The sequence below is a fragment of the Balaenoptera musculus genome, chromosome 1 (genome assembly GCF_009873245.2).
Source record: "Balaenoptera musculus isolate JJ_BM4_2016_0621 chromosome 1, mBalMus1.pri.v3, whole genome shotgun sequence".
Taxonomy (NCBI): domain Eukaryota; kingdom Metazoa; phylum Chordata; class Mammalia; order Artiodactyla; family Balaenopteridae; genus Balaenoptera; species Balaenoptera musculus.
The window spans coordinates 30,219,331-30,351,662 of NC_045785.1; the positions used below are offsets into that span (position 1 = coordinate 30,219,331).

At 46.8% G+C, this 132,332-nt stretch overlaps 5 protein-coding genes and 1 non-coding gene across 12 annotated transcripts; 3 read left to right on the plus strand and 3 right to left on the minus strand.

The window, feature by feature from the left end:
* Nucleotides 1–19,438: 19,438 nt before the first annotated feature.
* ZC3H12A (zinc finger CCCH-type containing 12A) lies at nt 19,439–31,816 on the plus strand. Of its 3 annotated transcripts, none has more exons than XM_036826765.1 (7): nt 19,439–19,573; nt 20,436–20,911; nt 25,246–25,385; nt 26,365–26,599; nt 27,104–27,210; nt 27,404–28,270; nt 30,315–31,816. In XM_036826765.1, the coding sequence occupies exons 2-7, from the start codon at nt 20,517–20,519 to the stop codon at nt 30,386–30,388; spliced, it is 1,818 nt and encodes a 605-aa protein (XP_036682660.1). In that variant the 5' UTR covers nt 19,439–19,573; nt 20,436–20,516; the 3' UTR covers nt 30,389–31,816. The 3 variants fall into 3 exon arrangements, with proteins under 3 accessions (XP_036682660.1, XP_036682669.1, XP_036682665.1); XM_036826770.1 differs by lacking the exon at nt 19,439–19,573 and adding an exon at nt 19,679–19,868; XM_036826774.1 differs by lacking the exon at nt 30,315–31,816 and having other exon boundaries at nt 27,404–29,007.
* A 6,114-nt stretch (nt 31,817–37,930) lies between these two features.
* Nucleotides 37,931–62,599, minus strand: MEAF6 (MYST/Esa1 associated factor 6). 5 transcript variants are annotated; one of them, XR_005022358.1, is made up of 9 exons: nt 62,467–62,599; nt 61,116–61,231; nt 57,598–57,685; nt 57,374–57,419; nt 43,642–43,834; nt 40,060–40,089; nt 39,897–39,954; nt 39,230–39,263; nt 38,101–38,742 (listed from the first exon to the last, which is right to left on the minus strand). XR_005022358.1 is itself a non-coding variant. In XM_036872794.1 (8 exons), exons 1-8 carry the CDS (start codon nt 62,554–62,556, stop codon nt 38,734–38,736), a joined length of 606 nt encoding a protein of 201 aa, XP_036728689.1. In that variant the 5' UTR covers nt 62,557–62,599; the 3' UTR covers nt 38,101–38,733. The 5 variants fall into 5 exon arrangements, 3 of the variants coding, with proteins under 3 accessions (XP_036728697.1, XP_036728689.1, XP_036728709.1); XR_005022359.1 differs by lacking the exon at nt 40,060–40,089 and having other exon boundaries at nt 37,931–38,742; XM_036872794.1 differs by lacking the exon at nt 39,897–39,954.
* A 7,651-nt stretch (nt 62,600–70,250) lies between these two features.
* Nucleotides 70,251–82,474, minus strand: SNIP1 (Smad nuclear interacting protein 1). The gene is made up of 4 exons (XM_036828455.1): nt 82,209–82,474; nt 80,699–80,801; nt 72,711–73,309; nt 70,251–71,729 (listed from the first exon to the last, which is right to left on the minus strand). Exons 1-4 carry the CDS (start codon nt 82,427–82,429, stop codon nt 71,465–71,467), a joined length of 1,188 nt encoding a protein of 395 aa, XP_036684350.1. The 5' UTR covers nt 82,430–82,474; the 3' UTR covers nt 70,251–71,464.
* Nucleotides 73,757–73,863, plus strand: LOC118887630. The gene has a single exon (XR_005018110.1). It is a non-coding gene; the product is annotated as a U6 spliceosomal RNA (small nuclear RNA).
* Nucleotides 82,475–83,292: 818 nt separating the features above from the next.
* DNALI1 (dynein axonemal light intermediate chain 1) lies at nt 83,293–90,549 on the plus strand. The gene is made up of 6 exons (XM_036862860.1): nt 83,293–83,452; nt 84,009–84,154; nt 85,895–86,064; nt 87,106–87,284; nt 87,620–87,784; nt 89,946–90,549. Exons 1-6 carry the CDS (start codon nt 83,372–83,374, stop codon nt 89,979–89,981), a joined length of 777 nt encoding a protein of 258 aa, XP_036718755.1. The 5' UTR covers nt 83,293–83,371; the 3' UTR covers nt 89,982–90,549.
* Nucleotides 88,785–117,906, minus strand: GNL2 (G protein nucleolar 2). Its single transcript, XM_036862851.1, has 16 exons — nt 117,629–117,906; nt 115,840–115,924; nt 114,426–114,520; nt 112,155–112,294; nt 109,364–109,548; nt 106,060–106,126; nt 104,773–104,931; nt 103,433–103,546; nt 99,430–99,558; nt 98,605–98,709; nt 97,660–97,818; nt 97,338–97,451; nt 93,681–94,141; nt 93,239–93,321; nt 92,575–92,660; nt 88,785–91,892 (listed from the first exon to the last, which is right to left on the minus strand). The coding sequence occupies exons 1-16, from the start codon at nt 117,690–117,692 to the stop codon at nt 91,761–91,763; spliced, it is 2,178 nt and encodes a 725-aa protein (XP_036718746.1). The 5' UTR covers nt 117,693–117,906; the 3' UTR covers nt 88,785–91,760.
* Between the last annotated feature and the right edge of the window lie 14,426 nt (nt 117,907–132,332).

Sequence of the window (132,332 nt, forward strand, 5' to 3'; positions counted from 1 at the left end):
GCTAAAAAAAACCCACAATGGTGGTAATTTAAATGTGGGGTCATGGGACAAGGCCTGGACCAGTATCACACCTGCAAAGGAAGAGATACAGGGAAGAGAGAGTTTAGATGCTGAACCAGCAATGAGGGCAGAAACCAACATGACTCCAGGTCTGCACGCCTGAAGCTCCATCGTCCGCTTGAGTGCCCAGGTATGGTGGGTGTCCATTCTACCTTCTCGTGTCCCACAGTGATTGTTTTTAGGGATGGACACTTGATCCAGACCTATGCCAAACAGACCCTGGCGTTCCCCATTCACATGACCCAAGTTAGTCCAATCAGACATGAAGCTCAGGAATTTTGTTGGATGGTTGGCCAAAGGGACGCCCCTCTCTCTCCCAGCATTTGGAGGAAGAAGCCTAGGAACTATTGGTACCCAACATGGAGAAACAAGCCTGAGCATCAGGATTAACAAACTCTGGATCAAACCCATCTTGAAGTTCACGCTATCTTTGGACTTTCACATCACATAAAAACTACACCTTCCTTTTACTGGGTAAGCCAGTTTGTGCTGGGTCTTCTGTTACTTGCTATATAAAGAGTCCCAACTGATCTACCAGGAAATTGACAGTATTTTTAATAGCTACTATAATTCTCTCACAGTGTATTCATCTGAAAAGAGGTGTGACGGAGAAAAGTAATTAGAATTCTCAGTTTACAAACATTGCCTAAAATGTGAATTCAAGAGAGAAATTAGCAGATATTTTAATTGTCTACTCCATCTCCACATTCTCACACTTAATTTCTCTGCTCTCTAAATATATTAATTAACATTTTCATACTTTCCAGTTTACAATGCAACTTCACACACTGACTCATTTGGTTCCCATGATAAACAAGAGAGATGGGCGGTAACAGCAAGGCCTCATTTTGTGTAGCACTCAACAGTTTGCAAGGTGCTCTCTCTTAGTTTATTTTGTGTGATACTCACATGGTAGCTCTTGCAAGTTCTCGACTCCAGGAAAACTGATGTACTTGTAGTTCTCTTGGCCCACAGAAAACTGTTTCACATTTCCGTGTCTTCACCAGTGTCACTCAGTCAATATGGTCCTTCCCACCTTGCTCACCAGGTGAACTGCTATTCATACTTAAAAACCCATTTCAGATAGGGCGCATGGTGTCTCTCTCCCCTGGAAGATGGGCAGGTGGTGTTGTCCTCAAGAAGTATATTGCCTTTGCCAGATTTGTCGAGGTCAGCCAGCTGGTTGTTGGGATAGAATGGGGGCTCTGGCCAACTGTTTTGTAGTTTGGGGTAAACTTCATCCATCACCAAAGGAAAGACAGCCTCTCTACCAGCCCCCTGGCCATAAGAACCCGCTGCAAGTTTGGCCAGATTTACTCTCTTTGTTATATGGAGGGAGAAGGGTCAATATCAGCCTTAGCCTTGGGACATTTTTATTGGTTTTATGCTACTGGTCATCAGGCCAACCCAGTCTTTAGGCCTTCAAACAGGCCTCAAAGATACTTACAAATAAACCTCAGGCTTCTCAAATTGGTCTCGGAGACCCTCACCTGCATCCTCAGACCTGCCTCAGATGCGACTCTTCTATGGGCACAGATCAGAGCACAGACCTGTATCAGGAAACCCCTTCCTCCAACCTCAGATGTTCCCTCAAAGACACCCTCCCAAGAGAGCCAGGACCCAGCTCCCACTGCCCACACCCCTGCTGGAGGTCTGTCTGGGGCCTGCAGGACTCTGTCCAGGAGCGCATCTGTGGGTCTGAAGCCCTGACTGGGGAAGACTAAGGCTGCTGGTGGTCGTCATGGTGACCAGCTAGATTTCCTAACTCAGAGTAGGTGGGACACTCGGCTTTCCTTGTCTTATTGCCGCGCTAGTGATTCTAGTAACCAGAGTGGTCCTCTTCACAGAATCAGGAGTCAGAGGGCAGAAGGGATGGGGAGAAAGCTGCCCCAGTGTAGGACAGAAAGAGTCACTTGAGGGGTGGGGGGGTGGGATGGAGATGAAGGAAGCAAAAGAGGTCTCCCAGGCCCTTTCTCTGAAGCTATGAGGCCTGTTTTCCCAGGGCTGTGGCACCAGGGCCCAGTACTTACAGGATCGGGTTGTAAATGTCAGTGTGAAATCTACTTCCTGTGTCGTCAGCACAGTCAGGTCCACACCTGCGGGTGAGCTGGCGTTGCCACACTGAACACCTCCACTTCCCCAACTTGCTCCTCCTCCAGGGCTCCCCAGCTCACAGGAGGGTCCCACATCCCTTTGACCACCCAACCTGAGGTCCTCAGCTCAGCCTGGACCAATGCCACCCCAACCAGGCTGGACTCTTCCTTTCCCTCCTACCAGCCTCCAGAATCAGTCTCCCAGAAACCACCTCTGAGCATATCAATCTGCTTTGGAACTTGCAGTGGATCTCCACTGCCCATGAGATAAAGTCCAACGAAGCTCCTCGTCCCACACTTCACAACCTGGCTGCCTCTGACCTCTCCAGAGTCCTCTGCTTGCACACACCGTACTTTCTGGCCAGATTCAGCCACGTCCACCTCTCACCTCCAGACCTTTGCTCCTGCCAGACCCCTGGCCTGGCTGCCTTTGCACTCTGCCTTTGCTGGTTTCACAAAGCCGTTCTCCGATGGTGAGCCTACCATGACTGCCCCCCCCTCCTTGGATCCTGTAGCATTTTCACCATTTCTACAAAAAAAAAAAAAGGGTCCTATGGTAGGCGATAAGGACTCTGAGTGATTCACTGCTGAGTTCCCCCGAATGAAGTCATTCATTGGGTCATCGTGTGTTTGTGGAGCGCCTACCACACTCATGGTTCTGTCTGGGGCCTGGGGCACAGCCGTGATCAACACAGGATGGGACTCATACTGTCCCGGGGGCGTTAATTCCCGAGTGAATCCTGGCTTTTGCAGAGACCTTAGCTTCTTTCACGGATGCCTCTCCAGACTCGGTGTCCAGCACCCCAGGAATCCAAAGCAGCCATTCCCTACCCCTGTTTGCTCATCCACACAATCGCCTGCCATCTGAATGTACAGAGCAGGTGTGCACACAGGCACCTGGCCATGGGGTCCTGGGGGCAGGGGATGGGGTGGTGAGGGCTGTATGTAAACGTGTGCGGGGCCGTCCAGGGTGCACAGTGGTGCTGGGCGGCCGCCGCCCTCCACGCCGCCTGTCTGCGCATCTCACTCAGCCCCCCGGACCTAACGGCTCCCAGCACACTGTGCTCCTGCTGCTTAATTTTGCTGAACACCGAGTTCCAACCCCGTGTTAACTGGTTTTGCTCCAGCCTTTTGTGCCTCCCATTAAATGAGGAAATGCCACCCATAAAATTTTAATTTTAAAAGCCAACTTGTTTGTTTTATGTTAAAATTCCCCAGGCAGCTCCAGCAGAGGGAAACAGACACGTTTTCGTTTCATTAAAGCAACTTGAGTGAAGATAAAAAAAAGAAGCTGAAAAATTAGATTTAAAAACAGAGCAAGAAGCATTTAAGGAAAATGAATGAAAAATGAGCTGCCGCGGAGGGCAGCGGGGATCAGGCTCCACTTCTGCCCGCCTGCACCCCTGCAGGGAGATGGCGGATCCAAAGAGGGAGTCGGACAGCCTTGGCTGGCGCCCCCAAAAGGCCAGACCGTGGACTCCCTCCTCCTTGAAAGTTGCAAAGTGCTGCTCACTGTCTGATGAGTACCATTAGGAAGTCAGTGACATCTGCTTCAGCCACCAAAGCAGAATTTCCAGGTTCTGTGTCCTAGAGGAAGCAGGCTAGAGGGACTCCACCACTGGGCCAGCAGCATCCTCTTCCTCAAGGACAAACTGCATGATGGTTAAGCCAACTGGGTGGTCCTGGCTCTACCACTTACCAGCTGCGTAATGGAGGGCAAGTGGCCTCAGTTTTCTCATCTGTAGAATGGGAATCATAATGTTACTTGGGGTTCATAGGGGGTGTTGTGAGGATTAAACAGGTTAATACACTGAAAACACTTAAAACAGAGGCTGGTATGCAGTAAGTGTTTAATTAATGGTAGCTTTTACTACTCTCATCCTGCCGCTACTCTTCCACTCCCTGCTCCCTTCCTCATCTACACATCCCCTCACCACTCAAAGGTCCTTTTAATGATGTCCCTGAGCTAAAGACAGCTAAGAGAGACTGGGGTGGGGGGCGGCGGGGGCGGGTGGAGAGGTCTGATGAAAGATTGGGAAACCCCATTCCATGACAATTCTTTTTTTTTTTTTTCCGATTTATTTATTTTTGGCTGTGTTGGTCTTCACTGCTGCGTGCAGGCTTTCTCGAGATGCGGCGAGCGGGGCCTGCTCTTCGTTGCGGTGCACAGGCTTCTCATTGCAGTGGCTTCTCTTGTTGCAGAGCACAGGCTCTAGGTGTGCAGGCTTCAGTAGTTGTGGTACACGGGCTCAGTAGTTGTGGCTCGCGGGCTCTAGAGCGCAGGCTCAGTAGTTGTGGCACACGGGCTGAGTTGCTCCGCGGCATGTGGGATCTTCTCGGACCAGGGCTCAAACCGGTGTCCCCTATATTGGCAGGCAGATTCTTAACCACTGTGCCACCAGGGAAGCCCCCATGGCAATTCTTGTGGGCAAAACCAATTCATTAAAATGTTATTATAATCCTGTCAAGGGAAGCCAGGCTCCCTGGGTTCAAAGTCCAGCTCCACCACTTACCAGCTGTGTGTTCTTGGGCAAGAGTCTTCTGGGCCTCAGTCTCTGCATTAATAAAATGCGAACAATAAGTGGATCAGCCACATGTTGTCATGGAAATCTAATAAAGCAAGCTCTATGGAGTGTCCAGCACTGCTAAATGCCCAGTAAATGGCCGATGTTCTGCATCAGGTCTGGGGGTCTGAGGCTGTGGAGGTGGAGAAGGAGCAGCTGGGCAGGTGGTACCATAATAGTGACCTCACCTCCCTGTTCACGGCTGTAGCCATGAAGTCATTATTAATAGCGCTCCCTTTCATTCTCTAAAGTGTTCTAATCTGGATGACTAATTATATGGTCATCCTACTCCAAATCCCCCACACCAGTGAGGGGGGGCTCAGAGCTTGCCCCCCGGGGTTCTGGGGAAAAGGTCCTGACCCTTGACCTGTTTTCTGCCTGACTACAGAGTCCTAACCCGGAGCCCTAACCTCACACTTGGCTCGGGCTAAAGAAGCTCATTACCTCAGTCAGCGTGATGAAGAGTCAGGGTGGGGAGAGGCTGGGGAAAGGCCAAGGGTGCCCGGAAGGTGCTGGGAATGGAGGCTGGGATTCCGGGCCTCCTCTCTGCCGCTGAGGGCAACTTACGCAACTCCTGATGCTCAACTTCCTCTTCTCTCCAGGGAAGCTGGGGGTGGAGGGATTAGCCACAGCACTACCCTTACCAACAGTTGCAAAGATCAAATCAACCAGTGAATGGATGTGAAAGTATTTTGTAAACTGTGAAGTGTTGCTCACTTTTGACCATTGGAAAGTCAGTGACATCTACTTCAGCCACCGAAGCAGAATTTCCAGGTTCTCTTCCTGGAGGTTACCAGAGATGGGGACAGAGAGGGTCACAAAGGGGCACAAATGGGGAAGGGGTGATCTGGCCGGTGCCTTGGCACGCAGAAGTCCTGTAACTCACAGCCTGTGTCCTGCAGAGTCTGACCCACTACCCACAGGCCCCCAACACCTGCCCAGGGCCCTCTGGCCCCCTCAGAGACCCATCTTCCAGGCAGCAGCAACGGCTACCAGCAAGCTCCATCCCTCTGTCTGTGGGAGCTACCTTCTCAGAAAAGCTCAGAGAGGACATCTTAGTGGCTGCAAAGTGGCACCCTTTTTATTATAGGCAGAATTCTTTTCCCGTAGTTCCCAAATGGTACACCAAGGAACACCTCCCTACTCCCACTCCCCACCCCCAGCAGGATTTAATGACAGTTCTGAGAGAGTAGGACCCGGTGGGTGGGGCTCCAGGCTCACTCTTGCCCCCTCCCCTTTCCCCTCCTCCCCCCTCCCCCCCTTCTCGCTCTCTTGAACCAGAGTAGCTCTATTTTACATACTCTTTCCAAGGTTTTGCTTGCACAAAAATTTCCACCGTTAAAATACTTTTTCTGCTCCTCCTCTTCTCTTTCTTCCTTCCTGAACCGTTCAGTCCGAAAACCATCAGGGGCAGCAGAGCAAGGGAGACATCTGCATGGGGGTGGGAGAACCACGGCGGACAGGAGGTGGGTGTCACAGCCGGGTGAGGAGGGGTCCACGTTGTGGGAGGCAGCCTGGCACACGGTGTCAGAGCCCCAGCGGGGTGGGGAGAGTGTCTATCCCAAAGGGACAGCCTGGCCTGGAGTGTCAGAACACAAACAGGGTGAGGGGGCAGCCATACATGGGGGCAGCCCGGGGTGGGGGTCAGAGCCTGATCAGGGTGAGTAGGGCAGCCATGTGGGGGAGATGGGCCCAGCGTGGGAAATCAGAGGCCAAGCTGGATGAGGAGGGGGATAGGCTGGGATCCTAAGGCAGTGTGAGGAGGGGGTCTAAATGGAGGGGGCAGTAACCCTCCCTGGGGACTCAGAGTCTGAAACAGGGCAGTTCAGAAAGAGGAGGGACAACCCAGATCACCACCACTCAAGCCTCCTTCTCCCCCTGCCCAAATCTATTCTAAAGCCAAGGAGGACCTGGAGCCCTTCCCAAATCAACTGAAGTTATCAAATACTCACTGAGCACTGGTGATGTGCTGGACAGCATGCTGGGTGCTGGAGGAGAGAGCCGGGACGGAGCACGACAGCCCAGAGGGCAGGATGGCTTGGAGCCCACCATCATAGGACAGGAGTGATGGGAGCACCTGGGGGACAGGGGGGCAGCAGGACCTCTCAGGGGCATCAGGAACTGTCCAGAGAAGAGGCAAGCTGAGCGGTGAAGGAAGATGACTTTGCCAAGTGAGCCGGGATGGGGGCAGCAATGACTCTGGACCTCGATTTCTCCCCCTGCCCATCCTCACCTGCCCAGGTTCAACCCATGCCCAAGGGCCAGAGCCACCAAGAACCTCACAAGAGGCCTTTCCATCCTGGGACCCCAAGGACTACACCCTAGGCACAGGCCCTTCGGGATAGACAGGGAGCTTCCGGGGCCGCCTCACTTTTGTCCACAGCTCACTTCACCTGGGGGCTCGCCTTGATGGGAAGGTCCCCCCTCTGCTTTCTTTTCTGAGGTTCAACATCTCTCATCATTGAGACATTCTGCCTGGTGCTTAACTTGAGTCCCTCTTGCTTTCTTTATTAAGAAAAATGGCTCGCTGAGGCCATTCCCCAATACTGCTGAAACACTGATAAAATCTGTCCCAGGAGGTGGGGGGAAGCTGACCAGGTCAGTGAGTTGAGGGATGCACCAAAACCCTCCCTCAGGCACAGGCTCCGCTCCCAGTCCTTATTTTTTTCTCAAAAGCCCTAAGCTACGATCCTTCCTTTGGGGGCCCCTCTGTCCTTCCCACACCTAGGTGAGATCCCCACTCATGCACCCCCAGCACAACAGTCCTTAGCCTGACTCCTCAAAGGGCCCTTTCGGCAGAGAAATGCTGGCAGGGTCCCACTCCAGGTGGTCCCTTCCATTTGGGCTTCAAGGTGGCCCGGCCCAGCCTCGAAAAGGAACGGTTGTACTCCATATGACCTGACTTTCATGCTTCAAACGGCCCCAGGAGAGGTCGAGGCTGGACCCCAGAAAGGACTTCCTTTGGTTGAGATGTGGCAATAAGGTTCTCGTGCCCCGCCTCCCTGCGGTCACCACGAGGGGGCGCCACAGCCCAGCCCACGGGCTGTGTTATCAGAGGCCCGGCGGTGTCGCCGAGGAGGCAGGGAGGGTCTGGCGGGCCCCGGGGGCGCTGGGGTGCGGGGCCGTAGAGAAGCTGCTGAAGGAGCCAGAAACACCTGGTCGGAGGTGACACGCCCGCGCCGCGCGGCCGGGACTCGGGAAAGGGAGTGGCAGCGGGTTTTGCCTAGTCATCGCCTGCGAAGACTCGCGTCACCTCTGATGTCAGGGCTTCCAGAGGCTTCGTTCCAGTTCCGGGCTCCAGGAAAGCGCGTCGCGGGGCGCAGAGGTTACACAACTTCCCCCAAGGTCGCGTCGGAAAGGACCCGCAGGGCCGAAATTCGAACCCGCCTCAGCGGGCACGTACCCGCCTGCGCGGTCCGCAGGTGGCCGGGCCCCGCGTAGCATCCTTCCCAAACCCACCGCACAGCCCGCGCCGGCCTTGGCCTGGCTTCCTTCTTTCTCGTCTCTCAAATGGTTTTTCATGGTAAGATCTCCTTGGCAGCCTTATAATAAAAAAGAGCCTCCCTGAAACCACAAGTGTTTTTAAATGAATTCAGGTCCCAAATTCCCGGAGTACGGCGGGGAGGCGGAAGGTGACGGAAAGTCTTTCAGCGTGAAAGTTAGACGTCAAGGGCGCGGGGCCCTCCCCCGACCTCCAGAGCTGGCGCTGCGGAGACACGAGGGCCCTCACGCGTCTCAGGAAGTGTCTCCTTTTGAAAACGCACCGGTCCTTGTGCTCTGAGTGTTTGGAGTCCGGTCCATTATGAGAAATCTCCTTTTGAGGATGGACATAGTCAAATCCAGATGTTGGCCTCGCAGAACAAAAAGCTCCCTCCAAACTCTCTTCATGAAGAAACAGGTTCTCATCCTTTGAAGGAATAACATCTCTTGATAAGTGGAATTTTTTTCCCCCAGCCAAGAACCTTCTGCCCTGAATTTGTTAAAACCGGTTTAATAGCCTATCTCTGTTCCATTTCTGATGCCAGGATGGCAGTGACAAGGTGGAATGTCACCAGCTGCTAGATTCAATAGATTGAGTATGGCTTCACTATGAAGAGAAGGCTGTATTTTTTTTTTAATATACATCATTTATTTAGATAGATTTCTTTTAGTTCAAGACATACATTCTAATAGGGCAAATGTAAGATGAAATACAGATTGTCAGAACAACTTCCCAAATTGTACACTTCATTTTGCTGATTCAAAAATGCTTGAATAACAACTTTTCAGAAAGAAGGATGCGTTATTCACTAAGTGTACACACTGATTGTAAGACAATCCCAGTTTCAGTAATATTCATTTCTTAAAGTACATCTTAAAATAGGGGAAATATGGACTACATATTTGTTGACTACAATATGTGTATATATAGCCAACAAGGATGTTTTATCAGTAAGGTCTAGTATTTTTGCTGAAACTGAGAGCTCGAAGCAGGAATCCTTTCCTAATCCTTCTTGCATACCACCAGTGACAGGATGCTCACTACCTCTGAACACAATCCTTTTCATTGTGGGACAGTTCTGTCAGAGTTGGTTCTCAGTGCCTTGTCATCTCCGCGTTCTGCCCTTGGAGCAGGCAGGGTTATTGGTGCTCCCTTCTCTGCCCCCCGAGTCTCTCTTCTCTGAAGTCAGGATCCCCAATTCCTCACTATCCTTTGCCCTCCACAAATTGGCCTCTGGTCTCTCCCTGTCCCCTCAAAGGTATGGCAACCAGAATTGAACCCAACCTTCCAGCTATCACCTCCCTCATCCTCAATCTATACCGCCAAAGATGCAGCCTGAGATCACATTAGTTTGGGGGCAGCCATCTTAACATGGGATTATATTGAACCTTCAGCCAAAACCTTTTTCATGAAAAATCTTTTCATTTTACATCCATCCCCATTCCATTTTACTTCAGGGAGTTTAGTCTATCATTTCACTTTACATTTGTAATTTTTAAGATCCCCCCCACAAACTGCAGAAACTTCAGGCCCTACAGAACCTTCTCTTATTGCTTTCCCCATTTTATAGATGAAGAAAAATGCGGCACAGAGATGTCAAGCAAGTTACCCAAGGTGGCAGGGCCAGGAGGTGGTGAAGTTGGGATTCAAACTCTTAACCCCCTCAGATGAACCAACAAGGGCTTAAGGAGTTTTCCCAGGGGATTCATGTCTTTAAATGCAGTACTGGGTTATGTTTCAATTTCTGTATTTTAATCAGTTAAGAAATACTTTGTATTGGGACTTCTCTGGCAGTCCAGTGGTTAGGATTCTGAACTTCCACTGCAGGGGGCACAGGTTGGATCCCTGGTCCAGGAACTAAGATCCCACATGCGGTGCAGTGCAGCCAAAAAAACAAACAAACATTGTATTAATTGTTTAAAGGGCATTGCTTGATTGAGAGATTGAGTGCTTGGCAAACGGTGATTCACAGTTACTCAGTCCTTTTATCACTTAGCTGAACACTGCCAGCCCCTGGCGTAGCTTTGCCTATGAAACAATTTTAAATTATTTTTATTATAATAACAAATTTATAGTCTATACCCATCATAGATCACTGGTTAAAGACAAAAATCCTAAAAAAACAAAATTTGATGCTGAAATACAAGTTAATTGGGAAAAAAAGTTAACGAAAATATTTCTGTAAATTCTTCCTATCTACACACTGCTTACATCTGATCATAATTTTCACACGTTATTTGATAAATACTGTTGGAACCGCCAAGAATCCACCAGGATAACTAAATTGGGTCCCTACCTTACACCCGTGCCAAAATTAATTCTAACCTATTTTATTTTATTTATTTTTTTGGCTGTGCCACGCAGCTTACAAGATCTCACTTCCCCGACTGAGGGACTGAACCCAGGCCATGGCAGTGAAAGCTGGAATCCTAACCACTAGGCCACCAGGGAACTCCCTCCAACAGATTTTTTTTTAACTATACATAAAAAAAAGAAACCATATATGTGTCAGAAAAAAATGGGCGTATTTGTGTCATAATCTTAAGAATGGAGGCCTTCTTACGTATCACAGAAAAACCCCAAACCATACAAGAAAATGATCTGTTTCTCTATATAAAATTGAAAATTTTTCCTGAGTTAAGAAAAAAGAGGGCTTCCCTGGTGGCGCAGTGGTTGAGAATCTGCCTGCCAATGCAGGGGACACGGGTTCGAGCCCTGGTCTGGGAAGATCCCACATGCCGCGGAGCAACTGGGCCCGTGAGCCACAACTACTGAGCCTGCGCGTCTGGAGCCTGTGCTCCGCAACAAGAGAGGCCGCGACAGTGAGAGGCCCGCGCACCGCGATGAGGAGTGGCCCCCGCTTGCCACAACTAGAGAAAAGCCCTCGCACGGAAATGAAGACACAACACAGCCAAAAATAAAAATAAAGAAATAAATAAATTTAAAAAAAAAAAGAAAAAAGAAACACATACAAAGTCAAATGACAGCTGAATAGGAAAGGAAAATATTTGAAATCTATCACAAAGAGCTAATTTCCCTTATCTTTAAAGAGCTCCTGTGAATCAGTAAGGATAAAAGACCAATAATTCAATAGAAAAATAGGCAAAGGACGTAAACAACTAGTCAGCCCCCAAAATGCAAATTGGTCTCAAATGTAAGAAAAAAGAACCTTCATCCTCACTTACAGTAAGTGAAATACAATGAGATACCATTTTGCATCCACCAGGTTGGCAAAGATCAAAACGTCTGGTGACCACGGTGGGGCAAGGATATGGTGACATGGGCCGTTTTCATCATTGCTGGTGGGAAGGTAATGGTACGATTTCTATGAAGAGCAATTTAGCAGTATTCTTCTAAAGGTCAGCGCTCACATGCCCTTTCTTATGGGTTGAATTGTGTCCCCCCACCAAATTCACATGTTGAAGTCCTAACCCTCAGTACCTCAGAATGTGACCCTATTTGGAAATCAGGACATTACGGATAGAATTAGTTAAGATGAGGTCATACTGGAGTGGAGAGGGGTCCTCATCCAACATGACTGTTATCCTTATAAAAAGGAGAAATGTGGACATAGACACACACACAAGGAGAATACCATGTGAACATGAAGGCTGAGATGAGGTAATGCAGCTACAAGCCAAGGGACACCAAAAAGTGCCAGCAAACCACCAGGAGCCATGGAAGAGACCTGGAACAGAGTCTCCCTGACAGTTCTCAGAAGGAGCCAACCTGGCCCCACCTGATCTCAGACTTCCAGCCTCCAGAACTGTGAAATAATAAATTTCTGTTGCTCAACCATTCAGTTTGTAGTACTTTGTTACAGCAGCCCTAGCAAACTAAGACACTCTTTGACCCAGCAAGATGAATTCATCCTACTATGTATTTGTGCAGTTGCAAAGTGGTGAGCAGATGCGGGTCTACTTGCAGTGTTGTTTGTAATAGCTAAAGGTCAGAAACAACTTAAATGTCTTATCAGTCACAAACTGCCTAAATAAATTATGGAATTATCTCAAAGGTCTATTAGGAAGTGAGAAAAGCAAGGTGCAGCTGGTTGTAGAGAGGGCCTCGTTTGTATAAAAATAAAGAGAAACAAAGCAGAATGTACGTGAGCAAATATTTGCTTGTGGCTGCATAGATTCTATCTGGAAAGATACACAAGAAATTGCTAACTTCAGTTGTTCCTGGAGAACAGAAACACTTTAAGGACCATGGAAAGGAGATTTTGGTTCTACTCAAAACACACCTGTACCTTTTGAACCTTTTACATTGTTTATGTAACACCTGTTCAAAAAAAAAAAATCTGTGTATAACATCAAGATGCCTCTAGTACTTCAAAAACCAACAGGAAAAAGAGAAAATATAGCCATTTTAGCTTTTCATCTTTTGGAAATAACAGCTAATAACAGTAATATTCATACCTGAAATGGGTTATTTGAGGAGATATCTTCTCTCTTATCTCTTCGTTTAGAAACAAAGCACAAAATGTGTTTTGAAAATAACCAAATAAATCACAAAAATGAAGCACAAGATGCCAAAATTCTAAACTCCCATGTATTGAAAGCAAATCTGTTTTTTAATTCATAGCATGTAGTTAAATTTCAATCTATAATGACAATTTCAGCATACATTCAGTCTCCAAATCAAGCCTAACAAGATATTTTCAATTCATTTGTCTATAAATCTTAATTTTCCTCATAAAATTAATTTAAATTCTATTAAACAGTTGGCATCATTTATTAAATAGGAAAGGGTCAAAAGTAGACTTTAAAATAACAAATCTTATGAAATATACACTTTCTAATACAACCTTTGGAATCAGACTGATCTAAAATAAAATAAATTTTCTCAAAATATCTTTTTACCTTGCAAAAAAAAGAAATTATCTTCTTTATTCGAAAAAGGGTTTGTGAGGTCATTGATCTCTGTAAAAACAATTGGAGTGTTCAAACATGTTGAGAAATACAACCTGGGCTCATCCTGTATGTTTGTGCAAGCTGCGAACTGTACAACTCCAGGGGGCGCCATTGAGATCATAATCCAAATTGTGCAGTGCACTGCCTGTGCAACCCGGCATATCAATCCTGTGCCTACTGAAAATGTTGGGGGTCGTGGAAGGCTTTTGGGGAGGAGAGGGTAGATGTCAGAGGTGGGGTCACATAGATTGGGAGGCCAGAATCTCATGCATACAGCCTCCCATCTCTCCAGGTTGACCTCCCTTGTGGAGGCGCTGGCAACAGAAATATCCTGAGTTTTCTCTGAGCCTTACAGCCTTGGTTTTCCTAAGGTTGGTGGCGGGAGGACCATCTTCCAGGGCCTACAATCATCTCCTTGGCCTGTACAACTCAAAGTCCTCTTTAATCACTTAGCAGCTGAGAAGCAAGGCCAGATGACAGGACCCCACCATACCCTTCATTTTACTCCTACCCTAAAGGAGGCAGAGGTGGCTAGCGCAAGAGGAGAGGTGGAGGCGGCTGAACCTGAAATGACATTCAGGACATTTGGCCTCCAGGACCAGCTCTACCACTGCCTTTCTGTGTGATCTTGGCAAATCTGTAAGCCTTTCTGGGCTTCTGCCTCCCTGTTTGCAAAATGAAGAGGATTATTGCCATTCTTTCTCTGTCTCTTGGAAAAACACACAAAAGAAAAGAGAAAAACACAAAGCAATGATTTCACAGGGAATGCATAGAAATTCAAGCATTCCAATTATTATCATTAAACATCAAGAATTTGTCAGGAGGCTCTGAGCAGCTATAAAACCTCAAGCAAATCTCAAGACCTCCTTGGGCCTTCGTTTTACCATGTGCCAAGTGGCAAAGCTTGAATTAGATCAGCAGTTTGCTGACCTTTTCACCACTAAGAGTCTATTTTATTATTTCCAAACCATCCCCACAGACCTCACATTTTGTAAGATTTTATCCCCTAAGCTGTATTTAGGTAATTATTGTATACTTAAGAAATATTAAGTAATTATTGTTATCATTATAAAGGATATTTTTGGTTGTGAGTGACAGAATTTATGGGCTTACATAGGCATAGAACTAGGAATAGCTTCAGGCAAGGCTCGATCCAGCAGCTGTTACAGAGGACCAGTGTTCTTCTAGTCTCTTGGCTCTGCCTCCTCTGAAGTGTCACAAGATGGCTTCCAGAAACTCTTGGGACTACTTGCTTTTCTCACTTGTGATTGGCAAGAAACAGAGAGCTTGCTGCCCGGTTAACATAAAGAAAAGACACAGAATTGAGACTCATTAACCTGGTTAGCCTGATTTGGGCCATGTACCCTTTCCTGACCAATTACCAAACCTGAAGGATAAGATGTATTGATTTGCTTAAGCCAGTTAGGCCCCACTGCTGGAATGGGGTCATTTCTGACCAGATCACATGGCTGGGAAATTCCCAGCACTAATAGGAAGGGGGAATCGGACGAAGGGTGCTGGAGAGACACCAGCAAGTTTCCTGTGGTGTGTTTATCAACCAGCGATATCTCAAACAGCCCTTCAGAACTTCTGACCATCATGTGAGCTGCACATTAGTGACCTCCAGGATCTTGTGAACTAGTCTCAATGACAACCCCATCTGTGGATGGCCACACTGACCACGTGAGTTGACGTCAGCCCAGCTTGGTTAGACTTGGCCCAGATGCAAGTTCACCCATGAAGCTTCTAGTACTCTACTCCCACCCAGCCTTTCAGACATGGCTCAGCTGGAGGCCCAGGTGAACCTCAGACTCCCCAGTTCCCAGGCCTATGCCTGCCCTTTTCAGATACAAGAGGACATCTGTGAGCTGGATTTGGCAAAGAGGAAGCAACAGAGATGTCCACAGCAAAACATACCTGGAACCCCGGCTGCCTCGTTCACTGACTCACCACAGATTTACCAACATCTGTGCCAGGTCGTGTCCCAGGGACCCGCCTTCAAGGAGTCACAGTGAGGTGGGGAGACAGTGGTGCCCCAGACCATTACAGTTCAGTGTGGAAACACAGTGAGGCGGGCAGCAGCGGGACAGGGGCAGGCCCCTCCCCATCTCGGGCCAGAGGGCATGAATGTCCACCCCAGTAAGGTCAGCAGCAGGACCACTTCAGCCCAGCCTGGACTCTCCTGGCCCAAGGGAAGCTATCTCTGGTAGCTTCAAGGATCTCACCAAAGTTGTGCCCCCCCAGTACAGACTGGGGAGTGTTCAACCCCAGGACTGGGGACCCAAGGTTCTGCATACCATCAGGGCCTTGCAGGATTCTCTCAGGCCCCTTCAGCGCAGTGGCTTTGGGGCTGGGGAGGAGTGGGAGTGGGGATAGGGAGACAAGCCAACTCACCCTTTTGCCTGCCTTCAGACCCCGCCTCTTCCTAAATCTTCAAAACCAGGTAGGATTCACTGGCTAAGCAAGCACACAGCGAGGCCAAAGGGGTCCCCTGCCATTGCTCTCTCCAACAGACACCTGAGATTCTACTTCTCCTTTGAGTAAGGCATTGCCCTTATCAGGTCCTCAAGTTAAGTCACCAGTATTTCTGAGCACCTGTGTGGGTCTGATCTCCCTGTCTCTGGCAAATGGGGCCAGGGATGCCTGGGATGGAGAAAGCCTGGCTAGTCCCATTCTCAACTTTGCCGAAATTAACTTGCCATGTGGCCAGAGGCAAGTCCCTTTCCTGCTCTGTCTCTCCATCTATAAAATAAAGGTTCTGGGATAATCAGTCTCTATGGGGCTTTCCAGCTCTAACAGTCCAGAATGTGAGCATTCAAGGTTCAGCAAAGAACAGGGAGCAGGGGTGGCTGAACTGGGGGAAGAGGGGGCGCCATCTGGCCAGGACCTCATAGACCAAAAGGATATATAGAGATATAGATATAGCTATAGATATAGATATATAGATATATAGGATATATAGATATATACCAATAGAAATGAACAAAGCCATCTGACCTTCTTACCTACAAGGCCCATGAAATTATATACATATTTTTTAAATAAACTTTTTAATTTTGGAATTAATTTTCAATTTACAAAAGAGTTGTAAATATAGTAGAGAAAGTTCCCGCATACCCCCGCATAGTTTCAGTTTCCCCTAATGTGATCATCTCATACCACTGTGGTACCTTTGTCAAAGCAAAAAAAAAAAGAAAAAAATTGGTACATCTCTATTAACTAAAATCCAGACCTTATTTGGATTTTACCAGCTTTTCCATTAATGCTCTCTCTGTTCCAGGATCCAACCAGGAACTATACTGCATCCACCTGGCGTGTCTCTTCATGTCCTCTGGTCTGCTTCTGTCTTTCCGTGCTTTTCGTGACCCTTTCAGTTTTGAGGAGTCCTGATCAAGTATTTTGTAGAATGGCCTTCAATGGGAGTTTGTCTGAGGTTTTTCTCTGGGGTTACGGGTTTGGGGAAGAATACCACAGGGATGAATTGCCCTCCTCATCACATACTGTTGGGGGCACATGATAGCCACTTGACTTATCATGGGGTGGTGGTAACCGTGATCACTCGGTCAAGGTGGTGTCTGCCAGGTGTCTCCACCATACACTTCCTATTGTTCCCTTTCCCTACTCTGTGATTTAGAAGCAAGTCACTAAGCCCAGGGCACATTCAAAGGAAGAGGAGAGGATAATTAGCCTGGAGAAGGGAGAACCTACATGTGTTATTTGTAAGATTTGTCTCTACCCTGGCCCCACCCAGCTAGTTATTTATTCAACAATTTATTTCTACCACTACCAACTCAGGGATATGGATTTTATACTTTGGGTTACTATCTAATACTCCATTATCTATTTTATTGCTCTAATTGTTGCAGCTTTGGCCATTGGGAGCTTTTGGCTCCCGAGTCCGTTTGACACACTCCTACCCTTTTGAGTTTGGGGCACTTCCTAACTCTGGCACCACAAGACACTCCAAGCTCACTTTTTTCCCTGTCCCAGTCCTAGAATCAGCCGTTTCTCCGAGGAAGTAATATATTTTTAAAACAAACCCTCCAATTATCTTGTCAGTAGCCCAAAATGTACTGCACTGCATTTGAATACACAATGAAAGAGTTCATTTGTTCAACTGAATTTTAAAACATACTTCAATATTTATAGCTCCTAGTGTGACAAGTCCTTTTTTTTTTTTTTTTGGCCATGTTGTGTGACATGTGGAACCTTAGTTCCCTGACCAGGGATCGAATCCACACCCCCTGCAGTGGAAGCGCAGAGTCTTAACCTCTAGACCGCCAGGGAAGTCCGACAAGTCTTTTTAAAATATATTAGGAGCCTCAAAACATGGGAGGGATCTGGCCCTTTCTCCATTTCCAGGAGGGCTTGTGGAACTGAACCTCTGCGGCCACACTGCTAAGGCTTGGGGACAGCCTGCCCACACTTCCTACAGTGGTGACCTAGCTCCTGTGTCCTTCCCAGTCTGAGCTGCCCGGTGGAGCTACCAAAGTCCTAGGTAATTCCTGGGACCTTTCTCTCTCCAGCCTCTCCTCGCCCCCCCGCCCAGGGGGCGACCAGTCCTGGAGCTCTGCAGACCCCACTCAGGCTAGCCAGGTGCAAGCAGGTGGCAGGAGAGCAGGAAGGTTCCAGGAAGGAAGTTGGCAAGCCCAGCCACTGAGACGGGCGTTCAAGGGATGGGGGTGGCGGTGGGGGGTGGGGAGCGGGTGGGCTGAGCACATTAGATCCAGAGGGCTCCTGGGGATTCGGGCCAAAGTTTGCAAAATCCAGCTAGAAGTGGAGCAGGGTTTCCCCAGAGCAGTCCTGGGTTCTGCAGAAGACAGTCAGCTTCTCAGGAAAGAGCCGCCTTCATGAGCCGGAAGAGAGCGAGACCGCGGCTCACTCTGGGAGGACACAGAGCTGTGTGACTCATCGCCCAGTCCTGCTGGCTCCCTCTGGCACGGTGCTGGGCAGCACAGGGCCTGGGAGTACGGGCGGAGTCCCAGCCCGGTCCTGGCCCAGGAGGCGGTCCAGGCTGGCAATCACAATCCGGCACGTAGGGTCATAGGCAGGGTGCTGTGGGAGCACCGAGGAGGAAGCAACTCAGCACCAAAGGAGTCTGGGCAGGCCTCACAGAAGAGGTGACATCATCAAAAAGAGGAATAGAATTGGCCAGGCAGCAGTAGGGAGGGAAGAAGGGGAGGGCACTCCCGGGGCTGAGATAGGAGATGCAAAGGCACGGAAGTGTCTGCAAGGCGCTGGCACAGTGCCTGCCGCCCAGCAAGTACTCCATAAATGCGAGGCATTATCGCTGTGGTTGACTTATCATCATTATGATTATTAACCTGGACTCATTACTTAATATTTTTACTACCGTAAAGGTAGTTACTACAATGAATGAATGTCTAAATATACTGCACTTTTCACTGAATTTTTCCCAACTATAAAAGGGGCTGTTCTGAAGATTACGTCTACAGTACACACAGCACTGGGCAGGAGTAGTGGTGAGCACGTGTGCTGGCACAACGGAAGGAGCCTCGTTTTCCCCCTCTCCTGGAGGCCAGCCCCTGGGGGTCCTGTGCCTGGGAGACACAGAAGAAGAGGTATTTGGGGGTCTTTAAAGATGACCAGACAACAAAGCAGGGACTTGGCTAGGTGGGATCATTGGTGGTTTCAAAAGCGACAAAGGTGGCACCTGGTGCCCTGGAATGGGAGCTCCTGGTCCTGGCTGCAAGTCTTTCCAGCTGGGACAAGGCAGGTTGTACTTGCCCTTCTATCCTGGCAAGGTCCTTATTTCAGAAAAAATTGTACCTGGCCCTGGATGGGGCCCCAGCTCTGTGTACCTGCTCCAATCACGGTGTACCTGTTGAGTGTTCCTGTCTCAATGCGAATAGTGCCTGCCTGGGTGTACCTGTCTTGATAACTATGGCTCTGCCTCCAGCCGTGTGTGTGGACCAACGCCTGTGTCCCGTACTGTACCTTCGGCGTACTTAGTTAGGTCTGAAAGTACGCGGCTGTACCTGTGCCTGTATCGCCGTACACTAGGTCTGCCCGTGCCTAACTCGGTGCGCGTACCTGGTTCAGCCTGGGCTTACCTTACGCCTGCGGGCCATGCACTCCTGCCCTGCAGATCTCCTCGCCGCGGGAGGCTAGAGGTTCACGGAAAGGACAGCTGCCCGCGCCCCTGCCCGGATTCCTGGCCAGGCCTGGCGCTCTCGGGCTGCGGGGGCGGGGCCTGAGGCCGGGGCGAGGTGGGGAGGGATGGGGCGGGGCGGGGGCGGGGCGCGGGGCGGAGCAGGAAGGGGCGATGGCCGCTCCGCCCCCTGCCGCTCGGGCCGGCTCTCGCCCCCCCCGCCCGGCTTCCGCGTCATGGTCCCGAGCGCCACCTCCTCGCCCACCCGCCCCATATAAAAGCGCCGCCGGCCTGGCCCCCGGGACTCGGCCCCATGGAGATGCCGCCGGCCGCGGCAGGCGCACTGAAAGGTGAGGCGCGCGCGACGGGGAGGGGGCGCGGGTGCGGGCTTAGGGGGCGGGCGGAGGAGCGGATGGGAAGGGCTTTGGCTGGGACTGACCTGAGCGGGAGGGACGTGGGGCCGGTCAGCTCCGGCCTCCCCTACCCCCAGGATCCTCCCAACTTAGTCCAAGTCGGAGGATCCTGGGGGTAGGGAGACCGAGGTCCGGAGGGGGAATAGAGCGCTCGCGAGGCTCTGGGCCGGGACACCCTCAGCGTCACCGAGCCCGGAGGCCAACCAGAGTTTCCCAGCAACTTTTCTCTCTGGTGGGTCGCCCCGGAAACTTCCCCTCCCCCGGTCCGGGAGTCCGGCCGCGGGCCCCTCGCCTCCTGGCCTGGGCTCCGAGCACTGAGCAGGCGGGCGAGAGGAGGCGATGGCTTCAACGGGGAAGCCCCCCCTCCCCCCCCAGCTCAGTTCCAACCCAGTGGGTTTCCATCTGAGAGCCCCGCCCCGCAGCTGTCGGGGCGCGGCGAGGTCCTCGGAGGCCTCCCAAGACCTCTGGGTCCCCTGGGTTGACGGGGGGCTGGGGGGTGGGGTGGGAGGAGTCGTCAGACTGCCTAAGTTCAAATCCTTGCGCCATCAGCTAACAGCTGGATGACCTAGAGCAAGTTCTTAACGTCTGTGGCTCAGTTTCCTCCTTTGTATTAAGGGAATGATGCTCCCTAGCTGAGAGGGCTTTTGAGAGGATAACAGAGGTAACGCGGAAGATGGCTTTACATTTTGCATACTGCCACCAATCCGCGTGTTCTCATCCTGTTGGATGGGGCGGGGTCAGAGAGGGGTGAGAGAGAGAGAGCCATTCCCCATCCCTAACCCTCGTGGTTGTCATACAGGAGCTGTGACAAGTGCCTTCCACCAGTCCGAGCTGTGAGTGGCCGGTGGAGAGAGAGGCCCACCCAGGAAGCCACCCCACCATGAGTCTGTGGGAGCTTGAAGACGGCCACAGCTGCCAAGGGACCCCCAGGCCGGCCCAGGAGTCCACGGCTGAGGAGGCAAGGACTGCAGAGCTGCAGATGAAGGTTGACTTCTTCCGGAAGCTGGGCTACTCATCTGCTGAGATCCACAGTGTCCTGCAGAAGCTGGGGGTCCAGGCAGACACCAACACTGTGCTGGGCGAGCTGGTGAAACATGGGTCAGCGGCCGAGCGGGAGCGCCAGGCATCGCCGGACCCCTGCCCTCAGCTGCCTCTGGTCCCCCGGGGTGGGGGCAACCCCAAGGCCCCCATCCTGGAGCCCTCTCCCCCCGAGGAGGACAAGGAGGGCAGTGACCTGAGGCCTGTGGTCATCGATGGGAGCAACGTGGCTATGAGGTACATGTCACTTCTGTGGCCAAGACTGTGGCCGGGAATAGTGGCCGTGTGTCTCAGCACCTGTGGTAGAGAGGATTTCAGGAAGGAGTTTGACCGCTTCTCCAGACTGGTCTAGAGGAAGCCCTTTATGGATGCCCTACTGTGTGCCAGGAGGCTCCCTTAATCCTCATGGCTTCTTGGAAGTGGGTTTTAGGGATGTTTGAGGGAGCTCAGAGTGTTGCTCAGGGTCACACGACTGGTAAGTGCCGGAGCAAAGATTCGAACTCAGGTCCTTCTGTCTCCAGAGCTACCTTATGCTCTTCAGGAGGGATCAGACCGTGGGCTCCAGCTTACTACATAGGAGCCTTCTTTCCTCCTCCATGAGATGGGACTAACCCACCCCTCAGGTGGTGGTTGTGAGGAGTGAATGCACAGAACCTGGAGAGAAGTAAGGGCTCATTAATCAGTAGTAGTTGTTGTTATTGTTACTGTTATTCAGAGTATGGGACTGCTGAGGCCTTGTCCCAGACCTGGACTCCCATGGAAGCGGACCCCGCTACTGGGTCTTTGTAGCTGTGACCAAGAGTAACCTCGAGGATCTGGCTCTACATCAGGGGTGTGGGTGGGTAGCTTGATGCTTTGGCTCCAGGGGAGCAGTGACTTGGGTCACTTCTGCTGGAGCCACCTGTGCTGGACTGGGCTCTGAGGGCTCCCCGGGGGGCAGAGCCAGGACTCAGCCCCTGTAACCATCCCACCTCTCCCCTAGGCAGGCTCAGCCTGGGGGGGGGGCGGGGGGCGGTGGGAGGGCTGCCGCCGACCCCAGGGAGCCCAGACTTCCCTTCCATCCAGGCCCTGCCCTCTGGCCCTGCTTTCTCCCAGTCCTTTCAAGGCAGGCTGGTGAGTCAGGGTTGGGTGGATGGTTCACAAGGAAAAGTTCCTGTGGGTGTGGAGGGGGAGATCCCAGATACAGGTGTGGAGTGGGAAGGGCTCCTTCCTTGGCTTCCCTGAGGCCTCTCTATGCCTTTGCCCCTCTGCCCCTCCCACACCTGGCCCACCTGGCCCAGCTCAGCTGTCTGGCTGGTCCTGGCCCAGCTCAGCAGGTGCGCAGGTGGCCCTCTTCCAGCCACTTCTGGGTCAGTCTTTCCATCTCTGAAACGGACTGAGCCTAGGTGGAGACTGAGGAAAGCTGGCATCCACGGGCCAGCGGCTGCTGGTCACAACATGTGCTTTGAGAGTTAGGGGATCCCTCTCAGTCTCCAGCAGTGTTTGGCTGGGATCAGTCAGCGACTCCCTCCTCTAGGGGCGTGGGCCGGAGCGCTGAGCCCCGGGGGCAGCCATGTGCTGTGTGTGTTTGTGTCCCGGCAGAAGGAGGAGGGGCCTGGGCGGGAGGAGGGGCAGGTGGTGCAGTGGGTGGCCAGAGGCCGAGCCGCAGGGGTTTTCTGAGCTGGGGCAGTAGCAGGAGGGGAATTCCAGCCTCAAACTTCCTGTCTCAGCTGCTGCAGGGTTCCTGCCCTTCTGCCCCCTCCCGCCCAGGGCAGGCGGGCCAGCCCCTGCCATATGCAAATCGTGGGGAAATTCACCTCTGTTTCCTTCTAAGGGAATTTTTCTCCACTAGCTGGGCCCAGCCCAGGCAGATCTTTTCACCTGGGTAGCCTGCCTTTTGGCCCTGCCCTCTGCCCTAGGGCGGGAGCCGCTGAGCTGGAGTCTCCTACAGAATCGCACATCTTAACCAGTGTCTCGTTAGACAGGCTGAGAGGCCCTGACCTTCTGGGCCGACAGGACGGTGGTGTGGGATGGGAGGATGTCTGGTTTTCCTGTGCCAGCACAGCTTCCTCCACAGCAGCGGAGGGGGACTAAAGTTAGCTGTAGAGAGACACTCCTGGCTTGGGAGGGCAGGATCTGGGCTTGACTCGAGAGACTGGAACATGTGTTCTACTTCTCCCAAGACTAAGGCTCTGACTACCTGCTTAAGGGATATTCTGGGGGCTAGGGCGGCTGAGAGCAGACTTGTCCCCAGCCAGGGTTTCTGATGCCCAGAAGCAGTACACTGTCCTGGAAGCCCCGGTGTCCTATGAAGTCCCAGGGCTTGCAGGTGCTGGCCTGGGATGGGGCATATGCAGGTACACACGTGTGTATAGAAGGAGGCAGGTAAATGCATGTGCAAACTGCGTACCTGAGACAGGGATCCAAGGCAGAGATGATCCCATCCCCACATTTCTGGGGAGACAGAAGGCCTAGGGCAGGGGGAAGCACTGGGCATTGCGAAGGCAGACCTGGGACCTGACCCATCCTGCCAGGTCAGGGAAGGCTTCTCAGAGGCAGTGACACCTCACCTGGTCCTGACAGAGGAGAGAATTTTGCCAGATGCATGGTTTTCCCTGTTCCCAGCCTGCCCCACCCTCTGAACAGTTTGTTCAAACTCAAGTTTGGGAGCTTTTTTTTCTTTTCTAAATAAACCTCAGCTCTTCTGTTAGGGGCAGGAAGGCAATCCAGTACCCCCAGATGTGGGTTCAAGTTCTGCCTCTTACCAGTAGCCAGGGAACCTTCGATGAGTCTCAGAGCCTTGTAAGGATGAAGCAAGGAGGTGTGAGATGTACCTGGCCTCCAACAGGTGCTTGGTACCCGCCCATCCCCGCTCCGGGCCTGCTGTCAGGGTTGGCACTTGTCTTTGTACTGTCTTAGCATCAGTACCCGTGGTGGCTATGAGCACAGCCTCTGGGTCTGCGTTTCGGTTGGACCACTGCTACTGTGTGATGCTGGCAACTGGTTGCCCTCTGTGGACCAGTTTCCACACCTGAATAAAAGGGCAAGTGGGACTTCCCTGGTGGTCCAGTGGTTAAGACTGCGCACTTCCAGTGCAGGGGGCTCAGGTTCAATCCCTGGTCGGTGAACTAAGATCACACATGACATGCAGCACAGCAAAAAAAAAACTGGGGGTGGGGGGGCCAGGGCCCTTTAATGATAGTACCCTCCTCAGAGACTTGCTGGTGATTCAGTATTGAGCATGGAAATCAGGGCCTGCCTCACAGCTCTCAGTAAATGTTAACTTTTATTATAAGCAGGCCGGCGGATGGCAGGGAGGCCCCACCCGGTGGGGATGAGCCCTGCCTTCGGGCTGGACTTTGCCTCACCTACAGTTTACGGAGACCTTCAGCCCTGGGAGCCCCCCACCTCACTCCCAGACAGCCTCCGTGCCCGCCAGCTGCCCTACCTCCCTTTCTACTTCTCTTGGGGCTCCAGCTATTACCGCCCCCAAGCCAGCCACAGGATGTGGTCGGCCATGGAGTTGCCTCTTTTGCGTAACGCTTATTCTGTTTTATGTGCCAAATATGAGAGTCTGAGTTGTACGCTGAGGGGCAGGGACTGTCGGGGTGAGAGCCCCAGCTGACCCCTTCCAGCCCCCTAGCCTGGTCCTGGAGCCCTGCCATGATACCCAGTATCACCTGGGAGCCCCCTTCCATTCCCTGGAAGCCAACTGGAACCTCCACTTCGTTGGACTGTCTTTGGCCTCAAGAAAACAGGAACGTTGTCCCACTGACATGGGCCCTTCTTAAGGAGGCTGCAGACCACCCGGCCCATTTTTCAGACAGAGAAGCTGAGCCAGAGCAACCTCAGGGCTTGCTTCTTGACCCAGCCACATTTGGATGGGGTGAGGTCTGGTCCACGGCAGGGGGATGTCCCATTTCCCAGCTCTCCTGCTGGCAGAGTCCCCAGAGTCTTCCAGACCATCTTTTTGCCTCGGGTCATGCCTTCTCCAAAAGGGCAAGAAGAGAACAGGGAGTCCAGGCGTTTTGGGGAATTGGCAGTCGGAGGAAAAGCAGTTCCTTTCACTTTCAGAACGAAAGACCTCACAGCTGCCTCCTGCCCTGTGTCCCTCGCCGTCCTCAGTCCCAGCCCCTGCGGTTTGAGCAGGATTGAACTGTAATCCAACTTTAATCCGGAGCAATCTGGTTTCTCCTTCCCAGCACCCACCCTCAGCCCTGCTGAGCCGGCGAGGGAGGGGTGGTGACTCAGTCAGCCTGTGTACATCTGTGTCGCCATGGTCCCAGTGCCTGTCCCCCACCCCCAGGTGTGCTGTAAGCGGCCTGACCCTTCCCCATGTGGGGAGTGGGTGCTGCCAGGTTCCTGGGCGTCTCCTCACTGTCAGGAGACGGAACCTCAGGGAAAGCCGCGGGTCTGGCCATCCCGGGCAGTGTGGGAACCAGCAGGGAATACAGGCCCTGGGCCCCCGGCCAGAAGGCGGGGGGCTGAGCCCAGCGGCTCCACCGGCCCGGGCAGGGGCTGGAGTGCCACCCATCTCCCTCCTGTGCGGGCCTGGAAGCAGCAGGCCGACCCCGTCCTCCTCTCCTCCCCAGCCACGGGAACAAGGAGGTCTTCTCTTGCCGGGGTATCCTCCTGGCAGTGAACTGGTTTCTGGAGCGGGGCCACACAGACATCACAGTGTTTGTACCATCTTGGAGGAAAGAGCAGCCTCGGCCCGATGTGCCCATCACAGGTGAGTGGCACCTCTGAAGGGACATGGTCTCCCTGCCCCAGGAGCCCCGATCCTCCTCAGTAGAGAGCCTTTGGGTGTGAGCAACAGCTTCTAGGCCCCAAGCAGGGACCAGCATTCTTTTCCTGGCTTTTGCTGTCCTCAGCATCCCTGCTCTGAACAGCGGTCCTTAGAGATCACCTTGGGCAACCTCTGCCTCCGGGTCCTGGGCACCTCCCTCACCTAATGGTGGCATGCTCTTGCCCTGTCCCCAACGGCACAGGGGCAGCGTGGTGTGGCGGCTAAGCCCCTGGGCTCTAGAATCCTGGCTCAGTCCCTTCTGGCTCTGAGCCACTTGCCCCTGATCTGAGACGCGGGATGGGGTGAGGAGGATTTGATAAACTCGCAGGGTTGGTTGTGAGGATCACATGGGTTAATACACGTTAAGTGCTCAGAAGAACACCTGGTACATACATAGCAAGTGCCAGCTGCTACCGTTGCTCTTACATGAGCCCCCAACCTTTGGGAGGAGAACCTGAGTTTATTTCCCTGGAATTCTTGAGATCTGGGGGCAGGCTGGCTGGGGCCGCCCGCTCCAAGAAAAGCAGCCCCTTCTGTGTGGGTCCTTCTGTCCTGGTTGAGACACTCCTCTGGCCCCAGCTCAAGCCGCGGCTCATTCCTAGATTCCTTGAGAACAGGCTGGGCGCGACCACGCCTAGTGTCCAGGAGGGGGAAGGAGGCAGCCCAGCTCTACTGAGGAGCCTTCCCTGAGCAGGACCTGCTAGACTGTTCCCTGGGGTTCTTGGTCTTTGGGCAGCAAACTAGGCGCCAGGCCCAGCGAGGGGCTGGGCCGCAGCAGTGGCCTCTGCAGAGCCTCTTCCTGTTCCCGCGACCCTGGGGGAACCTTGAGAGCCCTGTGTCTGGCAACCGGGGGGTCAGGGAGCCCTGCGAGCTGGCTCTGGGTCCAGGCTGGGCCCTGACCTGCGCCCCTGCTGCCTCCCAGACCAGCATATCCTGCGGGACCTGGAGAAGAAGAAGATCCTGGTGTTCACGCCGTCGAGGCGCGTGGGCGGCAAGCGCGTGGTCTGCTATGACGACCGCTTCATCGTGAAGCTGGCCTTCGAGTCCGACGGCATCGTGGTCTCTAATGACACTTACCGGGACCTCCAGGGCGAGCGGCAGGAGTGGAAGCGCTTCATCGAGGAGCGGCTGCTCATGTACTCCTTCGTCAACGACAAGTACGTTCCGGCCACCGCAGGGAGGTGCCTGTGGGAAGGACGGAGCTGGGGCAGCTCTGCTGCGGGGCGGTGGCCTTGGGCCCAGGCAGCAGGCCTCATGTGGGACGGGTCAGGCTGGGACCAGACTGGGGCTTTCTAATTTGGGGGATGGAGAAGGAGCAGGAGCATGTGGGACAGGATGTGGTCAGTGCTTCCAAGAGAGCACCTCCACTTCCCAGCACCGAAGCTCTGACCAGAGGCCAGTGGATGCAGCTTTAGATTCAGATGTTCGGCCTCAGCGAGCTCCCAGTAGGAGAGTCGCCCTAAAGGCGCCCATGGCTGCGGCCTTCTGGACTGGGACCTCCTCCACTCCCTTGGGACAGTACCCCCTAGAGCCCAGGGATGTCGTGCTGGGCAGACACCAGTTTTAGGAGCTGCCTTCCTCTCCGTGCTAGCGAGGCTTACTGTCCTGCCCTCTCCTCGGCCCTGGGAAGTCCCCCTTCATGTCTCACACCTCCTCCGCAGGTTCATGCCCCCTGATGACCCCTTGGGCCGTCACGGGCCGAGCCTGGACAACTTCCTGCGTAAGAAGCCACTCATGGCCGAGCACAGGAAGCAACCGTGTCCCTATGGTAAGACCCCCCAGCTCCACCCTCCAGGGCCCTCCTCACGCCATCCCCTTCCTCTCTTGCCTAAGTCGGCCTGCGCCCCATGTTCTTTCTCTCGGGGACCCCCAACCCCATGTTTCCTGTGCTACCCCCTTCCGTCTCCCACCCCCTGGTTCTAGAGCCCCCCGGCTGAGAGCCCTCCTTAATTCTCTCCCAGGGAGGAAATGCACCTATGGGATAAAGTGCCGATTCTTCCACCCCGAGCGGCCAAGCCGGCCCCAGCGCTCCGTGGCTGACGAGCTCCGTGCCAACGCCCTCCTCTCGCCCCCCAGGCCGCCAAGCAAGGAGAAAAGTGGCCGGCGGCCTTCACCTTCCTCTCAGCCCGGCTCTCTGCCAACAGAGCATGAGCAGTGCAGCCCGGATGGGAAGAAGTTGGGGGCCCAGTCATCCCCGGGAACCCACGGGGAAGGCCTGACACAGACCTTCACCCCGGCAGGCAGGAGCCTCCCACCTAGTGGGGGCAGTGGCAGCAGCTTTGGGCCCTCAGACTGGTTCCCGCAGACCCTGGACTCTCTCCCGTATACCTCCCAGGATTGCCTGGACTCAGGCATTGGCTCCCTGGAGAGCCAGATGTCAGAACTCTGGGGGGTTCGAGGAGGCGGCCCTGCTGAGCCGGGCCCACCTCGGGGCCCTTACGCCGGCTACCGCCCCTATGGGGCCGAGCTCCCCGCCACTCCGGCCTTCTCTGCCTTCAGCCGGACCATGGGTGCTGGCCACTTCAGCGTCCCTGCTGACTACGCACCCCCGCCGGCTGCCTTTCCACCTCGAGAGTACTGGTCTGAGCCATACCAGCTGCCCCCACCCACCCCAGTCCCGCAGGAGCCCCGGGTGCCGGGCCCAGGGGCTGACAGGGGCCCCTGGGGCGGGGCAGGCAGCCTGGCCAAGGAGCGAGCCAGCGTGTACACCAAGCTGTGTGGCGTCTTCCCCCCGCACCTGGTGGAGGCCGTGATGGGGCGCTTCCCGCAGCTCCTGGACCCCCAGCAGCTAGCCGCCGAGATCCTCTCCTACAAGTCCCAGCACCTCAGTGAGTAAGCTGGCCAGCCGCCCGGGCAGCACCTCCGGCCTCTGAGGGCTGCCAGGCTGGGCTTTGGGCCTTCGAGCAGGCCAGCCCCGGCCCCAGCCTAGAGGCTGGACAGAGGGAGGATTCAAGTAGGGAAGAGAACCCACAAACCAAAGATACTGTAGGATTGGTTCTGGCACCTCTAGGCGTCTGCCCAAGGGGTCAGGAGCGATCACCCTGTTGATGCACATTGTATCTGTAGTTTAAGGAGACGCTGCCAGTAACGGCTGTCAGTCCGTGGCTGAGGCCCAAACCCTCCTTCTCTCAGAGGGCGGGGAGGGAGGCAGCGGGGAGCAGAGGCCTGGGCTGGGGGCCCTCTGCACGGCCCCCCACCTCCGCCCCGTCCCTGGGATGCCGGCCTTGGCCGGCTCGTTGGGCACCGTGTGCCCGCCCTCCGTGGGCCCTCCTCTAAGCCAATGAGGCCTCGTCCGTGCTCTAGCGGGCACGGGGCTTCATGTTAGTAAGCAAGATGCTTCTTAATAACCCACTTCCGTCCCACTCTGTGCTCCTATCCCATCGCCCCTGCAGGGTCAAGGGCACTCTGCCCCACCCTCTCCTCCTCCCCCCTTCCTCTGTATTCAGAGCCATCTCGCCCTTCCCCAAGGGGGGACGCGTGTATGTGTGTGTACAGGTGTAAATGTTAAATATTTTAACTGGAAAGCCCTTGCCTCTCTTCACACATCAATAAAGTACAATGTGAGCCCCTCTAAGAGGTGATGGTCTTTGTTGCTTCCGGGTGGGGCCGGCTCCTGGTGATGGAAGGTCAGCAAGTGGGCACCCCGGATCTGCCTCCACACCAGCTCCCTGACCCTTCTCTGGAAGGAGGGTTTTCTGAGTTCTACCGAGAGTGCTCTGTCCCTTGGGGTAGAGGCGTCCTTCCTGAGGCCTTGGGTCAGGCCTTGAGAGGGGGCGGCCGTGGACACACGGGCAGAGTGTCAGGAAGCAGAAGCATGAAGCTTGGAGTCCTGAGGCTGCAGCGTGGGGAAGGGGTGCTGTTGCGGGAGAGTAGGGGGATGGATCAGGCCGGCCCCTCCGTCTGCCCCGTGACCAGAGCTGAGCGTTCCAGGAGAGCTTGTAGAGTGGGCCTAAGGGCTCAGCTCTGTCCCGTCCTCCCAGATCTTGCCCGGCTTCAGGCCCGGAGTGGAGTCAGGGGCACTGGGGTGGAATCAGCCTGGAGAGGCCCTGCCAGGGTAACCTCCAAGCAGGAGGTTAGGGGTCCCTGGCCCCAAACACAAGAACAGGTTCTGCCACCACGAATGTCACCTGGGGCAAGTGACTACCCCTCTGGGTCTCAGTTTCCGCATCTATGAAGTGGGGATGATGATGGCACCTACCTTACAGGGCTGTGCCTTACGGGAGGACGTGAGATCATCCATGTTGTGTTCACCTCCACCCACCATCTCAACCTTCCTATCTGCCCCTGGAAGGAAAAGGCCAGGCAGGAATACACAATTTTTTTTTTTTAATTTATTTTTTATTTTATTTTATTTATTTTGGCAGTGTTGGGTCTTCGTTGCTGTGCCCAGGCTTTCTCTAGCTGTGGCGAGCGGGGGCTACTCTTCGTTGCCATGCGCGGGCTTCTCATTGTGGTGGCTTCTCTTGTTGCGGAGCAGGGGCTCTAGGCACCCGGGCTTCTGTAGTTGTGGCACGCGGGCTCAGTAGTTGTGGCTCGTGGGCTCTAGAGCACAGGCTCAGTAGCTGTGGCGCATGGGCTTAGTTGCTCCGTGGCATGTGGGATTCTTCCCGGACCAGGGCTCAAACTGGTGTCCCCTGCATTGGCAGGCGGATTCTTAACCACTGCGCCACCAGGGAAGTCCTACACAATTTTTTTTTTCAGATAAAAATGAGGTTTAAATGTTAAATATTTTAAGTGAAAAGCTGGACAGTCAGATGATCCCCAAACACCATCAGCAATGGAAAAAATAGTTTTAAGAATTATATCTTTGAACATTTCACCCCATTTGTACTTTTTATTTGTGAAGCTTTTATTGTATCTATTTTTTTCTAGAAACTGCCTTCCCACAGGACGGCTGTGCAGCATGTTGTAGGAAAGGCCACCCCGGTGATCTCCCTGCACATTAGGGTCCCCCCCGCCCCCCGCCAGTTGCTCTTGGCCCAGAACGCTCTGTAGAAGCCTGCACTTCAGGCGGGAATCCACGCGCACGATGTGATAGTGACTGCCGCAAACGTTACTTCCAAGCCCCCATGTCGCGCTCTTCCAGGCGCTCTGTGCCTGCCTTGTCCAGCCGCCTCGGGACGCTTTACCTGCACCAGGAAATGTCGCTGCCTCATTTATAAAATAGTTTTTCCAGTCGAGAACTGTATTCCAGATTAAAGGCTATTTATGGGCCTTTGTGTTTATAGACAGGAAGCTAAAATACCGGACTGTCCAGTTCATTATCAGCCGCTGATGAAGCTGAGTGACTTGCCCGAGGTCCCACGGAGGACAGACTCAGGCAGGGCCTCTGCTTGGGGTCCCCTGGCCCCACAAACCTGAGGAAGGGAGGGACCCAGACACTAGTTCGCAGCGACTCTCGGGCCCCTGAGGGGGATGGAGGTGGAGGGGGTGCCCTCAGCCCTGCCCCTCACGGCCACGTGGAGTTCCATCTGCATGGGGACCCTCCAGCAGGAGGGCTGGCCTGACCACCCCACCGCCCTGCTCACGGCAGGTGCGCCAGCGGTCCCACCCATGCGGCCCCTCTCTGCACAACCACGGGGCGGGGAGGGTCATGAAGGCCGTGAGGCCCCAAGGGAGGCCCGGGAGGGAAGGAGAAGTAGGGTGCCTTCACCCCTCTGCCCATCCCACCAGCCTGCTCTCCATGAACGTGAAGGTTCACACTTGGTTCCGGACCAGAGCTGAACTCTTGGTCATTCACTGCTTCTGCTTTGTGGGGAGGGAAGGAAGAGGCAGATTCCACAGGCAGGTGGGCAGTGGAGAGGTGGCAGTGGGCAGCAGGTCCGGGCTTGCTGTGGTACCGCCTGGCCTTGCCGGCTCGCCGGCAGGCACGGACAAGGGCAGCAGAGCCCACACGGCAGGTGCGAGCTGGGGCCGGGCTCGTGGAGGACTGAGTCAGTTCGGCGCCCTGTCATCTTTGCTTTTCCCAGCAGCTTCGGCCTGGCTGGGCTGGCCGTCCAGGGTTCGGAGCCTCCCCTCCAGGCCTCTTTCTCAATCTGGCTTCCGGGCAGAGCTGCTCAGAGGCTGCCAGGCCCAATGCCCAGCGTGTTTCTTTCCCATGACTTGGGTTTTAATCCTCACCACCTCCTGCCCCACCCGCTGAAGCGTCTTTATTCACGAGGCCTCAGCGTCCCCACCTGTGACAGGGACATGATGGTCCCTGCTTCTCCCTAGATTTGACAAGAGGACACCTCAGTGTGGCTGGTGGCAGCACAGGAGGAAGCAGCCCTGGGTTCGGGTCCCCCTCACTGGCTGTGTGGCCCTCTCAGGGCCTGGGTTTCCTGGCCTACCTCACAACACGGTTGGAAAGTGTGAGAGAAAGACAAGTATCACGTGATATTACTTATCTGTGGAATCTAAAAAAATGGTACAAATGAACTTATTTACAAAACAGAAATAGAGTCACAGCTGTAGAAAACAAACTTATGGTTACCAAGGGGGAAGGGGTGTTGGGGGGGGGGGATGAACTGGGAGATCGGGATGGACATGTACTCACTACTGTATATAAAACAGATAACTAATAAGAACCTGCTGTACAGCACAGGGAACTCTACTCAGTACTCTGTAATGACCTATAGGGGAAAAGAATCTAAAAAAGAGCGGATATATGTACATGTATAACTGAGTCACTTTGCTGTACACCTGAAACTAACACAACATTGTAAATCAACGATACTACAATAAAAATTTTTTAAAATAATAAAAGAAAATAGAAATACTTGGGGGAAAAAAAAGTGTGAAGGAGAGAGTGGCAGGGCCAGAACGTGACCCTGAGACAGGATCTCAAGCCACTGAGGTGCCGGAGGGGATCAAGCTCCAGTCACTGCCCTGCCGGCTCTTTCCTCCTTTTGTTTTCCTGGTTCCAGGGGCTAAGAAGCCAATGGGGAAACGGGAGCGTATGCAAATCCCTGCATTGGGAAATGACCCTGGGGCGCTCACAGAGGATGGCCTCCTGCCAGCCCTTCCCCCAACCCCCCTAGGCCCCTACACCCCACTCTGGGGCTCTCACCAGCAGGGGCCTGACCCTGGGTCTTCTTGCAAGTTCTGTCCTGCACTCAGGTTAACCACACTGGGGCGCAGGATGACTACGGAAACCTTGGCCTCCCTGGCAGAGAACTGGATGCAATTCCCTGCCTGGAGGTCCCCGCCCCCTCTGTCCCCATCGCACCACGCCAGCCTGACGAAACACTACAGTCCCTAAAGATCTGAGGGCCTAACCTAGGAGCAGGAGAGCTTTGGGGCTCCAGGAGAGCAGCTCCTGGGCAACCTCCACCCCAGTGCTGCTAACACCCCAAACAGCACTGGTCTCCTGCAGGGTGGTATGGGGGAGTGGCTGGGAGAGGCCACCAGTCACCATCCAGCTGCCACTTCCTCCCTCTTCCCACGCCCTGTGCCCTCCCTCCTCCCCCCAGGTCCCCTGGAAAAGCCAGACTGTCTCCACTACACAGAAGGGCAAGCCCCCTGCCCTGAAGGAGGTGCTGGGCAGGTCTCTATGAGAAACAGACTGAGCGAGCCACAGAGAAACTGGGATTCAAGGGGACACAAATCTAGAGTTGGGGGAGGGGTAGTGCCATCAGCCCAAGCCCTGGGCCCAGCTGGTCTCCAGGGGTTCCTGCCCCTAAAGAAGGCAGTTCCGGGATCCTAGCACTTTTGCCCCAGGGATCCTCAAACCTCTGGCTCATTTTTTTCCCCTAGACCATATAGCAGGGTGGGTAGAGGGTGGTGAGTAAGAGCCTGTTCTGGGGGCCTCCTAGTTCATGGAAAGGGTGTGGGAGATTTGGCTGAAAGGGACAGGAAGTAGGGCCCTACAATTAAGGAAAATGAAGCATTCCCAGGCCATGGTATGTAAATCCTTCCGGCTAGTTCCTGGAGGGGGAGGAGGCCCCAGGCTGTCATTCTGGGGTGTGGCCTCAAAGCCCGACTCAAGGCCGCTGCTGGTGATCTTAAACTGCTCACCCATTTAAGAAATGGCTGCAAAACTAGGTGGGAGAAATGGAGTGGGCAACCCACTCACCGCACAAGGTTAGGCTTGTTGCTAGGAGGCAGGTCACTGGGAAGGGTCCAAAGGCTCTGATTCTAGCTGCTCTCCAGAGAAGAGCCTCACTAAAGGCCAGGGGCGCTGTGGTGCTCTGCCTGCCACCTGCTGGCACCTCCTGGTAAGGACTGCCTGGGGAGCAGGGGGCCTGCTTAGCCCACAGGGCTGCCAGCCCAGGCCTGAGCACAGGGCCTAGAAACTGGGATGCTTGGCAGGATCCGAAAACCCAAATCTAAAGAGAAAAATATGGAAAGTAAGTGCTAAGGCAAAAACAGGGAATTCTCAGTGGTCTTTGCAGCTCCACCTGGAAAGCAACACCAGAGGTCACAGTCCGCCCTACAAAGTTTAGAGTTCCAGAAAATTCCAACTGTTCTGGGTAACAAATTACCCAAGAAAAATTCTCAGGAACTGGAAGAATAGGGAGGAAAGGAAAAGGAGAAAGAAATACTTGTATTCTTTGTTTTTTTTTTTGGCTGCACTGGGTCCTCACTGCTGAGCGCGGGCTTTCTCTAGTTGCGGCAAGCGGGGGCTCCTCTTCTTTGCGGTGAGCAGGCTTCTCACTGCGGTGGCCTCTCCTGCTATGGAACACGGGCTCTAGGTCGCGCAGGCTTCAGTAGTTGCGGCTCACAGGCTCAGTTGCTCCGCGGCATGTGGGATCTTCCCAGACCAGGGATTGAACCTGTGTCTCCTGCATTGGCATGCAGATTCTTAACCACTGTGCCACCAGGGAAGTCCCTGTATTCCTATTTTTAAAGTGATGTGGAAGATAAAGTCACAGTGAGTTCTGCGTATTTCAACCCTTTGGCTCAGCCATCCCACCACTAAGCACTGTGTTTGCAAAAGGATGTGTGTAATGCACCACAACACTGTCTGAAACAGCAAAAGATGGGAAATAACATTAACACTATCAGTAGAGGACTGGGTTAGATAGATTTTGGTAACAAATGTAATGGAGTATTAGGTAGCCAACAGAAACGAGGCCGCTGCATTTACAGAACATCTTCTAAGCTCCATTACTAGCTGAAAACAGTATGCTCCCATTTCGGTAATAGACACACATAGGTGTGCATGTTGCTCACGTATGTGCAAGGTTCTTCTGGAAGGATACACAGGAAACTGTCTCCGGGAAGGACAACTGGGAGCGGAGGGGCAGGTGGACTGACTTTTCATTGACCGCACTTCAGTACCATTTGAATATATGCCATTTGCATGTACTACTTATTCAAATTAGGTATTTTAAAGCACCCTTGGGTAGAGAAATAAGTTATGGGGGTGGGGATGGGGATCTGAGGAGGGCTGTATTGGCCAGGGGTCTCTAATGTTTATTCTTTTTTTTTTTTTTTTGGCACCACGCGGATTATGGCATCTTCGTTCCCCAACCAGGGATCAATCCCTGGCCCACAGCAATGCAAGCGCGGAGTCCTAACCACGAGACCGCCAGGGAGTTCCCAGCTAATGTTTATTCTTGTACACGAACAGTGAAAAGTTGGTGCACACCTACCCCCAACATGTGTATGTTGTTAAACCACGATAACTGCCATTCTGGAAGATTAAAATGGTTGACTGCTTGTGGTTCAACCTAATATTTATTTACAAATTATCTTACATGTACTAATGAATGAATATTTCTGCATATTATATAACACAAAGTGAGGAACTAAGTAAGGCTGAGCCAGAAAGTAACTATAAACCAAAGGCCTGCCGTGTTCTTCCCAGCCCCCAACCCCTCCCCTTGGAGACCAGCACCCTTTGAAGCGGGGATGAGAATCAACTCCGCCACAGCCCATCTCAGCGAGGAAAACTGTTACTCCACAGAGGCGGTTTTTCAAAGGGAAAATTGCTTCAAATCATGAAGCTTACCACTTATAAAATTCAGGCCTGATAACGTTAATTTGGATTAACACAGGAATGGGAACCTCAGCCCTTTCTTCTTCGTATCTCTGCATCTTCCAGGCATATCGCCCTCGCAGGGACTCAGTACGACCCCAGCCTGGGAGAAGTAAATGTGTGCAGAGGGCCATCCTGCTCCCTCTCCACGCCGCACCCAAACCCAGTGCAGCGTCCCCAGCCGGGCTTCCGAAGTGAGTTCTTAAGTGTAATGATGCCTCAGTAATTTGGAGAAAGGCTAAGGGGCAGAGGAGTCAGAATAAAAGCAAAAACTAAGTCACACAGTGTTTCAAAACAGCATACTTACTGCTCTCAAGCTTAGGCCATTTAATACTTGTTTCAGTTCCCTTACTGAGCACACAGGTCAAGAAGTCAAGAATACTCTCTTTAGAATACATACTTACAGGGTACTTACATTACCCCAGCACCCAAAGGCTCAATCTTGGAGTCGGAAATAATGCTAATGCCTGCTTCCTCCTCTTTCACAGCAAGAGATTTTCTTCTAAGCAAAGAGAATAAACTCCATTATAGGGTAAACGTTTAACCTAATTATGGATCAATTTCCTACAGCACTCCGAAGGCCCCCAAGATGGGGACGGCAGCTTCAACAGGCCATGCTCTCAACCCTCATTAGCCCTGTCCAAATTCACAACACTTCCCTCGGTCCCTCCCCTAGGCCCCAAATAGCTTCTCACCTCCTGCTTTGTGGGTTGTTCCTGTTCTCCGTGTTCAACTTTTAGGGTCTGATGGTGTTTAGAGCACTTTGAGCTATTTCCTCATCTCCTGGAAAAGGGTACTTGAGATTCCCTAGGAAGCTCTATACAGGCACCATCCTCCCAGGATAAGACATAAAGTGCCTGGATTTTTTTTTAGTATCTTGTAACTACCAAAAGGAGCAAAGGACAACCTATTCCCATCTTAGAGATGAGAAGGTTAAAGACTGGAAGCCAAGTACTATTCCAAACCCAACCAAGCTGGTGAAGGCAGTACCTTCTCAGTGGTCCTGGCAGCCGTTCCAGGGCAGGGGTCACTGGTGGCGGTGGCTAAGATGGGAGGACACAGGCCACCCAGCAGACCACCTCCACCAAGTGTCGCAGATGGGAACTGCGAGGGCAACTGCCACCTAAATACACGTGTTCCTCCGCTAGGACGGTTGTTCCTCTAATCAATAACTTGATCAAGGTCATAACCTTATCCTCTTTTAAACTCAAGCAAACTTAAGCTTAGCTGATAGCCAAAGTTGCAAATATCACAAGTATGGTAGGCAGGGATCTCCCGGCATTTTTTCCTAAACCAGCCCAACGTAGGGAACCTAAGTGATCTCTCAAGACTCTTGTATCTCCAGTATGTCTGGCCAACTTACAGGGAAGTTGTAAGGTCTCCTAGTCAATGATTAAACTTTATAGAGAAAATTTGTATAAAGCAAGCCATGTCTCTAACCGTGATTATACATACATAGAGGTATTCATATACATAGATATGCTTTTAATAATATATCTTTTTAAGAGTAGTCCTACTCTATCTCTAGCAAAAGTCAAACTGTGAGAGTCAGAAATATCTTCAGGTTTGCTGTGTGCTGTCCTCAGAGTTAAGGAAACCACCGGGATCCCATCCTTCCCTCCCGGGAAAGGAGATTGACAAAAAAGGATACAGAAAGCTTCTGGTTTCCATTGTTTTTAGTTTTGTTTTGTTTTTAAAGAACAATCTATATAAGAAACTACTTCCTTAAAAAAATCCCTGAAGTTCTGCTACCAAAGACATAGGCAAAGACATCTAAATAGCCACAGAGTCAAAAAAAAAAAAAAAAAGTTTATTTGAGAACAAGAGGAAGCTTTTGCACATCTGACAAGGTAGACGTGTTTGGATAACAGACGCCATCCGTATTTCAGCTCTACCAATATTGCCACAAATGGAACATATTTTTTCTAACAAAGATATGGACATAGTAAAGGACTATGACTAAATAGAGTCAAAGGAAAGGTGAGGCCCCACAGCTTATCCCTTAGACTGATTCATGACACAGGATTTAAATCGAACAATCCAGTCTCCTAATGCAGTGGTTCTCAACTTGGTTTCTTATCAGAATGCCAGGGACTCTTCGAAAGAATATCCCCAATACGAGGCTGTACCCGAGTCAGAGTCTTGGGGAGTGGGACCCAGGCACTGCTATTTTTGTAAGCATCCCAGGTGATTCCAATGTGCAGCCAAGGTGGATGGCCGCTGCTCCAGAGGCAGGTAACAACCGTCAACGGGTTCCTCAGCCCATCCACCCTGAAAGGAAGGGGCATTTGCTGGGCATCGCGGCCTCTCGGTGATCCTGTCATTCACTTTGCTCAAGGACTCCAGGCGTTATCAGCTTTGGGTACAATTTAGAGCCTTTCCATTTGCCTTAGTGATTTTTAGAGCAATATTTAATCAGGCAAATACCATCAAAGAGAGAAAAGATGGAAAAAGAAACTTCCGTAAGGCATGATACGAATAAGTAAGTGAAAAAACAATCTCAAGTTTAAAAGTGAAGGATGAGAAGTCAAAGCCTGTGAAATTTTATTTATACAAAAGAATAAAAATACCTATTTTAAAAGGACTGATTTAAACTTATGTTTTTCAGCTTTTCCTGTTCCTTGAACATGAAACTGCTTCCAACTCAAAAAGATTTAAGATAGGTAATTATTAAACAAACACTCTTTACCTTCCCTCTGCAAAAAAACAGAAAGTCAAGTCCCCATTTTATTTATGGTAAACCAAATTATTTTCAGTTAAGAATATTGGCAACTGCACGAAACAGATTATCAGATATGTCAGCAGGAAGGTATGAGCTGTACAATGGCATTACAAAAAGTCCCAAAAGAAAATAAGATGGTAAAAACAATCATAGAAAAATGATAAAACACAAACAAAATAAGAAAACGCCAGATATTTACAGCCTCCCTCTGAAATGTGACCTGTTCTACGTTCAGCATAAAACAAATCTAGAGAACATTTCTCGATGCGCATCACAGATGAAGCTGGTGCCGGCCAGTTTGCCGGGGGAGACATTGGTTCCAAGAAGGGAGAAATGCACAGTTAGCAACTTGCTGGGATTAAAACAATGTCTTGGGTCTTCCTGCAATTGTTACTGAAAATGACACAAAGTAAATGCTCCGATATGGTCATACAGAAATGACTTGTTTGTCACCACATTTCAGAACAAACTACTCAGAGTCACAGGCACCGGGTCTGGGAAAGCAGAGATGGATGGCCACGCAGCCAGGTGAGGGGTGTTTATCTTTGTGAGGTCGGAGGAGGGAAGCAGGGCTCTATAGCCTGGACGCTTCTGCACTAATGAGTCTTCTAATAATCCTGAAGAGAGAAAAACAAAAGTCCCAACTTATTCTCAGCAGAACATTGATAAATTCTCACCAACAACCCTGCTAGGCTATTGCTCTGTAGCCAAAGGTTCTATTTCAAATATGACAGACAATATTTCACATCGAAAATGGCTTGTCTTCTGAGTCCACAAAGGGACAGAAACATCAGTTCTGCCTTATTAGACCTGAGAACTCACCAGTTAGAGGCGTGGGGGTGGTGAGGAGGGGTAGTATTAACAGTTCATTATTTGATCAAAGGGAATTTTTCTTCAGTAAAAAATGTGTGAGCCTTTCTCTCTCCAAAATATAAAGAAAGTACACAAACCTAAAAGCCAAAGTGCATCCAGATGGATACCCCAGACTTTAAAACAAGAACTGTGACCCCAGATTAGGAACACTCAAGCTCTGAAGACAAATACGTTTTTCTAACCATCTACAAAAATCACCAGCCTCTCTCAAATGGTCTGGTTGATACTTACAGCTCGTGGTTTTTTGTTTAACTTCAGATCAATCCTGTGATAGGAAAGATAAAAGATATTTGCATTTTAATTTACAGAAAACGGGTCCAAGAATCAGCTACTGCATAGGGCACAAGCTATAACAAAGACTATTTGGTTAAGTAAAATCCACATTCTTCATTAGACTATGTCATATTTAGTTGTTTACCCAGATATTATTAAGCAGGTATTTATTAAAAACATGAGCAGATACTCTTGCCACAAGGTAAACTTAGATGACTCAAAAAGAAATACACTATAGCAGTTATAAAAGTCGTACAATTTTTTAAGATTATTCCAAAATTACACGTTAAAGAGCTTGGATTAAGAGGGCATGCTCTACGTTAATGTGTTAGCTCTGCAACTATGGTGCTGATAATCACTGAGACACCCAGTGATTAAGAACAGGAAAGAGACTAGGAGTTTGTATTCCTGGACATGAAACACAAAAGAAATTCAACAAATTTCAATTTTTAAATCTTTCCAGAGCAAAATATCAAGATCTTAAACTATCAATCTCCTTATGAAGCAAAGCCAGGATATCAATTTAAATATGAATCAAAGTAAAGGTTATCTATTTTTAAAGAAATTAAAATACATAAAAGTGAAGTTTACTTAATTTTGCTTAAGTTATTAAATAAAATGTTACCTCCATCACGTTTTTCTGTTTTTAAAAAAAACTTCCCAGCCTAACCTAATATACATACCTACAATTAAACAGATAAACTATGGGTTAGAAAGGTCTCAAAAAGGCATATTTGTCTCTACACACTAAACAACACAGCACAAATACTAATTCAAATCAAACTTACTCAAAGTCATAATCAAACATGCCAGACGGGCTGAGGGGCAGCATTTGAAAGGAAGAAAGCAATAGAAATTAATATCCTAATTGAATAAATTAGTTGATTAGACACCCTAGCAAGATTTGTAGAAACAAAATCACTTTTAAGAATCTTAAGCCACAAAGTTTCAAACATCAAAGCACCAAAGATTCTGTGGTTGGGAGATTCCCTTCCCTCAATGGATTTCATATCAGAAGAACAGACTATAAAAAGAAAAGTTATTTCATTAGAAAACTAGATACCTGCAGGCCTTCTATTAACTGCCAGATTCAGAGTTAGAACTTTTAAAATATTTAATTATAATGAAAAATAAACACGGCATTTAGAAGAAATAGAGAACAAAGGGTTTAGTCACATAATGAAAAGTGCTTTGAAGACAGTACCAACAACTCAGCATAATATACTTTCACTAAAATGAAAGATAAAAATATCATACATTTTTGAAAATAAAAAACACTTTGCAATTTCTAACTCGGGTTTTATATTTAAGCATGTCCAAACATGGTACTCCTTTTCTCTGCATTCATGCTAGAAGCCAAGGGTTGAATCAGAGTCTAATTCCAAAAACCACAGAGGCATATTACTCTGCCCCTGAACTGGTGAGGGCAGTTAACGGTTTATGTCAGGGCTACAATTATGGAACGCCGAAGTCTGCAGTGCACCTGTTGAAACAAAGGGAAGTTGACATCCACAAGCACCCAAGCCGTAAGGGTCCAGATGGGAGCAGCCTAGAGGAGAAGGCCGTTTCGGGCCATCACCGCTAACAGACCATGGGCTGGGCAGACCTCCAAAGCAAACGTTAACCAGGGGCACGACACCAGCTCCTTAGCTGGCTCCAGAGCCTTTCAGACTGTAGACAGAAGGTAAAACAATATGCAAAACGGCTGTATTGCCTCCTAACCAATGTTTGCAAGAGTGAAGCTGGAAGAAAGCTTAACTTCAATAACCTTTATGCAACAGTTTCACTTAGGACATTTGGGAAAAGTATACAGTAAGTGTACAAACCAGGAACTGTCAGAAATTTAACTTTCAGCCTAACTTAACTTTGTTCAGAAATTAAAGAAGTAGACTGTACCTACTTCATGAAAACGTCACAAACTACCTAGAATTCTAGAGCTTGGTACAGTATCAAAAACCTGTAAGAGCAGCTATAGGTTATACTGATTTCAACTTTTTTCTTTAAAGACACTGGGACTTATCATTCAGATATCACGTAAAATATAAGACTTTAGAATCTTGTGATCATTTATGAATGCTAAAAATTATTTGATAGATTTTTATATTCCTAAAGAGGACAAATTCAAAGTTCTTTCTTTTTTGCTAGGGTACTTATTTATATTTATTTCCACTTTGCTTTACTCATCACTAAACAGTGTCTTACACATGGTGGGTATTCAGACTTTTGTTGAAATAATTTACTGTTGACTTTTATCTGGCAATATGGGGTGTGGTACATTGAAGGAGAAATGACACTGTACTGGGAGCAAAGTTACAAACATGTGTAGACAAAGTGCTCCCCCGCCCCTGTCCCCCAATCTGTCAGACCCACTAAGACATTAGTCAGGGGTGAGGGGTTTGGGCCAAACACAATTCCTGACTAAAGATGGCAGGAATCTGAGAAGGTGTGCTAAACCTATTTTCTCCAGAAAGAAGGCAAATCAGCTCCACTATCCTCCCTCGGGGCAGGTGAGTCCCTAAGGCCAACGGAGAAACCCAGCAGGATACTGAACCTGGGGAACGACAAAAGGATCCTGCTTTCCAAACAGAAAGCCCCATTGTGAAGGCAATAACTAATATCAAATATCTTTTTAAATCCTAGTATTTTTCTGGAAGGAGTTAGTTCCTAGGGCCAGGAGAGGAAAGGGTAGGAAATGCTGTTACTATGGAAATCTACCAGCAATCTGCAAGAAGAAAGTTAAGTTCAATGCCTAATTCCCTTTTATCAGCTGATGCTATCATTAAGGAAAATAAGGTATTACCTGAAATAAACAATAGCTATCAATAGAGTCTAGTGTACCAGGGATGGAGAAAGTGTCCCAGAAACTTTCAAGGAATTTACCCCTCCTCTAGATACTCTGAAATAGGAAAATAATTATCCCATTTAAAATGACACTGGTGTAAACTTAATGAAAGCAACACAGAGCATGACCTTTTTATTTTGACAATTTAAAAAAATATTTTTAAGAGTATGGATCTCTGCTGTTTATGATAAACTAGCGTCAGTCCTGTCACAGTGATTAAATAAGCTGTAGCCTTACCAAAAAAAAAAAGAAAAGAGAGAGAGAGATGCAATTTTTGCTCTCTCTTACTGCACTTATGAGATTGGCGTGGTGATTTCTGGTTTGCAGAAAAATGTTAAGCTGCAGTCCTTAGTCACTATCTGGAGGATATACTATTTCTGGGTCTAAAAACCACCACCACCATTGACAAGAAAAACTCTTAAAAGAATTAAAGAATCAGTTGATGCCAAGGAGGCTTAAACCCGTTAGTTAATTCTGTATTATCCCTGTATGCCACATCTGGCAAAGGTAACAATTGTAATATCCTGGGTGCCTGAGGGAATGTTCTATGGGACAATCCAGCCCAGAAGCAAACTGACTGGCACAGGGAAGCCCACCCATTCCTTGCACAACCCCTTTCATCTCCTCAGCATGCAGCTCCTAAGAGGAGCAGGACAAACGCCAACCTGGTGGATATCTGGTTTTCATACCTCCCAGAAGAAGGTTTGAGGCCATTCCTTCCTCCAGAAACTACTGCATTACCCTCTCTGAGTTCAGCTGTATAATTTCCAATTATCTGAGCTCACGGGCCCCGGCATTATCATATAAACCCCAAGCAGAGTGAATGCTAAAATCCTCTCTGGGTGGCACGTGACCTCTCTGTCCACTGATGTGATTCCTATCTCATTAGGCACTGCAAAAAAAACACAGTGAACAAACATTATCTAGGAAGGTGCTCTCGTATCTTATAGCCCTTATATTGTTCCTCTGATACCGAAATCAGCATTTTACAAAGATATATAAAAATAGAGAAATCTTAAGCAATCAAAAAACTTGTATTTAAAAAGCATAAAGCCACTATCAGATCAGTTCTGTCCATCCTCCAGGGAATAAGAATAGGCAGGGGTCAGGATTAGGAGCAAAAGACTTATCCCACTTTTCAGCTTCCCAACACATGCTAGTGGCATCTTCCAAACACTAGTACACAGATTCCATTTCTATTTCCCTTTTTCTCTTCTGAAAGGATTTCAAATTCACTGTATTAAACAAAAGTTTTATGGAATCAAATTCTTCTACACTAGAAACACTTGAGAAGGATGTCTTCCTTCACAGTTACTCTAATGCCCACTAATTCCTCCCTTAGAGAAAAATTAGCCTGTTTCACTTGGACCAAATGAATTTCTTCCCATCAGCAACAGAAAGACCACACCAATCCTGAAGAATGTTTATTCTATTAAAGTCCCTTCACAGCAATGGTCACGGAAGCTCTAAGTGGGTGGGGATAGGGTGGGGGCAGAGGGGGTGGGGAAAGGTGGTCCCTACCACTGACCTGTGCCGGTTTTTATTCTTTCGTTTTTTATGGCTGCTGTGATGACTCCCTGAGGAAGTAGAAGAAGCAGCCTTCTGAGGTTTCACTCCCTGCACAGATCCATCCAGATCCTCAGGGTCCTCCTGGCTGGGCTCATTTTCCTGATTGTGGAAGTCTGGAGAAGTATCACTTTCCGTCCCACTTCCTGGCTCCCCTGGAGGGAATAAACACAAGTCCCCCAAAGCATCATCAGTACTCCTCAGGCAGTTTGTCCATCAGTCAGGAAAGATTTTTTGAGCACTAACACATAGAAAAGGACTTGTTTCCTACCCTCAAGGACCATATGTTCTAACTGACAGGAAGATACATACAGTCAAAGTTATCAGAGTTCCTGAGAAACTTGTAATCTGAAACAATGTAACCAGAGGCAACAGACCTAAAGACAGCTGGGAGACTGGACCATACAACCAAGATAACCTCGCTACATAAAGGTTATTTAAACAAGAATATGCTAATGGGATTAATAATTACACAAGAAGCATTATCAAAAACATTACATAGGTCTTCGGGAGGTGAGAGATGACCTTGGGAAAACATCCTACAGCTGGCCCTGATTCCTTCCCCAGACCACATGGGAATCCTGACTTTCCATCAAGAAAAAGGGCCCAGGAGGAGAAGAGCCCCATTACCTAAGTTACTCTGAGAAGCCTTAAGAACATTATTTTAAAAGTGGTAATAATACCCTTCAGCTGACAGATATTCCCAATTTTATTTATTTATTTACTTTTAACATCTTTATTGGAGTATAATTGCTTTACAATGGTGTGTTAGTTTCTGCTTTATAACAAAGTGAATCAGCTATATGTATACATGTATCTCCATATCTCCTCCCTCTTTCGTCTCCCTCCCACCCTTCCCGTCCCACCCCTCTAGGTGGTCACAAAGCATCGAGCTGATGTCCCTGTGCTATGCGGCTGCTTCCCACTAGCTATCTATTTTACATTTGGTAGTGTATATATGTCCATGCCACTCTCTCACTTCGTCCCAGCTTACCCTTCCCCCTCCCCGTGTCATCAAGTCCATTCTCTACGTCTGCGTCTTTATTCCTGTCCTGCCCCTAGGTTCTTCAGAACCATTTTTTTTTTCTTAGATTCCTTATATATGTGTTAGCATACAGTATTTGTTTTTCTCTTTCTGACTCACTTCACTCTGTATGACAGACTCTAGGTCCATCCACCTCACTACAAATAACTCAGTTTCGTTTCTCTTTATGGCTGAGTAATATTCCTTTGTATATATGTGTATGTGCCACATCTTCTTTATCCATTCAACTGTCGATAGACACTTAGGTTGCTTCCATGCCCTGGCTATTGCAAATAGAGCTGCAATGAACATTGTGTTACATGACTCTTTTTGAATTATGGTTTTCTAAGGGTATATGCCCAGTAGTGGGATTGCTGGGTCGTATGGTAGTTCTATTTTTAGTTTTTTAAGGAACCTCCATACTGTTCTCCATAGTGGCTGTATCAATTTACATTCCCACCAACAGTGCAAGAGGGTTCCCTTTTCTCCACACCCTCTCCAGCATTTACTGTTTGTACATATTCCCAATTTTAAAACATCCCTCAGATATATTAAATAAGCAAGTTCAAGAACAATTTGCATAAATACGTTTTTAAGAAAAATTACATGTATTTTGGTAAATGTATACTTCTTCTTCCTGAAAGGAATTTCTTGAAACTCTTAATACAAAAGGATGGGGGAGGAGAAGACTTTCACTTTCCTGAACTGTTGAAGAATCCTAAATATGTACATACATTACCCGTTTCTAAAAATTGTCAAAAGGGGTTATGTGGACAGCAGAACCAGGGGACCACCTTTCTTCTTTTTACGTCTTTGTATTACAAACTACTGGGAAGAGATTTCAAATTGAGTAGCACATGGATATGAGAGCTAAAAGAAAGAGGCAATCCCAAAAAAGCAGAAGAGAGAAACAGAAGCAAATCTCAGCAATCATGAAACCCTATTTTTGAACACTTCGTGAAAACAACAGAAGAAGGAGCTCTAAAACTAGGAAGCTAGAAAAAGTATACTGACCAACCCTGTCCTGAGGTTCAGGAAAACTGATTTCATATAAAAATTAGCACAAGAACTTCAAAACTTACTATACAAAGCTAGAGTAATCAAGACTGCATGGTACGAGCGTAAGAACAGACATACAGGTCAAGGGAACAGAATTCAGAGTCCAGATATAAATCCTTACATTTATGGTCAACTGATTTTCAACAAGAATGACAAGACAATTCAATGAAAAAAGAATCGTCTTTTGACAAATGGTGCTAAGATAACTGGATATCCACATGCAAAAGAATGAAATTGGAACCCTATCTCACACCATATACAAAAATTAACTCAAAATGGATCAGAGACCTAAATGTAGGAGCTATAAATCTCTTAGACTCTATTGGATTAGGCAATGGTTTCTTAGATAAGACCACAAAAGCAAGCATGACAAAAGAAAAAATATGTAAAGTGAACTATATCATGTATGTAAAACTCTTGAACTGCAAATATCACCCAAAAAGTAAAACAACCCACAGGGGTGAGGTGAGAGCAAAATGGGCAAAGGGGGTCAGCTATATGGTGACAGATGGAAACTAAACTTTTGGTGGTGAGAACACTGTAGTATATACAGAAGTCAAAATATAATGTTGTACATATCAAACTTATATGTTATAAACCAATGCTAACTAGAAAAAAAAAGAAAAAAAAATCACAACCCACAGAATGGGAGAAAATATTTGCAAATCATATATCTGATAAAGACTTGTATCCAGAATACATAAAGAACTCTTAGAACTCAAAAATAAAAAGACAAAAAAAAAAAATTTAAAACATCAGCAATGGATTTGAATAGACATTTCTCAAAAGAAGATATACAAATGGGCAATAAGCACAGGAAAAGATGCACAACATCATTAGCCATTAGGGAAATGCAAATCAAAACTACAATGAGATAGCACTGCCTACCCACTAGGGTAACTATAATGGAAAGACAAACAGTAACAAGTGTTGGTGAAGATGTGGAGAAACTAGAACCTTCAAACACTGCTGATGGGAATATAAATTGTACAGCCAATTTGGAAGACAGTTTGGCAGTTCCTCAAAAGATTAAACACTGAGTTAACAAATCACCAGCAATTCCATTCCTGAGTATATATCCAAGAGAAATGATAACATGTTCACACAAAACTGGTCATAAATGTTCACAGAAGTATTATTCACAGCAGCAAAATGTCCATCAACTGATGAATGCATAAATAAAATGTAGTATATCCATGCAATGGAATATAGGCACAGCTCGGAGACATTGTGGATTTGGTTCTGGACCACCACAATAAAGCGAGTATCAAAATAACGTGAGTTACACAAATTTTTTGGTTTCCCAGTGCATATAAAAGTTATGTTAACACTATACTGTAGTCTATTAAGTGTGCAACAGCATTATGTCTAAAAAAATGTACATACCTTAATTTAAAAATATATTATTGCTAAAAAATGCTAAACATCATCTGACAGCACAGGGTTGCCACAAACATTCAATTTGTAAAAAATGCAGTATCTGCAAAGTGCAATAAAACAAAGTATGCCTGTAATATTCAGCATTAAAAAGAAATGCAGTACTAATAAATGTTCTGTTTGGGAGTTTTTAAGTGTGATTATAGTGTAAAGGGCCTATCATTTATATAACTACAATATGATCCAGTAACCCCACTTACGGGTATTTATCCAAAAGAACTGAAATCAGGATCTTGAAGAGATATCTGTACTCCCATGTTCATTGCAGCATTATTCAATAGCCCAAATATGGAAACGACTTAAATGTCCGTCAATAGATGAACGGATAAAGAAACTGTGGTAGGGCTTCCCTGGTGGTGCAGTGGTTAAGAATCTGCCTACCAATGCAGGGGACATGGGTTCGAGCTCTGGTCTGGGAAGATCCCACATGCCGTGGAGCAACTAAGTCCGTGTGCCACAGCTACTGAGCCTGCAAGCCACAACTACCGAGCCCGAGTGCCACAACTACTGAAGCCCATGAGCCTAGAGCCCATGCTCGCAACAAGAGAAGCCACTGCAATGAGAAGCCAACGCACCGCAACAAAGAGTAGACCCCGCTCGCCGCAACTAAAAGAAAGCCCATGTGCAGCAACAAGGACCCAACGCAGCCAAAAATAAAATAAATAAATAAATGTATTTAAAAAAAAAGAAAATGTGGTATATACATAACAATGGAATATATTATTCAGCCTTAAAAAGAAGGAAATCCTGTCATATGCCACAACATGGATGAACCTGGAGGACATTATGCTAAGTGAAATAAGCCAGCCACAGAAAAACAAATACTGCATGATTCCACTTCTATGAGGTATCTAAAACAGTCAAACTCACAGAAGCAGAAAGTAGAATGGTGGTTGCCAGTGGCTGGGGGGAGGGGGGAGGGGAGAGTTGCTGTTTGATGAGTATAAAGTTTCAGTCATGCAAGACAATTAAGTCCTAGAGATCTGCAGTGCAACTCTGTAGTTAAGACTATCGTATTGTGCACTTAAAAATCTGTAGGTCTGGACTCCCATGGTGGTGCAGTGGTTAAGAATCCACCTGCCAATGCAGGGGACACGGGTTCGAGCCCTGGTCTGGGAAGATCCCACATGCCGTGGAGCAACCAAGCCCATGCGCCACAACTACTGAGTCTGCGCCCTAGAGCCTGCAAACCACAACTACTGAGCCCGTACGCTGCAACTACTGAAGCCTGTGCGCCTAGAGCCCATGTTCCACAGCAAGAGAAGCCACTGCAATGAGAAGCCCACGCACCACAATGAAGAGTAGCCCCCGCTCGCCGCAACTAGAGAAAGCCCGCGCACAGCAACGAAGACCCAACACAGCCAAAAATAAATTAAAAATTAAAAAAAAAAATCTGTAGATCTTATGTTTAGTGTTCTTGCCACAATTTAAAAACTATCATTTGGCAATACATACTGAAAGGGACTTCCCTGGTGGTGCAGTGGTTGAGAATCCGCCTGCCAATACAGGGGACACGGGTTTGATCCCTGGTCCGGGAAGAGCCCACATGCTGCGGAGCAACTGAGCCCGTGCGCCACAACTACTGAGGCCCGCACGCCTAGAGCCCGTGCTCTGCAACAAGAGAAGCTCGCGCACCGCAACGAAGAGTAGCCCCTGCTCGCCGCGACTAGAGAAAGCCCACATGCGGCAACAAAGACCCAACGCAGCCAAAAATAAATTTTAAAAAAATTAAAAAAAAACCCAACATACTAGAATATGTATACAAGAAACGGGGGTAGATTTCTGAGATTTTTCAACATAATACAGGGGCTGGAGGTGAGGGTAGGTAGGGTGTGGATAGGACAGGACTGGCCACAGTGTGATGATTTGGGGGCCATGTGATGGGTACACAGGGATTCATTGTTTTGTCTGCATTTGCGTAGATTCAAAATTCACTCTAATGAAAGAGTTTAAACGTAATCTTTTTCCCCCTTATTTTACCCCAATGTATCTGTAATGGGCCCTCCCAAGATATGCTTTTAAGAATGGGAATGGCAAGACTCTTTTTGGAAAGTCCAGGGTGTTTTCCAACACCAACAACCAATTCCCTGATTCCCCAGACACCAACACTTGAATTTAATTCTGACACTAACTACTGGAGTCAGGGCAGAACCCACAATTTAAGGGCTCAGTCCCACAAGAGTGCCCCCTACTTCAGACACCAGTCACCAGTCCTGGGCCTCCCAGACATCCAACAGACCAGCCATAAATCAGGGGTACGACAACCCCCTCCTCAGGGTCAATAATTTGCTAGAATCAGGAACATGCTTTATTACAAAGGATACAACTCAGAAACAGGCAAATGGAAGAGGCACACAGGGCAAGGTATGGGGAGCGGCGTGGAGCTTCCTTGCCTTCTCTGGGCTGGGAACCTTCCCAGCACTGCACCATGTTCACCAACAGAAACTCCATCATTTAGGGGTTTTTATGGAGGTTTCATTATGCAGGCATGACTAATTAAGTCACTAGCCATTGGTGATGAGCACAATCTCCAGTCCCCTTCCCCTCCCTGGAGGTTTCAGGGTTAAGGCTGAAAGTTCCAAACTTCTAGTCAAGGACTGGTCTTTTGGGTGACCAGCCCCCATCTGATGCTATCTGTGGGCGACGGAGGGGCTGTGAACACGGCCACCAGTCATCTCATTAGCATACAAAAGACTACTCTTTTGCATGCTAGTCATTCTTTATTTTTTTTTTTAATTTTTTTATGTATTTATTTATTTATTTATGGCTACGTTGGGTCTTCATTGCTGTGCACGGGCTTTCTCTAGTTGAGGCGAGTGGGGTCTACTCTTCGTTGTGGTGAGCGGGCTTCTCATTGCGGTGGCTTCTCTTGTTGCGGAGCACAGGCTCTAGGCAAGTGGGCTTCAGTAGTTGTGGCACGTGGGCTCAGTAGTTGTGGCTCGCAGGCTCAGTAGCTGTGGCGCACGGGCTTAGTTGCTCCGCAGCTTGTGGAATCTTCCTGGACCAGGGCTCGAATCCGTGTCCTCTGCATCGGCAGGCGGATTCTTAACCACTGTGCCACCAGGGAAGTCCCATGCTAGTCATTCTTAATATTCTGGAGAGTCCAAGAGTTTTAGGAGCTGTGTGCCAGGAAAGGGGACAAAGACCAAATATACATTTCCCTTCATACGACAGAAAGTAACTGGGCTATATTTATGAAAATCATTCTTTGACACAGTAGTGCCACTTCTGGGACACTGTCATACAGAAATTAAAATTCCACTGCAAAAAAGCATATGGGTACAAGGATGTTTACTGTGACACTGTTCATAGTGGGGGAAAAGGGAGATGATGGGAATATTCATCAACAGAGGAGGAACAACCAGACTAGGGGATATTTTCTGGCTTTTAAAAAGAATGTGGGACTTCATGTGGCACAGTGGTTAAGAATCCGCCTGCCAATGGAGGGGACACGGGTTCGAGCCCTGGTCCCGGAAGATCCCGCATGCCACGAAGCAACTAAGCCCATGCGCCACAACTACTGAGCCTGAGCCCTAGAGCCCGCAAGCCACAACTACTGAGCCCGCACGCCACAACTACTGAAGCCCGCATGCCTAGAGCCCGTGCTCCGCAACAAGAGAAGCCACCACAGTGAGAAGCCTGCGCACTGCGACGAAGAGTAGCCCCCATGCTCCACAACTAGAGAGAAGCCTGTGCGCCGCAATGAAGAGTCTGCACACTGCAACAAAAAAGATTCTGCATGCCGCAATAAAGATCTCACGTGTGGCAACTAAGACCTGACGCAGCCAAATAAAGAAAGAAAGAAATAGGGCTTCCCTGGTGGCGCAGTGGTTAAGAATCCGCCTACCAATGCAGGGGACACGGGTTCGAGCCCTGGTCCGGGAGGATCCCACATGCTGCAGAGCAACTAAGCCCTTGCACCACAACTACTGAGCCCGTGTGCCACAACTACTGAAGCCCACACGCCTACAGCCCGTGCTCCTCAACAAGAGAAGCCACTGCAATGAGAAGCCCGCGCACCACAACGAAGAGTAGCCCCCGCTCGCCGCAACCAGAGAAAGCCCACACACGGCAACAAAGACCCAATGCAGCCAAAAATAAAAATAAATAAAATAAATAAATTTATAAAAAATAAATAAATAAGACTGCAAGATGCTAACAACAGCTGACACAGACAGTCCTTACCATAAGCCAGGCACTGCTGTACACACTTCAAATATATTAATACATACAACCCTCACAAAAGGGTTAAAAAGTTAAAAAAAAAAAATCTAACGAAATATAAACAGATGAGTCTAAGATGGAAATGTACGGTCAGGACAGCCTTCCTCTGCCTTACTCAGTCCTATTTATTCAGATAAAAACTGTCATCTCTGAAAGTGCAAACGGTGGAGGCACTAGTTGGGGAAGGAGCAGGCTACCAGGGCATGCAGTCACAAAAGCTTTGGATCACAGACAGGATTGCAGAAGGGACACAGGACTAACTGAGGAGGGGCTGGGCACAGGGGAGAGAAGGGTTAGCTAAAAAGGTGGGAAACAAGTAAGGAAGGCAAGTTAGATACGGCAAATTCTGTCTGTGTTGCAATTCTACTCAAAGACACTGGGGAGCAAAACCAACTATTCACTCATTTGGGGCCAGTTGCTATGGGAGTTCTGAGTAAATGGATGGAGGAATTGGTCATAGTCTATAAAGTGGGGACACGCGTACACACGCACACGTGCAAACACAAACAAAGCAGCGTAAATCAAATCAAAGCCCTGTGAACAGAGTCCAGGCAGTAACCGATGTCCCAAAGGGCTGATACGGATACTAAGTATTATGCGAGTCAGAGAAGAAAGAGCAGATTATTCAGGAAAAGCTTCACTGACGGGGTGGAATTTAAACTGGACCTTGAAAAATGAGAGCCAAAATAAGTACAAAAAGTAGCACATGCAAAAAAGTGCAGAGGTGAGAAAACACAAGGTATTTGGGACAAATAAGTCAAACAACACCTTTTAAACAGAGAGCTTGAGAAATGACAGGTGAAATGGAATGACAGGTTGAGCGGAGTCATAACTGTCAGACTAGGGGATCTAACACAGGGGACAATATGAGGGGATGTTAAGAAAACTGACTTGTTGCTTAATCTTTCTGAGCCTGTTTCCCCATCTGTAAAATAGTAATTCTTTCTCTCACGTGCTGAGCACCTCTTATGGACGAGACATTGGGCTAGATGCTTGGGGCTACAGCCATGTTCCCTATCCTCAAGAAGTAGCTTTAGAGATTAAATGAGATAATGTAAAGTGTTTGCTTACTGTCCGGAACACAGTAAGTGTTCAAATCTCAACATCTTTGAGATCTACAAACACATAAGTCAAATTCCAAGCAATCAGTCAGGGTTATTTGCAGTAAAACAGCTGCTAGCTGGACATAACAAGATGAAGGCATCCAGAATTTCGGAACAGGGAAGTAACACCAAACAACTAACGGGTATTGAGTTCTCTGTGCAAACCCGTGTTTTAAGATTAGGCTAGAAGCGGTTTATAAGAGGGACTGGAGCTGGGGAGACTAGATTAAACGCTGTTAATGTACAAAGTGAGAGCACAAAGTAATAATCATTTCCTTCCTCGGCTCACGGAAGCAGAAGAGAAGGGATAGCAAGAGGACTGGGTTACAACATATCAAGGTACAGCAGCAAGTCGGTCAATCGATTGCTGCTGCCACCATGAAAAGACACACGTGTTTGCCTCTCACTGACATAAAACTGAGCAACTCATTCTTGGAGCAAATAACGTCAAATTTTAAGTTAAATACATCTACAAATGAGATGCTCTACTTAAAGGACTAGCTACTGAATAGTGCCGCGGCAGTGACTTCTGATCAGCACGAAACGTTTAAAGGCAGAAAGGAAGACACCCGGAACAATGCTCATGCAGCTGTCCACTTACCTGTGCAATGATGCAGATGCTAGAGGGGTTTGCTTTGACGAAAGCTTCAGAGAAGCCCAGTAAAACAAACAGGTGAGACTGCTGATCCTTTACAGGAAACTGGATAAAATCTGCCTGCTTTGTTTTTCTTTTACTTTATTCTTTTTAGAAAAATATACAATGCCTCACTAATTAGCATAAAATTCCCCTTTGGGACCATGCTAATCCAGTCTCATTCTAGTGTAGGTACATAAGAAGCCAGAGGAAGCAAAAGTAGTGCCTTTTTTGAGGAAAATTTCAGAACAGTTCAAAAATAAATGCCAAAAGTGCAAAACTCCAAAATCTTTGAGATCTGAGAATATACAAGTACAAATTCTAAGAGAAAGGGATGTTTTCTTCATTGCCACCAAAGATCAAAAACACAGGAGTCATTCCACAAGATCTGTTATACAAAAATTCTGAGACAACGGAAAGACTCTGTACAAAGGAAAAAAGAGTGAAAGGCAAAGCAGACCATTCCTCATTCCTCTCTTGGAATTAAAGTTTGGATCTTTTGGGGACCCTCAAGCCTTGAACTTGGTCCAAGCAGTCCTAGCAGAAGCAAACATAGGTCTTCTCTGGAAGACAGCACCTTCATCCCAGCTGTCAAATTATTCTACAAATACTTTTAACTATAGTGAACAGAAGTACACAAAGATAACCAACAAGCACACAGGGAAATTAGATTTCATGAGTGATACAACAGCAGAAACAACAAACAGAAAGAGGCTCTTAAAGACTTCAGAAACTGAAATTAAATACAGACTACAGAAAACCTATGCTTGCTATACTTAAAGAAGTAGGGACTTCACTGATGGCGCGGTGGTTGAGAATCTGCCTGCCAATGCAGGGGACATGGGTTTGAGCCCTGGTCTGGTAAGATCCCACATGCCATGGGGCAACTAAGCCCATGCGCCACAACTACTGAGCCTGTGCTCTAGAGCCCGTGAGCCACAACTACTGAGCCCGTGTGCCACAAATACTGAAGCTGCGCACCTAGAGCCCAAGCTGTACAACAAGAGAAGCCACTGCAATGAGAAGCCCGCGCACCACAACTAAGAGTAGCCCCCACTCGCCACAACTAGAGAAAGCCCGCACACAGCAACTAAGACCCAACAACAAAGACCCAATGCAGCCAAAAATAAATAAATAAATAAATTTATTAAAAAAAAGTAAAAGGCAAGTTTGAAAACAACTGCAAAGAAAGGTACTAAAAAATCACATAGCAGGGGCTTCCCTGGTGGTGCAGTGGTTGGGAATCCACCTGCCAATGCAGGGGAGACGGGTTCGAGCCCTGGTCCGGGAGGATCCCACATGCCGTGGACCAGCTAGGCCTGTGAGCCACGGCTGCTGGGCCTGTGCTCTGGAGCACGCAAGCCACAACTACTGAGCCCACGTGCCACAACTGGTGGGGCCCTCGCACCCAGAGCCCATGCTCCGCAACGAAGAGTGGCCCCCGCTCACCACAGCTGGAGAAAGCCCACGCCAGCAACGAGGACCCAACGCAGCCAAAAATAAATAAATAAATTTAAAATATATATATATATATATATAAAAATCACATAGCAGATTTCTTAAGTAGTTAAGTAGAATTTCTGGAAATTAAAAATGTAGTAATAGGACTTCTCTGTTGGTCCAGTGGTTAAGACTCCACACTTCTAATGCAGCGGGTGAGGGTTGATCCCCAGTTGGGGAACTAAGATCCCACATGCCACGCAGCATGGCCAAAAAATTTTTTTTAAAAGTATAATAAAAGATTTAAAAATCAAGGGACGGTTTAACAGTAAATCAGACTCAACTGAAAAGAGAATTAGTGAATGGGTAGGTCAGAAAAAAAATTACCCATAATGCAGCACAGAGACAAAAAAGAAGATATAGAAAAGATAATAAAAGACATAAAGGATGAAATGAGAGAGAAGGTTTAACTTACATTTAACCAGAGTACCAGGAGAAGAGAGAGAGCATGGAGCAAACACAGTATCTGAAGAGGTAACAGCTGGGAATTTTCCAGAACTGATAAAAAATACCAAACCATAGTTTCATGAAGTCCAATGAAACCCAAGCTAGATAAATTAAAAGAATGAAATCCAATAAGAATGAAATCCAATAAAATAAATTTAAAATGAGATTAAGTAAAGCAAAGAGGAACAGAAGAAGAAAGTAAGCTGGATGTAGTACTAAGATTCATTCCCCAAACACATGCTATAAATTCCTATTTGCTTTCTAGAGAGGAACCCTAAATTTGGCTTTAAGCATTTTAGCACCCATAGAAAGAGGGAAACAGTCAATTACCAAGTTTTCAGTAAAAACCAACTAGTCGTTCAGGGAAAACAACTATTCCTAAAGGAGATAATAATTAGTAATGATAATAAACATTTGCAACGTCCTCTTACAATAACAGAGTGACACATTTTACAGGACCAAAATGTTACTAAGTGCAACTTTATAGGGAAAACCAAGGAATACCAATATGATATATTCCAGAAATGGGGCTCAATCCAGGGGGAAGATCTTAGGGGAATGGATGGCGTCCACATGCTCCAGAAAATCTTCAATACGTCAGTATTTGTCTCAAGTCAAGCTGCTGAAAGCAGTGGCTTCAGGAGTCTTCCTGACCAGTATCTAGGCACACCCCTTCTGTGTGGGTAATTAGGTACAGAGCCATATACTAAACTATCCGCTAAGCCTGGGGCAGGATAATAGGCTCTTGTGAAAACTGAGGAGTCAGACATCATTCCATCGCAGCTCATAGGAGTAAGGTCCAGAATGTTCTTAACCAGTCTTGTTACTCCACAAAGCAGATGAAATGGCTCTACATTCTAGAAGTGGTATTAATGGAGAAGAAATAAGATTTAACTGACAGTCATAATGAAAGAAAAAATCAAAAGGACTTGGTCCAACTGATTAGGCTGGCAGAAAGGAGTCAAAGCTGCCTACAAAGTTTTGAAGGACAGAGAACAGAAGTACTGTGAAACAAAACAACTAGGCAGACACATTTTGAAGGAAAGAGAAGAGCTCAGTTTTAGACAAAATATTTGAGTCTGACCATCTGAGTGGAAATGTCTAGAAGACATTTTCTAGAATTTTCTAGAAATGCATGACTAAAGCTCAGGAAAGGAGTTAGGGATAGGGCTAAAAATTCAGAAATCTGTACATAGAGATAATAATTGAAGTCACTGAGTAGTTCTAATTCCCATACTACCAAAATCCCTTCTCCGCAAACCAATGCCCTGGTAATGCAAACAAGAGAACTTGATCCCACAAAAAGATATGCCATGTGAAAATACCCACCAGCCACAATACAAAAAGCAGGGTGTGTTTCAGAGTGACCCGACCCACAGGGAGAGCATCCAATACAGCTACATAGAGTCTGATACAGAAAGATAAACCTGCAGTTCTAAGTCCCATCACTAGAAATTAGAAAGGAGTTAGACTGTATGGCTTACATACAGAGAATGATACAATTTCTCTACAAAGTAAATACTACCTGCTCTCCATTTTAAATTTAAGAACACACAGGTACATTCTGTTCATAGGATCAGAATTTCCTAAGAATTATTAAATTGGGTGCATGAGGATTTATTAGATATGTCTGAAATTTTCCATGATAAAAGGGTTTTTTTAACTTTAAAAAATTCCCGGGGCTTCCCTGGTGGCGCAGTGGTTGAGAATCTGCCTGCCAATGCAGGGGACACGGGTTCGAGCCCTGGTCTGGGAAGATCCCACATGCCGCGGAGCAACTGGGCCCGTGAGCCACAACTACTGAGCCTGCGCGTCTGGAGCCTGTGCTCCGCAACAAGAGAGGCCGCGATAGTGAGAGGCCCGCGCGCCGCGATGAAGAGTGGCCCCCACTTGCCACAACTGGAGGAAACCCTCGCACAGAAACGAAGACCCAACACAGCCAAAAATAAAAATAATAAATAAATAATAAATTTAAAAAAAAAAAAAAAAAAAAATTCCCTAAGACTCAACAGGAGTGAAGACATATCTCTGTGTCTTTGAACAGGTGAAGTCAACCTTCATGTGACTGAAAAGGCAGGATGGACACGGTAGTTTCTTCCCCCAAAGAAAGACAGAATTAAGGATACCCAAAAGGGTTCCTAACTTCTAGAAAGAAGAGGCAAGAACAAGAGATGCAGTCTTCAGATACACCACTGGATAGGAATTAAATATAGGGGCGATGGTAGCTTAAAAATAAACTGATGAAAAAGTAAAAAGATGAACTTACTCTTTTCAATGAGCTGGTCCTGAACTCCTGCCAATGCACTTACTGCCTAAAAGAAAAAACCACCAGTTACTATAAAAATTATCACAGATCTCAGGAGAGCACTCACAGACAGAAAGGAAAGAGACAACCAACTCACAGACAGACAGGAAAGAGAAAACTCGCAGAAACTTAACGGAGGTCTTCCTTAACAATGGGCCACAGAAAGATCCCCCCGCCTCACTTACAGCTGCTGAAGTAACTGAGGATTTACTGAAGAGCCGCTCTGCTTCCTTAAACTTCCGGTTCCTTCTATCGTTTTTGCTATTGGAGTTTCTAAAACACACACAAGAAACTCATTATAAGCACCAAGCTATGTCTGTGGCTCAAGCTGAGGACGCACCAGGACAAATGTAAGGAACTCTTTTTTTTTTAAATTACCAAGTTCCATACAGAAATGCCTCCACACCACTTGGATTGACCAAAATGACCTTCAGGCTGAATGCCTATGTAGACAGCAATGTTTTCCAATGGACGGTATGTGGTCCACTGTGACACATGAGATTACTTTAGCTTTAGGTTCACAATCATTTTCATTTAATATATATTTATTTTAATGCCTATTATTAAAAACATCTAGCACAGACTAGTGCTATGAAGTATCTCTGTTAAATAATCTTAGTTTAAAAAACTTAAAGGGCTTCCCTGGTGGCACAGTGCATAAGAATCTGCCTGCCAGTGCAGGGGACACGGGTTCAATCCCTGGTCTGGGAAGATCCCACATGCCGTGGAGCAATTGAACCCATGCACCACAACTACTGAGCCTGTGCTCTAGAGCCCGCGAACCACAACTACGCGTGCCACAACTACTGAAGGCTGCGTGCCTAGAGCCCGTGCTCTGCAACAAGAGAAGCCACTGCAATGAGAGGCCCGCGCACCGCAACAAAGAGTAGCCCCCGCTCACCGCAACTAGAGAAAGCCCGCGTGCAGCAACGAAGACCCAACACAGCCAAAAATAAATTTAAAAAATAAATAAATAAATAAATAAAACTTAAAGAAAGAACCAGAGTTCCTTAGTGAAATGACTGATACCAGGTCTGAGACAGGAAAAGGACAAGGATGGGACCTCCTTGGTGGCGCAGTTGTTAAGAATCCGCCTGCCAATGCAGGGGACACGGGTTCGAGCCCTGGTCCGGGAAGATCCCACATGCCGCGGAGCAACTAAGCCCATGCGCCACAACTACTAAGCCTGCTCTCTAGAGCCCGCGAGCCACAACTACTGAGCCCACACGCCACAACTACCGAAGCCCAAGCACCTAGAGCCCGTGCTCTGCAAGGAGAGATGCCTCCACAATGAGAAGCCCGCGCACCACAACAAAGAGTAGCCCCCACTCGCAGCGACTAGAGAAAAGCCCGCGCGCAGCAACGAAGACCCAATGCAGTCAAAAATAAATAAATAAAATAAATAAAGTTACTAAAAAATTTTTTTTTAAAAAAAAAGGACAAAGAAATCAGCCTGAGGAGGCTCCCTCTGGCCACGTTTGGGACAAACTAAGCATCAAAAAGGATAATGATGGGTATGTTAGCATTGTGAAAAGTCAGTAAGCTAAACACTTATGATCTGTGCACTTCTTTGTACAGATTTCAATAAATTAATTTACACTAAAAAATAAAATAAACCTTTACAAAGTGACAGTACTAGATCCCAATACGCTGTTGTTTTTTTTTAAATCCATGCATCTACAGTGATTCTAAAGAGAGAGAAAGAGAACGAAAGGGAAAGAAGATAAAAAGGGAAGACTCTTCTTTCAGAATGCCAGTAATAAATGTAAAAGGAACAGTAAAATTAGAATCATCATTTTGCAACCTTCATTATAATAATTAATTCAGATAATCAACAATGGATACTAAAACCAGTGACAAAAATTGGGGGGAGCAGTATAATCACACTGCCTAAAAAGTGTAACCTCCAGGGACTTCCCTAGTGGTCCAGTAGTAAAGAATCCACCTTACAACGCAGGGGACGTGGGCTCGATCCCTGGTCAGGGAACTAAGATCCCACATGCCGTGGGGCAACGAAGCCTGCGTGTTAAAACTACTGAGCTCGCACACCTCAGCTAGAGAGCCCTTGTGCCGCAAACTACAGAGCCCATGCACCCTGGAGCCCGCACGTGCCACAACTAGAAAGAGAAAAACCTGCACACCACAACTAGAGAGAAGCCCACACGCCGCAATGAAGAGTCCGAGCACCGCCATGAAAGATCCCGCGTGCCGCAACTAAGACCCGACACAGCCAAAGATAAATAAAATAAATAAATAAATAATAAATAAATCTTAAAAAATAAAAATAAATAAAATGTATAACCTCTGAAATTACTTGTTAATTACAAAGGCAAAAAATAACTTTTACAATGGTGAAATCATATGATCAAACTTAGCGGCACCAATAATGGGGTAATCTGTCATTATGTGCCTCCTGATAAAACAGAGGTAAACAACAAGAGGTACACAAATCACTAATGCAACATTTTTGCCAAAAATATTTAAAGGATCTCTCATGAAGTCACTATAAGAAAAACCTGGAATTGGGACACTCTACAAGACAATGTCATAAACAATCTTACCACCAAAAAGGGTGTGAAGCTCCTAAATTGAGAGACTAAGGAGACACAACAGCCAAATGCAATGCACAAACACTCACTGGTTCAAAACAAGGTAGCAATGCATTTTAGGAACAATTAGGGAAATATGAATAAAGACTGTATATTACATAATATTATTAATGTAGTGCTAATTTTCCAGGCATGATAATTGTTGGTTACATAAGAAAGATGTTCTTATTCTTAGGAGGTACCTGCTGACATAATTTGGGGCAAATGTCATGATATCTGCTTTTAACTTTTAAATGGTTTAGCAAAAAATGTATATACATATATATATGGGAGAAAGGGGAGATATAACTACAAAGGGGTAGCATGAGGGAGATCTTTGTGATGATGGAAAAGTTCTGTATCTTGATTGCAGTGGTAGTTACAGGAATCTACCCACATGATAAAATGACAGAACTACATATATACATTATACCAATGTCAATTTCCTGGTTTTGCTATTGTACTATATGGTTACATAAAACCCAACCACTGGAGAAAACTGTGCTGTTTTTGCAACTCCCTATGTATCTATAATGATTTCAAATTTTAAAAAAATTTTAAGTGTAGATATAGGGGTGTGTGTTAATACACATTATATAAAGGGAAAAAAGAGAGGAAAGCAAATGTGGTAACAAGTTAACAACTGGTGAATGCTAGTGAAGGGTATCAAGAGATCACGAACTATTCTTTCAATTTTTCTCTAGATTTGAAAATTTTCAAAAAATTTAGAAAGTTTTCAAGAATATTACTAAATAAACCGTGGTACAGTTGGCACACAGGTATGGCAAATCTTGTGAGGGTGGGACTCGTGACTGATTAAAATGTAGAAAACACTGATAGCTGTGCTGGTGTGTACGGTATGATATGCTGTATCTCATTTAAGCCTCACACAACCCTGTGCCGCTGGCCAGATTTCCTCTACTATACAGATGTAGGATTTGTCCAGGGTTACTCAGTGAGGCAGTGGCTGAGCCAGAGTCCAAGTTCAAGTGCAGACCTCTGTCCACCCCACTTTACTACTGTCTCCCTGCCAAGTCACTACCAACAACATACATAGCCCTAAACACAAATATTACTAGGGCACAACACAAACACTACAGGCTTCTGACACTCACTTTTGGTTGGTCAGATACCGATCCCAGCCACGAATAATGTTGCCATACATCTGAGTGTCTTCCAGGTAGCTTCCTTCAAAAGCATAGATCTGTCTCTCCAAGTTTGCCAGTGTTTCCTGAGAGATGAAAAACAAGGAAGTGGTTAATGCCTTCTACATGCAAGCATTAAGCCAACCAAACTGAAATCTGGATATCAGACTTATAAACTCAAGTTCAACTATACAGAGCCAGCCTTGTGGAAAGAAGGATGACATGGACAGGGGCAGGCTGTTTCAGACTAAGACAGTCTAGACCCATCTTGTTGGATCCCTTTAAGAATAAAATGGAATGGAAAGAGCCTGTCCCCATTAAAATGTACACCCATGCCGAAGTTTGCATGTACTCAGGGGCTTCGTGGAAACCCAGCTGTCAAGAACCTGGGCGGAAGAAGAACGTGAGCAGTCTCCACTCCCACGCATAAAAGATACTGCTACCGTGAGAGGGAAGGGTGATCAGCCTTCCAGCGCCAACTCGCTCCCCTCCCTGCAGGCTCCGAAAGGCCGCCTGCACTGGGCTGCGGTTGCTATGGAAACCTGGAAGGGCAGCTTCAGGTAAGATGGGCCGCCCGGTGCCCAAGCCAAAACGCAAGGGGAGGGAGGGCTTAGCCACCAGGGTGCAAGGGGTCCCGGGTGCGTGTCACAATTCCTAATTCCCTAGACTGAGTCCGCTTCCCCTCGCCTGTCACCTTCTAAGATGTTCCCAAATACATCACAACCCTGCCCATCAAAAACCGCATCCAACTGATCTACTCCTAGTCCCCAAAAGGACACGCGCCCCTCCATCTTCCAAAGGCCTGTCTGGATGTGTGGGTCCCCTTCCCACGGCCTGCCTGGATGTGTGGGTCCCCCTCCCACACCTGTCTCCTACGCCACCTCCCAAAGCCCACTGGCAAGCCCGAACCAATCTCCTACAGCCTGCCGACAAGCCCGGTCCCCACCCCTCAAAGATCGTGGACCCGCCCGCCCTCGCCCACCCCGCAGAGCTCATGGACACTCTCCTCTCCAGGGCTCCCGCACGGAAGCCCCCACCCCCTGGCGCCATCCTTCCTCCACGCCCCCACCTGCCTAGTCCCCCTCCCCCTCCCCGGCTCCGCGCCCCGCCCCCGGCCCCGGCTCCCTGCTCCGGATGAGCACGGCCGGGAGGCCGAGGCGCCGGCGGGCCGCGACATGCGCAGCCGTCCTCAGGCCGCCGGACTCCCGGCCGTTGCGCTGCGCTGCCTCGGCGGAGTAACGAGCGGCGCGGCGGGGCCGGGTCCTGGAGGCGGAGGCAGGCACAGGGCCCCCACCCGGGCGCCCCCGGTGCCAGCCCTCACCGCCAGCTCCTGCTTCCGCTTCACGAGCTCCGCCAGCTCCCGCCGGGTGTCCGGGATCTGCGGCGGCGCCGCCTTGTTGTGCATCGCCATGTTGTGCCGAGGCGGGCGGTGGCGGCACCAGGCTGGGGGCGGTCCTTGCGCGCCGCCGCCCGCCAGGGGGCGCCCGCCGCCACACTGCGCCTGCGCTCGCGGCTTCCAGAGGCTCGCGGTGCCGCGCTGAGCTCCAGCCCGCGGGCTCGCGCGCGCTCTGCCAGGAGGACCTCAGTGTTGGCCTCTGCTCTTGGTCCTGGCCGAGTTTCTGCACCACAAATTCACCGTGTCCAAAATCAGACCTCTCCGAAGTCTCCTCAGTGAATGACTTTCATTGTCCGACGAATTGCCCAAGTCAGAAACATGGGTGCCATCCTCACCCTCCTTCACCCCCTTAATCCGATCCAAAACCAAGTCGAGCCAAGTGGACTCGACTCCGGAAGAGCCCGCAAATCTATTTTCTTTTGTCTGCCACCTCCCTCATTCATCCAGGCTCTCCTTATTTTTTGATACATTATTCCAACAGCCTCCTGTTTCCACCCTAGCTCATTTAATCCATTATCCACAGCGGTGCCAGGATTTTTTGTTTTTGGAAAGCAAATGTGGTGTCACTCCCTTGGTTAAAACCTTTTCATGGCTTCCCATTGCCCTTTAGGGAGACAAGTATGTGTGGTAGTTAAGGACACATACGATCCAGAACTACCTTGTTCAGAATCCTACCTCTACCATTGATAAGCTGTGTCACCTTGGGCAGGTAGCTAAATTTCACTTGTCTCAACTTCCTCATCTATAAAATAGAGGTAATAATAGTGCCCACCTAATACAATTGCTGTGAGAAGTAAATCACTTAATGTAAGGGGCTTGGCAAGTAATAAGGACTATGTAAGTAAAATCAGTAAGTCTAATACCATTAACTTTGTATTCACCTGCCCCCTGCTTACTTCTGCAATCTCTGATCTCTCCATTTTTCAGTGTTCTGCAATTTCACTGGGAATCTAGGTAGGATTTTTTTTTTTCATCTTTCTTGCTTGCTTGCTTTCCTTCTTTCTTGCATTCTTCTTTCTTTTTTTTTTTTTTTTTTTTTCCCCTCCCACCTTGCTTTGAAATTCTTTGTTTCTTCAATCCGTGGATTTGTACTTTCAACAGGTCTGGGAAATTCACAGCTATCTTTCTTCAGATATGCCTCTGCCTCATTGTCTCTCTCCTTCTGTAACTTAGATTAAACATAAGAATCCTTTATTTTTTTTTACCCACTGTTTTTTCCATCCTTTTGTCTCTGCTGCATTCTGGATTTCTTCTGTGTGTTGAGCTTGTAAACTGGGGTCTTGCTAAATTCCTTTATTAATTGCAGGAGGTTTTTTTGTAGATTCCTTGGGACTTTTAATGTAGACAATCTGCAAATAGTGAGATTTATTTCTTTTTCCTTCCAGTCTGTGTGCTTATTATGTCCTTTTCTTGCCTTACTGTGCTGGCTAGACTTCCAGTACTACGTTGAATAAGAATGGCCTGAGAAGATATCATTGACTTGTTACTTATCCTAAGAGGAAGGTATTCAGTCTTATCAGATTGAGGAAGTTCCCCTCTATTCCTGCTTTACTGAGAGTTTTTATCATGAATGGGTGTTGAATTTTGTCAAATGCTTTTTCTGTATCAATTGACATGGTCATATGATTTTTATTCCTTAGCTTCTTTATTTTTTTATTTTTATTTATTTATTATTTTTGGCTGCATTGGGTCTTCATTGCTACTCTTCGTTGTGCTGCGCGGGCTTCTCATTGCAGTGCCTCCTCTTGTTACGGAGCACGGGCTCTAGAGCGCAGGCTCAGTAGTTGTGGCTCAGTAGTTTGTTTTTGTTTTGTTTTGTTTTGTACTGTTCGGTCTGGTTTTGGTATCAAAATAATAATGGCCTTATAAAATGAGTTGAGAGGTGTTCCCTGCTTTTCTAATTTCTGGAGATGGTATAGAATTGTGCTAATTCTTCTTGTAATGATTGGTAGCATTCTTCAATGAAACCATCACCATCTGGGCCTGGATATTATTTGGGGGGAAGTCTTTTAATTACAAATTCAATTTTTTAAAATAGTTATAAGATTATTCAGATGATCTATTTCATATCAGGTGAATTTTTGTAGCTTATGGTTTTGGGGGACTTGATCCATTTCCTCTAAGTTGTTAAATTTATGTGCATGAATAATTTCTTTTGACCTATCTTCCAGTTCACTAATTCTCCCTGAAGCTTCTGTTAAAGGGATTTATTGATGGATTTAGTTATTGTATTTTTCATTTCTAAAAAGGTTCTAGTTGATCTTTTAAATAACTCCCATTTCACTTGTTGCCATTTCTTGTTCCCTGTGGGTATTTTTAAGTTTGTCATTTATTTGTTTGAAAATAGCAACTATGAACGTTTTATAGTACCTTGTAATTCAAGTATCTGAAGTCTTTGACAATCAGTTTCTGTTACCCGTTATTTCTGTTGGTGAGAACCTTTTCTTGTATGCTTTTAAAAAAATAATTGTATCTTTGCAGAAAAATATGTGGAAATAACTGGAGAGGAGATAAAACGTCCCTTCCTCCAAAAAGTAATTTCATTTATTTATATCAGACACCTGGAGGCACTAATAGTACAGGGTCGTTTTCTTCTTTTTTTCTTCTTTTTTCTTTTTTTCTTTGTATTTAGTACAGGGTCATCTTAAGCCAAGTTCAAGGCTTGATGTTTTCTGAGCTCCAGCCTGCAAATCCCTGGGAGGATTCAATTTCTGTTCGACTCTTATTCTGAAAGGTATAGCTCTCTGGCATGCCAGCTTTTTGTGGGAAACATGTTCTATTAGACTCATTGTATGTGGGCTTTGGGTTTTGATTTTTGTCCCATTCAATCCAGGGTAAGGTCTGATTTGCTAGAATCAAATATGGTTTGTCTTTATATCAAATGTGGTTTCCAGGCATCTATGCTCCATTTCTCTCTGGATTATTGTTATCTTCACTTTTGGCCTGGTAACTCTCTACTTACTTGTCAGTTCTTGGATGCCTTCAGAAATTTTTTAATTTATATTTTATCCAGATATTTTAGCTGTTTTCAGCAGGAGGATTCATAAAAATAACTTAGTCAGTCATTAATAGAAACCAGAAGTCTCAATCACCCTCTTTCCCCCATTGAACTTCAAGTGCTTCCAAAGCCTCATTTATCACCTTAGGCATTTCTGAGTGCTAGTCTCTGTCTAGAAATATTTGCCTGTTTTAGCATCTGCAAAATGTAATGATAATAGAAGCCTGCCTCATAAGGTTATGAGGAGGAAATGAGTTAATGTATGCATTTGTGCAACATGTAAAATGCTCAGAACTGTGCCTTGTACATAGAAAGTGTTCCTAGACATTGGCCAGTTTTATTAGAGGTCTCAGTACCTGCATTCTTAGGCTCCCAATGATTAAATATTTGTTGATTTTTCTGAATCAACATGATGATTTCCAACTAGTTCTGACTATGACTAGGTGAGGTGAGGATTTGCCTAAGCCACACCCTACCCGTGAAAGTCCCACTCACTAGGATTTTCTTGAACATCCTGTGAATCAGGAAGTCTCATGAACCAGCTGTCTCTTCCCTCCTCAAAACTCTCCACGAAGCTCCACTGGGGAGGTGAGAGGGAACAATTCAGATGAAAGACCATTGAACCAGGACTGAGGCCATTTCCATCCTTGCTCTACCACTGCCTTGCTGAGGGAACCTCAGGTAAACAATTTTATAGAATCCTTTCCACATATTCCACTCCAGTCCTGTGGTCCCCTGGCCTGCTCAGTCTGAAACAATGTCCTCCTCTACTACTGGCTCAAAAATCTACCTATTCGAGCTTCCCTGGTGGCGCAGTGGTTGAGAATCTGCCTGCCAATGCAGGGGACACGGGTTCGAGCCCTGGTCTGGGAAGATCCCACATGCCGTGGAGCAACTACGCCCGTGAGCCACAACTACTGAGCCTGCGCGTCTGGAGCCTGTGCTCCGCAACAAAAGAGGCCACGATAGTGAGAGGCCCGCGCACCGCGATGAAGAGTGGCCCCCGCTTGCCGCAACTAGAGAAAGCCCTCACACAGAAACGAAGACCCAACACAGCCAAAAATTAATTAATTAATTAATTAATTATTAAAAAATCTACCTAGTCTCTAAGGCATACTTCAAATACCATCTCTTCTCAGCCACACAAAAGAATGAAATAATGCCATTTGCAGCAACATGGATGGACCTAGAGATTATCATACTAAGTGAAGTAAGCCAGACAGAGAAAAACAAATATCATGTAACATCGCTTACACGTGGAATCTAAAAAAAAATGCAAATAAACTTATTTTACAAAACAGAAAGAGACCCACAGATATAGAAAACAAATTTATGGTTCCTAAAAGGGAAAGGGTGGAGGGAGGGATAAGTTAGGAGGTTGGGATTAACATATACGCACTACTATATATAAAATAGATAACCAACAAGGACCTACTGTATAGCACAGGGAACTATACTCAATATTTTGTAATAACCTATAAGGGAACAGAATCTGAAAAAAATATATATATATGTGTGTGTGTGTGTGTGTGTGTGTATATAACTGAATCACTGTGCTGTACACCTGAAACTAACATACTGTAAATCAACTCTACTTCAATAAGATACAAATAAAAACTAAACACAAGTACCATCTCTTGCAAAAGGTGCAGCGCACCTCCAAATTACTGCTCCGTTTCTAACTCACAGCTGTAAACCAATTGCTAGCATAGTAAGTTTATGTAACCATTGATTGATTGGATTAATTCACTTTAACTTTAGAGTAAATATGAACAAATCAACTGTCTTTTGAAATTGTTTCCAGGACTTCCCTGGTGGCACAGTGGTTAAGAGTCTGCCTGCCAACGCAGGGGACACAGGTCCCATCCCTGGCCCGGGAAGATCCCACATGCCGTGGAGCAACTAAGCCTGTGTGCCACAACTACTGAGCCTGCACTTTAGAGCCCACGAGCCACAACTACTGAAGCCCGTGTGCCACAACTACTGAAGCCCGTGAGCCTAGAGCCCATGCTCTGCAACGAGAAGCCACCACAGTGAGAAGCCCACGCACCGCAAGGAAGAGTAGCCCCCGCTCGCCACAACTAGAGAAAGTCCACACGCAGCAATGGAGACCCAGCGCAGCCAAAAATAAATAAATAAATAAATAAATCAAGTAGCCCTTTCACTTGATATAAACTCACACACCCAGGAACACTGTGGGATCAGAACATTCTTTCACAAGCAGGCATTACTGGCGTGTTTTGTGCGTGTCACACTTAGGCTCTGATGAATGTGGCATCATTTCGTTCCTCACATCCACTACTAATTTCCACAAAGGGAAGGATGTTAAAAAATATAACCATCGGGCTTCCCTGGTGGCGCAGCGGTTGAGAATCTGCCTGCCAATGCAGGGGACACGGGTTCGAGCCCTGGTCTGGGAAGATCCCACATGCCGCGGAGTAACTAGGCCCATGAGCCACAACTACTGAGCCTGCGCGTCTGGAGCCTGTGCTCCGCAACAAGAGAGGCCGCGACAGTGAGAGGCCTGCGCACCGCGATGAAGAGTGGCCCCCGCTCGCCGCAACTAGAGAAAGCCCTCGCACAGAAACGAAGACCCAACACAGCCAAAAATAAATATAAATAAATAAAAATTTAAAAAAAAACCATCTGTGTACCATATCAAATCATAAATAAATATATTTATATTTATGTATGTTCTAAGCCTTTAAAAACCAAGCTGTATTGTATTTTGGCATTTCAATACAATAACACAAAAAATTTTTTTTCAATTATCTGAATTGATTACTCTGCTTTCCCTTATCATCAGGATATAATAAAAGTATTTAAAAGTTAGATCACCAGTTGCTCTTAATGAGCTATCCTTTGTCAATGTCAGAAAGAGGGAATGAGAAAATGACTGGGAAGAGGCTCCTGGGGAAAATCTGAAGATTCTGTCCCATACCTCGGCAGAACTGTGGGCCACCACAGAGGATTTGGGGGAGGGGCTCAGAAGCAAAGGGCTGTTTTGCAGATCGCTTGATTTTAACAGCTATGACTTGCAGACAAGATAGCCAGGGTGGAGAAAGGGTGGGTAATAAAGCAATTGCAAATAGCTAAAATGAACATCAGTTTCTAAGCAATGAATTAATTCAAGAAGAAAGTTTTAGGATTTTGTCAACTTCAAATGAGAAGTCTGCTGATGATATCTGGCTTTGGAGATGAGTAGTATCTTTTCTTTCCCTCTTAAAAAGAAAAAAAGTGTGTGTGGGCGGGGAACACCGGCCCATATATCAATGTTTGGCATGAAGAATCTCTTAATCCAGGAAGCAAAAGTCTACTACACAACTGGGACCTTTTATTGAAAATGTAGGCAAGGACTTGCCTGGTGGCGCAGTGGTTAAGAATCCGCCTGCCAATTCAGGGGACACGGGTTCGAGCTCTGGTCTGGGAAGATTCCATATGCTGTAGAGCAACTAACCCCGTGCGCCACAACGACTGAGCCCGAGCTCTAGAGCCCTCGTGCCACAACTACTGAAGCCCGCGCGCCTAGAGCCCGTGCTCCACAACAAGAGAAGCCACCGCTATGAGAAGCCTGCACACCGCAACGAAGAGAGTAGACCCCCGCTCACCGCAACTAGAGAAAGCCCGCGTGTAGCAACAAAGACCCAACGCAGCCAAAAACAAATAAATAAATTTATTTTTTTTAAAAATGTAGGCAAAGTGGTCATCTATCACAGTGTTCAGCAGGATGGTGCTTGAAGCCAAGCCTAAGGCTGCCAGGAAGCAGTAGTTATACAAATTGAACACGGAGGCCCTGGAGTGAGATGCCAGATTAGCGCCTCATCCCAGGAAGAGAAAACCATCAGCCTGGATCAAGAGAAAAACTCATCAAAACACAACCTTTTAGACATGCACGTATGTAATATGTGCTTCCAGGGGCCAGGGCACATTGGGTGAGGATGCTAATTGCTCTTACATTGTTTCTTCCCTCATGTAACCTTTCACCTAATTAACCTTATTAAGTGTTCACTCTTCAAAGGGGATCTTTTTTCTTTTTCTTGCCATGACACACAGGTTGTGGGATCTTAGTTCCCTGGGAAGGGATCAAACCCGTGCCCCCTGCAGTGGAAGTGTGAGTCTTAACCACTGGACCGCCAAGGAATTCCCCAAAGGGGAATCTTTTCATTTCTTTTGAATAAACATTAGTCAGCAGCCCTTCCCCACACTAGTCAACATTTAACCCTGAGTACATCTAAGTATGTGAGACCTCAGTGGAAAAACAATGCTAAGGAAGACCATCTAATAATGTCATTAGTTTCCACCCAAGAGGAACAGTTAGCAGGAGCACTGACTTGCATCATCTCTCCTTCCTCCCATCCCACCCCCCATCACCACCTGAGGGTGAAAGAGCAGGGACAGGGGTCAACTGGTATGAGGCCCACTATGTATAACCTGCCCCAACTCTTGACTATTCTGGGAAGGAAAACCCCTTCACTGCCAACTCAGAAAGCACTGCTGCTTCAACAGGACCACCGTTTACTCGCTGAAATTTGTAGATCTGGATTCCAGTGCAGGGTGAGTCCTATCACCCCCAGGGCACCCTCCACAACTGTCTACTTTTACCTCCAAAATATTGATACAAAGATTTCTTTAGCAGCAAATATACCTATGAACACAAGGTCCTCTGTGCTAGGAAAGAAGTACTCTTTGAAAGGGGGCTATATTTACAAGTTTTATTATTTTTTATTCCAAAAATACATATAAATGAAAACCTGCTCTTCAAATGCAGGGAGGCCTTTGCCTATAATGCAGTATTACATTTACATCACAAAACATTCTCATAGGAAAATCAATATGCAACTCTTTCACACACAATTTTTTAAATATATACATATACACAAACACACACACACACACACACACACACACAAAATAGATGTAAGCAGTTATGACTTTTCTACTTACACATATTCCTCTGGTGGAAAATTAGGAAATTGGGCAATTCCCAATTGCCCAGGTAAATACAACCTCTCCGAACGTTTTTTTAAAAAGATGAAAACATGTAAACCACACAACACATACACATTGTTAGAATAAAGCAAAGACCCTGCCACATAAATGACAGTGTGTTTCTCAAAGAAGGAAGAATGGAGATAACCTCTAAATAAAAATGCAAAGTTGAAGATCAAAATTGTTCTGTACATGCTCCATGGAGAAATCAGAGTTCTCTCACAAGAAACAAATCCACGACCCATTTCAGCCTCTTGTGACATGTTATCAGCACCCACTGGCAGTGGCCATGACCTTCCTGTACAGTCATGAGCTTAAGCAGGCTCCACAAAGCATCCGTTTAAGTCCAACAGTCAATAATGAGGTCATGTGGTAAATCTCCCCCACCCCCCAGCCCACCCCCAAACAACGAAGTGCAAAATCAATTTCTATGACTCAAGAGCTCAACCAGGTCAAAGCTTTGGTATACTCTGGAGGCTGTTTTGGTGATAACCAAAGCTGAATAAGATTCTCTGTTCAGGGCTTTGCCCCCAAGACAAAAACAAACCCGGTCCACAAAGCTTAACAACGATATAAATAAAGTAACTGTACAAAGAAAGCAAGCCACAATTCCCCTTCAACCAGGGCTTTATAGTTTCCTGCACAGTAGTTCTGAAAGCACCAACTCAAGCCACGATGCTTCTACTAAAACACGATGTGTTGGTGAGACTGTTCAGAAAACAAATGCCCACGGCATGTGGCTGACGTGCCACAGAAGAAAGTTCAACCGAACACAAGTCAGTTTTCTTACACTGAAACGTAAGCTGGTCAGCAACAGAAGAAAGACTTAAGGCAATAAGAGGCATTACAGAGAGCACGGCGGTGCCCTTTGAGTCAATCCCAAAGCTTTCGCAGAGAGAAAAGGTCTCTCGAGAGTTTGGCTTGTTTTCCAGTTTGCTAGCTGTCAGATACTTCCTCCTCCTCCTCGTCATCCTCGTCTTCCTTCCTGTCTACTTCAGAGGTGTCAGAGGACTCGTGGAGCAGAACATACTCTCTGCTGCTGAACCCAAATTTAAGGACATCCTTTTCCTTCAGTTCGTAGTATCTCTGGGGCTCAATTCGCTTGTTGTTCAGGAACGTTCCATTGCCTGAGCCAAGGTCAATGATGTAGGGCTTCACCCTGCGGCCAACTGTCCCATCAGCACGGGTATATTCCACAAGCCTAGCAGAGATAAAGGAGAGAAACCTGTGAGTGAAATCCTGCCTCAGATCATCCAGCTCTTTGCTAACACAGTCTAGATGATGTAAATAACCTGGCTTAGACACAGTTCAAGTTCAAACTCTAGGAAGTCAAGGGAAAGGCATGGCCATGGATTCAGAAATTGGGAGCAAGTAGAAATGGTGAGAACTGGTCACTGGGCGGGGAGGATTCATGGTAGATCAAAGCTTAAAATGCAGAATCCAAGGCCTCTTGCCATGGTTAAGAAATACATTTTTTGCATCTTTTTTGACACTTTTTGCATTGTTTATAATCAATATAGTGCTTCTTTTACCTATATTTCAACATATTTTAGCTTCTGTCCCAATGGGAATACACCAGTGGATTTGGACTTCAGAGTCAAGGGAACAGATGAGATGATCAAAATTGTTCAAATCAAAATTGATTTGAGCCAGAGTTCTACTACAGTGATCATTTATTAGGCAAGCCACTTGGCTTTGCTGAGCTTCATATTCTCATGTCAAATGGGGTATTAATACCTGTCCTCGCCTCCCCACTGGATTGTTGTGAACATCCAACAATAACAGATGTACTACAGAAACTGTCAAGATACAGATTCAGCTAACATACGCCAGGCACTCTCAGCTTTATTTCCATTTAACCCTCATAACAGCCCTGCGAGGTAGGTAGAAACCGAGGCCCAGAAGACTGGCTCGCCCCAAGTCAGACACCTGGTAAGTGGCAGTGGCAGGATTCAAAATCTGGATTTCTGACACCAAGTTCCAGCCTGTTATACAAATGTAAGCAATTATTTGTATAAAGTGATTATTCGTTAGATGAATAATACTCCTTAAGACTAATACTAGATACGAGGGGTATGGGCTTCTTGTGCACACACAGGCACACAGACCTCAGTAATCCTAACTAACCGAGACGCCGGGCTTCTGCTGGCACTTCAGTTTCCCTCTGCAGATGTACACTTACCGGTACTGAAAGACGGCGTGCTGCTTTGAACAGGAGGGGTGATCGATGGGAATGTCTGCGATGCGGCGGTGTCGGCCCAGGAGGTAAGCGCTCTGTCGGTGGATGTACATCACTGGAAGCACCTCATCATTTTTAAAGGGGTAGAGACGCCACCGTTTTTTTGGGATACGTGCTTCCGGGGGCTCGCTGTATTTAATGACTACACCCCGAAAGGTGTTGGTGTCCTCAAGAAGTGCCCCAGAAAGTTCAAAGCTTGGCTTTTCTTTAACAGGCACTTCTTTGTCTTTGTTGTTGCTGCCAGGGCCAGGCTGAGGAAGTGAGTCCTGAGATGCGTTACCGCCGGCTTCGTTCTTCTGGCGGTGCTCCCGGCGCCGGGCGTTGTGAAACTCCCGCTCAGATTCCTGCGCCTGTAGGTTCTGGGCATCTCGATCCCGTCCCTGAGGCTGCCCGCTGCCAGGCCTCTCGACCGAGCTTCTCCTCTGGTGGGAATGGCCACGGTGTCTGTCTCGGTCACTGTTCCTAGCTCGCCTGTGTTCCTGTCCTGAGGGTTCTCGGTGTGGCCGATCCTCCCGGCCTCTCCGGGGATGATCCTCACGTTCCTGAAATTCAAACAGATTCAGGAAGGTAAAGGCAGTCCACAGTCTACGAATACAGCTGCAGTCAAAAAGTCATTTGTGCTTTGGACTTTGGCATTCAGAGCAAAATGTCCCACAGAAATAAGGTTACCAGTGGTGGTCATGTCCCCTTGCAAGGCCACCACACGGAACAGGTGTCCTAGGCTGCTGCCCAGCTATAGAGCTAACGGTGCACACCCATGTTCAGAGCCCAAGAAACAAGAACACCTATAGGCAAACTTAGAGGGACATGCATACAGAATCAGAACTAACAGAGAGAGTTAAGTAGTCACATACAAGATAATTACGTAAAAAAAAAAAAGCTAGCTTTCTCTTATGCCCAAAAAGAAAATGTAATAGTAATTTTAAAAGATCTGATTTCAATACCTAGAATAAAATTAAGAAATATGCAAGACATATAAGAAACATATAGTGCTCGCTTCAGCAGCACATATACTAAAATTGGACCGACACAGAGAAGATTAGCATGGCCCCTGTGCAAGGATGACACGCAAATTTGTGAAGCGTTCCATATTTTTAAATTTGTGGGTTTTCTTCTGTTTTTCTGCCTTGTGTCAATTTTATTATTAGTGTAGCCATAAGAACTCAAGAGGAGTAGCAACAGTACCATGACAGATTTATCCTGAAAAAAATAAACAAGCAGTTAAGTTTTAAACATTAAAAAAAAAAAAAAAAAGAAACCTATAAAAATTTACTACAGTTGACCCTTGAATAATGAGGGGGTTAGGGGCACAGGGGCACCAACACTCCAACTAGTTGTAGTCGGCCCTCTGTATACCTGGTTCCTCTGTATTCAAGGGTCCGAATCCACAGATTCAACCAACAGGGGACATGGAGTACTGCAGTATCTACTATTGAAAAAAAAATGTGCATATAAGTGGACCAGTGCAATTCAAACCCATGTTGTTCAAGGGTCAACTGTAACAGATATATTTTTTAAAGATCTGAAAAAAATGAAGAAACACATGATGGTTTCTTAAAAAAGACTCAGCATTGAAAATCAGCACAGGAGAAAATGGGCAAAGGATATTAACAAGGAATTATCAGAACAAATAAATATTTAATGAACACACGAAGATAGGCTTACCCTGATTAATCTAATAACTAAAGCATCAGAGTTCAAGGGGGGCGCCCGCACACTATTAGCAAGGCTTCCCCTCCTGGAAAGGGGTAGAGAGGAAACCCTGAGCACCAGGACTGAGACCTTGCCTCCACTCCCCCGCCAACCCCACCCCCGGCCTCAAGGCCTTCTCCCTACCATACACAGGGGTCAAGTAGGGGTCTGCTTGCTCAGAGCAGGACCCAGTTTTCTTAGACTTCCAAGCCTCCAGAGACAAGTATCAAGAGGCAGGGAGCCTCAGACACCCCACCCTCCTACCCCAAGACATTCACAGGTTTGCCACCACCATCTGCCTTGAGTTCACCAGAACTCATCTCATTATGCCCTTTATCCCTGATTAAATGAGTCACTGTAAGAAGTCACAGATTCCAGGTCATCACCTCTACCTCCCTTGTACTCTAATCCCCATAAGGCTCTGTCCATCAAGGATTCTGTCCCCAAATCTGTCCCCTTCTTCAACTCCTGAAGCTGTTGTTGCACTACGCCCCCTGGAATGGAGAGCTCGGCAAAACTGATCTACATCCTCGACGTTCTCCCGGATCATTCCCATCTCCTTTTGCTCTAACAGAACCCTGGCTCTGCCCTGAGCACACTGCTCCCCTGCAGCTCCTCAAATGGTGGCTGTTTTTCTCCCTCTGACCTCCCCCAACTCCCACCATCTCTGGGTCTGGACATACGGCAGGTGTCGTCCTTGCTTCTCACTGCCAATTCCAGAACACGCCCCACCCTCTTCTTTCTCCCTAAAAAACCCAGCTGTGGGGACTTCCCTGGTGGTCCGGTGGTAAAGAATCCGCCTTGTAATGCAGGGGACATGGGTTCGATCCCTGGTCAGGGAACTAAGATCCCACATGCCGCGGGGCAACTAAGCCCGTGTGCCACAACTACTGAGCTCGCACACCTCAACTAGAGCCCGCCTGCCACAAACTACAGAGCCCACGCACTCTGGAACCTGAGCGCCACAACTACAGAGCCCATGTACCCTGGAGCCTGCGTGCCACAACTAGAGAGGAGCCTGTGCACCACAACGAAGATCCCACGTGCCTCAACAAAGATCCCGCATGCCGCAACTAAGACCCGATGCAGCCGAAAATAAATAAAATAAATAAAATTTTTAAAAAAACACAAATCTTTAAAAAAAAAAAAAAAAAACCCAGCTGTGAATCTCATGTAAGACCACTGTCACCATTACTCTCAGTGCTGCTGTCATTTACTAATCCTGAGTCACTTCCCCTCACTTTGTGCCAGTTTTACTTCCAGCTCAAGTCATCCTCTCCAGCATTACTATTGGTGATTTCGATAACGTGCTGGCATCTCTATTCTTTGCATTTCTCTCTTCCCATTATCTTATTTGTCTCCTCCCTTCTCTTCAGCCACTCACCCCCATGGTTATACACGGACCTTTTCATTTCCAATAACTGCAACCCCTCTATAATTTCCATTTTAAGCAGTCCTCCTTCTGCCCATCTTTCCAGCTCACACTTTACCCAACTCTAACAATCCTTATCCCAATAAGACTCATCCAAGCCTTTGATCCTCTTACCTTTGCACAGTCCCTCACTCTCTTCCCTTCCTAACTTAAATTCCATGGTCAAGCAGTATGATCACTCCCATGCGGAGATATTCAAATCCTTTGCCCCTATGCCACTCTGTTGCACTGTCCTGGCAAAACCACAATCAGCATTAAGCACAGCAAAGTGGCTAGAGAAAAAACACAAACCATTCTGAATGGTCCTACCTTAGAAGCATGAACCCAAGTCTCCTTAATGATGCCCAGCGACCATCCTACATTTTCTTGATCTATTCATTCTCCCAGATGACTGTTTTACCTTCTCTGTCCTCAAATCTCCTACATGGTCTTCCCCATCCCTTATTTACTCAGAAGGGATTTTCTACATCTACCCACCCATCAGTATCTGTACCCATATACTCTGTCTTCCCTTCCTGTGACCATAAGGAAACTATCTGTGCTTCTACCTAAAGCCAATTCCTACTTCTGGGAGCTTCCCTTTCAACCAGAATATCACTCCAGTGATTCTCACCTCTCTTGTGCACAATCTACTTCCCCGTTCTGCACTGGATCATTCCCATCAGCACAGGCACCTGCTCTTCTCTAGAACTCATTTCCCATGTCAGCTTCCACCCTATTTCTTCACTCCTCTTTGAGTAAAACTCCTCAAAACAGTTCGGTTTTAATCAGTCTCCAATTCTTCTCCCATCTTCTTTTGAACCCTCCAATTAGGCTTCACCCTTACTACTCCACTAAAATTGCTGGTCAAGGTCACCAATGACCTCCATGTTGCTAAATCCAATGGGCAATTCTGTCTTCGTTTCTAAAAAGTGTATACCAGGCAAAATTAGTAGACACTATGGAGAGAATATGACAAATTACAAAACCAGATAACACAAAATAACTAAGATTTCAACATATACTCTCAATTATTGATAAGTCAAGTAGGATAATATATATTTTTTAATGAACATCTTTGCATAGAATACACACACACACACACACACCCCAAAACATAAAGGAAAAGAAGATAACGTAAGTATAACAGAGCCTTGAAGTATAAATATCAAACTATTAAAATGGCTACTTCTGGGGAGTGAGGTGATTTTTTTGTTTGTGGGGAGGGGTGCGATTTTGAGGCTAATGAGAGAAGTAACCATACACTACATAAACCATACTCTCACTTTCTATTTTACAGAATTCTGCGTTATGATGAACAAGTAAATGATAAATTTATTTTTTTCTGAGGTTTCCACAATCCTGTTCCCCTCCTTTTTTTTTTTAATTGAAGTATAGTTGATTTACAATATTGTGTTAGTTTCAGGCGTATAGCAAAGTGATTCAGTTATACATACACACACACCCACACACGTATATTTTTTTTCAGATTCTTTTCCATTATAGGTTATTACAAGATACTGAATATAATTCCTTGTGCTAGATAAATTTATTTTTTTAATGGTGGCTGAGTGGTGCAGAAGAGAATATCTGTAAGTACAAGTCATGCTTAAGTCAAAGGCCGTGTGCACTCTTACAATCCAGGTGAAAGTCACTGACTTTCAGCTGCCTGTCAAGCCCTCAAACCCTTTTGCTCGAGAGCCATTTCCAAGTTTCTAGCTGATTAACACAATGAAATCAGCTTTTTAAGAGATAATTTGAGGTCAGGAGGGAAGTTAGCATAGAAAAGCAAACTAAGGCACTTCAAAATAACAATAATCACAAAACAGTTCCATGCTATAAGCCCCAGGATTCACTGTAAAGTGCTGATTTAGAAACCAGAGGTAAAGAACTGCAAGTTGAAAAAGTCAAACATATATATATATATATATATATATATATATACACACACACACACACACACACACACACACACATATATATATATATAAAAATCAGGGAGTAAAATGGTGGTTACTAGGAGATGGGGGGGCGAGAGGATAAGACTGATGGTATTTAAGGGTACAAACTTGTAACAAGTAGTAAATAAGCCATAGAGATCTAATGCACAGTATAATGAATATAGACAGTAATACTGCACTATAATGATATAACGTGGTAAATATTGCTTCAATGGCAATCATATTACAATATATAAATGTATCCAAGTAACACAGCTTTGCACCTTAAATCTACAAAATGTAACATGCCAAAATTATTAAATCAAAAAAGTAGCAAGTTGTACATAAACACACACACACACAAAACTACAAGTGGTTTGAGAGGTTCGATCTGGGTACTGTGGTTCCAGTGGCTGAATTCTGAGATAGCCAAGGTGGTGCCTGACCAACTCATACAACAGACCATCAAGACTGTCTGGCTTTGTATCTTTTTAGGTAGCAGAAAGTTGGCCCACAGTCTCTCAAATTCATAAGAAAATCCATTTTCTTAATGCCAGTGTCTCTATTTGCACTTTGTAACAAAGAGCTTCTTTAAAAAGAAGACTGAATGCTTGTCCATCAGGACCGAGGGCAAGGCACGAGAGTCTGCTCTCGCTACTCTTATTCCACAAGAGTGCTGGAAGTCCCAGACAGTGCAGCAAGAGAAAATAAAACGCACACACACTGTAAAGGAAGAAATAAAACTGTGCCTATTTGCAGATATGATTATCTATGTGGAAAATCCCAAGTAATCTACCAAAAACCTCCTAAAATAAATGAATGAGTTCAGTAAGGTCACAGGATGGAAGATAAACATACAAAAATCAATTATATCTCTATGTACTAGCAATGAACAAGTAAACAATGAAATTTAAAATATCACTTACAGTCACTAAAAAAAATTACTTAAGTGTAAATCTAACAAAACACGGATGGGACTTGTACACTGAAAACTACAAACACTGATGAAAGAAATCAAAGAGCTAAATAAACGGAGACACACCTATGTTCATAGACTAGAAGACTCAATATAATAATAATAATTTTTAAAACCCAACTCACCCCAAAATACAAGTTTAACACTATTCCAATCAAAGTCCTAACAAGATTTTTTTTTAATAGATATAAACAAGATTGTTCCCACCTTATAGTAAAACAAACTTAAAATAGACCAGAGACTTACATGAAAAACATTAAGGAAAAAACAAATCTTCAGGATCTAGGGACAGGGAAAAAATTCTTAGACATGACACCAAAAGCATAATCTACGAAAAGAAAAACAGATAAGCTGGACTCCATCTAAATTAAAAACTTTTGCTCTGAGAAAAATCCTGTTAAGAGAATGACCAGATAAGATACAGACTGGAAGAAAATACTGGCAAACCACTCACCCCAAAAGGCCTAGTATCTAAGAATATTAAAAAAGAACTCTTAAAACTCAATAGTAAAAAAACCCAAATAATCCATCTAGAAAATAGGCAAAAGATCTGAAGACACATGTCACCTGAGAGGATATACAGATGGCAAATAAGCACATGAAAAGACGTTCAATATCATTAGCCACTAGGTAAATGCAAACTAAGATCACAATACCGCTATCCCACCTGTAAGAATGGTTAAAATAAAAAAATGGTGCCAGTACCAAATGCTGGCTCACTCACATGACAGGTGGAAATGTAAAATGGTACAGCCACTGTTATGGACTGAATCGTGCCCCCAAATTTATATGTTGAAGTCCCAACCTCCACATCTTAGAATGTAGCCAAATTTTTTGTAGATAAGCTCTTTGAAGAGCTGATTGAGTTAAAATGAGTGAGACCCTAACCCAATACGGCTGATGTGGTTAAAGGAGGAGCTAGGAGCCAGGGATAGGAGCACAGAGGGAAAGGCTATGTGAGGGCACAGTGGAAAAGGCAAGCCAAGGAGAGAGGCCTCAGGAGAAACCAAACTGCTGAAACTTTGATCTCGGACTTCTAGCCTCTAGAACTGTGTGAAAATTATAGGCTCTGTTGTTTAAGGCAGCCAGTCTGTGGAATTTTGTTATGGAAGAACTGGCAAACTAACACAGCACTCTGGAAAACAGTTTGGCAATTTCTTTAAAAAATTAAACACACAACTACTATACCATCCAGCAGTTGCACTCCCGGGCATTTGTCCCAGAGAAAAGAAAACTTATGTTCGCACAAACACCTGCTCACAAATGTTTACATAGCAGCCTTATGTCTAATAGCCAAAAAACTGGTTAACAACCCAGATATTCTTTAAAGGGCAAATGGTTAAATCCATACCACTGAATACGACTCAGCAATAAAAAGGAATGAACTACGGAGAGAGGCAACAACCTGAATGAATCGCTAAAGAATTTTGCTGAGTGAAAAAAGCCAATCCCTAAAGGCTTGTACTGTGAGATTCCATTTACACAGCATGCTTGAAGTGACAAAATTATAGAAATGGAGAAGAGATTAGAAGCTGCCAGGAGTTGAGGGGTAAGGGTGGGAGGGAACTGGGTGTGACTATAAAACGACTACATGAGGGATCCTTGTGATGAAAATGTTTTGTTCCTTGACTGCACTGATGTCAACGTTTTGGCTGTGATACTGTTCTATAATTCTGTAAGATGTTACCATTGGGAGAAACAGCCACTTCTGTATTATTTCTTACAACTGCATGTGAATCAACAATTACCTCAAAATAAAAGGTTTAACTTAACAAAGCAAGCAGGAAAAAAAAACCCCAGCTTTTAGGAAAGCCCATCGCAAGTACAGGTGAACACATACACAACACTCTTTAGCTATGATGGGACGGACTCTAGGTTTGGAGCCAGTATGAAAACATCTCAATCCACTTACCTGCTTTACTTTGACTGTTGAGTGGTGAGGACTTCGGCTTCTCTTACTCCGGGGAGACTTGCTTCTTCTCCCTGAGGACTTGTTTTTCTTTTTGGCTGGAGACCTGTTCAGAGAATGATACATGCAGATTTTATCTCAGTTTTCATTCCCTAATACAAATTAGCTTCAAGTATCAGGCTTACCTACTAATACAAACACCACATTTGTGAAGGTCTCTGCTGATCACACTAAAGGAGTAAGGAGCTTCACTTTTCTAGCCCTAATGTCTTCCACATACATAACTGCCTACTGGAACTTCTCACATAGATGACATAACTCTAGATTCCCATCCCCTCAAGAAACTTTCCTCTGTCTCTGCCATCTGGGTAACTGGTGCCACCATCCACCCTGTTCCTCAGGCCAAAAACCTAGAAGTCACCCTTGATTCTTTTTCTCCTCACCACCAGCAGCCCCCCACGCTCCTCTCCCACACAATCACACTCACTCAATCAATCAATCAGCAAGTCCTCTGGCTCTACTCCTCCCTCTCCCACCTCATTCCAACCACTCTCCTTGATCCCTGTACTGGATCCACCCCCACCCCCCCCATTTCTAGAAGGAACACAATTGATTCCACTTCAAGTTCTTTGCACAGGCTATTCCCTCTGCCCAGATCTTTACAAGGCTGGATTATTCTTACCATTCAGGTCTCAGGTCAAATGGTGGACTTTTCCGAGAGTGGTTCAGGAAGAACCATTTCCCTCTACCCTCTCACTATCACATTACTGTTTTAACCTGCCCCTAATACTTGTTACTAACTGAAACTATTTTTTTTTAATTTAATTTGCTTGTTATTTTGTCTCAGACCTAGAGCACAGTCAGTTTCACCAGAGTAGAGATCATCTATGGTGTTCATCCTTGCCGCCCCAGAACCTAGGACGGTCTTCTTTTTTCTACATATACACATGTATATTTTTAAAAGTGTTACATAGATATTTTCCCACATTATTTTATAACCTACGATGGTCTTTAGCACATAATAGGTACTCAGTAAAACTACGTCGAATGAATTAATAAATGAACGAGTCTAACAGGAGACAATTTTTTCCACAGAATATCAGACAGATCGCCTAGGCCCTCGATATGTAAACTTCTTGGGGCAGATAACTGAAAAGATAACTTCCGCACTCCATTTGCAGGCAAATGGGGAAAATCTTTCATTTCAACTTAAACGATCATTGCTTAACGAACAACTTAAACTGGACCATACCCGGTGAAATGCTGGGTACCCAGAAATGGAGGAGCGAGATCCTGTCCGGCAGGCATTAGGCGCTTAACGCCCAGCTATAACGCAAGTGACAGGTACCAGAGTAAACGTTCCTTAACACAAGCACAACCGGTCACTACTATCGCCTCAGGATTAAGTCCAAGCTGCAGCGCTCAGCGTTCAAGGTGTGTTTCTGGCTCCAGCCCTGCCCTCCTTTCTCAATAAACCCGACCAAAGGTCCACCCCGGGCTGCTGCTCACTTACCGGCTACCTCCTCGGGCTCGGTTCCCGCGGTGACTCGGGCGGCCCGACTCGCCGGCCGGTGGGGACGGGCTACCGCCGGAGGAGTCCGGGCGGCGGTGCACGGGAGGCACGGATTCCGGGCTGAGGCGCTCCTGCTTCACCACCACCGCTGCCGCCACCATGTCGCCGTCCCGGTGCCTTCGTCGGCTCCCCCGATCCCGCTCGCTCTTCACCTCCTTCATACTAGGAGACCTACGGAGCCAAGGAAAAATATGTCCGAAGCACTCCTGTCCCCGAAGGAAATGACGGACCTGACTCTAGGACTTCCGCTTCCGAGTGCACGCTCTCCCAGAAACCCTCGCGGCGGAGATAACGCGATACGATTCCGGAGTGGGCGGGGTCTTAGTGACCCGGCTCGAGAGGCGGGAGATTTAAGTTTCAAAAGCAAACTTTCGGGAAAAAGCTACTCTCAAGGATGTTTGTTGCCCTGTTATAGTAATTACGGAGCACAGAGACAACCTACATGCCCAGCGATAGGAAAGATGTTATGTCACTATTCGCAATGCTATTTACAAACGGGAAAAACCCTGACTTGTTAAACGAAAGAAGCAAGATACAAAATTGTGCGTAGTGTGTGATTACATTTACGTTTGGGAATACCAAGGAAAGAGGAAGAGAAGGAAATGCAATCACAGATGGTAGCCCGTGGGCAAATCATTAGTATTTCCCCTCTGTTCTTGCGCTTTCTGTTATGTTGTCATTTCTCCATTTAATTAAAAGCAAATACTTTTTAAAACCCGGCAACTTCAGATGCCTTCCTCTGGGAATCTTCCCCAATCCTTCGCTGAGGAGTCAGATGATTCCCACTTTGCAGATGACAAAATTGAGGGTCAACGAAGGTGATCTGCACCTAATTCAAATCACGAGCTAGACGCAGCACAGGGATTCAGAACTGATGTTTTCCCTGCTTCCAAGAGTACCAAGACGACCCGGTGAGCAAGTGGCCTGCTAAGCTACGCTAAGAGATCTTTCCGCGAAGGCTGAGCAGAAACTCTAGCGCTGCGGGCCCCGCCCCGCCCCGAAGCCCCGCCCAGGCCATGAGGGCGGAGGGGAGGTTTCCATGGCGACGGCAAACAAGGCCCTGACTGTAGGGCCGCAGCTGGGCTACTACTCCCGCCGCCGCCATGATTCCCCCCGCGGACTCTCTGCTCAAGTATGACACCCCGGTGTTGGTGAGCCGGAACAAGGAGAAACGGAGCCCCAAAGTAAGGACGGGTCTCAGAAGGTGGGGGAGCACGAAGTCCGATGGGGAAAGACCGATCCCTGCCTTGAGGATCGGGAGTCCCGAGGGACAGAGGCTGCAGTGACTGGGAGTAAAGGGAATTGGGACCGAAGAAGGAGGGTGGGAGAGCGGTACAAGAAGCCCAGATGTTGGGTGACCCCAAAGGGCAGATTTAGGATGGGGAAGAAAGTCACAGGGAGATGGATAGGGCTCACCTTTTTTCACGGTAGCCCCAATAATAGATCTGTATTTTCCCAAGAATAGATCTGGGAGTGATTGCCCCATCACTAGAGCAGAGGCCTGAGCAGCTGTGCCAGAAACATTTCTTCAAGAAGATACAAGCATCAGGTTGGGGTGGAACCAAAGATTCTTTGTGGCCTCCTTCAGCTCTGAAACATAACTTCAGCTGAGAAGACGGGGGAAAGGGAGCTGGGAAGAGGGGAGGGATGTGCAGGAGAGCTGGAGCAACCCAGGGGGCCAGGGTGTGTGGAGCTGAGTGTCTGAATCACCTCCTGCCCCAACTTGTCCCTCCCTCTCAGGCTCGGCCACTGAAAGTCAGCCCTCAGCAGCCCGGACCCTCAGGTCCCGTCCCACAGCCACCAAAGACCAAGCTCCCCTCAACTTCCTGTGTCCCAGATCCTACAAAGCAGGCAGAAGAAATCTTGAATGCCATCCTGCCCCCGAGGTAAAAAAGCAGTGGCTGGGAGGAGGCCCAGGCTTTTGCATCCCTGAACTTGGGGATGTGAGAGGAGGCACCTTGTCTCTGTTTCTGACTGAGATTTCCTCCCAGCATCCTAGAGTTTCTAGAGCTTGCACTTGGCTAGATCCTGGGAATGTGGGTAGCGGGGAGACCTCTTCTCTATCTACTATCATTTCCTGAGTGCTCTCACCCAGGCTTATGGCTTTAAACATCACTTATATGCTGATTGCTCCCACAGGTCTTTCTGCAGCCCTGTCCTCTCCCCTAAACTCCAGACCTATATATTCTACTACTTCCTCATTACCTTCATGAAGATGTCTAATAGACATCTCAAACTCAACGTGTCCAAACTAAATCACAATGTCTTCCTTCCCCCAACCAGCTCATTCTCAGTCTTCTCCTTTCCACTAGGGGCGCAGGCCACCTTTCATTCCCTTTGATCTCTCACATCACGTGTCCTGTCCTTCATCACATTCTTTTGGCTTTCCCTTCAAATTATTTTCCAAATCTGACTGCTTTTTACGCTGCTTCCACCATCTATTTTTTTTTTAATTTATTTATTTGGTTGTGCTGGGTCTTAGTTGCGGCAGGTGGGCTCCTCAGTTGTGGCATGCGAACTCCCAGTTGCGGCATGCATGTGGGATCCAGCTCCCAGGGATTGAACCCGGGCCCCCTGCCTTAGGAGTGCGGAGTCCTGAGTCCTCCTCTAGGAGGCCTTCCTTCAGACTCCCTTCTAAAAGGAGAGCTCCCTTCTTCACCATCCCCTCACCCTGCTTCTTTCTTCTGCAGCCACAATGATCATTGTGATCACAATGCCTTTCAACTGTTTTATTTATTTATTTATTTATTTATTTATTTATTTATGGCTGTGTTGGGTCTTCATTTCTGTGTGAGGGCTTTCTCTAGTTGCGGCAAGTGGGGGCCACTCTTCATCGCGGTGCGCGGGCCTCTCACTATCGCGGCCTCTCTTGTTGCGGAGCACAGACTCTAGATCAACTGTTTTTATGTAATAAGTTGACAGCAGTTTTTAAAGTTATGATGGAGAGGGGAAACAGTAAAAGCCAGACTGCAATCTCCTCTGAAATGGAGGTCAAAGGAGGGGAGGGTGTTTTTCATTTGCTTCCCTTTCAACAATGCATGGAATCCTCTCCCGCATGGTGGTTCTGCCCTCAGGCCCCCCCTTGTGATTCCAGAACGTGGCTGTGTCTCTAACACAAGGTTTGCTATGGGGGGCCCATATAGGTACACACCCCCAATACATACATTCACCTCTTTCTGGTTTTAGTATATGTGCTGCTGAAGTGAGCACCATTCACCTCTTTCTGGCTGGCACAAGGTTTATAGTCCCCTGTGTCTCCTACCCACAAGTCGGTGGGAATTTCCGCTGGGCCTTCCGTTCAGATCAAGCAACAACCACCATCAATCTGCCCTCAACATGTTAGGAGTGCAAGATCTGGACCGTGGATGACGACTTCACAGAGGGTCGTGGGAGAATGAAGATAGCCTAGCCCCAAGATAGGGGCCCCGTGGAGGTGGCACAGTGGGTGTGGCTTTGGAGCCACACACTCATCAAGGGAGAAAGAGATGGAGGATTCTGGTGGGTCGGGGACAGAGCTGCCCCTCACTGCTCTCAGGCAGAGAGCGCAAAGGGCCATCTCTGCTCACATCCTGAGGACCCTGTCTGCTGGATGGGGTTCGCTCAGCCTGGCTGTGTCTGTCCCGCAGGGAGTGGGTGGAGGACACGCAGCTGTGGATCCAGCAGGTGTCCAGCATCCCCAGCACCAGGATGGATGTGGTGCACCTCCAGGAGCAGCTGGACCTGAAGCTGCAGCAGCGGCAGGCCCGGGAGACCGGCATCTGCCCGGTGCGCCGGGAGCTGTACTCGCAGTGTTTCGGTGAGCGGTCCTCGAGGGAAGCTACACCACCCTCTACTGCCTCCTTCCCTTCCCTTCGCACAGACCCAGGCCCTGAGTCCCCCGCAGCTGAAGCCTGCCCCATCCTGGAATGTCTGTCTCCCCCCACCTGCCCCACCCAGGAACTGCTAACTGTGCCCTCTTCCCCCTCTTAGCCCACCTCTCTTACCAGTCCCCCACCCCCCCTTGTCAGTCACCGTGTTCCTGACGACCTGCTGCATCTTAGTTCCCCAACCAGGGATTGAACCCGCACCCTCTGCAGTGGAAGTGTGGGACCACCAGGGAAGTCCCAATATGTTAGTCTTTTAATCAGAAAAATTTAATGTTCTATATTTATATCCATCCATCAACATTACGCCTTGGTCCAGAAAAATATTTCAGGGTGATTTGTTGTGACCCGACAGACGCAAGGATTTGAGATCTCCCTCCTCGGGTGCTGGTGTCAGATGACTGGGCCTCCGTCTAGTCTCACCAGCCCGTGTGGACTCGGACATGCAAACCGCATCCAAACACTGAGGCAGCTGCACGGGGCTAGCAGGCTACCTTCAGTCTGAGTGTGATTCTGGTTTGCCCTCCCGGTCAGCATTTATGGAGGAGATGGGTGGGCAAGCTCTACACCCTGCTGTTTCCAGCCCCAAACCAGTCCAGCCAAGGGGGCATATAAGAGTTTCCAGCTGCTTTAAAACAGCCACCATGTTTATAATGAAAAAGTCAGAATTCTTTGAATAGCACCCAGTTGCTGCCTAACGGTGGAAGAGAGGGCCCCCACGGCTGCAGACAAACCCGGGCTCTTGTCTGCCTCTGCACTGGCCAAACCAGGCTTGCTGATGGCCTGTACTCCCAAGTGCCAAGTTCAGAGCAGTGGCTGCATGGCAAGGCCCCTCCCTGAGGCCTGTCTCCAAGTGAGGAGGACATACCCTAGTGCCCTTCCGACTTCCGAGTAGGAAGGTGGTTCGCAGTAGGTGCGGTGCATCTCCCCTCCTGCCTGCCTTCTCCGACCCCGCCATGCGTGTGCCTTGGCAGATGAGCTGATCCGCGAGGTTACCATCAACTGTGCGGAGCGAGGGCTGCTGCTGCTGCGAGTCCGGGACGAGATCCGCATGACCATCGCTGCCTACCAGACCCTGTATGAGAGCAGCGTGGCATTTGGCATGAGGAAGGCGCTGCAGGCCGAGCAGGGGAAGTCAGACACGGAGAGGAAAGTGAGTGGGTTCACCAGGAGACTTTGGCCCTCTTCGACCCTTCTGTCAATCTCAGGGCCACAGCTTGTCATTCCAGCACCAAATTCCGGCCTCCTAGGTGCTCTCCCATCACCTTAGTGAGGACCCTTCAGTTCAGTGTCCCGGCCAGTCCGGTCGCGGCAGAGTTGTCTCCCCTTGGACATGCCCTGCCAGTCACCGACCTCCCACTGGGTGGCAGTACAGACCCTGGCAATGCCTTGGGTTGGACAGCTGTGTCCCAGGTCCCCTCCACCCAGGCACTCACATCACCCCGTCCACTTGGCGACGTCCCAGCATGACTGGGGATCTGCCCTCAGATTGCAGAATTAGAAACGGAAAAGCGAGATTTGGAGAGGCAAGTGAACGAACAGAAGGCAAAAGGTGAGGTCATCGAGAAGCGCGAGAGTGAGAGGAGACAGGTGGAGGAGAAGAGGCACAACGAAGAGATTCAGTTCTTGAAGCGGACTAATCAGCAGCTGAAGGTAATCGATGCCAGGCCCAGGTGGAGCTGCTGCCACCCCCATCCCCGCCCCTGGCCCTGCCAGCCAAGCAGGCCAAGCATTTGGTTCCTTGTCCTACACTGACTTTCAATACTGCCAAGGAGTAAAGGAAGCTGACTCTTTCGGGGAGAGGTGAGGGATCATTACCCAGAGTCTCTGTCCATCTCCATCTGGCTCTGAAGAGAGGCTGTATTCTCAGCTCTGAACCCCCATGACAGACACCTCAGCTGGCTCTCCAGTGGAGGATTTTTTTCCCCTTGGATAAAAGCTGCCTATCGTCTGGGAGAGGTGGCTATGTCAAGAAGCGGGACGTCTGTCCCATGGCAGCTGGCACTTTGGAGACTTCTTAGAGTGGGCTGGGTCTCTCCAGCCGGCTTTCATGGGAGAGCTTTCCTACCTGCAGTTCCGAGGCCCTGCATTTGGGGCGGGCAGGGAAGGCCCTTTGAGAGGGAAGAACCATTTCAAATCAGGAACCTTCCCGAGGTGTGTGGTCAGAGGAACTCAGCTGTAGGTGCTTTTCATCAAAGCCCTTTTGCTGATGGTATACTTTTATCCAACTGAGCTGAAGGGAGGGAGGGGGACTAGTGAAAAGGGCTGGGCAGGGGGCCAGGCTTCTGAAGCTCCAGGTTCTCTGTCTGGTCCAAAGGTTCTCAGAGGGTTGGGCCCCAAACCAGCATCATCCTCATCATCGCAACTTTCAGAAATACAAATCACTGGGCCCAGCCCAGAGCTACTGAATCAGAAACTTTGGGGTTGGGGTCCAGCAAGCCATTCTAACAAGGTCTCCAGGTGATTTTTTTTTTAACTTTTTATGATGAGAATTTTGAAACACAAAGTAGAATAATGCAATACACATCCATGTGCCCATTACAGAACTTCAATTGTCATCATTTTGCTAATCTTGCAGAAACAAGTGTTAATTATAATGAGATAAAACAGGATTCAAACTTCGTGGAAAAGAGTAAAATATACTTTTTTTTTAACCAACAAATGGTGAAGGTGGGCAGAATCACTGCATGGTGCGACAGTCTCCATTCTGATGTTTGCCAAAGTTTGAGAACCACTGCTCTAGATATATGGCCTATTGACGTTTAGTGGCTGTCTCCCATGGCCCTGGCCAGGAGGGGCCCCTAGATGTATCTCCTTTTCCTCCCTAGTTTCATAGAAGCTTACATTCTTGCGATTGGCAGGCTTGTTGGTACTACAAGCCAAGGCCAGGCATTTGAGATAAAGAAGGGCTTGAGTTAATTGCTATCGGAGGATGACATAGATTTTCTTGTTGCTGAGTTTAACAAAACAAAGAAACTTTCACAGCCAGATGTGAATCTGTTTACTTAGCAGTCTCTGAAGCTGCCTCCTTTATCTGCCATATTCTTTTATCATAAGCTCAAGTTCCTCAGTTCCTCCTATGGTATTGGCGGCAAGAGCAAAGCAGAATACCTTGGCATCTTTCTAACATTTACAAGCAACCTTGGAATCCCCAGGGTGAAGGACTCTTTAGAAGTGAGTTATTTTTATTGGCTCAAAGCTGCACTGCAAATAAAGCAGTGTTTGCAGTCCGCAGGATAGACCTACTTAGAGATCTGTTCACACACCATGACAGTGAATTATTTTACTGGCTGCCAGAGGAGCAGAGTAAATAACTCCGGAGTGTCTGAAGCTTTACATGCAAGATGGACAGCTCCCTACTCACTGGTGGCAATTTTCTCTAATTGGGTATCAGGTTGTCTCAGTGGCTAAAAATCTGCTGTTTCCCAAACCTCTTGTCCCAGCACAGAGCTCCCAGGCTCCCAAACCAGAGAGCCAAATGTTTAACTTAGCAGACATACTCAGGCTTGAAATCTGAGCCTTGAAAAACCACTATTTCAACAACTTTTATTCAATTTCCTTTTCAATGCCTTATATTATACACTGAGCAGCTATTGTATGGAAACCAGGAGAGCTCTGATTTCTCCTAATGCAGCAAGACTGAATGCCAAGCCAGAGACCAGCTAATCTAGAAAATATGGAGTTGGGAATGAAGGGAAAAACACTTGGAGTGGCAGCATTTGGATTATTCTTCCCGGAGACTTTTATCACCTCCCAGCTATTTGTGTTAGGCTGCAAGTTTCAAATATTAACGGAGTTTGTTTTTGTTTTTCAGGCCCAACTGGAAGGCATTATTGCACCAAAGAAGTGATAATTTCCATATGGGTCTCAGCAAGCACTACTACCCCATCATAAGCCCTTCGTAATAAAAAGCTTCCTGAGTGAAGCCACACCCCTCCCCTGATCCCACCTACGTATTTGTCAGAAGCCACACCACCGCCCCAGTGTTGTGCAACACCTACGGTCTGGCAGCCAGGCTCCGGGCTGGACAACAGAAGGCGGTGTGGCCCAGGAAGTCCCTGTACGTAGCCAACCTTGGGATTTGCCAACCTCAACAGTGAGACTCAGAATTCACCCCTTTTGGCTGTATCCCTCAGGTGGAGCAGCTCCTTTCTCACTGTCACTCCATACTATCACTTATTTCCAGCCACACAAAGCTGCTTCTCTGCCCTGCAATTCATCTTGTCCCTTAACCCGGGCTCCTCTGGCCTCAGTCTTGCCCTTATCTGATGTCTTTTCATCATCCCTACTCCAGTGCAGTTCTAGTACCTCATTTCGGAGTTTTCGTTTTATACCGTATCATCTTATTGCTGCTTGCCAAGTCAATGGACCCCATCCTCCTTAGTTTTGGACTGCCTGGGTAGGAGGCAATGGCAGGGTCAAACCCATGGGTTTCAAGAAAGTAAACATGTGCTGGAAAGAAATACAGGTCACGGTGTCCACCGTGAGCTGCCTGGACCTTGGCTCCTCCCCCAGCACTGATTTGTTCACCTTGCTCTGCAGACAATCAAAACCCAACCCTATAGCCTGACTAGCCCAAACCTCACACACAGTTCTAATTATTCATGACTGGGCCATGGCCTGTAGACAACTGCATTTTACTATTCCTCATAAGCTAGACTCAGTTTGGAGGTTCAGGGGTCTTCTGATTTCATAGACCCAGAAGACTAAATTAGTGACATAAATCCTTGATTCAGGGCATACCAGCAGCTCAAGGAGTGCCATCACTCAGTCAAACTTCACAACTAGCATGACTAAGAAGGCACTAACGTCTCCCCTGGGTTAGAAGGCCTCAAGTGCTCAGTGTTCCCTTGGAGAGGTGCTTGGGTCTGATACCCGTCCCGGCTAGGGCTTCCAGGCTCACTGGATGAACTGCAGTCCAACAAGAACAGCTGTGTTCCACTGAGTCAAACAAGCCCTCTACACTCTAATCTCAAATTTGAAGTCACAGCTTTTACCCTCATCCAGGTGTCCTGAGGAATTAATCCCAAGATTCCACTAAAATGCCCTGTCTGTGCTCTGTCATTTTCATGGGAAAGAACTGTGGTCACTGAGATGTGCTAGTCCCAGGACTCCTTGATAGTACAGCACTCCTGTCCTGTGAGGTTCCCCTAGCAGACTCAATGACGGCAACACAAGTTGCTGTGGCTTTTTCTTCGTATTTTAAAGCCTAGGCTCTGCACATGACATCCCTAAAATTTTCTTTTTACAGTTCTATTCCAAAGAGCTTCTGTTCTAAATTGCTCATTGCCAGTACAAAAGAAATACCACACTCCACATTTTCTAGACCTCAGGCCTGTTTCTGTCAGGTATCTCCATACGCTTGAGGAACTCACAGGGCTAATTCAAGTGTCAGAAGTTCCAGTGTTCTGAGTTCCAGCCCCATCACTGAGATCCTTGTGGGTGAGGGGCTTATCTTTATTTTCACTAGCACTGGTGAACGGTTTCAACTGTCAAATCTCAGAACAGATGCATCCACGGCCTTCAAAATGCCAACTGGGCATGAAGAAAATGAACAGAGTTTCTAACTGCGTATTTTTGTAGAATTTAATAAACAACTTTTAAAACGTTACTGCTTATGTTTCAGTTTCTAGTGTCTGTGTCTCTGCCCCTCTGAGTCACTGATCTTCTTTTTGTTCCTGTTCCTATTTTTCACGTTGTGTGTTTCGTAGTAGCGTACACCGACTTTTCTGGATCGTTGCTGCCGTGCTTCTCGCCTCCGCTGTAAAAAATGGCGCACACACACAAAGAGGGAAAAAAACCAATCAAACACTGGAAGTCATAAAACAGGCCCCTTTGTTTCTCTGTGTTCTATTCCCACGCTGCTCCCACAACTACTGGAAGCAGCGCCAACGAGGGAGAGTTCACCTCACAGACCCAAGTCTGCACTTCCATCGTAACCTGTGACCACTCCAAGTTACAGACTGTCATTTGGTCCAACCCTCATCCAACGCTTGAATCTTGTCTCCTGAGCTCCTGACAAGCGGTCCTCTGGTCTAAGGCTGATCACTCTGATAACAAGCTCTCCACCTCCGAAGAGGGCCCCCTCCAGCTCTGGAGGGCCCAGTTACAGAGCTGAACTTCACAGAAGGCGGTGATCTGTCTGCCTACACAGCTCTGCTCACATGTCATTTCCCTGAGGCCACATAAACCCAGCGGACTCTTCCAAACAGTAGTCCACGTGCTTGAGGATAGTGATCGGGAATTCCTAAAACAAGACAGAAACTCAAGGACCTTCAGGCAGCAGCTCACTCCTTGGTCCTGTTTCACTGACCTCAACTAGGTCACTTAAGACTGGGGTTTCTTGATTTCAACTCTAGACCGTTAGTTTCTGAAAGAGTGAGTCTTAAGAAATGGACTTCCCCTCTCTACACCTGGGTGATGTTTCAGACCAAAGTACATACTTCCTTAGATGTAAGCGTCCTGCGAGTTTTGTTTGACTGCTCCTCTTCCCTCTGTGCCTTCCTCTTCTTTCCCTTTTTGGTAGGTGCTGGAAACGAAACACAAGCACACACAGAGGAAAGAAACAGGAATTTGTTATTCAAAATGTGTCTGAATCCTACGGTGGGAATGAGCTTGATGTGCTGGAGGAGAAGGCAGAGGCCGGTGGGAAGGGAGTGTGGGGAGCAGAGCAGAGTAAAGCAGGACGAGCCTGGAGGCTGCCAGACCTGGGGGCGCTGAGTGGCCTTGGCGGGGTTTGCGTTTGTCTTGAAAACACACTCAATATAGGAGCTAGTAGTCCAACCACATAAAGAATAAATACATGAACCATCCTCCCCCCAGAAAAAAATTTGTCTTTGGACCCACCCTTAGATTACAATGTTAATAATGTACTTTTTTTAGAAGAATTTTCCCAAATCACCCATTTAACCCCAAGACATGTGCAGAATAAAAAGAAGAAAAGCGAATTTGTGTGATAAACAGTAAGTGGAACCAGGGTTACCTGCCAGATATGATAAATATCTGTGTGGATGACAGTACAAGAGATACTTTGGAGATTAAACTTAGATTCCCCAACGTTCTAAAGATGCAAATCACATCTACATGATTTTAATAATTTAACTGTACCTGTATCTTCTACATCTTCTTCAACTGTTCTTCTCTGTTCTTCGGATTTTGCAAAAACCACTTTACTCAGTCCCTTGGATATTCTGAAAGGGGAAGAGTAGAGTAATGAAGCCGTCCAACATTCCCCCCCACTGCCCACACAGGCGCTGACGCAGGGACCGTGACAAGCTCACAGATTAACGAAACCCCGCTCCCCTTCACGTGGTTAACACCATCGGTAGAAGCAACATTGTTTTGGCGGCTCCTGGGCATATGTAAAAGACAGAACTATCAATACTAAGCTTCTCATACTTCAGGCAGTTGAATTTGAAAAACGTACAGATCACTTCTAAAAAACGGCAATACCCTCCCCTGCCCTACAAAAACACTGCTCCAATCCTCATGGCAAGTTTCTGGGAAAGGAATGAGCAAACTGCAATTCGTGAGAAGATGAGGACGCTACCTGACTGCTGAAAACTTCTTAGCTTTGGCTTTGTTTAAAAACCTCTGGTACTTAGCAATCTTTTCATCCAGGGCTTGAATAACGGCCTTGGTGTTGTTTCCCGCGTGTCCTTCCTGGGACTCTGCGTAAGACTCTTCCTCTTCGTCTCCTTGGTGTTCCTCTTCTTCCTCCTCCTCCTCCCTCTCCGCAGAAAGGCTCTCCAGCTCTTCATCAATATCGGACATCTCCAGAGGAACGAGGTCATCCCCAGAAAACTGAGGCAGGACGTTGATTTTGCCAAAGTTCTGCCGGACCCGTGCCAGAATCTGCTGCATTTCTGAATCGGCGCCACCGTGACCGGGCTCCTCTTTTTCCTTCTCAATGATGGATTCCAACTCCTCACCTACAGTTTCTGTGACTTCCTCTGCTGGGTTGTTCTGGGTTGTTTCTGTGGCAACTTCCAAAGATGAGGAGGATGGAAGCTAGTCAGGCCGAAAAGGGGTGGGGTGGGGTGGGGAGAGAAATGGAATCAGAAAATGAAAACTGAGTTCTTTTTTTCTTTTTTTAATTTTATTTTATATTGGAGTATAGTTGATTAACAATGTTGTGTTAGTTTCAGGTGTACAGCACAGTGATTCAGTTATACATACATATGTATCTATTCTTTTTCAGTTCTTTCCTCATTTAGGTTATTACAGAATATTGAGCAGAGTTCCCTGCTGAATTTCTGAACTTACACACCCTGCTCTCAAATGAGGCAGTCCTCTTCTCAGGACTAAGGGCAAGTATCGAAAACATGCACATCTGAGTCGTACTGTTAATCTAGTTTAAGTCAACGTGCATTAAACCCTGAACCCAGCATGGAAGGATCAGAGGAATACAGCTACGGTCCCAAAGGATGCGCCAACCCTAAGAGTATTTAGCCATCAAAACCAGTCAACTCTACACTGTAGACAGGGGAGGTTCCCTACACTGTTCCTGGGGACTGCAAAGAATGGGGGTTGCTGAGAAAGCACATCCCAAATGAGCACACACCTTGGGACTTCCCTGGCCGTCCAGTGGTTAAGACTCCGTGCTCCCAATGCAGTGGGCATGGGTTCAATCCCTGGTCATAGAACTAAGATCCCACACACAGCATGGCCAAAAAAAAAAAGTGTAATTCCAAATGAGCACACACCGTAACAGAAGAATGAAGGCCCAGCTGAATGCTGAGGGCGAACGCAGCGCTAGTTTAGAAAGTGTGAGGGCAGAGGAGAGGCGCTGAGGAGGCACCTCAAAGGAAGGAAGGGTGTGAGGAAAGAGGAGGGAACCTCCTCGGAGTTCAGAACGAGCCCTGAGGCGGCCAACACTCAAAGGCCAGGCCTGTTTCGGGGAAGGGGTGGAGGGAGCGTGGGCTGGCGGCTGACGCCATTGTGCACTCACAGCTGAGGCGCGCAGAACTCAAGGGATTTTCCAAAGGCAAAGGGGGCTGCGCGAAGCACTAACTGCATCAGAAATCCATGAAATTCAGGAAACTATACAAAACTCGTATGTACGTTTCCGCACATTTTTCTGGTAAGGTGGTTTTTAGCCTTTGGATTCTCAAGGGGGTTGCTGCCACCACCAAAAAGAGGAAAGGAGAGTCATGGAGCGGGGGCCGGGGACGACGGACACTGACTATCTCAACTTAATGACCAGACGTGGAGGAAGAGTTAGAGCAAGGCCACCATTCCCGCACAGGGCCACACGGGCGCAGGGGCGGCCTCCTTGGGTCAGAGGCCTCGGCCACGTGGCCCGCCCACGACGTCCTCCCAGAGCCACGACACACCAGGCTCGCTCCGCCTCGGGTGCGCTGCTCCCCACGCCTGCAACGCTCGCCTCTCGTGACACCTGCGGAGCTCCTGCCCCCCATCACTAGGGCCCCCCCTAAAAGGCCACTTCCTCAGAGGCCATCTCTGACCACCCCACGTACGAGGCACTGCTCTGTCTCCCACAAACCCCTAACACTGCTTTAGCCTCCCTCACAGCAATCAGTACGTTACATCCATATCTGTTTACTACGTGTCTCCCTGTAGGACAATAAAAGTGCGCATTTGGTCCTTGACCCCCAGTTCCTGGCACAAGAACTCCTAAAACCCTTGGAATCTCCCAGGTTAAGACAGGGGTGTCTTGCTTTTGTTAGTTGTAATAAGCCCCTCTCCTAAGTTATGCTAATGAGATGACTGTGGTGGGACCTAGCTTCAGACTGGGGGCTGGTCACCGGAGAGCCCAAGCAATTGCTGAGAGGGCTGGAGGTTGAGTTCAATCACCAGTGGCTGATGATCTAGTCAAACGTGCCTACGTAATGAAGGCTGAACTTACACACCTTGCATACAAACCCTTAAGGACGGATGGGCTCTGGGGAGCTTCTGGGTTGGTGAACACAATGACGTGCTGGGAGGGTGGCCTGCCTGGAGAGGGCATGGAAACTCCACACCACCATCTACCCCATACTTTGCCCTATGCACCTCTTCCATTTGGCTGTTCCTGACTTGTATCTTTTGTAATAAACCGGTAGTCATAAGCAAACCACTTTCCTGAGTTCCGTGAGTCCTTTCAGCAAATTATCAAACCTGGGAACCTCTGAATTTGTAGCCAGCTGGGTAGAAGCGTGGGTAGCCTGAGAACCCCATCTGCAGCTGGCATCTGAAGTTGGGGTAGTCTTGTGGGATTCAGCCCTTAACCTGTGGGGTCTGCACTAACTCTGGCAGTTACTGGACACCCAGTTGGTGTCAGAGGCTTGCATAACGGTTATGGAAAATTGAAAGCTATTTGGTATCAGAAAACACCAAATACTCCTCCACTGGCATGTGTATGCGTGCGTGTGCACGTGTGTGTGTGTACGTGCAGAAGGGCAGGGCCTCGTCCCGCAGTACTGGTTGTTTGGTGGTTTTAGTGGGGAGAAGGGAAAAGGTTGAGTAACATCAGTTTCAGATATGTTGATTTTGAAATGTTGGAGAAAATATTCAACTGGAAATTTATAGCTGACAATGGAAACTCTGGGAATGGAGCCCAGTGAGAGAAAACCAGAGAAATATGGACCCAAAAGACTAGCATGGAAGCAGAACTTAAAGCCACTTCTTCAAGATACTTGGCTGAGCTCTGAAAAAGACCCTAGAAATAGAAAGGCAAAGTGCCAAAGTTGGAGCCCTGAGCAGTCCACTGCCGGGGGGAGGGACATGGAACAGTAGGGAAGCTTTTCAATCTAGCCCAGAGGCCCCAAACCTAAGACTTTCCCTGAGCATCCACTGTACCACTCTCCTTTCCCACCTGACCACGAGCTTCTTGAGGGCAAGGACCATGTTAATTATTCCTATGCTCCCAGTTCCTGGCACATGGTTGGGCATAATGTCTATGAAACAAAAGAATCTTGGAAATGCCTGTTCTTCAAGCAGAAGAAAAGACACAAAAACCACAAGAGCACTCACATTGAATAAGCCCTCCTTTTTCAAGGCCCTGAAAACTGGCATTTATACTCAGGCTTCTATCATACATCTACTTCCTGGTCACCCCCCCACCAGGTCACAGCAGTGGCACCCTGGGATGGGAGACACTGCAGCTGAAAGTTCTACCCTAAAGGAAGAAGATGGTGGTCCAAAGACACACCACACCCAGGTCACTAACCATGCTTCCTGAGAGAGGGGTCCACCCTTTTCTTACCTGGGGGGCTACAGGGGGCTCTGCATTGGGCGGCTTGACAAAGAAAGGAATCCGGCCCCTCTGCCAGTCATTGAGGACCATCTTCCCCACAGTCCGCAGGTCAGGCTCTCCACCCTGAAATGTCGCAGGAAGAGGCCCAATTAAATTCAAACAACATAACCACCTCCTGGTTTGGAAGCATGGCGGCGGTCCCAGTTGGCACCATCTACCTGCCAAGTTTCGCACTTCATACTGCTCACACATGCATATAAAAAAGGTCCACACCACACACGCACACACCTGCAGCACGTCCCAGTCTGAATTCTCACAAATCCTAGCTTACCTTCAGTAACTTCCCCGTCCGGAAAGCTAGCTTCTCAAGAAAGTCCTCAGCGTTCTCCCAAGAATCAATTTTGTACATCTTGGTGATATATTCTGGCTTTGCTCGTTCAAGTACAGCACCAATGTGGTCTTCAGGAGTCTTAATTTTTTCAACTTGAACCTAAATGTTCATAGGAAAGCTCTTGCTTACAAACTTGATTATGGAAGGAGTGAAGTTCCCAGTGTTCTCTGTAACCATATCGGAAAACAGATTTCAATGCCTCAAAGCAAGCGGGGCCTGGCAGGAGCTTGTCCTGGAGGTGGCGAGATGCAGTTGGCTGAAAGGAGTGCCATGGAAAGCCGACCACAGCCGCGGAGCCCAGAACTCAGCTCTAACCCCGGCTCACCACAAACTGACGGTGTGACTTCCGCAAGTAGTTTAAACTGGAACCCTTCGTGCTACTGACTTGCAGAAATGGTTAAAAGTCCACCCATCCCAGGACACAAAGAGAAGGGAATAGTTTAAGAAAGAAGGGGAGGAACTGCACAGGATGTATAGCCAGAAGCACTGGTTAAGGTTAAGTGGAACCATTTAAAGCTCTCGGTCGTCTTCAGAAACAAGTGAGGAAATGACCGAGTTCCAAAATGACTCAACCCATAAACCCATGAAGATGAATTATCACTAAACATAAACAGGCCGTGCTTCCCTTTGGAGCCCGTGTGTAAACGACAAACTCTTTTGTGGGATGACATTGACCAGATATGCCCACGGTTCCACTAACTCCTCAAACAGGCTTAAGTGGAATGGAGAGACTGCCCTGTTCAGTGTCATGTTCCTCTAGTTTGGTCAGACAGGCTGACCCCAAACTGTCTGCTGAATGAGTAAGAAGCAAAGGTATCCAGAGTTCCCCACAGAGCGCTGGCCCCAAAAGGCAAACAAAGAGCCTCTCGGGACCAAAATACTCACCACTCCTTTCAGCACAATGTCCGTCTCTGAGTCCTCAGACGGGTAAACCACACCGGGACAGTCGATAAGGAATATCCGGCGCATCAAGGTAATATACTGCCAGACCTAAAAAGCAGAGACTTCCCCAGGTCAGTCCCTGAAAGCGATTTCACAAACCCCTGATGCTCAAGAAACTAGAGAGGCGGGTAGGGGTCAGAGAGGAGCAACCTGCTGGGTAATGAAGCTCCAAAGCCCCTCCTCTCTTTGGGCCGCGCATGAGGCACTTCCACGAGGCATAAACTATCGTTTCCAACAGCTAAGGGTCTAAAAATAATGCAGAGGCAGGATCTCCATCTAGTATTGTGCAATAATGTCCAGTAAAGCTTTTTCTGATTTTTAAAAGTACTCCTGGAAGATTAATACTGCTTGGCCCCTGTTCCTTTCAGCAGAACCATGGTGCTTCCCAAATACCCTGTGTTCCAGGGTAGGACCCCCAACCAACAGAATCTACCCTAAAATTGAGTTTTCTTTCTTAACCCAGGCACCAAATATTCTTGGGTTAGTTTTGTTTATCAAAGCAGAAGGTTGGAGTGACAATTTAAAACAGACTCAAATGGCACATACCAAACCATGCCAAAGCCAGGCAGTGGCACACAAAGTACTCTTAGCCTTATTGAAAAGGGCAGAAACAGCTCCAGGACATTGCCAACTATTATATGGAGGCTAAACTCCCAATGGTGATCTTCATCCAAGAGAAGCAGATAGACATCTCCATGTCCTGAATTATCACCCTCCATGGAAATAGAATAAGTCAAAGTAAATAAGACCCCCTCGAGCCAGACATACCTTTGTTTCACCTGCAATGGGGGCCACATTGCAAACTTTCTTGGAGCGCAGTGTGTTTATGACAGAGCTCTTGCCAACATTTGGATAGCCAATGAACCCCACGCTGATCTGTTTCTTGTCAGTGTGCAACTGTTCAAAAAAAAAGAATACACACCACATACACGCAGAGTGAACATCCCATGGGACAAACAGGTTGTGTTACTTTGCTACCATAAAGAATACAGTACAAAACTATTGCTACGACTTGATTTAAAACCCAGACACACCCCACCTGCACAGTCTGCGTGGGCTGCATACACATACTCATTAATAAATCAGAGGTGAGTCAGCTAGCTCCTCGGTCACTCATGTGCAATTATTCTTGAATGTTTTAAGGTTAAAAGTATGTAGGTTGAGAAACAAAGGAAGAAATAGCTTGTTAGTCATCAGTTTAGAAGAACACCATCCACTGATAAAACGTCTTCAGGGAAGAGAACCTCAGCAGATGCAGCAACCGAAATCCCAAGACCCATCCCTCCTCTTCTCTGCACAACATATTTTGCATTTTCACTGCTAAAACTAAACAACAAAAGAAAAGAAAGGCAGCTTCAAAAGCTAGATCACTGGGTGAAAGTCTCAAAGAGGCAGAGGTCAGGAAGAGTTTACAAACGGATGGGGACTTCTGACTAGAGACGGTGGACTGCACACCCCTGCCCACCTCACTCCCTCCACGAACTCCACCGGAACCACAGCCGTGGGAATTAACACACACACACCCATAGAGCCAAACATATAAAACCAAAGCATGCGCTGGAGATGAGACAGAACAAACTAATGTGTGATGTTAACAGAAGACCAGCAGTTAAAAAGTAGTATCTAACTTGGCCCACTACAAAATATGAAAGCTACATGGCTACAAAGGTAGAAAAACTAAAAGTGCAGCAAATATACTGCCAATGAATCACGAAAGACCTTGGGAATCAGCAGTACAGACCCCTCTAAGGGTGGGACTGAAATCCAGAAGACTGACCAGTGGACCGTCTGTAGAAATAGTCACACCTCTCCTTCCCCTCCCTCGCCTGGCATGGGTGCCCAACTTCTCTACCCCAGAGCCTTAGGAGAGATAATGACTCTTTTGAAACCCTGCATGTCTGAAAATATCTTTAATTTTCAGACCTGAAAGGGACCCTAGATTTAGAGATAACAGTAATTGAAAGCAAGTGTTCCCAGAGTGATTAGTTGAAAGTCTAAATGTTGAATAGTACAACCCCAGGCTCCTACTCCCACTGAGTTCCCAGAACCCTGGCAGCCAGGTCTATATACGCCCAAGCTGGAGACAGGAAGACTCCTTTCTAGGGAAACTCACAGGCCCAGGAGTAAAGACCTACAGACGGGACTTCCCTGGTGGTCCAGTGGTTGGGACACCATGCTTCCACTGCAGGGTACACGGGCTCGATCCCTGGTTGGGGAACTAAGATCCCACATGCCGTGCAGTGCGGCCAAAACAAAAAACAAACAAAAAACCCATCCTACAGACACTGACATCTAGAGTGTCCCCCAACAAAATACTGGGTTTCTGCCCAGTCACCTACAGTGAAATCTCTCATTCAACAAGCCCACCCTCTGCATAAAGTCTATTTAGCCTTTTTTTGGTGGCTCACTCTTAAATGAGTGGAGAACCAAGAATAACCAGACATCTGAAGTGTGACTCTAGTAGAAAAGACAGAAAAACAGCAACTTGGAGGAAACAGTGTCAATGTAGGAAAATGTAGAGGAAAATTTCCAAATACCACTATCATTGTTCTCAGAGACAGAGAAGCCAGTGCATCCGTGAAACAAGAACAGGCTATAAAAGGGAGCAGGGCAATTCATAAACAAGAGCTTTCAGAAATTACAAATTAAAAGTGAGAGGCAAAATAAATCTGGCGAAAGAACAGCTAAATGATCAAGTCAAGGAAACTTCCCAGAAAATAGGGTAAAATGTCATAAATGTACTGAAACAAAGAAAAGATAAGAAAATTCAAGAATTGGGACTTCCCTGGCAGTCCACTGGTTAGGACTCTGCGCTTCCACTGCAGGGGGCACGGGTTCCATCCCTGGTAAGGAAACTAAGATCTCACAAGCCGCGAGGCGAGGCCAGAAAAAAAAGAATGAAAATTCAAGAATTAAACCAGGAGATAAAACCAAATTCCTGAACAAGAACAGAGATGAATGGGGGGCATGGCGTGGGGTGGTTTCCAAAAAACAGTATAGGACAAATAACAGACTAAAAGTCCCATCCATGCCTAGCTCACTGAACAATAAAAGACCCACCTTAAAGCACATCGTTGGGACATTGTAAAACAGGAATTTTTTTCAAAAAAGATCTCAGCCACAAAGGATTAGGAGTCAGAACGGTCTCAGATTTCTCAATGGCAACATCGGAAGCCAGAAAACAATGCAATGTGGTGTCTTCAACATTCTAAGAAGAAATGGTGTGAGGGTAGTATGAAGAAATTTACAGAATGCAAGGTCTCAAAAAATGTTCCTTCTAAGCACTCCTTTTCAGAAGGCTTTTGGAAAACATGTTCCATCAAAAGGAAGGAGTAGGACTTCCTTGGTGGCGCAGTGGTTAAGAATCCGCCTGCCAATGCAGGGACACAGGTTTGAGCCCTGGTCGGGGAAGATCCCACATGCCGCGAAGCAACTAGGCCCGTGTGCCACAACTACTGAGCCTGTGCTCTAGAGCCCGAGAGCCACAACTACTGAGCCTGCGTGCCACAACTACTGAAGCCCATGGGCCTAGAGCCCGTGCTCCACAACGAGAAGCCACCACAAGGAGAAGCCCGCGCACCACAATGAAGAGTAGCCCCAGCTCGCCACAACTAGAGAAAGCACAGCAACGAAGACCCAACACAGCCAAAAATAAATAAATACATAAATTAAAAAAAACAAAAACAAAAACAAAAAAGGAAGGAGTAAACCAAGAAAGAAAAGGGATCCAGTGAACAAGGGCAACACAGGGAACAGCCACGGGAATCCCGCATTCGGATGACGGGGAAAGGAAGTCCCAGGAAGACCCAGCAGCGGCCCGGGGAGCAGCCGGTGCACCTGCAAGGGAGGCGCCAGACACTCTGAAAGATCCCACGCTACCAGAGGATTTGGTGATATGTCAGTGACAAATAAAACGGAGCTAATTAACACCAGATAAAACAGAAGGTCCTATTAGAAAGGAATTACAATCATAGCACTGTGGATCAGCAAGGACTGACACTTCAGTCACAATAACCTAAACACTAAATGAGTAATAGTTTAGCCAAATGTCGTACAAGGACAGAGGGAGTGGAGAGGGAGGACGGGGGTAGGAAATCTAACCCTCATTTTCCATAGTAGGAACTTAACAAATACATAAAACTGAGGGGGGTGTGAGATGAAGAAATAGATTCATAAGCATACATAAAAAATACGGAAAAAATACCAGAAGTAACAGCTACGAGTTGGACGAGCTCCTTCTGGGAAGTGGGGAAGGGTGGGACAGAGGACAGGTGTCCTTTGTTAGAAGCCAGGTAAGATTAAATGAACACACAAATACAAAGTTGCAGGTACAGAACATGAAGCTTCAAGAACGTGTGCTTTCAGGGCCTCCCTGAGGAACCAGCACCTGACCAGGGATCAGAGGCTGGAGTTCGGCAGGGTGCCTCCCAGGCAGAGGGAAGAGAAATGCACAGCCCGGGAGCCCAGAGTGGGGACACAGTGTGGGGAGGGGGCCCGTCGTCATCACCGAGCAGAGGGTGGACCATCCGGTGCCAGGGACACGGCAGAAAGGGAAGCGACGTTTGTCAGGGATGGGGGTACAGGCTGAGCTAGAGAGTATTTCAGAATCCCTTGTAATCCTGAGGCTCTGTGAGTGTTCACATCTCCAGAACACACTGTCCTCACTACCGAGAAGATGTGGAAGGTGAGGCTGGTAACTCTGACACACCCTGGGAAGAGAAATTCTCACACAAACCCACAGCTGCAGGGGGGACAGGTCAGGTCGCAATACCTTTCCAAACTGCCGCAGAAGCTGAATAAATGCTCCTTTGCCAAAGGGGTTAGTAAGACTTGAGTGGAAAGCAAGTGTCGGGTAATCTTGGGAGAGGATGGCAACCCATCGTTTCTAAAGGGAGAAAAGAAAAGAAGCTGGTAAACTGTGAGCTGTTTATTTACAACATAGGAAGAACCAGAGCTTGAATAACAGGATGGTACTTCAAATACACAGTTGTCTAAGGAAAATGTTAGCTGTAATTCTTTGAAATATTTTTTTCAAGTATGACAGTTGACCCTTTGTCTTTTTTTTTTTTTTTAATTTATTTATTTTTGGCTGCATTGGGTCTTTGTTGCTGCGCAGGGGCTTTCTCTAGTTGTGGTGAGCGGGGGCTACTCTTCGTTGCGGTGCACAGGCTTCTCATCACGGTGGCTTCTCTTGTCACAGAGCACGGGCTCTAGGCCCATGGGCTTCAGTAGTTGTGGCATGCAGGCTCAGTAGTTGTGGCACACGGGCGTAGCTGCTCCGCGGCACGTGGGATCTTCCCAGACCAGGGCTTGAACCTGTGTCCCCTACATCGGCAGGCAGATTCTTGACCACTGCGCCACCAGGGAAGCCTGTCTTTTGTCTTATAAACACAAAACAATATTCCAAAAATGCTTTCATTGCTACTAAATGCAACTAATGTTAACATAATGTGAAACAGACCTGGGGCCTCGGCAGCCGCCCCTTCTGAAGGGCGCACACCGTTCATCCTATGGGCACTGCAGCTGTCCCACTGCCAACCACCAAGGGTCAAAGGTAACTGCCCAGGACTTCCCTGGTGGTGCAGTGGGTAAGAATCCGCCTGCCAATGCAGGGGACATGGGTTTGAGCCCTGGTCCGGGAAGATCCCACATGCCGCGGAGCCACTAAGCCCATGCGCCACAACTACTGAGCCTGCGAGCCACAACTACTGAGCCCACATGCCACAACTACTGAAGCCCGCGCGCCTAGAGCCCATGCTCTGCGACAAGAGAAGCCACCGTGATGAGAAGCATGCGCACCACAATGAAGAGCAGCCCCTGCTCACCACAACTAGAGAAAGCCGGCGCACAGCAACGAAGACCCAACGCAGCCAGAAATAAATGAATAAATAAAAAAAATTTTAAAAAAAGGTAACTGCCCAACATCAATGAAGCCCATTTTAGTTTTGTTTTCGATGAGAACACTTGAATGACTACACCCTCAATAGTGCAACACCTTAACTGCTGCCCCAAATCCTAGAGACCACGACACTGACTTATTCATGGGTAACTCAGAGCCTGCACAAGCCGTGTGGCCTTGGTCATCTGTTTTGCATTAGCAACTGTACTTACCGTTGCCCAGGTTGGAACAAGGTCACATTTGTTAAGAACAAAAATGAGGTGTTTCCAGGGTTTCTCCTTTTTCAAGTAAGTCTCAATGTGAGGGGAACGGGTACCCATTGGATCTCTAGCATCAAGAACTTGAACTACAACATCTGATGAATCTATCACCTGCAAATTCAAAGAGGCAAAAGTGACTTGCTACAGGAGTACAAGGGCAAAATGAAAGAGAGAAGACATTTAAGGGAACCTGGGAAAAATAAAGCAACAATAGAGATAACCTCTCAACAGTCTTATGAGGAGAGCAGGTGGTGGCAGCTAATCTCAAAGCCCAGGGATCAGTACTCGAAAAATTGTTTTCATCCTGTGGGTATCTGAAACTTGTTGAATTCCAAATAGAACTAGCTTGGATGAAACCGGTCTATTTCACGACTGCTATGCATTAGTGAGTAGAACCATTTACTTCTTCTTTTTTAAAAAAATATTTCATTTATTTATTTGGTTGCACTGGGTCTTAGCTGCGGCTCGAGGGCTCCTTAGCTGCAGCAGGCTCCTTAGTTGTGGCATGCGAACTCTTAGCTGCTGCATGCATGTGGGATCTAGTTTCCTGACCAGGGATCGAACCCAGGCCCCCTGCACTGGGAGTGCAGAGTCCTATCCACCGCACCACCAGGGTAGTCCCTCATTTACTTCTTAGACCTCTAAGTTTCCATGTTATAGGTTTTGAGTATTTTATAAAAAAACTAAAAAAGTTTGTTTGCTTTCATGGTACTAGTTTCCTATCATGTTACTATTTGATTATGTGACTATGCTTGAAAGTCTTCGTTACCGAGAATATTATTCGAGTGTGGACCTAAAACTCAGCCGGCTGAAGAGAACTAGACCAGGACTCAGGAGACACAAAGCCTCTTGCACTAACTACCTGGGTAAGCTGGGGAAGGTATTCAAGCTTTCTAGACTTGAATTCTCATCTGTAAAATGAGAGGGCTGGACTAAGTAACTCAAAAATTCTCATGCAGCTCTAACCATGTATAATGAATCTCAACAAGAATATCATTTAGCAGGTAATCCAAAGAAATATTAACAGAGAATATGTGAATCTATGCAATGTGGTTGTTACTATTATATGAGTAATAAAAAAATGCAGTTATCTAGAACAATGGTAGTATGTGCACGGCCATATCCATCCTGGAGGTGGAATTTGTATTGACAGAGCTTCAATAGATCCAAGTCAGTTTTCTCATATAAGATCATGAAAGCCAAAGGAACCATTCAGTGAGATAGAATTTAAAGTCTTACCTTGTAGAGTTCACCCCATATTCTTTTAGACTGTCCCTTTTTATATATCTCTTCTTGGGCTTCATTTCTAAATAAGAAAAGACCCAAAGTGAGCAAATGAAGCACTATAAAGATTACAAGGATGTTTCAGGGAAAAAACCATGTGCCAAGGGAAAGCGGTATCAAAACTAGTATCAACATCACTAATTATTAGAGAAATGCAAATCAAAACTACAATGAGGTATCACCTCACTCCGGTCAGAATGGCCATCATCAAAAAATCTATAAACAATAAATGCTGGAGAGGGTGTGGAGAAAAGAGAAGCCTCCTACACCGTTGGTGGGAATGTAGATTGGTACAGCCACTATGGAGAACAGTATAGAGGTCCCTTAAAAAACTAAAAATAGAGCTACCATACGACCCAGCAATCCCACTTCTAGGCATATATCCAGAGAAAACCATAATTCGAAAGGAAGCACGCACCCCGATGTTCATTGCAGCACTATTTACAATAGCCAGGACGTGGAAGCAACCCAAACGTTCATCGAGAGAGGAATGGATAAAGAAGATGTGGTACACATATAGAATGGAATATCACTCAGCCATAAAAAGGAATGAAGTAGTGCCATTTGCAGAGACATGGATGGACCCAGAGATTGTCATACAGACTGAAGTAAGTCAGAAAGAGAAAGACAAATATCGTATAATATCGTTTATACGTGGAATCTAGAAAAATGGTACAGACGAACTTATTTGCAAAGCGGAAATAGAGTCACAGATGTAGAAAACAAACCTATGGTTACCAACGGGGGAAGGGGGGGTAGGATGAACTGGGAGATTACGATTGACATATATACACTACTATGTATAAAACAGATAACTAATGAGAACCTACTGTACAGCACAGGGAACTCTACTCAACGCTCTGTGGTGACCTAAATGGGATGGAAATCTAAAAGAGTAGATATATGTATATGTATAACTGATTCACTTTGTTGTACAGCAGAAACTAATACAACATTGTAAAGCAACTATACTCCAATAAAAATTAAAACGAAACAAAAAAAAACAACTAGCTGTAGACGGACCAAAATTAGACTTAATTTAAAAAATGACTATATCCAAATGCCCATCGACAGATGAATAAAAATAAATGTCGCGTATACATAACGGAATACTGTTCAGCAATACAAACAAATAAAGTACTGATACACGATACAACATGGATGACCTTGAAGACATTATGCTAATGAAATACGCCAGATACAAAAGGACAAATACCGTACAAGTGCACTTACATGAAGTACTATTTAAGAGAGAAGTTAAACTCATAAGAGACAGAGAACAGAATGGTGGTTGCCAGGGGCTGAGGAGAGGGGGGAATGGGGAATCAGTGCTGGATGGGTACAGAGTTTCAGTTTGGAATGATGTGAAAAAATTCTAGCAATGGATAGTGGTAATGGTTGCATAGCCATGTGAATGTACTTAATGCCACTAAATTGGATGCTTAAAAATGATTAAAATGGGACTTCCCTGGTGGCGCAGTGGTTAACAATCCGCCTGCCAATGCAGGGGACACGGGTTCCAGTCCTGGTCCAGGAAGATCCCACATGCCACAGAGCAACTAAGCCCGTGAGCCACAATGACTGAGCCTGTGCTCTAGAGCCTGCAAGCCACAACTACTGAGCCTGTGTGCCACAACTACTGAAGCCCACACACCTAGAGCCCGTGCTCTGCAACAAGAGAAGCCACTGCAATGAGAAGCTCAAGCACCGCAATGAAGAGTAGCCCCTGGTCGCCACAACTAAAGAAAGCCTGCGCGCAGCAAAGAAGACCCAACACAGCCAAAAATAAATAAATAATTTTTAAAAAAGATTAAAATGGTAAATTTTGTTATGTATATTTTACCACAATAAATTTAATTAAAAAAACAAAAGCAACTATAATTAGGCAGTCTGTCACAGAGAATTATGAAAAGGAATCTGAACCATAATCCACACTCCACAGCTCCCACGAAGAGTGAAACTTTCCTGATAAGGTTGAGAATCTGCTTATTTATTAGCCTCAAAGACATTTACCCAATGTCCCTGGAACAAAAATAGTTTTGTTTCTCCCCCACTGCCGACTGTACCCTTTGGAGGTGGAAAAAATTCAAATCAGCAGACGCATACAAAGTCCAAATAGTTCTAAGAATAAATGAACTCGCTGCCTCTTTTTGCTTGGCCTCGGGCGGCTTGACTTGACGTCTAGGAGGCCCAGGGCTAGCGATGGACTGAGGACAGCACCAAGGTAGTGGCACTGCAGGCAGGGGACAGCACCTCTCCGCTAGGGCACCTCAGGAACACATGCGGGAGAACCAGGAGAACTAAACTGGTAAACCCTTTCTGGAGGGTAATAAGGCAGCCGCCTATCAAAAAACTGCATATTCTTCGACGTCATTTCCCCTAAGAATTTATCCTTGGGGAACAATTAAGGATGAGAAAGAATTAGTCACATTGATGTTTTACCCTAGAGTTGTTTACCATAGGGGAAAACTTTGAACAGCATAAATGTCTAACCATGGGACTGGCCACAACAAAAACCTACTCTGACATGAAACATTATATTGCTGTTGACTAAGAACTGACATGGAAATATATTCTTAATAATTTAGAAAAATATATTAAAATAAAAGCAAGTTAAAATACAGTCTTAAAGTACTATACTTATAAATAAAAACGTCCAGAATAATGTATATATATACATATATATCCTTAACTGACCCTTGACCTTTGGGTATGAACCCCTATGAAAGTATGATGAGTTATGAATCCTTCTTCTCCTCCCCTTCTCTAAAAACCACAAAACTCACTTCTTTTATGCATGTACATAAATTTTCCATATTATCTTCAGAGGGTCACAGAAACCTCAAAGGATATCAGTGAACTCCCCCCACCCCCAGTGGTCCAGAGTAAACCCTGATATTCACCAAAATATTAACAATGCTTAACATAAGTAGTGGAATTATGAGTGCTTATTTTCTTTTTGTTGTATTTCCAATTTAACTATATTTTAAAAATGTGTCTATGATAGAATATACTGTTATTATTATGAAGAAAGTGTTATTTATTTTTATTTGGGGGGGAATTAAGAGACCAGTAGTAAACAAGCCACCTTAAATTATCTTCAGTCTGGCCCCAACCAGTTTCACTAATTTTTCTAGTCTAAGGGAAGATCTCCATCTATGAGATAAATCACCGAGCTTCTGGCAGGTAAATAACTGTAAAGAAGATGTCTATTGCAGAAGAGCAAATGAGGAGATGTGCATGAACTTTAAAACTGTACCTCACACCAGTATCTTCAGCTACCAAGTCACGATCCTTCCCCTGGTCATAGCTCTCAGTGGACGTTTCTGCATTTTCTATAAGTGACTGCATATCAACTGCAAATAAATTTGGTCGCTTCCTCTGTGCTTTAGGGCCAAATGTAGTTTCAAAGCTTTCAGTATCAAGGATGTGCACCTTTGAGTTCTAAAGAGAAAGGAGAATTACAGGTAACACTAAGCAAAGCACTGAGAAAAAGCAAAAAGTTCAAAACCTATCTGGGAAAGGCTTTCTGCTTTCATTTTTGCAAAGCTCAACCCATACCAAAATCTACAACACGGATGCAGCCTGACTTCAAAACAGAAATCCTTATTTAAATAGCAAACGCACTTGTTCCCCTCTTCTGAAAGCTCTGTAAGCTTTCCTGGAGAAATACAAAATACAAATAGTCAAAGCAAATATGAATAGTTGTGTGTAAGACCTGCCAAAAACTCTGCTTTATTTCATTTATCATAAACTTTAGTCAAATGTAATTACGGCTACAACGCTGAAAATTAACTTTTTTCTGACCTTTGTTTTTTTTTTTAGCTTTCAAACAAGTGCATAAAATTCGCCAAATTCACAGATTTTTGTCAAGGACGATCATGCTCAAATTTGTGTTTTTTTTTTTAAACCAACTGTAAATGCCAACTTTTTCTTGGAAGTTAATTTCTTTCATGGCTAAAAGGAATTGCTTGTTTTGTAAGATGCATTTTAGTTTCAGATAACATTTTCCCTAATTTAGGTAACGTTTTTATTAAATGCACATGCGAAGTCTTCAGATGAAAAACATCTAGCAAAAGTCCAAAATAAGAGTTTAGATGTGATAAAAGGAACCTGATCCTAACTAGAACTTGATGTGCCTGTAAAGGAGTTACGGGCAGAGGAATTTTTGAAGCAGGATGAAAGTCAAACTCTGAGTTAGGATCTATCACGTAACAGTATGTTAACAGCCGGCAGAGAATAATATCCTCAAAAAAAACAAACACCCTCTGCCCCCCAGTACAGGCTCCTCTGTAAGCACCAGCTACGAAACGCGGAAGAGAGAACAACCCAGTGGCTTCTGAACTTGAAAGACACCTCTTCAACTCCTAAAGATCCTTAAGCTATTATCAGAGTCTCTAACCCATCTCTCAGTTTAGTTTTACTCACTACGCTCCAACAAGGGAACATCCCCGAACAGAACAGTCACATTTTACATTAGAACTAGGTTCTAATGTCACTGGGAAAATTATGATCAAAATTATCCTTGAAAATCTCTCAACCTATAATGTACACTATACCTGGATCTGTGTCTATAAACCTGTACCTTAGTAAGTACAAGGTAGTAGTATGTCTATACACTAAAATACAGAGACAATATAAGTTAAAGTATTTCCACTGTAGTACTGCTACAGAAACATAGTAATTGTAATGCACATACAGGTGAATGTGCAAAAGTTAAAAGCGTATCTGATTTGACTCCACCGTGCAGCAAATCTCAGAATCAGATTTCATAACGAGTAGTAGATATTGCACTAAAAATAAAACAGATAAAGTTTCTTCAAGGACAGAGCAGAAAACTCATCAGTTACTCTGAGTACCCGTCTGCACCAAAATACAAACTGCTGCAGCTGTGGGCCCTTCATTCTATGTATCAGACATTTAAGCACTGAATTTTAGAAGCACTGAACAACTGCCATGGGCAACAAAGCAATAAATCCATAATAGAACTTCTCTGTTCTTCTCATAAACAGGATTCAATAGTTTGTTAAAAGATGGCTTTAGGGAGGACAGAGAGAACAAAGGAAATGAGCAACTTGTCTGTGGTTCATGAATTACACTCACGTGCTTCCCTGAAAGAAAACAGTCACTCCATTAATAGGTGCCATTCTTCTAGTCTGTCATAAAACAAAGCATAATTGACAAAACCTGAGGCAATAACCAGGACTTGGGTTTTACTTTGTTCTGCAAGTAAACACTTTTCTTTGAACTGTTTAATCCATGTATGCATGTCAGTGTTTTCTTCCCCTCCTCATGCTGGAACTGAAGCTCTGTGCTGTACGTATGTACATTTTTGGGAGTTACTATTCAAAGCAAGTAAAAATGTGCAGGCAGGCATTAGGCCATTTCTTTGGTTCCGTGTGAAACTAATTCCACTCAAGCCAGATTCAGTCTTTACTGCACTTCTAACTTCAATGATTAACAAGCAATCTGACTGGCACCCTTTCCTTCAGCTGAAAAGACTCTCTAAGGAGCTCCCAGAAGCTGAAAGTCTCCCTCCCACCAACCCAATCCTAATTCTATGCTTCCCCAAAGTTTGATGGAACTACCACTTAAACAAGTTTGCTTACCAAAAACATTTAAAAGCAGTATTGATAATAGCCATGATCTCTTTAGGTCTAAGTAAGCGGTGGCCTAAGTGCTCGCCATGTGCCAAGAGCCTTAATGGATGTTTCATCTGCATCCAGTCACCCGAGGAGGGGGTCACCTTGACTTACCAGTCGGGGAAGTGAAAGCTCGCAGAGAACCCTAACTAAGGCTGCAGGTAAGGGACAGAGCAAAGATTAAAATTCAGGCCTGACTCCCAAGCCTGTGCTTTGGTCCACTATTGCCACTGAACTTCTCCGACAGAATTCGGTTCATGGTAAAGGTGAGACCCCTAACAAAGGTGAGAGGAGAAGTCTCAGAAAGCTTATCAGTACTGCTTCAGGCACTATTCTCTATGGAAAAACAAGAGGAAAGTACGGTAGAGAGGGATCTGCGTGGTTTGCCGGGGACATCCTCCATCTTACATGAGGCCGGATTCGATCATGGAGAAGAGACATGGGTAACTTGCTTTGCTTCATGACAACTTTGTACGGATCCTTCAAGACTATGTCCATTTCCTCTTGAAATTTTTGTAGCGATGACTGCTTAATCACACGTGTATTTCCTGTTTTACAAAAGAATGTTGCTGTTTAATAAATAGCTCCTTACAACTTCCGCCTCCATCTTCCCAGGGACACGGTGAAAGGTAAGATTTTATTTATTTTTATTTTTTTTAACATCTTTATTGGAGTATTGGAGCTTTACAATGGTGTGTTAGTTTCTGCTTTATAACAAAGTGAATCACTTATACATATACATATGTTCCCATATCTCTTCCCTCTTGCGTCTCCCTCCCTCCCACCCCTCTAGGTGGTCACAAAACACCGAGATGATCTCCCTGTGCTATAAAGGTAAGATTTTAAATTGCCCTCACTCACCCAAACACCTGACACATCCATCCCACGTAGCCATTTTCAAACTTAAAAGAAGGAAAAACCCAGAAACCAAAAAACAAAGAAACTGCCTCTCCTGCACTCATACACTAAGAACTAATCCACCAACCCAGACACACAAAGGGTTTCAATAGTTTTCCAAGTCCAATTTCCTGACTGGATGAAACTGAAAAATAAACATCACTGAATGGAACTGAGATTTGACAAATGTCCTACTTCCTGCTAGATCTGGCAAAGAAATTTGGAGCCAATCACAGCTGATCAGTTAGCATACTCAGAGAATCCCAAAGCACAGCACCTAAGAGTCATAGCTCTGGTTTTTAGGGTTATAAGGGTTTGAAGGCACTATTAATCAACAAAGCCCTGCAAGGGAACAAAATGAAACTATATAACACTACTTGGAGAACACCTTGGAAGTGAGAGATTGTATTCACTGAACAGCACATTGCAGCACAAATGCCAAACTCAAGGTGAAGACGACCACGCTGGTGGGGATGGTGACGATGACAGCGGTTAAAGCTTCTATTGTACTACTTGCCGGACACTATTCTAGGCACTTTACATAAGAGTATTTATACATTTAATTACCACAACAGTCCTACGAAATAGGTGCTGTTTTTATCTTCATTTTACAGATGGAGAAACTGATGAGCAAACTTAAGAACCTGACCATGGTCCCAGAAATGGCAGAACTAGGCCTCAAACCCAGGAGGACTGGATCTAGTGTCACCGGACCTTGCCACCATGCTAAAGGCCTCTTGAAGGAGTTCTCTCGGACACTTTTCTGTGCTGCAGTTTCCTAGGGGGTACCAATCCCACCAAGAGACGTATGAGATGTGCAAAGGTAGCTGCCATCTGCCCCCCAGAACAGAGGCCAAACAGCAGGCAAAGAATGCGGTCTGACCATCTGCTGTGCCCACACAGCTGGCAGTGGCTGAGGGAAAGGCTGAAAGCCCCGACAGAGATGAAGGTGGAGCTTCCAAAGGAAGAAATCCTGCTTCCCCAAGGCCTCTGGAGATACGCTATTCATTCCTGGGAAGGACCAACGAGAGGTCCTTTCATTGTCACTCAGTCCAAACACAACCCAACTAAGAAAAAGTGTTTCAGAGGAACTTTAGGCTAAAGGCACAAACACACCTGCAAGGCACCTCTCAAAGTCACCTCTCCAGGTGACTGGAAATTAGGAGAGGAGCGTTCTAATGAATGCTAGTCATTAAGGATGATCTCATCTGTCTAAGAGGTTCACTCACGGTGAACAATGATGGGCTCTTTTCAAAAAGAAGTCATTTATGGAAGCCACCGCCACGACTTTTCTCATGGTGGGGACTTCTTATCTCATCACTTTCTCATACTGTCCTTGGCATTTCCCCTCACCCCAGATACCTGCCTTTTATTTATTTTTTTTTAATTTATTTATTTATTTTTGGCTGCATTGGGTCTTTGTTGCTGCGCACGGGCTTTCTCTAGTTGCAGCGAGCGGGGGCTACTCTTCACTACAGTGTGCCAGCTTCTCATAGCGGTGGCTTCTCTTGTTGCGGAGCACAGGCTCTAAGGAGCATGGGCTTCAGTAGTTGTGGCATGAGGGCTTCAGTAGTTATGGCACACGAGCTTAGTTGCTCCGTGGCATGTGGGGTCTTCCCGGACCAGGAATCGAACCCGTGTCCCTTGCACTGGCAAGCGGACTCTTAGCCACTGTGCCACCAGGGAAGCCCCCAGATACCTGCCTTTTAGATCCTGAACATTCTACCCTTTTCCATACAGCGCACATTTTCTAGGGTAAAAGTAGCAGAGGACAACACTCACCAAACCACTTAATGTTCGGCTCCACTCTCGCCACTGTGCCAGAAGCCACCGTTGACTGATACTGCAGAGGCTTAATCACTTTACCACGGCTGTTCCTGAATTGAGGAAATAACAGATTTGGGTTGACAACAGAAGAAAGGCTACAGCAAAGCTGGGTTTACAGAATACGCTTTCCATCAAAAGGACCTCTTTTTTTTTTTCTCCTTCCAGTTTTAAGTGATCATGAAATACAGATTTTGGTAAACAAAAAGTACTTCTACATTCAAAACAGATTGCCCCAAAGCCACTTAACCTTTTGCAACAGAGCACGTAATGATTTTTGCTCGATGAATAACAACTAATGACCATGTTTAAAAATCTGTTTACTGTTTGTTTGCTTTAAAAAAGAAAACCGCGGGCTTCCCTGGTGGCGTAGTGGTTGAGAATCTGCCTGCCAATGCAGGGGACATGGGTTCGAGCCCTGGTCTGGGAAGATCCCACATGCCACGGAGCAAATAGTCCTGGGAGCCACAACTACTGAGCCTGCGCGTCTGGAGCCTGTGCCCCGCAACAAGAGAGGCCGCGATAGTGAGAGGCCCGCGCACCGCAATGAAGAGTGGCCCCCACTTGCCTCAACTAGAGAAAGCCCTCGCACAGAAACGAAGACCCAACACAGCCAAAAATAAATAAATTAATTAAAAAAAAAAAAAAAAAAAGAAAACCGCATACTTGAGTCTTTTTTGGATAATTATTTGAAGGCTGGTTTAAATGAATTTTAAGTAGAGGGTGATTTATGCTGGAACTCGAAATTCTAAAACAAACTGCAGAGTAGGTGACTAAGGCAGATTCAGTTCACTGACATTTGTGTTTTAGACACATCTTTTAGAATGGTTGAAAAAGCCAATTACCAAACAAATTGAATAAGACCAAACAAATTGAATAAGACCAAACAAATTGAATAAGACAAAATAAGACCAGGTCGCAAAATGCCACACTCAGCAAGCCCCTGTGGTAGAGGCTGCCTCAGCAGAACTGAGTTGTGATGAGTTTCCAAGTGCCACAATGTTGTGATCTAAAGTTTGTCATTAAAAAAACAAGTTTTCTGGCCGCTTTCATGACACCATCCTACGTGCTTTGTTAAAAAAAAGCAGATTTCTATCGGACAGATATGTACCTTGAGATTTAACATGCCATTTGTGGAGGCCGAGGCTGTGAGGAACAAGGCTGTTGTAGAGTGCAGTGACACAATCACTATTTCAACCCCTACTACGCATGTCTTTAACCCAAAATTCAGTTTATCATATAAAACGGTATTTGAAAATACACTACTCCTATCTGGGGAAAGTGGGGGTGTGAATATCAAAGGCTTAACAGGTGTCAGCTACAAGTCAAGGGCAGGAAGGGAAGAGGAGAGGACACCAGCGCCCACGCTCACCTGCGCTCCTTCTGCCTGTACATATTCAGGCGTCGGATTGTGGCCCGGTCCCTCATGTTTTGGCCTCCTGCTCCCTGAACTCGATCTAGGAAACACAGAAGTGGAATGCACACTGTTTGATAGTCAACAAGTCTAAGTATAGCCATTGCTTCAAACACACCAACTAGTTCACTCAAAGCAGGCAAGCTGCCACCTCACCGCAAAATATCCACTTTCTCCACGTGTTGCTCCAACAAAATCATTCCTGGAAGCTACATGGTATGACAAAGTTGACCTAATCGGGAACCCTCCGTAGGACTGTGTTTGAAAATGATAGTAGGTAATATTTCTGAGCACTAATTATGGCTCTGTGCTATCCACATTACAGGCATCATCTCATGTAATCCATACAACAATCCTACCAAGAGGGATGCATTATTCCCATTCTGCAGGTTAAGACACTGAGGCACACTGGGCAAGCATCTTGTACAAAGATTTTTTGTACAAGAGCCAGAATTTGAACAAAAGCATCAGATCACCATCTGTGCTCTTAACCACTAAGACACCTACCTCTGGGTCTCAGTTTAACAAATACTGAGTGCCTGCTACAGGCAAAGCATCACGAAGACTACGATTCTGGCACATAAGTGTTCCTAATGTACCAGTTTCTTAATTTCCTAAAGTTTGATCTTAGTTTTATCAACAGCAAAATAGGTAGTAATTCTTGCCTTACATCTCAGAGAGAAAGAGAAGGACAAATTAGCATAGTAATACCAGCTTAGCTTCTCATGTGGGGATGCCTTTAAGTCATCTGTCTTGAAGTCATGCAACAGAAAACAGGCAGAAATCACAGGACTGGTGGCTCTACTGCTCACTTCGTGTGCCAGCTGTGACAAGCCACTTCTCCTATTTTGGCTCAGTCTCTTCACCTATAACATCATGATCTCTAAGGGCCTCTTCAGGTCTAACACTGTCAGATCCCTGTCAGTCTACACAAACTGAATAATTTATCAGCGGTCCAGGTAAAACATTCAACATTAATTAAAATCAAAAACTTTAGGCCATATTTTAATATGTTTTATTAACTAAACCCAAATGGAAGGGACTCCCCCAAAGGCTATCTTGTTCATTCTGTGGTGGAACCTCAACAAAACTCATACACATCTTCAAAAACATCTTTTGTTTTTGAAGTATGAAAGTTTTTTTTTTGTAAGTATGAAACGATCATACCTATCTGTAGCATTTTCTATGCACTTTACCGGATGGGATGACTCCAAGAGACAAATCTACTAGCCCTTTCCCATTTAAATGGTCAAAGCTAAGGTGGTAGGCAAGTGTGGCCAAGTGTAAAGGGCCAGTTGGGTCAGCCTACATCACTTTTAGTCTGACTTTATCTAATTTATAGTACTTCTAGTAATTCCTTGAGCTGGAGAGCTGGACTCATACAAGACTGAACTATTTGGGGGGAGGGGCTTCAACACCTGACACACACAGGGACCCAAGAAGAGGTCAAATTTAAGTGTCCCTTCCAACTCAGAGCTTCCCAGTCTCTGCACCTCACAGTTGGAGATGCCCCAAGGCTGCCAGGCCTGAGTGTTCACTTTCCCGGCTTTAGACCTGGTGCCTGGCATCTAGTCTTGACAGGCGACCAAGACTAAGCCCTCCTCAGGGCCTATGAACAAGTAATCATCTTCTCCCTTCTCATCCCCAAAGGCCACTCTGCTTGAGGTCACTCCAAGCAAGGCCACCCGGTGTCTCTCCCTCCAAGCTTCCTCCAAGCCCCACCCTCCGCGAGCCCCGCAGCCCGTACCGGGATTTGTGCTGGCTTTAGAGGGGTTGATGGTGCTCCGTCCTTTGTACTTGGGCTTCACCATCTTGCCGACGGGACGGGGACCGGAGCGTTGGGTCCGGCCTACGTGGGGTAAAAGATCTCGTAACTTCCCAAGCCGGGCTGAAACAACCCGCCCGAACCACGCTAGACCGCGTGCACGAGACTACGTCACTTCCGCTCGCATCCCTTCCTTCCCCTGCTCGACTTCCTGCGAACGCGAGGCGCGCGCCGCCGCACTCCAGGCTCCGCCGCACTCCAGGCTCCGCCCCCGCCCCGGCCTCTTAGACGTCGCCCTGCGTCGAGCCCCGCCCCTCTCTCTCCCTAGCAACCACCAAGCTGCCCTCCGTAGCAACCGCCCAGTTCCCTGGACGCCCGGCCTAGAACTCCTAGTTGGGTCCACCCACAAATGTAGATGCCTCTTCCCAGGCCAAAGACAGAAGATTAAGTTTAATTATCTTCTGAATTTGTCCTCTAAGCCCTTCCAAAAGTGGCCAACTACACAGCAGCCAAATACCAATGAGATCTTGTCACCCTTCTGAAAACTCCAACAGCGTATCATCACTCTCAGCCTTAAAGGAGAGAGAGAGAGAGAGAGGCAGAGAAGCTGAAACTCCTTGCTATCCCTACAGAATTTTCAATGATCTGGTCCCTGCCTATTTATTTGACCTCATTTGTACCTTCCACTCTCTGGTTATTCTGACATTTACACTGGATATTCCTTCTGCCTGAATCATCATTTCCCTAAACCTTGCATAGCTAGTTCCTTCTGGTCATTCAGTTCTCAGCTCAAATGTCATCTACAGGTAGGGCTGCAAAATTTAGCAGATAAAAAACACAGGATGCCCATGGGACTTCCCTGGCGGTCCAGTGTTTAAGAATCCGTGCTTCCACTGCAGGGTCCCAGAGTTCGATCCCCGGTCGGGGAACTAAGATCCCACATGCTGTGCTGTGCGGGCAAACAAACAAACAAAAAAACCAGGATGCCCAGTTATATTTGAATTTCAGATAAACAATGGAATAAGTTTTAGTATAAATATTATATGTCCCATGTAATATTTGGGACATATTTATACTAAAAAAAAATTCATTGTTTATGTGAAATTCAAATTTGATTGGACATCCTGTATTTTACCCAGCAACCCTTCCTCCTGGGGGAAGTCTTTCCTGTCTAATCTGTCTAAATCACAATCTCCCATTCTTTTGCAGTTACTCTGTTACAGTATTCTGTTTTATTTACTTCATGGCATTTATTACTAGCTGAAATTATGTTATTTACAAGTTTATCAGCTGCTTCCCCCAAAACTAGAATGTAAGCTTCTTGAGAGCAGGGACCTTGAAAGTTTGTTCACCACTGTGTCTTCAAGACTTCAAAAAGCACTTAGTAAGGGCTAAGTCCTTACTACTAAACATAGTAAGGAGTAAATAAATATTCACTGAATGAAGGAATGAATAGATGGTGTCTTACCTGGGGCTGCTGTAGAAAATACCATAGACTGAGTGGCTTAAACCACAAACATTGATTTCTCACAATTCTGGAGGCTGGGAAGTCCATGGTCAGGGTGCCCATATGGTTGGCTTCCTAGTGAGAATTCTCTTCCTGGTTTGTAGACAGCTGTCTTCTCACTGTGTCCTCACATGCTGGAGAAAGGGGGAGGGCTCTGGTGTCTTCCTCTTCCCATAAGGGCACTAATCCCATCATGGGGGCTCCATCCTCATGACCTCATCTAAACCTAATCATCTCTCCCCCCCCCCAACACAAACACACATACCATCACATCAGGGATTAGAATTTCAATACATGAGTTTTAGGAGGATACATTTAGTGAATAGCAGATGGGAATGTCTCTGCATTCCTGAGGGGGAATGAGGGTAGTAAGACCCAGCAGTTTCTATTTTTACTAGCCAAAGTCAAGTCTCTGGATGTCTGTGTTTCAACCAAGAAGACTCCCTCTTTTTTTGGCACTTCAAGTTGTCAGGAAGTGTCCATCACTGTGCCTTCCAGTTAGGTCAGAGAAGAGGTGGTTAGGCCAGAAGAAGGTGGATCCTGGGTGGGGTAGCTTGTTCCATAAAAACAAACAACTTGGTATAAAGTGAGGTCCTCTAATTGTGGGAGGGATGATTGGGTCTTTATCTCTCTGAGTCTGAAACAAACAAACCCCAAAACAATCTTTCTAGAGCAAAACCAGGCCGTGTCCTAGACAAGAGTGGGAGACACCTTCGGTCCCTTGAGACTCACTTTTATTGCCCCCAGGGCAAGTATCATGAGCTTAAACACAAGTTTGCTTGAACGCCCTTGACCCTGACATGGTGTTTGAGGAAGTCTCTCAGAGCTGACCAGAAGCAACTTCACACCCAGTGAGGATCCAAAGGTGTCCTCTTCTGCCTCACTCTGTCCCTTTGGTCCCCCAAACAAGGGTGCCATAGCCCACTTCCGGAGAATAGACTAGGATAATGTATTTCTGATGCCTCAATTTGGTTCAAACCAGAATAAACACGAATGGCAAAAATCAGCCCATGAGCTCATTCAGGCTTTGATCAGTGACATAATTTCATTATGAAATTTTGAATCAGGCTGTTGTGAAGTCTTGCCAAGGAGTTTCATTTTCCCAGATGATATGGCGGGTTGTTTCTCTCCTGTTCTCATACTCAGCTTGTGTTTAACATACGAACTTTCCATCTATTTTTATAACGTGATCCATCAATTCTTTTACAGCAGTATTTGCTGATCCCAACAACCAACCTCAGTTCACCAGCAGATAAAAAGCCTCATCAAGGAAAGTCAAGCTAAAGTTATTGGTTTGGTTTGCCTGCCCTGCTTACCGCATGTGTAATATATTTTTCACACATATCCTTCCTCAAGTCATGGTGACCAGAGGAGGCATGACATACCTCCAGGCCTATAATTTCTCAGCTTTAAAACTGACATATTAATTTAACTACCTGGAAAGACTGCAGTGTGGTCATATGAATTATGGTACATGAAAGCATTGTATACCCAGTACACACCATGTAGATGGGATGCTTTCTCTTTTCCTCCAGACCCAGGGTTAGCTTCTCACTCCCTGGAATCTTGCTGCTAGTAAGCACAGGTGTGTGTGAATGGGAAGATCCCAACAGGAATAGAGCAGAAAGGTGGTTCAAAATGCCAAACGTTGTGCCAAGTTCTGATAGGAAAGAATGAACTGGTGTTTTCACGGGAAGCAGAGAATCTTGACCTCACTTCCTTCTTCATTCTGTAAAAACTTTTTCATTGGGATCTAATAGACAAGTAGCAGCAGCTTCTAAAGAGGTGTTTTTTCAAAGTGTGATCGGAAGACCATCAGCATCAGAAACACTTGGGGGAGTTGGTAAAAAATGCAGACTTTTTTTAAAATTGAAGTACAGTTGATTTACAATGTTGTGTTAATTTCTGCTGTACAGCAAAGTGATTTGGTTATACATAGGCAGACATTCTTTTTTTATATTATTTTCCATTATGGCTTATCACAGGATATTGAATATAGTTCCCTGTGCTATCCAGTAGGACCTTGTTGTTTATCCATTCTATATGTAATACTTTGCATCTGCTAATCCCAAACTCCCAGTCCTTCCCTCCCCCACCCCCCCACCCCCGTAACCACACGTCTGTTCTCTGTGTCTGTGAGTCTGTTTCTGTTTTGTAGATAAGTTCATTTGTGTCATATTTTAGATTCCACATATAAGTGATATCATATGGTATTTGTCTTTTTCTGATCCACTTCACTTAGTATGATAATCTCTAGGTCCACCCATGTTGCTGCAAATGGCATTATTTCGTTCTTTTTATGGCTGAGTAATATTCCACTGTGTATATGTACCACATCTTCTTTATCCATTCATCTGTTGATGGACATGTAAGTTGTTTACATGTCTTGGTTATTGTGAATAGTGCTGTTATGAACACAGAGGTGCATGTATCTTTTTAAATTATAGTTTTCTCCAGATACATGCTCAAGAGTGGGATTGCTGGATCATATGGCAACTCTAAAAAATGCACTCTTGAGCTTCACCCAAGAGCTACTGAAATCTGGCCCTCTGGAGGTGGGGCCCAGATAATATACATTTTAAAGAACTTCTTAAATGATTCCTGGGTACACAGAAGTTTGAGATCTGAAAAACAAAGTCTTTCCCCAAAGTCCCCCTGAGGTTTTCTGATGAGCTGACTAGAAGGCAGTCCTGGTAAGACCCAGCTCCTTTCCCACCTATCTTAGATCCTCTCTTTTTTTCTCAGCAGAGCCAGGGTGAGGAAGGCTGCGGCAGTGTCTTGTGCACTCTAAAAATATATGTCTTGGCTCTGCCCCAAATGCCTTGATATTTATGCTGCAGCCTGAGGGTCGTTATCCTTTGGCAATGATCCATTGTAAGGCCATTTGCTCTTAGTTAGTGCCAGCTTGTTGGCTTAGCCTTCCCGGTTGAACTGAGAGCAGAGCCTTCTCTATTCAGTTTCCCGTGTCTCTCTGGCAAGTACTGATGAAGTGACCTCTGCCTGCTGGGGACAAGAGTTGGGCCCCTGGAGTGGCTGCTTCTCAGTGTGAAACAGTTACCAGTCCCCATGCAGAGGCTCCAGGATCCTGGAAGAACAGAGAAGCACTCGGAATACGTTTTTAGAGTTTTGTTACATTTGTAGAAAACAAAAAGAGACAGTCCTTGTTCAGATAACCTCAACAAGGGGATACAAAAAAATAAGGTGTGTTCAATTGGAGCTTCATGGACCAAACTGCCCTCAGTTTTCAACCTAGGATGCCAGGGAAGTTTTAGACAAGCTTATAGCAAGCTGATGGGCTGGGTGGCTATGGAAAGCTATCAAAAGCTGAGAGATTCACCCCTGGGAACCCCAAGAAACTTCTCTTCATGGATGATTTATCTGGTCACCACTTCTAAGTGGGAAAAACAGTCTATCTTGGTCTTGGCATTCACCTCATTGCTGGGTAAGGAGCTCTTCAAAAAGATCCCCAGGGGCTTCCCTGGTGGCACACTGGTTGAGAGTCTCCTTGCCAATGCAGGGGACACGGGTTCGAGCCCTGGTCTGGGAAGATTCCCACATGCCGCGGAACATCTAGGCCCGTGAGCCACAATTACTGAGCCTGCGCGTCTGGAGCCTGTGCTCCGCCACGGGAGGGGCCGCGATAGTGAGAGGCCCGCGCACCGCGATGAGGAGTTTCCCCCCCCCCGCCCCCCGCTTATGAAGAGTTCACCCCTGCTCGCCGCAGCTAGAGGAAGCCCTCGCATAGAAAACGAAGGCCCAACACAGCGAAAATAAATAAATTAATTAATTAATTAATTAATTAATTAATTAAAAAAAATAATAATATATAAAAAAAAAAGATCCCCAGATTAAGCTTTGGAAAAATAACTAGCAGCATTTTCCTCCTTCCTATCACCGAATTCCTGTGGTCCTCAGCATATTCCGCTTAAGAAAATCTGAGAAGCAATTTTATGAGCTGCTATTAATGGCCTCTAATTTTCCAACTGGTTTAGATAACTCAAGATTGCTGGCTGCGTCCTGAGAAGTGAATCCAGAACACACACTGATGTGGGAATTTGAAGGATAATTCCAAATCGTAGATGAGTGTTTAAGCTCCAAGGAGGCTGGAGGGCCCATATTAAGTCATCTCCCCAGGATCAGTGTGTTTCCTATTACACTTGATAGCTATCTGTCCAATGATCCTTTTGATTTTTAAGCCATTAGACTAAATCTCTGTGTAATTCTTTACCCCCTCCTCTCCTGCCCACCACCCCCTTTTCCTTAGGGAAACACTTTTTTAAAATGTTGACCAGGTACCTTAGATTGTTTCCAGAAGAATAATGTCACATAAAGAATCTGAACTCAACTCCTGAAACCAATGTGTCAGGGGGACCTCTGTCTGTCAGAAGGTCAGCCTTGCCCTAGGGGCAGCTTCTGCCCAACAGGACGCTGAGATTTTCCTTGGCCTCCTGTATCCCTCTTGCTCCTTTGTCTGCTCTAGTCTAGACTGGGAACAAAATCTTACTTCCAAGAGAGAGACCCAGACTGAGGTATGGAAGAAAGTTAGGACAAATACCTTCTCAAGCAGCAGAGGAAGAAGTGGTCAAAACCTTGATTTCTGTGTTTTTTTAGAGCCTTGATTAGAAAAAGACAAATCTGCCAACTCCCTCATCTCAGGGAAAAGCAATCCTTCCAACTCACTGTGTAACCAGGTTGGAGGACTCTTCTAGATGCTTTAAGCGTCTATTTGAGAGACTTTAGAGCTGTCAGTTTCGCTTCTAGCCAGAGCTGGGCAAATCCCTAGGATGCTTGGCCACTGTGCCCAGGACCTGGGGACTCAGATTTCTGCTGTGTTCCCCCTCCCTTACCTCACCAGTGCACCAGGCATAAACCAAGTAGCTTATTTCTGAGGGCAGGGATAGGCAAACTACAGCCCTCCCACCAAATCCCACTAGCCGCCTGTTTTTATAGGGCTCATGAGCTAAGAATGGTCTTCACATTTTTAAATGGTAGAAAAAAATAAAAATAAGAATAATATGCTGTGACACCTGAAGCTGATAAGAAATGCAAATTTCAGAGTTCATAAATAAAGTTTTATTGGAACACAGCCACCCCGTTTGTTTACAAACGGTCCACGACAGCTTTGGCACTACAATGACAGAGATGAAGAGCTGCCCTGCAAAGCCTAAAATACTTACTCCCTGGCCCTTTACAGAGAAAGCTTGGCCATGACCCAGTCCTGGGGCTCTGGTGTGTGTTCCGTGCATTGAACAGGCATGTAACCGACTAGAGTGGTCGGTTGCCATTGCCCTCTGAGAGTGAAAGTTGCCAGTCTCAACATGGAATTACAGTTATTTTTTTCTGCCCTGGGAAGTCAAAAGATGGGGTTCCCTACACATCTCAGTGTAGCTGATGCTTTAGTGGACCAGCAGGGGGCTCTCTGCAGAGGTTTACATTTCATGGGGAGGGGTGCGCAGGGAGCCTGCATGGAGGAGAAAAGGGGTCTGGGAAGAGGGACACTGGCCAAGGATTTTTTTTTTTTTTTTTTTTTGGAGCCCAAAGGAGAAGGGAGCTTCAGGCAGAAATCCAAAGAGACACTTTGTCCAGTGTCTTTGTGAGATGGACTTTGGTGATCTTGAGGCAAAGAATTTCAGCTTTGCCCAAGGAGGTTTAGGTGCATTGGGATCTTCAAGGTCTGCACCCAGGGTAGGCAGCTTCAGGAGCATCCTGAGGCAGCCCCCCGGGGCCCAAGGCTGGTGCATATACCGGCAGCCATGCAGTGGTAAGGCGGCCTTGAGCAGCTTCACAGCAATGACTGATGAGGGTCTGGAGGGGAGAGGCAGGGCCTGGTGGGTGCCCGTGAGGACCCTATGGCGTTATTTGTGAGCACATATGATCCATGCCCTGGATCCTCCTCCTCTTCTTGATAAACAAGTGAGACCTGAACAGGCTGGGTGTCATGGTACGCTGGTGGGGAAAAGGACATGCAAAATGTGAGTTTTTACAGAGCTCGGCGGTAGTGCAGCCAAACTCCCTAAGTTCAAGTCCTGGCTCCACTGTTTATAAGCTGTGTGTCCCTGCTCACTTCCCTTTACCTCTTCGTGCCTCAGTTTTCTCATTTGAAAAATGGGCATAACAAAAGTACCCACGTCACAGAGCTGTGTTGAGGATGAAGTGAGGCAATGCAAGTAAAGGGCTTAGGATAGTGTAAGTGCTATATAGATGTTGGCCATTGTTAAGTGTGTCTCCAACTATAACCGTAGCTTCGCAGCTTCGTGAGACTTGGGAAAGGACAGGAAATGCAAGAATGAATCCCACAGTCTCTGCTTTCAGGAGCTGACGTTGGGCTGGGGACACTTAGATGTGATAAAGGTGTATAGACAGTCCATAGAAACACAGAGGGAGGGGAGCACCTTCACATACAGATTCAATCTGGGGATGAAATATGAGTAGCTCCACAGATGAGAGCATGGAGGAAGAACATTTTAGGGGGAGGGAACAGCATGGACAAAGGCACTGACATTTGAAAGTTCATTGGTACTGGGCACCATTGAGTAGTTCTGGGCAGAAGAGTAGACGGGATGGGGGATGGGAGTGGAGGGAAGTGACTCTGGTAAGCTGGGTTGCCACAACCAGTGGTGGCCAATAACAAAGAGATCAAGGTCAGGTTGCTCTTGGTCCAGTGCCCTAATGAACTTTGATGCTGGCCTTATTTTTACTCCCAGAAGGAAAAAGGAGTAAGCCTTATCAATAGCTATGATCTCCAGGAATAATATGAGAGTAAACACATTCAAGCGAGACTTTTTCATTCATTCACTTTTTTGCATTCGCTTGACAAACACGTAGCCCGCAATAACAAAAGACAAATGCAAGTGGTGGAAAATACAGGGGACATATGTACTGAGCAAGGCCTGGCTGTGAAGGACCTGGGGCTGCACATCGAAAGGAAAGAAAGACACAGGATGGTGGTGCGAGGGGGCTGGAAAAGCTCTGGGGGGAGCAGAAACATTAAAGTTGGTCCACATGGAGAGGAATCAGAAGCACCAACAGGGTGAAGCAGGTTTTTTAGAAGAAGAGAGAAATGGGGAGAGGGGAAACCATGGGAATGCAAAGAGGATGTGTTTCTGAGAAATTGAGATGCAATGTCTTTGGACATTTTGTTGGTTTGGTGGTGGGAAAAGAATTGTAAATATGCATGGTCGACAAATACCTCATACAATAAAATACCTTGTGAGAATGGATGTGAGGGCATGGGAGAAATCAAACACAGTCTTCAGCAATGGTTCTGCCCTTGGGAGACAGGCCAAGTACATATTCAAGGCAGTTGTTGCCGGTCTCCCAGCCCCTGGGTCAGATCCGAAGTCTGAACCAGATGGGTTTTCTGTGTATCTCAACCGGCACAAGCAGTTGATGGGCCATCATCATGCTTTTCTGTCTGCTCCCCTCCTTCCGTGTGGAGCCCAGCCTTTGAAAGGTGGCTGGAGAGGCCAGGATTCCACTTGGTGGTCAAAGAGAGGTGGCTCCAGCTTCAGGCCAGTCCCAGAGTACGGCTCACTTTGGGCTTTGCTCTGCCTTTGGTTCCCCGGCCCCATGGCGCATCAGATCAAATGAGTAGAGAGCAGTCCAATGCCATTTAGGATGTGGTTTCCTCATGCCCCAGGTGAAGAGCACAGAAGTGACACACTGGCCCAAACCAGGAACTATTATCCAAATGTCAAGCCCTCAAAGATGAATGTAACGATAGAGATGTTCAGATGAAGATGCTGGGTTCTGCGATCACAAGCCTGCTCCTCTCTTGGCCTTGACAGCCGAGTCCTCCCCCTTTGAATCCTCCAAGATGAGACAGTGGGTTCAACAGCCCACATGGCCATCGGCATGTGCCCTCCAGGCAGCCCTGGAGCCCAGCAGAGCCAGAGCTCAAGGGGCCATCAACTCAACTACCCCAGCTTCTTTCCAAGTCAGTGTCTTGCTCCAGCTCCCAATCCTTGAAAGTACACTTCTCATGGTCCCTGGGATTGTGACACCCTCATTGTCACCACCATTGCCAAGGGAGCCATCCAGCACTGGCCTGGGAAAGCACTTTTCTTTGTTCCTTGAGCTGCCAGCTTGTTTGACAGGCTTGGATCTGGTCTGGTTGTTCCAGCATCACTTAACCCCCTCCACTGCCCCCGAATCCCTGTTCCCCCTTTTCCAGTTCCCCTGCCCTGAAGGCTGCCGGCTTATTCCTTTTGGAGATGAACTCATTGTTGACTTTAACTCACTTCGATGTTTCCCAGGGAAGCATGCTGGCGGGAGGCCCACCCCAGCTCCTAGAAGAAGACAGCAGGGCCAGTGCCAAGACTGGGTGCCAGGGGCCTTGGAACTGCCAAAATGCCTCCCATTTTATGGACAGGCCTGGCTCGACCTGAAGACATTCCAAGTACTTAATCAGCAGCCCATGGTACATATTGGGTTGCAGAGGGAGCCCTCAGAAGCCAGCCCTTTCAGGAGATGAAACTCAGCCAGAGGAAGGAGCCGGCCTTCTCCATGGGCCAGGCTGATGCTCCGCAGATGGAAAAAGTGCCTCCCAATAACAATAATCAATAACCAAAGGCTGGCAGCTGCTGTGGCCTGGCCTGAGGGGCCCTTGGGGGGCTTGGCTCTGCCCTCTTTCCCGCACAGGACTGAGTCCAGCCAGGAATCCATCTCACCCACCACCCTGCACCAAGCTCCGGGAGAGTGAACAGGCGAGGGAGGAACCATATTTCACATACTTTCTCTTTAAAAATGTAGCCCTGTTTCGCAATTTCCTACTTAAGCTCTGGAAGGCTCTAGGGTAGGACCCAAGCCACCTTCTCCAACCACTGGCCTGGGTCTCTCGTCCTCCTCCCCACTAACCTGGTAGGCTAGAGGTGGGAGAGAAAGGTAGGGACCCAGGTTGAGCGGCTCTCCCACCCTCCCCATCAGGGCTGCTGACCCAGGGTCTATTTGATGCTGAAGCCAAGCAAGCCTCCAGGCAAAACCTGTTTATTCTTCACCCTGTGTCAGCTCTTTCCCTAGGGAGAGCCGGGAGGGACGCCACACCAAAGCAGGTGCACCCAACTCTGGTATACTCCGTCTCAGCAACCCCTGAGGCACCTAATCTCCAGATTTTCTCTACACCGCTATAACTAGGCTTTTGTTCCGGCTCACTTTTATTAGCCAGGCAGCACTCTAGTCCCTTTGCAATGAATGCATTTAATCCTTCAAAAATGGGACCTGTTCTCTCTGGTTGTTTTCTTCCTCCTTACCACCGTTCATCAGGGTTTTCACCGTTTAAATCTAATCTGGACCACAGCTGGAATCAGGGGCAAAAAAAAAGCCAGCACCTGGATTACTGGCCCTGTGTCAGGGACTTGAATTGGGGCCCAGGAAGCTGACCCTTTTCCTAAATTCTCTCTGTCCTTCCAAACCAAACCAAACCAAACAAACCGGTGTGGAGCGGGGGGAACTTACTTAAAAAAACAAACTCAGAAAACACAATCCCATCACCTGAAATACTGAAATGGAAAACAAATGCATTCTCTGGAGGATTGATCTGAAACATACCAGAGCTGGCACTGGGTAAGGTGGCCAGAAATGTGTTAGTCTGAGGGAGTCTGCGACCCTGTAGAGGAAAAACTTAACATTTTCCAAATGACACTGTGGCCAGATAACAGCAGTATACACATCACATGCTATTGTTGCCTAAACCTGGGAGTAGGGTTAGGAATCTTTTTCTCTTTTTAAATATTTATTTATTCGGCTGCGTTGGGTCTTAGTTGCAGCATGTGGGATCTTCGTTGTGGTGTGTGGGCTTCTGTCTAGTTCCAGAGCACTGGCTCTCTAGTTGTGGCGTGCGGCATCAGTAGTTGGGGCACATGGGCTTAGTTGCCCCTCAGCGCGGGGGATTAGTTGCCCCGTGGCATGTGGGATCTTATTTCCCCGACCAGGGATCAAACCCACGTCCCCTGCATTGGAAGGCCAATTCTTAACCACTGGACCGCCAGGGAAGTCCCAGGGTTAGGAATCCTGACATGACTCCTCTCTCCAGCACACCCTCACTCTGAAAATCACAAAGTGTGACTTCTCATCCAACCTATGGTCTCCAGCCTCAGGTGGGCTGCTTCTAAGGCTGCGAGCAGGTAACTGCCCCCCCATCTTGAAACCCATACCCTACCTCCAGCTCAAAAGGAGCATTGTTAGTCTTGAAACGACAGAGTGAGACAGATGGGGGTAGATCCAGGTGGGAATGTTTGCAAGGACACACTGGAATTGTACCTGGACGCACCAGTATATCCGTACCAGGAGAATTCCCTCCCACTGGTAATTCTGCAGATGTGGAAGCTCAGGACCCCCTGGAGCTCCTATTAAGTTCCCTCCCTTAATTGCCTAAAGCATCAAGAGCGGCTTTAGGAGGGATGCGGAGAAGCGGAATGCCTCAGCATCACCCAGATGATGCAGGAGATACAGGAAGATCCAGCTCACTCTGATTCTAAGATTCTGGGTTTTGGCTTTGATGTTTTAGAGGAAAGCTGAGGGCAGTGCTTCTGAAACGTTCAGCATGCATGTAAATTACCTGGGGGATCTGTTACAAGGCAGATTCCGATTTCTAGGTCTGGGAGGGGCCTGAGAGTCTGTATTTTTAGCAAACTTTCAGATGAGGCTGAAGGTGCTGACCCACGGCCACCCTTCAAGTAGCGAGGACCTGAGCCTCTGGGCGATGGGGACAAATCAGAGCCAGAGACAGCCGAGACATGCAGGGCCTGATACCCAGACAAAGACAGAAAAACAGAGAAGCAACGGCACACACAGACAGAGCCAGGGGCTGATGAGGTGGGAACAGAGAAAGACACGGTGACAAAAAGTGGGACAGAGAAGGGACAGAGTCAGAGAAACAGGGAGGGGCAAAGGCAGAGAGACCAAATCAGAGATGGATGATGCATAGGGCTAGAGAGACTGGCAAAGGCAGAGCCGGGGCAGAGAGAGAAGGCAAAGAAAGGGGTTAGGGGAGAGGCCGGAGCCAGCCCATGACCGCCCAGGCTCCTGACCAGCAGCGAAGGGGCTCAGAGGTATGGGTGGGTCGAGGCTCACAGCGTGTCAGGTGCACAGACCTGAGATTCCCCACTTCCAAACCTCCCAGCCTTCCCTCTCCGGCACCACCGTCTCTTTGTTCCTATAAGAGCTGTCCCTCCCAACAGAGTCTTTCAATACTGATTTCCCCTTCTCTCTCCTGTGTGTTCAACCTCTTCCTCTTAACTGGACCCTTCCCAGCAGGTTTTAAACATTTTCGAGTCTTTCCCACCTAAAAAAAAAAAAAAAAAAAAAAAAAAGACACTCTCTTGAGCCCATATCTCTTTCTAGGCCCTGTCTTACTTCTCTGTCTCTCGGCTAAACTTCTGGAAAGAACTTGTGCTGAATTCTGCCTCCATCACCTTCTCCAAACAGCTCTGGCTGAGGCCACTACTGGTGCACATGTTGTAAGTCAGCGGTCAGTTCCCTGGCCTCGTTTATTTGCGTCTAGCAGCTTTTGGTCCTCTTGATCTCCCCTCCTGCTTGCTGGCTTCTGGGACGTGACACTCCCTTGGCTTTTCCTTTGCCTGCTCCTTCTCTGACTCTTCTGCCAACCGATCCTCTGTTATCTGATCTTTATCCTTGGAGGGCCCAGAGCTGGGTGCTGAGGCCTCTCTTCACCCAGGGCTCTTCCCAACCCACAGCCCCAGTGATCTTCTCTACGCCAGTTGGCATTCCAGCTCAGACGTCCCCTGTGCACTCTAGACCTGTATCTGTGTCAACGCAATGTCTACCCACCCTCGTCACCAGGATGTCTCATGGGCACCTCAAACTCTACACGGTCAAAACCAAAGTTTTGGTCTTCTTTCTCCTCCCAAACTGGTCTTCCTCATGAGTTCCACATTTCGGAACACAGCACCATCCTCTGTTTGGATGTTCAAGCCAGAAATGGGGACTTTGTCCTTGACACCTCCCTCTCCCTTTCTCCCCTTTTCCATGTCCGGTTTATCACCAAACTCTGCCAACTTTATTTTCCAGATACCTCTGACTGTGTCCTCTTCTCTCCATTTCCACTGTCACCACCCCAGTCCAAACTTGCAACGTCTCACCTGGATGACAGCAACAGCCTCCTGAACAGCTTCCCGAAAATCTGTCTTCTATACAACAGCCGACATGATCAGACTTGCCTTTTGCAAATCGGATCCTGTGGGCTGGCTGCTTAAAACTCTTCAGCGGCCTCTCTTGGCTCTGAGAGTAAAGACCCAACTCTAGGTGACCTTTCTGGGAACATCTCACCTCTCTTGCCCTCCAGGCCTCCCAGCTGTATTGGCCTTCTTTCAGTTCATTGAACACCAAGCTCCTGTCTGCCACAGGACATTTGTATGTGCTGTGCCCTCTATATAGGACTATGCTGTCCAATACAGTAGCCACTAGCCACATACAGCTAGTGAGCAATTGAAACGTGGCCAGTGCAACTGAAGAACTGAATTCTTAATGTTATTTCATTTCAATTAATTAAATTAAAAATTTTAAACATATTCAATTCAGTTATCAGAAAATTTTAACCTACTCTTTAAACACTTTGGGTATGTGAATCTACTTTTCGACATGAATTTTTATTAAATCAAAATACATATCAAGTATTCCTGGTGAAAATTTAGTGTCCAAATTAAGATACGCTGTAAGTGTAAATATACACACAGAATGTTGAAGACTTAGTTTAAATAAAGAATGTAAAAGATCTCACTAATAATTTTTTATATTGATCACGTGTTAAAAGATAACATTTTGCATATATTTGGTTAAATATAAGATATAATTAAAATTAGCTTCACCTGTTTTTACTCTTTAAATGTGGTTGTTAGAAAAATGTTAAATGAGATAAGTGGCTCATATTATATTTCTATTGGACAGCACTGGTCTAGAATGCCGTTCCTCGTCTTTGTGTTAACTCTTATTTATCCTTCAGAGCTTAGCTCAAATGTCACCTCCTCTAAAAAGCTTCCCCGAGATAGGGTCTTTTATTTTTATTTAGTTTTATTTACTTTCATAGCTATGTGTATGTTTCAGTGGTTGCCTGCCTTTAACTCCTCTCATTTATAATTATACATTTATTCAAATGATTACTTGATTCATGCCTGTTCCCCCACCAACCTCTAACTTCCATGAGAGTAAGGCCCCTGTCTGGCT

What these genes read in the sequence shown, in the direction of transcription:
- ZC3H12A (XM_036826765.1), top strand. Translation starts at nt 20,517, where the DNA reads ATGAGTCTGTGGGAGCTTGAAGACGGCCACAGCTGCCAAGGGACCCCC. An exon ending in GGGAGCAACGTGGCTATGAG is followed by an intron (nt 20,912 to 25,245) that starts GTACATGTCACT and finishes TCTCCTCCCCAG; the next exon opens with CCACGGGAACAAGGAGGTCT. An exon ending in CTACAAGTCCCAGCACCTCA is followed by an intron (nt 28,271 to 30,314) that starts GTGAGTAAGCTG and finishes ATTTTTTTCTAG; the next exon opens with AAACTGCCTTCCCACAGGAC.
- DNALI1 (XM_036862860.1), top strand. Translation starts at nt 83,372, where the DNA reads ATGATTCCCCCCGCGGACTCTCTGCTCAAGTATGACACCCCGGTGTTG. An exon ending in GCTGTACTCGCAGTGTTTCG is followed by an intron (nt 86,065 to 87,105) that starts GTGAGCGGTCCT and finishes GTGCCTTGGCAG; the next exon opens with ATGAGCTGATCCGCGAGGTT. An exon ending in GGACTAATCAGCAGCTGAAG is followed by an intron (nt 87,785 to 89,945) that starts GTAATCGATGCC and finishes TTTGTTTTTCAG; the next exon opens with GCCCAACTGGAAGGCATTAT.
- SNIP1 (XM_036828455.1), bottom strand. Translation starts at nt 82,429, where the DNA reads ATGAAGGAGGTGAAGAGCGAGCGGGATCGGGGGAGCCGACGAAGGCAC. An exon ending in CAACAGTCAAAGTAAAGCAG is followed by an intron (nt 73,310 to 80,698) that starts GTAAGTGGATTG and finishes TTTGAATTTCAG; the next exon opens with GAACGTGAGGATCATCCCCG. An exon ending in CACGCCGTCTTTCAGTACCG is followed by an intron (nt 71,730 to 72,710) that starts GTAAGTGTACAT and finishes TATCTCTGCTAG; the next exon opens with GCTTGTGGAATATACCCGTG.
- GNL2 (XM_036862851.1), bottom strand. Translation starts at nt 117,692, where the DNA reads ATGGTGAAGCCCAAGTACAAAGGACGGAGCACCATCAACCCCTCTAAA. An exon ending in GCCGAACATTAAGTGGTTTG is followed by an intron (nt 112,295 to 114,425) that starts GTGAGTGTTGTC and finishes TTTGTAAAACAG; the next exon opens with GAAATACACGTGTGATTAAG. An exon ending in GGACGGGGAAGTTACTGAAG is followed by an intron (nt 97,452 to 97,659) that starts GTAAGCTAGGAT and finishes GCGACATTTCAG; the next exon opens with GGTGGAGAGCCTGACCTGCG.
- MEAF6 (XM_036872794.1), bottom strand. Translation starts at nt 62,556, where the DNA reads ATGGCGATGCACAACAAGGCGGCGCCGCCGCAGATCCCGGACACCCGG. An exon ending in GGACCAGCTCATTGAAAAGA is followed by an intron (nt 43,835 to 57,373) that starts GTAAGTTCATCT and finishes TATTCCCTCCAG; the next exon opens with GGGAGCCAGGAAGTGGGACG. An exon ending in AAGAATAAAAACCGGCACAG is followed by an intron (nt 40,090 to 43,641) that starts GTCAGTGGTAGG and finishes GCTGCCCCTCAG; the next exon opens with CCCGTCTGGCATGTTTGATT.